This window comes from Natator depressus, chromosome 5 (genome assembly GCF_965152275.1).
Source record: "Natator depressus isolate rNatDep1 chromosome 5, rNatDep2.hap1, whole genome shotgun sequence".
NCBI classification, from domain to species: domain Eukaryota; kingdom Metazoa; phylum Chordata; order Testudines; family Cheloniidae; genus Natator; species Natator depressus.
The window spans coordinates 132,894,577-133,036,675 of record NC_134238.1 but is presented as its reverse complement, the minus strand read 5'-3'; the positions used below and the strand labels follow the sequence as shown (position 1 = coordinate 133,036,675).

The 142,099-nt window shown below is 50.3% G+C and overlaps 3 protein-coding genes across 4 annotated transcripts; 1 reads left to right on the top strand and 2 right to left on the bottom strand.

The window, feature by feature from the left end:
* Positions 1-21,837: 21,837 nt before the first annotated feature.
* Positions 21,838-31,658, bottom strand: HEMGN (hemogen). 2 transcript variants are annotated; one of them, XM_074953719.1, is made up of 4 exons: positions 31,330-31,658; positions 27,137-27,227; positions 24,185-24,435; positions 21,838-22,046 (listed from the first exon to the last, which is right to left on the bottom strand). In XM_074953719.1, exons 1-4 carry the CDS (start codon positions 31,409-31,411, stop codon positions 21,937-21,939), a joined length of 534 nt encoding a protein of 177 aa, XP_074809820.1. In that variant the 5' UTR covers positions 31,412-31,658; the 3' UTR covers positions 21,838-21,936. The 2 variants fall into 2 exon arrangements, with proteins under 2 accessions (XP_074809820.1, XP_074809821.1); XM_074953720.1 differs by having other exon boundaries at positions 21,844-22,046; positions 27,149-27,227; positions 31,330-31,655.
* Positions 31,659-43,257: 11,599 nt separating this feature from the next.
* Positions 43,258-53,430, bottom strand: SPINK4 (serine peptidase inhibitor Kazal type 4). Its single transcript, XM_074953706.1, has 4 exons — positions 53,281-53,430; positions 45,460-45,497; positions 44,795-44,907; positions 43,258-43,457 (listed from the first exon to the last, which is right to left on the bottom strand). Exons 1-4 carry the CDS (start codon positions 53,324-53,326, stop codon positions 43,412-43,414), a joined length of 243 nt encoding a protein of 80 aa, XP_074809807.1. The 5' UTR covers positions 53,327-53,430; the 3' UTR covers positions 43,258-43,411.
* Positions 53,431-75,664: 22,234 nt separating this feature from the next.
* On the top strand, positions 75,665-133,305 carry B4GALT1 (beta-1,4-galactosyltransferase 1). The gene is made up of 6 exons (XM_074953705.1): positions 75,665-75,947; positions 110,332-110,567; positions 123,146-123,333; positions 124,762-124,884; positions 128,959-129,063; positions 129,813-133,305. Exons 1-6 carry the CDS (start codon positions 75,665-75,667, stop codon positions 129,946-129,948), a joined length of 1,071 nt encoding a protein of 356 aa, XP_074809806.1. The 3' UTR covers positions 129,949-133,305.
* Positions 133,306-142,099: the final 8,794 nt, after the last annotated feature.

The window sequence follows — 142,099 nt, the reverse complement described above, 5'->3', positions numbered from 1 at the left end:
ACACCTTTAAAATCCCTCCTGGCCAGAGGAAAGACCCTTTCATCTGTAAAGGGTTAAGAAGCTACGATAACCTTGCTGGTACCTGACCAAAATGACCAATGAGGAGACAAGATACTTTCAAAACTGGAGGGGGGAGAAACAAAGGCTCTCTCTGTCTGTGTGATGCTTTTGCCAAGAACAGAAAAGGAATGGAGTCTTAGAACTTAGTAAGTAAACTAGCTAGATATGCGTTAGATTCTGTTTTGTTTAAATGGCTGAGAAAATAAGCTGTGCTGAATGGAATGTATATTCCTGTTTTTGTGTCTTTTTGTAATTTAAGGTTTTGCCTAGAGGGATTCTCTAGGTTTTGAATCTGATTATCCTGTAAGGTATTTATCATCCTGATTTTACAGAGGTGATTCTTTTACTTTTTTTTTCTTCAATTAAAATTCTTCTTTTAAGAACCTGATTGATTTTTCATTGTTCTTAAGATCCAAGGGTTTGGGTCTGTGTTCACCTATGGAAATTGGTGAGGATTTTTATCAAGTCTTCCCCAGGAAAGGGGGTGTAGGGTTTGGGGAGGATTTTGGGGGGAAAGAGGTTTCCAAGCAGGCTCTTTCCTGGTTATATGTCTGTTAGACGCTTGGTGGTGGCAGCGATAAAGTCCAAGGGCAAAAGGTAAAATAGTTTGTACCTTGGGGAAGTTTTAACCTAAGCTGGTAAAAAAAGCATAGGTTAAAAAAGTTTTAACCTAAGCTGGTAAAAAAAGCATAGGGAACAGATATGGGGACCTGCATGAAAGACCCCCAAAGCATATTCTTACCAGCTTAGGTTAAAAACTTCCCCAAGGTACAAACTTTGCCTTGAACCCTATGCTGCCACCACAAAGCGTTTTAAACAAAGAACAGGGAAAGAGCCCACTTGGAGATGTCTTCCCCCAAAATATCCCCCCAAGCCCTACACCCCCTTTCCTGGGGAAGGCTTGATAAGAATCCTCACCAATTTGTACAGGTGAACACAGAACACAGAGACAAGTTTCAGAGTAGCAGACATGTTAGTCTGTATTCGCAAAAAGAAAAGGAGTACTCCTTTTCTTTTTACAGAACATAGAGAATCCCTCTCGGCAAAACCTTAAGTTACAAAAAGACACAAAAACAGGAATATACATTCCCTCCAGCACAGCAAATTTCACAAGCCAAAACAAAGAAAACCTAACGCATTTTCTGGCTAGATTACTTACTAACTTTACTGGAGTTGGAGGGCTTGCATCCTTGATCTGTTCCCAGCAAAGGTATCACACAGACAGACGAACCCTTTGATTCCCACCCCTCCAGATTTGAAAGTCTCTTGTCCCTTCATTGGTCATTTTGGGTCAGGTGCCAGCCAGGTTAGCTGAGCTTCTTAACCCTGTACACAGAAAGGTGGTTACCCTTCCCTTTAAATTTATGACACACGTCAATGGGCTGAAAGCCTCTCCCGACAGAGAAGCCATTGTAAATATGATGTGTTGTGTGCAGGAGGGTTCTGAGAGCGCACCCGCCTCAAGCCGTTGGCTGACGGCCGTAAGGGCTCCCCAGGAGGGAGCAGTGTGATCGTGCAGAGTTTGCACAGACGGAAAGGGCAGGCATGTCGGCTGTGCCGCAAAGAAACAAGCAGGTCTTCTCGAGCCAGTACCGGGTTTACAGTGGTTCCGGTGGTGCCGGGGCGCCAGGCCCACACTGGGAAGGGGCCCACAAAGGGTTAATCCAGCCTGGGCCAGAGCCCAGCAACTCCCCAGCGCCCGCTGAACCCCTCAGGTTCAGTGCGCAGGTGCAGCAGGGACTGGGTGTTGCAGGGAGTGCTGGCCGCTGTGTTCCGCTCGGGTCCTGGGACCTGCGCGGCCAGCTGCACTACGAGTCCCAGCATGCCCCGCACCACACTACCAGCCGCCCCAGCTGAAGTGGGTAGAGCGGACCAAAAAGAAACCCCCCGCAAGGCGATGGCCTGGTGCAGGGAGAGGTTCCTGGCGCTCATCCCGCTGCATCCCCTCCCCTCGGAGCTCCTGGCTCCCCCCCCCGAGTCTCCCCTCCTCTCCTGGGGCGGGGGGAGCTGGGGGCAGCCCCTGGGCACTGTCTCGACCCGGTTGGGGGAGGGGGGGGTTGTCTGGGGTCCCTGAGAGCAGGGGGGCGGGGACAACAGGGCCTGTCAGTGCTGGTTGCCGCGCCCCCTGCCCATGGGAATGCCCAGAAATGGCCCCCTGCCCTCTGGGGAGGGGAGGGGGCGCAGCCCAGTGTTGGGGGAAAGGGGCAGTTGTGGGGCAAGTCGGGGTGCGATGGGGGAGCTGGGGTGATTCCGTGTGGAGGGTGTAGGAGAAGCAGGGTGTTAAGGTGGGGCAAGGGGCAGAAGGAGGGAGGGGAGAGTGGGTTGAAGGTGGGGGTTGGCTCAGTGTGTTTGTGTGTGGGGGGGGTAGTAGAAGAGAGGGAGGTGACTGCCCTGGGGTGAAAGTGGGCAGGGGGTCAGTAGCAGGGAGATTGAGGAGAGCTTTTGTTAGGGGGTTAGTTGTGTGGGATGGGGACAGTAGGAGGGACGGGAGGGAGAGCCCAGGTGTGAAGTTTGGGGTAGGAGCTTGAGGCTGGATTGTGGTGGCCTTTGTGGTAAAGTGTGCGTCTCTCAGTGGCCCTTTCTCCCTGCAAAAGATGGGCACCAGCAATTTTCCTCCCCACACTCCGCCCCAAAGTTTTGTAAACATTATTGTACCAAAGTAGAAAATGCAGCTTTCAAAAAATGTATTTATGAAACATAACTTTGGAATGAGGAGGTGGTGGTGGGGAGATGCAGGTGTGACACCACTTACTGCTTCGTCCAGGCTTAATATAGCTCATAAGTGTCCTAATTAAGCACTTGTGTTCAGGGCCCCAAGCAGAAAAAAGACAAAACTAACAAACAACCCCCCTCCCACACAAACCAAATTCAGTGGTGTTCTGGGTACATTGATGTTAGTCCAGTTTGTTCTCTATGGGCTGAGTGGAGGTCTCAGTGTGGCTTCAAATATCTTATTTTGTTTTTGAATAAATGTTTTCATTCCCATCCTGGCAACACCACATTTACTATGCCATCAATGGTGCTGTCACTCTGGGCTCACACTTGGAAGGGGCCCATCACAACCACATGGGGGCCCACAAATATGTTTGGTGCCGGGCCCACAAAAAGTTAATCCGGCCCTGTCTCTAGCATGCCAGGTTTGACTCAGAAGATGGTCTCTCATTGGTACTGGGACCTCAGCCTGCCCCGAGTAGAGCCTCCCAAACCACTGAAGAAATGGGGGAGAAGGTTTGTAAAGAAATACACAGTATGTTGGAAATGGAGATATATTAGAATTGGACAGTTCCTGTGCCTCACTAGTTGTTATGGTTCCTATGGGAGCTGGGACTATAAGGTTTTGTGTTGATTATAGAAAGCTTAATGCTGTCACAGTACCTGACAACTATCCTATGCCCAGAATCGATATGTTAGATACTTTAGGCAAGGCAAAATACCTAGGTTGGTTAAAGGCTATTGAAAGTAGATTTTCTCCATGCTTTGCTGTCTAAAGGTATTTTCCATTACTGATATGGGACTTTGTGAGTACAAAGTGTTACCTTTTGGGTTCATTAATACAGGAATCACTTTGCAGAGGCTCATTAATCAAGTGTTAAACAGATCACAAGACTTTGCATGGACTTAATATTGTCGATATTGCAATATGTAGCAATTTGTGGTGATATCATAAAATCCATTTGGGAACTGTGGGAAACTTTTGGGAAAGGGGCAGCCTATACAGGAAGGATGGGCTCCACCAAAATGGAACCAGAATTCTGGCACTTAAAATTAAAAAGGTCATAGAGCAGTTTTTAAACTAAGGGCTGGAGGAAAGCCGACAAGGGCGGAGGAGCATGAGGTTCGGACAGAGACATCCCTTAGGGGAGGTTCTATTAATGGAGATTCTCTATGTCCTTGTAAGGAGGAGAGGATGGAAGCTGATAAAATACGGGTAGGCTCTGATGAGAAACAGTCAAATGAAAAAGAGTCCCATTCAATTACATCATGTAATGGCAGACAGCTAAAAAGTGACAAATTTTTAAAGTGCTTTTATACAAATGCTAGAAGTCTAAATAATAAGATGAGTGAACTAGAGTGCCTTGTATTAAATGAGGATATTGATATAATAGGTACCACAGAAACTTGGTGGAATGAGGATAATCAATGAGACACAGTGATACCAGGATACAAAATATATCGGAAGGACAGAACAGGTCGTGGGGGAGTGGCACTATATGTGAAAGAAAGCGTAGAATCAAGTGAAGTAAAAATCTTAAATGAAGCAAACTATACTGTCAAATCTCTGGATAGTAATTCCACGCTTAACAAAACTCAAAGACGTCCGTCTCACTGTAAAGGTGTCAAAGTGCAAAATGGGAGCTGCCAAAGTTCCTTACGTAGGATACTGGGGGTGGGGGTGGCCAAATTTCTCCTTGAAAGTAGAACCTTTGTTAACCGGCCCATACTCCAGAACAAAAATCAAGTCCAGTCTTTCATAGGTTTGGTTAACTATTACTAGAGATTGGCATGTAGGTTTAGTAATATTGTGTCTGCAATCACAGACTTGTGCAAAAGCCAGACCCAAACAAAATAGTTTGGGCAAAGGCTTGTCAGGAGGGTTTTGATAAAGTAAAGAAAACCTTGTATGCAGTGGTGTTGTAGCCGTGTCGGTCCCAGGATATTAGAGAGACAGGGTGGATGAGGGAATATCTTTTATTGGACCAACTTTTGTTGGGGAGAGAGAGAAGCTTTTGAGTCACACAGAGCTCCTGTTCAGGTCAGGGAAAGTTACTCCAAGTGTCATAGCTAAAGGCCAAGTGGAACACATTGTTTAGCATGAGTACTTAGCGTATAGTCGAAGGGACCAGTCAAGGTAGAGTGGCCCGTTAACGCCTGTGCATCCATAGGACAAAAAGGGGGGTTAATGGGTTAGAGATTGTTGTAATAAGCCATAAATCCAGTGGAGAGGAGAAGCAAAAAGCCTCTTGTAGGGCATGGGGATATTAATGAAAACTTGAATCCTAATTTTGACTGAGAACCAGCTGCTCTGTCAAAACCTGAATCCTTGGGAGAAAATCTACTTTATAAAATAGGAATGATGCCATTAGTAATAGCTGTAGGACTGCATTTTCCGTTTTGTGTTATATGTGGAACCACTTCTCTTTCCACTCATTATCCTTTCTCAGTAGCTCTTAAACCTTAATCTTTGTTAATAAACTCATAGTTGTTTTCACGATAAGCAGACTCCAGTGCTGTGCTGTTATAAAGAGTCTGACCCTGAGTTGTACCAGTCAAGCTGTGTGTACTTGGGCACAGCTTACCTGGTAATTACTGTGAGTGTCTGCTGACAGGCTGGGCCCTGAAGGGAGTGCTCTGAGGACCCGGCTTGGTGTGTACCTAGTGTTAGCTTGCATGCAGAGAGTGCGGCCTGCAGAGCACTGGAAGCCAGGTTTGTGGGGACAGAGGCTGGTGGTTTCAGGGAGCTGAACCACAGTAGGCACGGACAAGACTGCTTCCCGCTAAGGGCAGGGGGTGGCGTGGTGCCTGGGGACCCTGGGAAGCGTCACAGAGATATTCTGCAGCCCTCTTCCAAAGCGTTCCAGGGATACGCTGCTGGTAGTGCAGACCCCTACGACAGCGACGGGGGGCGGGGGGGGGGGGGTTGCATCGCTGTAGTGAATCCACCCCTCAAGAGGCAATAGCAAAGTCGACGTAAGAATTCCTCCATTGACTTAATTGTGTCTACACTGGGGCTTGGGTTGGCTTGACTACATTTCTCAAGGGCGTGAAGGACATAGCTAGGTTGACCTACGTTTTAGGTGTAGACCAGGCCCTAGTAAGACAGGGTTAGTGATCGTTGGAGACTTCTACTACTGCCATCTGATGGCTGCGGGCTAAAATAGCAAGCCAGAGAATACATGATTAGCTAGTGGCTTCATCTTGGCTTGGTTCGTGGTTTCTATTAAGAAGAGAAAACCAATTAACAAATGCCTGGAGCAGCAAGGCAGTGAGGGTGGTGACTATGATGCAAACGTGAATAAAGAGAAGACTGGATTAGCTAGCAAAGCCCAACAGACCCCCTCACTGATCTCCACTTCCTATTGTTTGTACAAATACACAGAGTCCTTGTGCATTTGTCTGCAAAGATTTCATAGTTACATCACATGACACAGACCTGACCTAAACAGACAGCTGGGGCTGAGGGCGTGGGTAAATCCCAGGCTGGCATAAAGCTGCTGTAGCAAATCCTACACTCCCTCCCCAGGCCCAGCATACTGCAGGCCACTGGCAAGTACTGTAATACAGAGCAGCCCCGAGGCCGCTCTACTTATGCAGCACAAAATGGCCTCATGACTGGGAAGCTCCCAAAGTGGCTTGGAGCCAGCTTTGCACCTCTCCCCACCTGTGCTGACTGGTAGGGCTGAGACCCCACCCGCTGAGTCAAAGAGTTTAGAAAACTCCAGACACTTATGGCCAGACTGTCCCTGCCCCTGGCCCACACGTGCAGGACAGGAAGGCACAAGGAGCCTTCCTACTCTCAGCACATCTTGTGCAAGGGCCGAGGACACGTACAGCCTCTTCCTGTCCCTCAGCATGCACGTCACCCCGAAGGAGTTTTTGTACCACCCCTTGCCTGAGTTTCTGCTGGGGCAGTGCCATGAGGAGATGGGATGTGGTTGTCCTGAGGGTCCCTAGAGATCTCTTTGTGAGGACAGGGAAACGGAGCCCACCCAGCATCCATGGGATGCCGAGAGCCTTGTTCAGACAGCTTCCTAAAACGGCAATGGGGTGTCGGGGGTGGAGCCTCAAACTGGGGCTGGGCTTCATGGATCCTGGGTCAGCAGGTGGAGGGCTGCAGCACGGCTGCTCCTGTGGACCTGGGTTCGAGGTCTGTGGGTCATGGCATCCCTGCGGGCCTGTTACATTCAACCCCGAGAAGCGGCACGTGGAGAGGAAAAGAGCAGTGAAGGTGGGTCCTCCAAGCGTGCCTAGAGAGGACTCTCCTGAGCAGCCATTTTGGAAACCACGGGGATCTGGTCTTCCAAGGGCTAGAGGGGCCAGCAGCAGCCAGTCCGGGCCCCGCTGGCGGGGCAGGCCGGTGCCGGCTGGCGGCAGGGGCCTGCGCTCTAGGAGGCGGGAGGTGGGCGCCCTGGTGGCTGGCGGGCAGAGGGAGCAGGAGCCGGGCGTGCTGGTGCGGAGGCTGGTCTGGAGAGCAGAGGGCTGGCAGGAAGAGGCCCGGGGATATCGTCGCCAAGATATCGTCGGAGATTGCCGAGCGCGGCGGCTGTGGCCAGGGTCCCCGGGCTGGAGCCCGGAGGCGCGAGCGGGCCCAGGTTCCCCTACCAGCCGCAGGCAGGGTGCTGCCAACCCCAAGAACGGGACAGGGCTTATTTGGGAGCCCGAACAAAGAGCTGAACTTAAAGGGCCTGGGTCTGGGTGATGCGAGTGATGGGAAATAGGCTGTTTCTCTGTCGGGCTCTTTAGTGCCCGAGAAGGGTTCACTCGGCCAGGGGGCTAAGCTGCTGAATACCAGCCGAGGTCGGCCAGAGCCTTCGTGGGGCAGCCGGGTGAGAACGGCGTGTGGAACTGCACCCTGCCGCTCAGAGGCACTCGAGGTGCGTGCCCCGCCTCCTTGACACAGCCATGGGCGCCAAGTTTGTATAATTTTTGGTGGTGCCCAGAACGGGTCCAAGTCCTGCCCCCCCCGCATGCCTTGTAAGCGGATATATATACTTAAAAATAATGTAAAAATGGACTGGAAACAGATTCCCTATATTGTACAATGTGGGGGGGGGTGAGGAGTTTGGGGTGCAGGCAGGCTGCCTCAGGGCTGGGGCCAGAGGACTCCCCCAGCCTTCTCCCCGCCGGCAGGAGTGAACTTTGGGGGAGAGGTCCCCTTCTTCCCGCCAGCCAGGCCCGCCAGTTGGGTGTGGGAGGTAAAGGGGGCAATTGCCCAGGGGCCTGGGCGATTTAAAAGGGCCCAGGGGCCCTGGCCGCTGCCAAGGTAGCTCTTCCTGTTCTGGGGAAAAGCGTCTCTTGATTCAAAGATGCTTTGATATGCCCCGTGCAGGTTCTGGAGCAGCGGAGTTGGAAATACCACTGCCTCAGCCACCCCGAAACCTGCATGGGAAATAGAATCATCGAAGATCAGGGTTGGAGGAAACCTCAGGAGGTATCTAATCCAACCCCCTGCTCAAAGCAGGGCCAATCCCCAACTAAATCGTCCCAGCCAAGACTTTGTCAAGCCAGGCCTTAAAAACCGCTAAGGATGGAGATTCCACCACCTCCCTAGGTAACGCATTCCAGTGCTTCACCACCCTCCTAGCAAAACAGTGTTTCCCAATATCCAGCCTAGACCTCCCCCACTGCAACTTGAGACCATTGCTCCTTGTTCTGTCATCTGCCACAGCTGAGAACAGCCGAGCTCCATCCTCCTTGGCACCCCCCTTCAAGTAGTTGAAGGCTGCTATCAAATCCCCCCTCACTCTTCTCTTCTGCAGACTAAATAAGCCCAGTTCCCTCAGCCTCTCCTCATACGTCATGTGCCCCAGCCCCCTAATCATTTTCGTTGCTCTCCGCTGGACTCTCTCCAATTTGTCCACATCCCTTTTGTAGTGGGGGGACACAATACTCCAGGTGTGGCCTCTCCAGTGTAGAGTAGAGGGGAATAATCACTTCCCTCCATCTGCTGGCAATGCTCCTAATACAGCCCAATAAGCTGTTGGCCTTCTTGGCAACAAGGGCACACTGCTGACTCATATCCAGCTTCTCGTCCACTGTAATCCCCAGGTCCTTTTTTGCAGAACTGCCTCTTAGCCAGTCAGTCCCCAGCCTGTAGCAGTGCATGGGATTCTTCCATCCTAAGTGCAGGACTCTGCACTTGTCCATGTTGAACCTCATCAGATTTCTTTTGGCGCATTCCTCTAATTTGTCTAGGTCACTTTGGACCCTATCCCTACCCTCCAGCATATCTACCTCTCCCCCCAGTTTAGTGTCATCTGCCAACTTGCTGAGGGTGCAATTAATCCCATCATCCAGATCATTGATGAAGATGTTGAACAAAACCGGCCCCAGGACCGACCCCTGGGGCACTCCACTTGATACCGCCTGCCAACTAGACATTGAGCCGTTGATCACTACCCGTTGAGCCCGACGATCTAGCCAGCTTTCTATCCACCTTATAGTCCATTCATTCAATCCATACTTTTTTAACTTGCTGGCAAGAATACTGTGGGAGACCTTATCAAAACCTTTCCCAAAATCAAGGTATATCGTGGCCACCCCTTTCCCATATCCACAGAGCCAGTTATCTCATCATGGAAGGCAATCAGGTTGGTTGGGCATGACTTGCCTTTGGTGAATCAAAAGGGTCTTTGAATCAAGAGATGCTGCAGCTTTTCCCCAGAGCAGGTTGACACAGCTTACGGTGACCAAATGCCCTGATTTTATAGGAACAGTCCCAATTTTGGCGGCTTTTTCTTATGTAAGCACCTATTACTCCCCACCCCTGTCCTGATTTTTCACACTTTCTATCTGGTCACCTAGTCCAGCTGTCGCTGCCCTGGGGCTCCTCCGGGCAGGTGGGGGATGGGACTGTGGCAGGCCCAGGGCTCCTCTGGCAGGGGGGGAGAGGAGGGCAGCACTCGGGGCTTCTCTGGGCAGGGGGGCTTGTGGCCCTGATGGAGGGAGGCGGGCAGGGGGTCCCTTGATTGATCTGCCCTGGGGCCCAGAATAGCTGTCGGTGGGCTGCTGCTGGCAACACGCTCACCCCGCACCTCACTGCATGTGCTCCTAGGGCCCCTCTCCACCGGCCCTGGTGGAGGAAGAGGATGCTCCCTGTCAGCGAGTGGCCTGACTGGTGAAGGGTCAGGGCCCGGGGGAGGGCTGCCATCACATCACATGTGCCTCCTTCCTCCACTGACTGCATCAGCAGCCGCCTCAGCCCACCCCACTCCCTTGTAGCCGGAGCGGTGGAGTGGCACTGGTGGGCGCAGCGTGGAAGGAGCCAGCCAGCAGCCGGTGAGGGACGCTCTGCGGGAAGCACACAGGGGCAGGGCCAGGGGAGAGGCCCGGCCTGAACATTGGTGGAGCCAGGCCCTCATGCTCTGAATATTGGTGGAGCACGGGCACCATGGGTCCATATGTACACAGCCACTCAGGCCAGTTAGTGTAGCTTAGTTCACTAGAGTTTCCTGCCAAGATTCAATGTGCCATACCAGGAGCAGAACCAAGCTGGCATAAAAAGCAGCACATGGACCAAGTATATCGGTGAGATCACCCTTAAGTATGAGCAAACGCCCCATAGCCTCTTCCCCCTACCCCCCCCCTCAAAATAGGGGCACAGCTGGCTAAAAGCGTAGAATACTAGGAACATTCACATTGCCCAGAATCTCTCACATTGTCAAATCATAGAATCATAGAATCATAGAATATCAGGGTTGGAAGGGACCTCAGGAGGTCATCTAGTCCAACCCCCTGCTCAAAGCAGGACCAATCCCCAACTAAATCATCCCAGCCAGGGCTTTGTCAAGCCTGACCTTAAAAATATCTAAGGAAGGAGATTCCACCACCTCCCTAGGTAACCCATTCCAGTGTTTTACCACCCTCCAAGTGAAAATGTTTTTCCTAATATCCAACCTAAACCTCCCCCACTGCAACTTGAGACCATTACTCCTTGTTCTGTCATCAGCTACCACTGAGAACAGTCTAGATCCATCCTCTTTGGAACCCCCTTTCAGGTAGTTGAAAGCAGCTTTCAAACCCCCCCTCATTCTTCTCTTCCGCAGACTAAACAATCCCAGTTCCCTCAGCCTCTCCTCATAAGTCATGTGTTCCAGTCCCCTAATCATTTTTGTTGCCCTCCGCTGGATGCTTTCCAGTTTTTCCACATCCTTCTTGTAGTGTGGGGCCCAAAACTGGACACAGTACTCCAGATGAGGCCTCACCAATGTCGAATAGAGGGGAACGATCACGTCCCTCGATCTGCTGGCAATGCCCCTACCTATACATCCCAAAATGCCATTGGCCTTCTTGGCAACAAGGGCACACTGTTGACTCATATCCAGCTTCTCGTCCACTGTAACCCCTAGGTCCTTTTCTGCAGAACTGCTGCCGAGCCATTCGGTCCCTAGTCTGTAGCGGTGCATTGGATTCTTCCGTCCTAAGTGCAGGACTCTGCACTTGTCCTTGTTGAACCTCATCAGATTTCTTTTGGCCCAATCCTCCAATTTGTCTAGGTCCCTCTGGATCCTGTTCCTACCCTCCAGCGTATCTACCTCTCCTCCCAGTTTAGTGTCATCTGCAAACTTGCTGAGGGTGCAGTCCACACCATCCTCCAGATCATTTATGAAGATATTGAACAAAACCGGCCCCAGGACCGACCCTTGGGGCACTCCACTTGATACCGTCTGCCAACTAGACATGGAGCCATTGATCACTACCCGTTGAGCTCGACAGTCTAGCCAACTTTCTATCCACCTTATAGTCCATTCATCCAGCCCATACTTCTTTAACTTACTGACAAGAATACTGTGGGAGACCATGTCAAAAGCTTTGCTAAAGTCAAGGAACAACACGTCCACCACTTTCCCCTCATCCCCAGAGCCAGTTATCTCATCATAGAAGGCAATTGAATTAGTCAGGCATGACTTGCCCTTGGTGAATCCATGCTGACTGCTCCTGATCACTTTCCTCTCCTCTAAGTGCTTCAGAATTGATTCCTTGAGGACCTGCTCCATGATTTTTCCAGGGACTGAGGTGAGGCTGACCGGCCTGTAGTTCCCAGGATCCTCCTTCTTCCCTTTTTTAAAGATGGGCACTACATTAGCCTTTTTCCAGTCGTCTGGGACCTCCCCCGATCGCCATGAGTTTTCAAAGATAATGGCCAAGGGCTCTGCAAACACATCCGCCAACTCCTTCAGCACTCTCGGATGCAGCGCATCCAGCCCCATGGACTTGTGCTCGTCCAGCTTTTCTAAATAGTCCCAAACCACCTCTATCTCCACAGAGGGCTGGTCACCTCCTCCCCATGCTGTGCTGCCCAGCGCAGCAGTCTGGGAGCTGACCTTGTTCGTGAAAACAGAGGCAAAAAAAGCATGGAGTACATTAGCTTTTTCCACATCCTCTGTCACTAGGTTGCCTCCCTCATTCAGTAAGGGGCCCCCACTTTCCTTGGCTTTCTTCTTGTTGCCAACATACCTGAAGAAACCCTTCTTGTTACTCTTGACGTCTCTGGCTAGCTGCAGCTCCCGGTGGGATTTGGCCCTCCTGATTTCGCTCCTGCGTGCCCGAGCAGTATGTGTATTACTATGGCAAGCTGTGCTCTGAGTAGGTCTTTAAGGGATGGCTGTGTCGTACCAATAGCTACTGCAAGGTTGTTGCGAACACGGTGTTTTAGTTGTATGAACTCAAACATGGGGACTTACTATCACAATTACTGATGTTACCACTAGGTGTCGCTGCTGGCGTGGGTGCCAAATGCATTCACTAATTCAGAGCAAGAGGCTGGAGTGGATGTCACCCATAGCGCTGACCAGTATTCTGCAATACTGCAAGAGACAGACATTTTGAAGGGCACTTCCTTCCTTGCGTGCCATGTGACATGAGTAGTACCAAAGCACCCCCAGACTGCACACAGGCTGCAGACACCCCCCCCCCAGCAGTTAATCCAGAAGGGAGCCGGGCTGTTCTGGAGCAGCCAGTGTGTCCAGCCGGATGTATGGAAAGTGTTCTGTCGGGACGTATTTCTGCTGTGGGATTTTACTGTGGCAAAGGCTGTCTGCATGTCCTCAGACAGTCCTCTCTCAGCCCAGTCCTTCAGCTGCCCTTGTTTGCCCCAGGAAGGGCCAAGCCCTCGTGTGGGAGGGAACTGGGCAGCGAGACTTGAGTGGACCGTTCCGGCAGTTAGGATTATGGGAGCTGTGTTCTCAGCAGGTCTGTACCAGGAAAGGTGCTAAGAATGGAGGGGTCATGGTAAATCCCTGTCCATATGTACCCACCTTAGCGAGCAGGCAGCAGTAGCCTGGTTCCAAACCCCAGCCTCCTTCCACGGGGAAGAGCAAGAGTTCGTTTCAGACCTGGGGAGGCCAAAGCCTCTCAGGAAGCGGCACCCCAAACCACCAGTCACTTTTGAGAATCCTGGCCGGGGGGTGTGCACGTGTATGTGTGTGCGCCCATGTGCATTCCACCTCCCATTTCCAGCAGCTGCTGCTGAGCTTCACTGTGCCCCTAAGCTGCCTGTCCCACCCTCCGGCTGTCACCAAGCTGGACACCAGCCTAGTGCCTTTATCAGCCCCACCCTCTTGGGCAGGGCAGCAGAGTAAGAGTCCATCCCTGTGCAGTGTCCTCCTTCGCTGCACCCCGCAGGCTGAAGTCTCAGGAGATGGGGCTTCTCTGCTGCCCTCCTGCAGTGGTTCCAGCCCGCGGGCTCTCAGCGGGGAGGTGCTGGGCTGGGCGGTGGAGCCTATGCTGGTCGCTGCTTGTGCTGGAGCTCCCTAGCTCGAGTGGCATGACCCCTGAGAGCACACAGAGACACGGGGGGGGGGGGGCAGGAGGAGGCGCCTGTGGGTTAAGCAGGGGTGTCAGGGGGTTGCATGCTCAGTGGGACGGGAGGCAGGGGATCAGGTTTTGGGGGGCTGCCTGCAGTTTGGATTCTGGCCAGGGCTGTTGTGTGGGGGTGGGTGGGCTGCAGGGCACCTCTCCTGCTCACTGTCCTCTAGAGACAGCTACATGCAGGAGCCTGCATGTGCCACCACCGTCTCCTGCCCTGGGCTCGTCCTGGGGCTTTGGTGATCTGGGGCTGGGAGGCCCCCAGTGACCTGGTGCAGATCTGCTCCTCCCACTGTCTCCTTGCTCCACCCCTCGGTCTCTGGGGGCTCCACGTGTGCACACACTTAGCCCTGCTCCAGGAGCAGGCTGGTGAAGGCACCAGGCAATGGCGTGTGCACCAGTCTATCCCCCCTGCCACCCACATCTACCAGAGCCCCCAGATACAGTGCATCATGGCCCTGAGCACTCTGCCCCATCTGTGCCCACCCCACACTCCCCTCCTGCCACCAGCATAACGCCAGGGCTAGGAATCGTTCCCGAGTCCAAGATTTCCTGCCATTTAGTGCCTGCAGGAATTTCAGGCAGAGCAGTATGTGGCTGCAGTTCCCCCAGTGGCCACTAGAGGCAGCTGCTCCCAGCGCACTGGCCTGCCCCAGTCAGAGGCTGGCGCTCACCCGTGCCGAGGTGCCCATATGGAGCGATGATGTGCCGTGTCAGTCTCCTTGAAGCCGTGGTAGGGCCTGTGCACTGCTCCGGCTCCAAGCTGCTGCGCGTGGTGTGGAGCCTGTGCTGTGGTGAACGTGCCCCGCAGCCCTGGGCGCTGCTAGCGGAAGCCATGCCGAACTCAAGGGCAGAGAACCAGGGGACCAGATGAAAATCAAGAGATTTAAAAAAAAAAAGAAATCTGGGTTCTTGCTATTTGCCGTCTGGTTTTGGAAGCTGCAGTGTTGGGGCCCTGGGTTCAAGCTTTTCTCTACAACCATAGGGCAAGAAACTTACTTTAAAAAAACAAGAATGTGATTTTCAGAAAATAAAATGACTTAAGGAGCTGGTGCTTGACGAAGAACATCCAATCTCACTGTTCTCGTAATGAAATCACAACTGGCAACATTGCAGTTGTTAGTTATTAACAAAAATATATTTTTTCTACAAAATAACATACACCTTTACAAACAATGTGTTGGGAAAGGTGTTTGAACTAACTGCTACAGATATTTTTCTTGCAGTTCCTAAAACAATTGCATATAAAGTTTTAAATTACAGTGAAGGAACATCTTGATTAATGACATGAACATGTTGTGGTATTTTATCAGCATAAAAATCGGCAGCAGGTATTGTGTGTTTATTCAGAGCTCTCAGAGATCTCAGAGTCTGTGGGACATGCCTCCTATGAATAGAATCAGTCTGTTCCACCAAGTCCATTAGCACTCAGCGGACATCCCATCCAAATACCCTCAGGCCTGGAGACCATTTCTGGTCTCACCTCTGCTGACTGCTGTGTGTTTCAAAGCCCTTATTAGTGAGCAAGGCTTCGCACCATAACTCAGCACGCAGTTAAGTATCTTCCCCTCCCCCATAGGTGCCGACTCCACGGGTGCTCCGGGGCTGGAGCACCCACAGGGAAAAATTAGTGGGTGCTCTGCCAGCCAAGCTCTCCGCCCCGCCCCACCTCACCTCCTCCTCCACCTCCTCCCCCCCCCCCCCACAGTGTGCCGCGTACCCGCTCCTCCGCCTACCTCCCAGCCCTTGCCGCTGCCAAACAGCTGTAGCCAGCTCCAGGAGGGAGGGGGAGGAGCGGGAACGTGGTGCACTCAGGGGCGGAGGCGGGGATGGGGCGGGAATTTGGGGAAGGGGTTAGAATGAGGGCTGGAGGGGGCGGAGTTGGGGCAGGGACTTTGGGGAAGGGGTTGGAATGGGGGTGGGGCAGGGGGTACCGGGGGGTTGAGCACCCTCCGGCACCACTAGAAGTCGGCGCCTATGCCCTCCCCACCCCCTTTAACAAATGAGGTACAAGGCTCCTTGCTAGTAGAACAAAGGTCTCCACTGGGAAGCATGCAAGACTCACTCACTCAGCCTTGCAGAAAGGTTGTGCCAAATCTATGTGCTGGGCTACCCTTCCTCTAACCCACCACTGTTCTAACCACTAGGTCACACTCCTCTCCCAGACAGCCAGGACTAGAGCTCAGGATTCCTGAGCTTCTACATCCTCCTTCTGTCCAGCAATCGGGTATGTACTCCCCTGGCAAAGTGTATGCACTCCCCCTGTAGGGAGTGACCCAGACTAGAAACAAGTCGTTCCTTCAGCTCCAGCCACAGAGGTCTGTGCTAGGATGTGAAGGTCTAAACCCTGCTGTTGCCTGGGGAGGGGCTAATCGTTGCACGTGATGGCATTTTCCCCTGTTCGCTGTCTTTTAAAATGGCTTATTTAATTCACACAGTGAGCGAACATCCTGCAAGGCAGGTTTTATCATTCAAAATACTGTTGGAGCAAAAGGAAGGTATTCCGCTCTTGGTCACTTGTCACCAGTTTTGATGGCTTGTGTCACTCACTGACCGCTGTGGAGCATCGGATGTGTAAAATAATGGGGAAGATGAATTCCTGATGTCTCTGATCCTGGACATGCTGCTGGCTTTCACAAGGGACTTTTAAGGAGGGGGAAATTTTGAACTGTATCAAATGACTAACTCCAGTCTCTTTGCCTTTGCCATTATTTTCTTTGTGTTTGCTTATAGCCCAACCACTCTTCTTTGACCCAGCATTTACAGCTAGATTAATGAAGATACTCTGAACAGAAAATCAACAAACATTTTGTAGTGACATGTCAGAACAAGCCAAAGCAAGATAATCCTGTTTACTGACTAGGTGAAAGCAGTTGTCTACACAACCTACATAGGAGGTGAACATTTTAGAGCCAGACTGTAAATCATTGTTAATAATTAATGTAACAGTTAAGAGAAAAGGCTTCCTCATGACAGATAATTAAAGGACAATATGTGTTCTGTCACTTCCTAAAACTCTCTGGTATGGAACTAGTAAATAATTTAATTACAGCCATGAAGTCCTCTCTCCTGCTGCTCTTATGGGGGGCTGGTTTGCACTGCAGCCTCCTGCACCAAGCCCAGTGGCGGAGGATTCAGTGCTAAGGGGTGAGCCCAGCCTGGCTGGGATGCTCTGTAGTATAGTCCGACCCAGCCGGACTCCAGCCCCATTGCACGGGGTACTGTCTGTCTGCACAGGGCTATGGGCCAGAGTCCAAAGGGATGTAGACACTGAAGATGCAGAGAGGGGCTTCTGAAGACCCCACTAGGTGGCTAAGCAGACAGGGCACATAACTCCCATTGAGGTCAAGCACCATCATCCCTCTGGCACAGCTGGGACGCTGAGGCAGAGAGAATGTCAGCGGCAGAGCAAGGGCCTGACTGCTGCTCTCCAGGGTCCCAGCCCAGTGCTCCCTGGTGACATGGATTTTCCTCCCCTAGTAACCTTAGCTCCTGCCTGGGAACGCACTGCTCACAGCAACGCAGGCTTGGCCTGGGTACTAAAGCACCTGTTCAAAGCAAGATTTTGCTGATAGCAGATTCAGTGTCACTACTGCTCCAGGTCTCTCCAGCTCTGCACAGCTACAGTATGGCCAGTGCATTGCCCCCCACCCCCATGTGCTTGGCACCCAGTCTGAGCTGAAGGGAGCCCCTCTCTCAGGAAGCTCAGCAGCCTTGCCAATCCTGCCTTGGGCTCTGCTCCGCGGAGCCATCTGTCCACAAACAACATGGCACCACATCACTAACACACGTCACACAAGTCGCCAAACAGCCATCAGCTATAGCGTCTTTCTGTCATCACACACCTGGGCTGGAAGAGAACCAACGATTCAGGGTAACAGGTCCATATCTTATACTAGTGCCAGCCTGGTACAACCCCCTGAGCCATGCAGCCCAGGCCAGCTAAACTCTCACATGGCACTGTGGGACCTAAATGGCCCGGTAGGACTGGGACTGTTGTTTTTAGTGATGTCTCTCTCTCTGTAGCACTCTCATTTTAATCACTCTAGAGGAGAAGCATAGAATCATAGAATCATAGAATCATAGAATATCAGGGTTGGAAGGGACCCCAGAAGGTCATCTAGTCCAACCCCCTGCTCGAAGCAGGACCAATTCCCAGTTAAATCATCCCAGCCAGGGCTTTGTCAAGCCTGACCTTAAAAACCTCTAAGGAAGGAGATTCTACCACCTCCCTAGGTAACGCATTCCAGTGTTTCACCACCCTCTTAGTGAAAAAGTTTTTCCTAATATCCAATCTAAACCTCCCCCATTGCAACTTGAGACCATTACTCCTCGTTCTGTCATCTGCTACCATTGAGAACAGTCTAGAGCCATCCTCTTTGGAACCCCCTTTCAGGTAGTTGAAAGCAGCTATCAAATCCCCCCTCATTCTTCTCTTCTGCAGACTAAACAATCCCAGCTCCCTCAGCCTCTCGTCATAAGTCATGTGCTCTAGACCCCTAATCATTTTTGTTGCCCTTCGCTGGACTCTCTCCAATTTATCCACATCCTTCTTGTAGTGTGGGGCCCAAAACTGGACACAGTACTCCAGATGAGGCCTCACCAGTGTCGAATAGAGGGGAACGATCACGTCCCTCGATCTGCTCGCTATGCCCCTACTTATACATCCCAAAATGCCATTGGCCTTCTTGGCAACAAGGGCACACTGTTGACTCATATCCAGCTTCTCGTCCACTGTCACCCCTAGGTCCTTTTCTGCAGAACTGCTGCCTAGCCATTCGGTCCCTAGTCTGTAGCGGTGCATTGGATTCTTCCATCCTAAGTGCAGGACCCTGCACTTATCCTTATTGAACCTCATCAGATTTCTTTTGGCCCAATCCTCCAATTTGTCTAGGTCCTTCTGTATCCTATCCCTCCCCTCCAGCGTATCTACCACTCCTCCCAGTTTAGTATCATCCGCAAATTTGCTGAGAGTGCAATCCACACCATCCTCCAGATCATTTATGAAGATATTGAACAAAACCGGCCCCAGGACCGACCCCTGGGGCACACCACTTGACACCGGCTGCCAACTAGACATGGAGCCATTGATCACTACCCGTTGAGCCCGACAATCTAGCCAGCTTTCTACCCACCTTATAGTGCATTCATCCAGCCCATACTTCCTTAACTTGCTGACAAGAATACTGTGGGAGACCGTGTCAAAAGCTTTGCTAAAGTCAAGATACAATACATCCACTGCTTTCCCTTCATCCACAGAACCAGTAATCTCATCATAAAAGGCGATTAGATTAGTCAGGCATGACCTTCCCTTGGTGAACCCATGCTGACTGTTCCTGATCACTTTCCTCTCATGTAAGTGCTTCAGGATAGATTCCTTGAGGACCTGCTCCATGATTTTTCCGGGGACTGAGGTGAGGCTGACTGGCCTGTAGTTCCCAGGATCCTCCTTCTTCCCTTTTTTAAAGATTGGCACTACATTAGCCTTTTTCCAGTCATCTGGGACTTCCCCCATTCGCCACGAGTTTTCAAAGATAATGGCCAAGGGCTCTGCAATCACAGCCGCCAATTCCTTCAGCACTCTCGGATGCAACTCGTCCGGCCCCATGGACTTGTGCACGTCCAGCTTTTCTAAATAGTCCCTAACCACCTCTATCTCCACAGAGGGCTGGCCATCTCTTCCCCATTCTGTGATGCCCAGCGCAGCAGTCTGGGCGCTGACCTTGTTAGTGAAAACAGAGGCAAAAAAAGCATTGAGTACATTAGCTTTTTTTAGCAAGAACATTAGCATGTTCTTCTGCAATCTGCAGGGACGTCAGAAAGCTCTCAGGGGGTGTCTGACATCAGGGCTGTGCTAGGTAATGGCTTCTTGGCATTTCCAACAGGAGTTTTGTCAAACAAGATCCCTTGTATGGCGAATGCAAGAGACTGTGTCCTGCATTGCACATCCTAGCTCCCATCAGCTTTGGGCACACATGTCAAAGCAAAAATATTACCCTCGGCTAGGTGGAAAGAAACCTGACACATCTGACTCTTACAGATAAGCAAGGATTGTACCAGAGTTATCTCACCAGGCGACTCCATTAATAAGGCAGTGTGCCAAGGGGAAAGTGTGCTCCTTTCTAACCACAGTCTGTGGCTAGCCATCGACCGCACTCAGTGATGTGATGGCAAAGTGGGAGCTTTCGGTTGGAAATGATCAGGAACAGCCACTTGGCTTCTGCTTTCGAACTTCTCGTCGGCTCCACCCTAGCACCCATGGCGATATTGTCACACTGGGGTTCAGGAGCCAGGGGATTGTAAAGCAGTTGCTGGCAGTGCAAGAGGACAGAGAGGGGAATACAAGGAAACACATTTACACAACTAGGTCTCTTCGCACAGCAAATGTTTTGATTAATTTAGTAAAAGATCCATGTCCAGTGGAAACAGGCCATAGCTCTGCTAACCTGAATGCAAGGGCCTGATCCGTGCTAATCACTCGGCTGCCAGGTGTATGGAGTCAATCCTCTGGGCCCACTAAGCTCTCTTTGTCCTGCCAGGGTAGAGGGATCTCAGACCAACCCTGCATGGCTCCACCTGCCATGGGGAGCCAGGGACTGGCACACAGGAGTGGCAGGGGGTCCTGGGCATCCACATAGCCCTGGCAGGGACCAGAAGGGAGGATTGTCCTTGACACAGAGACAGACTCAGGAGAGGGGCAGGAGAGATTGGTGTAATGTAATGTTAACTGGCCACTCACTCCTGCTCGCTCACACCAGAGTCTGTGTGCAAATGAGCTGGTAACAGTATCCAGAGCTGACTAGAAACCATGTATTTTAGCCAAAATCTCCTTGACCTTCTGAACACATCATTTGGCTACTGAGTTGCAGTCTCACTAAGGCACTGACAGGCTAACATTTTTAAACAAGGATACAGGTAGGTGCCCCTATAAACCCAGCCTGGTTCCAGACATGCTGAGACCCCACAGTTCCTGAGTAGATCAATGTGGCTGCAGAGGCTCCCATCTCTGAAAATTAGGCCAGTATCCAGTGAGCTCAGAAGAAGACTTTCCCCTGAGTTCAGTGGGAGCTGGAGGAGGCCCTCAAACTGGCTATCTCTGGGCACCCAAGTATGAAGATTTTGGCCACAGTGCCTGATTTCAGAGGTGCTGAGAACCTACAACTCCTGTTTAAGTCAACGTGCCCCCTGGAGCTCAGCACCCCTGAGAACGGGGCCATTGTGCTAGGATATTCTGCAGCATCCACTTAGTTGAGGCCATTCTGGGCTCAGTCCTGCAAGGCACTGACCACCCTGCCTGGACAACCCCTTATCCCCAATATAACATGTAGGCATGGAATAAGAAATTGCCAGCCTCTAGCCTTCTTCCACATAGCAGTAAGCATGGAATCTATGGCTGTCTTTAGCCATGGGATGTGGAGATATGTGCCCAGCTTAATGCTTAGGGGGGTAAGCCACATCCTCCCTGTGATCCAGACACTGATTAAAGGCACTGTTATGGTTTTGGTTGGCTAGAAACCCAGCATTGTCTCTCTGAAAGCCTTTGGGACACCTTCAGTGCATTCCTTGTCCATTTCCTGGCCTTACCTGTGTGCTCCCAGCGCTGTCGACACAGGAAGCCATGTCCAAGGTCCACGGTTTGTGCAAAGCAGCTAAAGAGGGAGTGTCTGAGTGAGTTTGACAAGTGAAAGGTGAAAGCGCAACACAGCTTCCCGCCCTCATGGTCCGTGAAGGGGCTGTGGGGAGCAGATGAGGGGCCACGAAGGAAAAGTACAAAATATAGATCAAAGTGACGAGACTTCGGAAAGGCCTAAGATTCGTTACCGCTAGAGAGGAATACCACAGCTGCCGGGGACAGTCGATGAAACTCAGGCAGCTCCCATCTCCTGGATCTGTCTGGGAGAGTCATGTGAAGCTAAGCTGTAGTTACCCGTTCAGCAGCGGCTGGAAAGCTGGATAAAGAACTGGCTCCTCAGTGCTGCCTGAGATCTAAGTCTACATTGCAAGGCCCAATCCAGAAATGGGCTCTGCCATGGAAACCTCTGGCCTTCCGCGGGAGTAGGGGCTGCTGGGGAAGAGCAGCACAGGGAATCGGGTCAGGGCAGGGGGCTGGAGGAGAATCCCCAAGGTCTGCAGTATAGTCCTGAGCTGCTGAGTTTTAGAGGTATAATATCTGGGGGGGGGGGAGGAGGAGGGAAATGAACAGATTTCCCCAGTATTCCTAGGTAGGCAAAATACCAGTGATGGTAGACGATGGTGTAAGTGTTTCGTTTTTATTGCTCACACAGGAATAGCAGATCTAAATCATTCTACAGTGCTTGGACTTTGACCAAAGCAATGGGAAGGAAAAAAAGATCAAAATAAAACTGAGGGGTAGTATCCATTATCTGTGTGGTCATTTTCCAGGGAGATATTCAAAGCCTCTGATATTCCTGCTTCTTCTGACTTTGGCGCGTCCCCATGCTCTGTAAAAGAGAAAGAGCAAAGCCATTTCCATGTTGAGTGTCAAAGTATTTTCCTTAACTCCCCAGCTGCTGGAATCATGTGATCACTTGAGAATCTCAGCTTTTAATAAGAAAGAAAGAAAGAAAGAAAGAAAGAAAGAAAGAAAGAAAGAAAGAAAGAAAGAAAGAAAGAAAGAAAGAAAGGTTCCTATCCCTTTGTGCGGGGGTGTCCTCCACACACAAAGCCTGAAGGGGTAAATTAGGCCAATTAAGTTGCTTCTGGAGGAAAGCCAGGGACTGCTAAAGCCTAATTGCTGATGAAGTCCTGCTGGAGGAGGAGCTGGGCCAGGTTAATAAAGCCAGGAAGTTGGCAGCAGAAAGGGGGCTGTGGGGAAAGTAGTCTGTAGCCCTGTTCTGGGAGAGGGGATGCGTGTTTGGGGCTATGGCGTTTAGTCTACAGTTACTGCCTGGGAGGAGGGGGTTTGGACTGGCAAACCCAGAAATTGGGGGAACCAGAAGGTCAAGATCAGAAGTAGGAAGGTGTCCAGGAAAAGAGCAACAGGGTCTGAGGGAAGGCAGACCACAGTTGCAGGTACAGTGTCCCTGGGTGGGAACGTGGAGAAGTGGATGGACCCAGGTTCTCCTGTCAGCTACTAGGGAAGTGGCATGGACAAGGCAGTGGAGCTCAGACTCCCTAGGATGGCTGTTGGGAGATCTTTTGTTACCCTGGAAGGGGGGACTATAGTGACCTGACTGGAGGACTGAGTCCTGAAGAAGCAGCATCCTGTGTGCCAGAGAAAGAGGGAGACCATGGGCCAAGGAACCAACAGGAGGGAGTATCAGATCTGGAACCAGCTAATTCCCAGAGCAACCTGGTGGAGGTGCTCCAAGGGTGGGTAAATCCCATGACACCTTTATGTTTCTATGTGCACTGATTTGGGGGGCCTGACTCAAGATTTTTAAATGTGTGGGTGGGTGACCCTGCATAGCAGTGGCATATAAGATGCTGGCCTCTGGGTACATAGACATCTCCTTTGTATAGAAGGGTTACGTGCATGGGCTCAGCCTGCAATGAGCTCTGCATGGGGGGACTCCTGCCCCCGTGCAGAGACCTGGGAGGTCAGTGGGGGCCTGTGAAGGCACATGGGATCTTGATGCAGGATTGGGGCCTCAGGGCTTCTGGGCTCCAATGGAAGTCGATGGGCGTAGCAGGCACCCAGCACCTCTGACATGCTGGCCCTAAGGGGATGGTTTCAAAGCCCCTAGGGGAGGTGGATGTTCAGTTTCTATCAATGTCAATGGGAAATGGGCACCCAAATCCCACAGCCAGTTCTAGGAATTTCAGCTCAAATCTCCAGGTAGTCCCCTGTGGAATAAATATGAAGGGCCTGATATCAACAGCCCTAAGTTCCAGTGAGTTCCTTGTGAGCCAGGAAGGGGCCCAGGTAATACAGGGACACTGTCATCTCTGTAGCTGTCCCACGGGGCACCTATGGGGAGAAGCCCTGGGCCCCAGAATCTCCACACCTGCCATTTCCAGACTGCGCTGGTGACGAATGGGTTCCTCTTGGGACTGGACTTGGTGGGATCCCCTTCTTGTTGCCCAGTCCCCTGCTCAGCTCAGCTCTGCACTGACTGTCTGGGACATCCCTGTTGGGGAGACCTGCAGGGTGGGGAAATTCCCCAAAGGCCTAGACAGAGCCATCAGCTCCACTCCCGCCTTGTGGCCAGGGAAGCAGGGCCTTCCCAGGGGCTACCGTTTGGAACAGACTGGCTCAGCAAGCGGGATGCCAGGAGCTTGCTGCAGCTTTGTCACTGCTGTGTACAAATGCAGGCTTGAGCAGGGAAGAGGCTCTGCAGCTAGCCAGAGGCAAAGACCCATTGCCTGGCTGGGCAGTTCCTCTGCTCCCAGAGGATGCACCTAGGGGCGAGTTCTCTGGAAACGTGCTCTGATCTGAAGGGGGAGGGAGAGCTCAGTGGTTTGAGCATTGGCCTGCTAGCCCAGGGTTGTGAGTTCAATCCTTGAGGGGGCCATTTAGGGATCTGGAGCGAAAATTGGGGATTGGCCCTGCTTTGAGCAGGGGGTTGGACTAAATGACCTCCTCAGGTCCCTTCCAACCCTGATAATCTATGATCCCAGAGGGTCTCTAACCACTTACCTACTGGATGCAGAGTATCCTCGGCTGGGGGGCCCTCCACGGCCTCCTGCTGAGTCCCACCAGACAGCTCTTGAGCCACAGATAAGGCGGGCTCCTCCTCATGGTGCTCTGGAGATCCCTGTGCTTTCTCTGGGGGTTCCTTCTCCACCTCCTCTTGCACTTCAGGCTGAGGCTCCAGCTCTGTATCCTGCTGTCGGCCTCTTCTTCCAGCTCCTCGGCCCCTCTTTGGCCCTTTGCTCTTTCCCCGCTCTCTGTCGGGACAGTACAGCGTCTCGCACAGCGCCGTGAACCAGGGGACAGCCCTCCCAGGCACAAAGGAGAGGGAAGCCCCAGCTGCCAGGCACTGTCAATGGGAGCTGGGTGTTGGGCTCCCCTATGCAGAGCGCTTTGTCAGCGTAGCTGTACTCTGCTAGCAAAGAGCTCCTACTGTGGACACAGCTAGGCCAGTAGCCCTCAGCACTGTCGCTGGTGCAGCTTATTCCAGCCACTCCTCTTCTCCCCCCGCGTGCGTGCTTCTCCCCCCGGCCCCGGCCCACGCATCCTGAACTCTGCTGGCAGAAGTGCAGTTCTGCTGCTATAGCTGGCAGCGCTAGGGGCTTTGGCTGGCCCAGCTGCATCCCTCGCAGGCCACAGAGCGGCGCTGGCCAGAGTCTGTCGCTAGACCTGGCCTGGGCCTTAGTGCCTCTCCCCTTTGTCTCTGTAACCCAGAAGTGGGCAAACTTGCTATTCTGGGTGAGAAATCGCTGCCTGGGAAAATAATGCACCGTGGCCAGCACAGCCTTCCCTATGGATTGATGCACACAGCTGGTGAATTCTGAGCTTGCCAGGGTAATAGGGGCTCATGCCTAAAGCCAAGTGTCTTGCCAGCAGTCTGACACAGGGGCTTGCCGGAAGCCTCCACCTAGGTGGGTCCAGGGCTTAGCCCCTTCTGAGCGGGGCCTGAAGCCATGATGGAATGTTGGGAACAGCTGTTCAGATCTTAGAAGTGAACTGAGAAATAGTGTGAGAGACAGGGCAATATCCTGGACAAATCTTATTGAATTACATTTATGTATCCATGTGGGCCAGGGATTGTCTGTAATTCCATGGGGGAGGGGGAATCACAGCCCTCCAGGAACTAACCATGGGAGCTGAGTAAGCAAAGTCACACCTCCAGAGCAGTACCACCAACTGGAGAGAGGCTTACACATACTGGTTCCAGCTGGATTCTCCAGGGACCAGCAGCCAAAGAAAGGACTTCAGGTTAAATATCCTGAGTTTAAACTGACTCAGGGCCTTCTTCCTGATCCAGTAAACGGACCAGACCTCTGGTCCCAAGGGGCCCCCAGTCCTTTGGGAAGAGTCGGAAGGAATTTAGCCTACTGAGACCGCATAAGACTGAGAGGGCTTGTTCTGAGCTGAAGCTGGGGTGAAGTTCTGACAGCAGGAAAATCCTTCAGTGGGGTTTGAAGGACTTGCTGGAGTCAAGGTGATCTCTGGTGAGCTCACTGGCATGTGTGTAGGTTCTTTTCCTGTTTTCTCTGGCATGCTTTCACCTTAAGAATAAATGTGCTTGCTTAGGCAGAGCCGTGTGGTAACTTAACTATGGCAATTACCCTGTTTGCCATCTCTGAGGAGAAAAGTCAAGAAGGCTGCGTAGGCCGCCAGACGGCTGGGGATCTCCCAGTGTAGGCAGGGAGCTGTGCAGTCTGGTCAGGAGGGAGAAAGATGGCTGGGAAGCTGGGAGCCTACAGTGGGTGCCCTTGCTGGGCCACAGCAAGGGAAAACAGGGGCAGGTGCCCTGAGCTGTGATGGTGCGGTCACCAGAGATAGGGCTAGATGGCCCAGTCCAGAGCAAAGGAGCAGCCCTGAGAGGCAGCGTGACTCTCACCCACCCCGAATCACAATTCCTCCTTCCTGCCCAAGGTCTCCCACAGCTGCCGAGTTTTATGTGGTGCCATGTCTGACAGTTTATGCAAATTATTTAATGAGCTACTTTGCATAGGCACAATCTGCCTATCACAATAAGTGCCAGCTTATGGTCAACACACTCTGCCTGGAGCAGTGGTGGGAGATAGGACATGGAGCTGCACACCACTTGGCAGCTCCGAGGCTGGGGCAGGTGGAGGGGTGGGTAGGCTGGAGGTGTCTGGGGCGCCAGAGGAGGTGGGGATGGTGCTGAGGTGTCTGGGTCAGTGGGGGCTAGAGGGTAGATGAGGAGGCTGATGTGTATCAAGCCCTACCTGGGGGCTGGCAGGGGACTAGGGCTGTCTCTGGGGGCTGGTGGGGGGATGTCTGCATGAGGGAGCCTGGGGCTAGTATTGAGCCCCTTTACTTTCTGTCCACCAGCCTGGCCACCTGCTGCAGAAGAGCCCCATTGCTCGTATGGCATGATCTGGAGCCCTACGGTATGCAGCACCCTGGGTAAAACCCCATGGCCGCGTTGGCCAGCGGGTTGGCTTTCCCCCATGTGCTCTGTCAGTGATCCCTGAGCCCACCGGGACGTGTGAATGTTTGACCAGCAGAAGATTTGGATCTGTGGGTCCTTTCTTTACTTGTGCTCCTCCCCTGGGCAGTAGTGCGTAGCGGCGTTCATTGCACTTACCACTGCACATGTTCAAAGGGACAGGGCTAGACGACTTGGCCTTCGGGCCCCACCCTGAGCCAGGGGTGGCGTGTAGGTGGCATCCCACGAGTAGCCCTTGGAGGAGAGTTACAGCCCTGCAGCTCTCAGTGGGGGTTCATCTCTCACCCAGCACCAGCTCAGCTGTGCTGGATCAGACCCCAGGCTCTGCCCACTTCCCGCTCTGCCAGAGGGGACTCCCCATAACAGTGCAAAGGGGTTCTTCTGCCACCCACCCCTATGTGAGCACATAGTCCAAGTCACAGTGTAGCAGGTGACCATTCCCTGTATACAAGGGGTGCTTCCCTGTCACTAAGATAAAATTTCCCCAGGGTGTAAGTATAATTTACCCCAGAACCCACTGGACAGTATCTTTCTCCTGTGCCTCCGCTTTCCTTTTCCTCAGCAGCTCTCGGTCTCTCAGGCGGCGTGTGATGGCCTCTACAAGAACAAACCAAGTGTAAATGTGGTGCCATGACTGAAGACTAACCTGTGATAAGTCTTCCTGGCGATGACAGGGACACAGCAAGGTGAGTCGAGTGGGAGCACCCTGGGGTGGGGCCTGCTAGTGGAAGGGAGTCGCCTCAGCCAGACAGCGAGCTATCATGTAAATAACACCCGGGACAGAAGTGCACTAGAGGCCACAGATAAGGGGCAAGTGATCACATCCTTCATGCTGCAAATAACACCTTAATGAAAGCAGATGGCTTTGGGGATGGACTGGACATGCCCAGCTTCTTGGACAATAGCTCCCACATGGCAGCAGTGGGTCCTGCGTCCAGAACATTGTCTCCCATTAAATCATTGCATAGCAGCTAGTTGGAAAGCCTGCAGGCTGTTAACCCAAAGCCCGTTGGATTGGCAGGGTGACATTCAGTCTCTCCCTTCCCTTGTCTGTTAGTTAGTCCCACCCTTGGCTCCCTCGGCTCTGAGTGAGCCTGGACATGTGGTGTTACCTCCCTCTGAGTTGAATTTGCTATTTGAAGGCTCATGTATGTATTGCTCATCTGTACTTGGAGAGCTGCCAGGTATTCATGAATCCCAAGGTTTACCCTGTTTTACCTACACGGAGTATTCATTGTGGCCTAGTGGATACACACTGGTGGCCTGGGACTCATCAGACCTGCATTCTAATCCCAGCTCTGGAACTGGCTGCTGGGTGACCCTGGGAAGTCTCATTCTTTTTTGAATGCAGTTCAAAGAGAAGTTCGTGGAGGGTAGGTCCATCGGTGGCTATTAGCCAGGTGGTCAGGGATGTAATCCCATGCTCTGGGTGTCCCTAGCCTCTGGCTGCCAAAGCTGGGAGTGGGCGACAGGGGATGGATCACTCACTGATTGCCTGTTCTGATCATTCCCTTTGGGGCACCTGGCACCGGCCACTGTCAGAAGACAGGACACTGGGCTAGATGGACCTTTGGTCTGCCAAGTGTGGCCATTCTTACTTCCTGTCAGTAATGACACTGACCTCCTCTACAAAGTTCTTTGAGATCTACTAGTGAGAGGAGCCAGGGATCCCTATCTGACAATCTGCAGTAGGTGCTCACATGTGGCTCTTCTCACAGCTCCTCTCCTGTGGAAGGGCCAGATCCCGCGAGAGGCGATGCACCCTGGCCCGGATCTGGCAGTACGGGAACGCACTCACACAGCTCAGTGGGCGAGCAGTCCTGATGGGGGCAGGGAGAGGCTCACTTAGGAGTGAGTTCCCGGGCTTTGTTGGCACAGGGCCGGAGTGCTTGGCACCTGGCAGGACTGAGGCCTAATGGGTTTCAGCCAGTCAGGGAACAGGAACATTCCTGTCCGACAGGGCTGAGCACTCACTGCAGGGAATAATGACAGTCACAGGGTATGTCTGCACTGCGATTAGACACCTGCACTGGTTGGCCCATGCCAGCTGGCTCGAGCAAAGGGGCTATGCCATTGTGATGTTTAGGTTTGGTCTGGAGTCTGGGCTCTAGGACCCTGCAAGATGGGACCGTCTCAGAGCTCCAGCTGCAGCCTGAGCCTAAATGTCTACACCACGATGAAACAGCCCGCAGCCCAAGCCAGCCTGAGTCAGCTGGCACGGGCCAGCTGCAGGGTCTGATTGCACTGTAGATGCACCCAGAGTGACTCCATGGGCTGAAGGCTGTTTGCAGAAAGGAGGACACAATTCCCCACTGTGCAGGGCCCAGCACAAGACCCCAGTTAAACCCTGTGTGAAAGGCTCCAGTGGGCACAGGGCCAGGCACATCACCCATTCATGAGTTAGTCCTCACTGCCCCTGTGGTCTGGTGGTTTTGGGCTCTGACTTGCCCAGTGTCACATGGCTGGCCAGTGGTAGAGCTGGGGACAGAATTCAGGGCTGAAACCCTAACGCCTGCTGTCCATGGCAAAACTCCTATTGACTTCACTGGGGCCAGGATTTCCACCCCGATCTCCTAAACCCCAGCCCCAAAGTTATCCTTGTGGTACAGACACCTGCCCACTAGGAACACCGAGTCACCGAGTTGTGGTAACTTGGTCCGTATGTACATGCCTTGTTTCTCCCTCCCTATGCCTCAGCTGCGAGTGCAACACAAACAAGGCTCATGGCAGAGCTGCTAGCATACTCCTTTGCTGAGACTCAGAGCAGCAGATGTGCCATGCAGGCAGAAAAAACCGCATCTCTAGCAAGGGACTGTGTGAAGTCAGGAGTAAGGAATGAGGCATGCAATATACATTTAAAAGAATAAATGAGTTGTGACTTTCATAATTTCAAACAGACCTGCACAACAGCATTCCTGAATACACACTAAACTAAAGACAGACAACTGTTCTAAATAATTACACCTTTCAGCCAACAGCCTCAAAGCACATTAATGCATTAAGCTTCCCAAACAAGCCCTGGGAGAACCAGGAAGGGCTGTTATCACCAAATGGAGAAACTGAGGCAAAGGGACTTAGTCACAAGGAATCTGACTATTCTGGGAATAGAACCAGCATCTCTTGACTGCCCAGCTGGTGTGCTAAGCCAAGAATAGCCTTCTCTGGATCGGTAACTCTGAACAGGAGAGAATAATGAGAAATTAATGCTGGGAATGCTGCTTTCATGTGCTTTGGATCCCACCCTGAGCTGAGCACCAGGCTCCAGAATTACCATTACTACAGTAATGCCTGAATGCCTCCTCATGCTGGGCCCCATAGAGACCCAGTAAGAGACAGTCCCCATCCATGAGAAGCTCATGATCCAAACAGACAAGACGGAAGGGGTGGGGGATCACAATGTGATTCAAAATGTGTAATAGAAAGAGGACAATATGTAGTAAGGGGTGTGTGCCGTAGCCTGATCGTTGTATACAAGGCAGAGGCTGCCGTTAATTCTCAGCACATGAACGTTGTGAAATATCCCTTCTAAATGTATAAAATGCCATATTGACAATCCCTAATAACAATGCCCCTCCAAAGGAATTACTTTAGGGACATGCCATGGCTTTCAGTGATCAGTGGATAACCTGTTGTCTGCCAAATAGTAAAGCAGCAGGAGATTTGCTGAGAAGACTGGTTATGTTGAAAGGTAGAAGGACGCTCGCAGGGCTGATGGGATGAATTCACTGATGGTTATTAAACCAGGATGCATTTAGCTGGTGACGCATGTTATACTTTGCCTGTGTAATCGAGATCAACTCCTTATTTCTTTTTGCGAGCTAAGAGACTGTCAAAACTTGCTGAGAAACAAACTCTGAGAAAAATATTCTAGGCTAAGTGTAATAAAACCTGGGCCACCTTTACACACCAACCTAAGCAAATTGTTTTTGACTGATCAGTCCGAGACCTCCAGCCCATCTTTTGTTGCTCTAAGAGAGGACTGAACGGCTGATAAGCAGACTGACGAGGGTTTGCATGCATTCTATTATCCACAGTCCCCAGATGTTGGCATTTGAAGTCTGGTGTATGAAGTCCCCCTATTGCTTGTGGGAGGCCTGTTTAAACTGGAATGGCAAACTGTCTTGTTGCTTAAAATACCCTGGGATCTCTGATTTCAGCTGCATGCTTGCAAACCCTCCCCCTGCAGAGGTTTCACTACGCACCTGATTCCAAGACCTGTGTGCAGGTAAAAGCAATAACTTAGATGGGTTTCACAGCACATGGCAGTGCTTTGCATTGACCACCTCACTGACAGGACAGAAACCTGATGCAAAATGCCCATATTCTTTAACAAAAGAAGACTGATACACACAGTAAAGTCCAGATCAAAGAGGCATAAAATTCTATATAGCCCTACTGGGTATTTGTAATGGCACAGGATTCTGACCGCTCTGAGAAGCATTTCCAAATGCTTGTCCCCTTTGCAACAATGAGAAAAATAACCTGACTGTTGTTTTGTGCAGGGCAATCATCTGTTTCTTCCATACTCTGTATACCAAGCATCTACTGTAGCTTACATACATAGTTTTGATCATTTAACTCTTTTTTGGTATGCTATTAGTATGCAGTTTTATCTCCTTTCTGCTAAGAAATCTAGTGACGCATTAGACTATAACAAGCTCCCGTTCCACCCGTCATGGCATTAACTTGGTAATGTTACCTGGCACAGTGTGTTCCTCTCTGGCTGGTGGAGGCTGCTGGGAAGATTCCGAGTAAGGATGGTCCTTTTCTAAGCCCTCCATTTTTCTTTGCTGTTTGTTGCTGGGCTTCTGGGTTTTAACTAAAAAGCAGCTTAGCTGTGCAGTAAGGGCCTCGGGAGTTAGGCTACATACTGCAAAAGGAGTAGTTAGAGAAAAACACAGCCCGCCCACGCAACATGGCTTATCTGGCCTGGCCACTGGTCTGGTACTGCTGTTCTTCTTATCATGTCACAAAGCTGGGGGAGCCTGGGCTCATGTCCTGTCGTCTTGCTGCAAAGGAACATTAGTGTGCTTCTTCACGACTGGTGCTCCTCAAACAGGAAGTTGAGAGCGGCTGATGCTGTTGTGTGTAGAGACCCTCTTGTTTAATAAGGTGTGGGGAGGGAACTAAGCAGTCCCTTCTACTTGCCCTTCTGCCTCTCGCATCAAATGGCAGCAAGCCCAACACAAAGGAGGCATTGCCCCAGGCAGAGGGCTCTCGTTTGAGGTCTTAAGTGGGACATAAGTGGCCATAGGCCTTCAGCACGGGGGTGAACTTCACTTTCCGAGGACACTGGTGCATCTCCAATCTCCGGGGTAGAGCACGTAAAGACAACCAGCTTTGCCCCCGGGAAAGACTTTTGTGGCTGGGCATGGCCTCCCAGGCAGCTCCTGCTTTCTGAGCTGTCAGTTCTCCACAAGCCTGTGCATGGAGTGTCTCTCCCAGTCCGCGGCCCGCTTTGTGAGAATGTTGGTGACACCCACTCAGCAGGCACCGCGCACACCCTTCTGTGCCCTCGGTCTGCATTTTAAGCAGTCCTTCCCAGCCTTGCCCTTAATCAGACCGTGTCAGTCCTCATACTTGCAATACCAAGGCCCCAACCCAGCAAAACACTTAGGCATGTGCAGAGGACAGGAGGAATGGTATCCCAGTGCAGACCTGACCTGGGTCCATCCGCCATTGGAGAGAGGAGAGAACCTCGGGGGGGGGGGGGGGGGACTGTCAGTAGGAAGTCCACGGTATGGTGCATGGGAGAACAGGCCCTCTGGAGCCACAGTTGTGGGCAATGAAAGTGAAGATGAACAAAGGCGGTAACATACGTGCAGGCCACTGTGAGGCCAAGAAGGGAAAGGTAAGCCCTGGCTGGAACAGAAGAACTGGCGGTGGAGACCATCCGTTCTTGTACGGTCTCTGGAACCTGTGCTCTGGTAGATAGGCACGTGCGAAGACTGCATTGATGTGGGCCCCAATGAATTCTAGGGACTGTTTGGGATCCAAAGTCAATTTTCTGATGTTTTTATGCTCATCCTTAGGGAGGCGAGGAGTGTGAGCAGCTTGACTGGAGATTGAGGATTGAGCCTCCTCTTTGAATCATGCTGCTATCAGCCAATTGTTGCGATAAGGGAATATAAGGACCCCTTGGTGCTGAAGGTAGGCCACCACTACCGAGGGAACTTTGGTGAAGACCCGTGGAGCAGTGGTGAAGCCGAAAGGTAGAACCATGTATTGGAAGTGTTGAGTTTCTGCCATGAAGCTCAAATGCCTCTGGATAGTCTGGATATCCATATGAAAGTACACATCCTGCACATCGAGAGCTGTAAACCACATGCCTTTTTTCAAGCAAAGTTATGACAGTTGCTAGGGCGACCGTACTAAACTTTGGCTTGCATATGAAGTGGTTGAGATGACTGAGGTCTAAGATCGGTCTCCACCCACCCTTCTTCTTGGGAACTAGGTGGAATAGAACCCTGCACCCTGATAGGTTGTAGGAACAGGTTCTATCACTCAGCTTTGCAGCAGGGAGTCCACTTCTAAGGTGAGGACTGAGATAGGTTGGGTCAGAGAAACCCCCTTGGGACTGCCACCTGATGTTCTGAGACTACCTCTGAGCCCGTTTTTTATGCCAGCTTGGGACTCCGGAACCCTGCCTTGTTGAGCCAGACACCCTAGCCTGCTGCTAACACAAACCCAGCTCTGAACCATGTCCCCAAAAGCTGCAGACTTAACTGAAAACAGCTTAAGAAGTGCTCCTGTCTCTAGCACCCAGATACCAAGCTCCCAATGGGATCAAACCCTAAATAAATCCATTTTACTCTGTATAAAGCTTATACAGGGTAAATTCATAAATTCTGTCCTCTATAACACTGATAGAGAGATATGCACAGCTGTTTGCTCCCCCACGTATTAATTACTTACTGTGGGTTAATTAATAAGCAAAAAGTGTTTTTATTAAATATAAAAGGAAGGATTTAAGTGGTTCCAAGTATTAACGGACAGAACAAAGTAAGTTACCAAGCAAAATAAAACAAAAACCCGCAAGTCCAAGCCTAATACAGTAGAAAACTGAATACAGATAAAATCTCACCCTCAGAGATGTTCCAATAAGCTTCTTTCACAGACTGGACTCCTTCCTAGTCTGGGCCCAATCATTTCCCCTGGTACAGTTCTTGTTAGCGCAGGTGGTAGTTAGGGGATTTCTCATGACTGCAGCCCCATTTGTTCTGTTCCATTCCCTTTTACAGCTTTGGCAGAAGGCGGGAATCTTTTGTCTCTCTAGGTCCCCACCCCTCCTTCTAAATGGAAAAGCACCAGGTTTAAGATGGATTCCAGTACCAGGTGACATGGTCACATGTCCTATGAGACCCCAGCCTCCATTGTTCCCAGCCTGACTCACGGGAAGACTTGCAACTGAACAGAGCCATTTAACAGTCAATTGTCCTGGTTAATGGGAGCCATCAAGATTCCAAACCACCATTAATGGCCCACACTTTGCATAATTACAATAGGACCTCAGAGTTATATTTCATATTTCTATTTTCAGATACAAGAGCGATACATTCATACAAATTGGATGACCACACTCAATAGATTATAAGCTTTGTAATGATACCTTACAAGAGATCTTTTGCATGAAGCATATTCCAGTTACATTATATTCACACTCATTAGATCGTCGGGCTCAACGGGCAGTGATCAATGGCTCCATGTCTAGTTGGCAGCCGGTATCAAGTGGAGTGCCCCAAGGGTCGGTCCTGGGGCTGGTTTTGTTCAATATCTTCATAAATGATCTGGAGAATGGCGTGGATTGCACCCTCAGCAAGGTTGCAGATGACACTAAACTGGGAGGAGAGATAGATATGCTGGAGGGTAGGGATAGGATACAGAGGGACCTGGGCAAATTAGAGGAATGGGCCAAAAGAAATCTGAAGAGGTTCAACAAGGACAAGTGCAGAGTCCTGCATTTAGGAAGGAAGAATCCCATGCACCGCTACAGACTTGGGACCGAATGGCTCGGCAGCAGTTCTGCAGAAAGAGGACCTAGGGGTTACAGTGGACGAGAAGCTGGATATGAGTCAGCAGTGTGCCCTTGTTGCCAAGAAGGCTAACAGCATTTTGGGCTGTATAAGTAGGGGCATTGCCAGCAGATCGAGGGACATAATCATTCCCTTCTATTCGGCATCGGTGAGGCCTCATCTGGAGTACTGTGTCCAGTTTTGGGCCCCACACTACAAGAAGGATGTGGAAAAACTGGAAAGCATCCAGCGGAGGGCAACAAAAATGATTAGGGGCTGGAACACATGACTTATGAGGAGAGGCTGAGGGAAGTGGGATTGTTTAGTCTGCAGAAGAGAGGAATGAGGGGGGATTTGGTAGCTGCTTTCAACTACCTGAAGGGGGGTTCCAAAGAGGATGGATCTAGACTGTTCTCAGTGGTAGCAGATGACAGAACGAGGAGTAATGGTCTCAAGTTGCGGTGGGGGAGGTTTAGGTTGGATATTAGGAAAAGCTTTTTCACTCGGAGGGTGGTGAAGCACTGGAATGCGTTACCTAGGGAGGTGGTGGACTCTCCTTCCTTAGAGGTTTTTAAGGTCAGGCTTGACAAAGCCCTGGCTGGGATGATTTAGTTAGGGCTTGGTACTGCTTTGAGCAGGGGGTTGGACTAGATGACCTCTTGAGGTCCAACCCTGATATTCTATGTTTCTATGATTAGCATATTTTCATAAAATCATACAGAATACAACATCACAAGGACACTGCCGTGAGAGTGGTCCCTGAGGTGTGGCCAGGGACATGAGTGAGGTAGCATTGTGAACTCGATCATATGGCCATGTTGAATGACATCCACTTGCCCGTTACTGCACTCCAAACTGGTAAGAAGAGTGCTAGATGCCCCCTGAAGGGGGGAGGTGGGTGTGTGGCATGAGGCAAGGTGGTTGGTGGCTCTCTAGATGCACTCAGAGATATCACTTCTGCGAAGACGGAGTATGAGATGCTAAAGGCTGTGGAGATGAACCGAGAGAAGGGGGCCGTTGGGTCTTCTGTTATTTGTGAGGAGGCTCATAGGGCTGCTGATGGAAGAACTGAGGAGTTCTGAATCATTGCGTCAGTGGTGGGCGATAAAACTCCAGTTGCTTGCCTTCTTTGTCCACCGGGGTGGAGCATGCATGGTGTTGTCAGGCTCACTCCATGGCTGCCTGTATGATGAGGAAATTGGATGGGGGGGGTGAGAGAACAGAAGCTCAGACCCCTTTGCAGGGACGGCGTACCTCTTCTCCACCCCCTCGGGGGTGCGTGCGAAAGTGCAGTGCAAATGGAATATTTTTAGCCTTGGGTGTGCTCACCCTGTCCCCCCCCGCCTCCAAGCGGAGGCTGGGAGTAGGGCTGTGTCTCTGGGATGGGGGGACCCAGACAGAGGTCAGGGGGCTGAGGCTGTGGCCACAGCCGGGGGCGGGTGTGGAGCCAGGAGTGGAACCCTGGGCAGGGGCTGGCAGCCGGGACCCCACATGAGGGGCTGGGCGCGGGGCCCCAGGAGCAGGCTTGGGAGCAGCGGCCGGGACCCAAGCCCTCGGTACGGGGTTGGGGAGCAGAGGGCTGGGAGCAGGGCGCAGGGTCAGCTGGAGGGATGTGGGGGTGAGGGCTGGGTCTTGTTTCATAGGGTCTGTGTCTGGTTTTAGGGTGATATGAAATCTGGAAAAGAGGGCAGGAATCCCCAGGTGTTTCAAGAGGATGTCTGTGCACCAGGGATTCCCCAGTGCCTCGCATTTAATCCCTTTGTGTTGCTTCAGGGGGGTGCATGGAAGAAAAGGGGCACCCTGTTGGCTAGAGGTGAGAACCAATGCCTGAGGAGCCCCGGGCACTGCGAGCGCCCTGATGAGGCCTGTCACAGACATGCCTAGGAACTAGCTGGCACAGTAGGAACAGAAGGGCAGGTGTGTGCAGCATGCACCCAAGGAGACCCATCCCAGATGGCACCAGCAGGGGAAGATGAATGGCACGTGGGCCTGATGGGGGTCCCAAGTGACAGACAGGGAGATCACACGACACACACGAGGGATTTCTCTGTTCCCCTAACCCTGAGACAAGCATGATGCTTCCTGGCCATTGCCCTAGTCACAGGGGTCTGGTCCAAAGCCCCCGACATTAGTTAACATTGGCTCCAATGGGTGCAGGCTCAGGCCTCTTCCTTGCAGTGGGGTCATGCAAGCCCTCGGCCCCAATCCTGACGGGCACTGAGGTGCCCAACTCCTATTTATTTCGGTGGGAGTTAGGTGGCCCAATACCTTCTGAGGGCCGACACAGCGGCGGTGGTGGTATTCTAGTCTAAAGCAGCCCTGCTGAAAACGTAGCAGTAGGGAAGCTCTGCCTCGGGGCCCCACATACAGGACGGTACACGGAGAAGTGGTATCTGTGGGTTCCTGTCAGAATAATCGCGTTAAACAGTTTGCGGGGCTGGCTGTGCTGGCCAGCAGCTGAGGTGTGACTGAAGGCTCTGGAATAGTCTGTGTTGCAAAACTGCTGAGTAACCGAGAGGCTCGTATTCGGGCCTGGCTGGGCTTCCTTTTCGTGCATGGGGGGGATGTGCTCGTTCTCCTGCAGCCTGCGGAAGCATGATAAACGAGCCTTGGCTCCGCAAAATGTTACCGGATGACATTGCAAACCCAGGCGATAAAAACCTTTCCACCCCTGAGCCTTTGACTAGCTGCAAGAGTCCAATAGCATGCCCCTCCACCGACTTGGGGGCCCAGCCACCCAACAAGAGTCACTGGGAGGCAGGAGAGGATGATGGAGGGACGAAGGAGGATCCGGGGAACCACAGGCCAGTCAGCCTCCCCTCAGACCCTGGGAAAATCATGGAGCAGGTCCTCAAGGAATCAATTTTGAAGCACTTAGAGGAGAGGAAGGTGATCAGGAACAGTCAACATGGATTCACCAAGGGCAAGTCATGCCTGACTAATCTAATTGCCTTCTATAACGAGATAACTGGCTCTGTGGATGAGGGGAAAGCAGTGGATGTGTTATTCCTTGACTTTAGCAAAGCTTTTGATATGGTCTCCCACAGCATTCTTGCCAGCAAGTTAAAGAAGTACAGGCTGGATGAATGGACTACAGGGTGGATAGAAAGCTGGCTAGATTGTCGGGCTCAGCGGGTAGTGATCAATGGCTCCATGTCTAGTTGGCAGCCGGTATCAAGCGGAGTGCCCCAAGGGTCGGTCCTGGGGCCGGTTTTGTTCAATAGCTTCATAAATGATCTGGAGGATGGTGTGGACTGCACCCTCAGCAAGTTTGCAGATGACACTAAACTGGGAGGAGAGGTAGATACGCTGGAGGGTAGGAACAGGATCCAGAGGGACCTAGACAAATTAGAGGATTGGGCCAAAAGAAATCTGATGAGGTTCAACAAGGATAAGTGAAGAGTCCTGCACTTAGGAAGGAAGAATCCCATGCACTGCTACAGACTCGGGACCGAATGGCTCGGCAGCAGTTCTGCAAAAAAGGACCTTGGGGTTATGGAGGATGAGAAGCTGGATATGAGTCAACAGTGTGCCCTTGTTGCCAGGAAGGCCAATGGCATTTTGGGCTTTATAAGTAGGAGCATTGCTCGCAGATCGAGGGACGTGATCATTCCCCTCTATTCAGCATTGGATAGGCCTCATCTGGAGTACTGTGTCCAGTTTTGGGCCCCACACTACAAGAAGGATGTGGAAAAATTGGAAAGCGTCCAGCGGAGGGCAACAAAAATGATTAGGGGACTGGAACACATGACTTATGAGGAGAGGCTGAGGGAAGTGGGATTGTTTAGTCTGCGGAAGAGAAGAGTGAGGGGGGATTTGATAGCTGCTTTCGACTACCTGAAAGGGGGTTCCAAAGAGGATGGATCTAGACTGTTCTCAGTGGTAGCAGATGACAAAACAAGGAGTAATGGTCTCAAGTTGCAGTGGAGGAGGTTTAGGTTGGATATTGGGAAAAACTTTTCCACTAGGAGGGTGGTGAAGCACTGGAATGGGTTACCTAGGGAGGTGGTGGACTCTCCTTCCTTAGAGGTTTTTAAGGTCAGGCTTGACAAAGCCCTGGCTGGGATGATTTAGTTGGGGATTGGTCCTGCTTTGAGCAGGGGGTGGGACTAGATGACCTCCTGAGGTCCCTTCCAACCCTGATATTCTATGATTTTGTGACTGCAGCAGCATCCCCTGCCCCCCCCCCCCGCACACACACACTTAAGCAGCTGCATCCTGATTGGTAGGGTAACTACTGGGGTGGCCCTCCTGCCACACTGGGGTGATGAGGAGGCCCCATGCCACTGCCTCTGTCTCTCTGGGCGGGAATGAGACCCTCACACCAAGGAGGATATGGTGTGGTGGTAGGACATAAGAACGGCCCTACTGGGTCAGACCAAAGGTCCATCTAGCCCAGTATCCTGTCTGCCGACATGGCCAATGCCAGGTGCCCTAGAGGGAATGAACAGAACAGGTAATCATCGAGTGATCCATCCCCTGTCGCCCATTCCCAACTTCTGGCAAACAGAGGCTAGGAACACCATCCCTGTCCATCCTGGCTAATCGCCATCGATAGACCGATCTTTCATGAATTTATCTAGTTCTTTTTTGAACCCTGTTATGGTCTTAGCCTTCACACCATCCTCTGGCAAGGAGTTCCACAGGGTGACTGTGCGTTGTGTGAAGAAATACTTCATTATTTGTTTTAAACCTGCTGCCTATTAATTTCATTGGGTGACCAACCCCTAGTTCTTGTGTTATGAGAAGTAGTAAACAACACTTCCTTATCTACTTTCTCTTCACCAGGACTAGGCATGGAGTAGGGCTAAAGAGGTAGAGCCTGGGGGTGTGTATGTGGGTGGGGGGGCAGGGAAGACACTGGCATGGTGTTTAGGGCCCAGATTGCCTTAATCTAGCCCTGCTTTGCCAGCTCAGGGTGTGAATTGTCACAGTTCAGGGCAACTGCACCTGTATTCCCCCCTGCAGTCTGGCAAGGGCACCTGCACTAAGCATCAGGCTTCTCAGCTGTTCTCTCTTGGGTGGAGATCTGTCTCTCTCTCCCTCCTGACCCAGGTAATTCCAGGCTGCACAGCTCCCTGCCTGCACTGTGAGTGACCAGCAAGCCAGATAGCCTAAGCCGGCCTGCTTTGCCTCCTCCCCAGCGTAACTGCCACAGTGCTAAGGCACCACACGGCTCTGCCTAAGCAAGTACATTTAGTCATAGGGTGAAAGTATTCTAGAGAAAACATGTTACGCACAATAAAAGAACCTACACACCTGCTACTGTGCTCACCAATGATCACCCCAATGCCAGCAAGGGCTCTGGCCTGAGAAAGGCCTTCAAACCCCACCCAGGGGTCTCCTGTGGTTACAGGTTCATAACCGTCTTGGCTCAGAACACATACTCCATGAATCTGTGAATCACTTCTTTATACCACCAGGGCCGCTGCTCTGTCCTCATGGAACAGGTGATCAGTAGACAAAAGGGCCTGTCCTCAGGACGAAGTGGCAGAAGGCAGCATTCTTGGATACCTGGAGGAGTTACATTTGCACACACCTCCCCCAGCCACATCCTGGGACACTCACTGAACTTTAAACCTTCACAGTGGTTCAGCTGTTCCTTGCAGCTCATAGCACTTCCCAAGGGTTACGTTGGCCATGTCTCCCCCCACAGATGTTCCATACGATCCCACACCAGCACACAACCATTCACATTTTGACTACACTGAACGCCTAAGCTACTTAAACTTAATTCAATCAGTTTTACCTGAATTCAGTAAGGTTTGTCCTGGCTAGTGCAGCAAAGTGCCATGTCTGGCACACAGAAATCAGTGTAACTAGGTGCTGGGCAGGCACCCTTAGGGACCCCTATTGCCTGGCTAGGGTTAGTCCCTGAATGGCGCGTCTGCCATTGGCTCACATTTCACCTGGGTGTATAACAAGCACTCTGCTAGCGAGCCAGCAGGCAGTCTTCAGCCATACAGCACCACCTGACAACCATCGTGTGTCATTGCTCTCTTTAGCGCTGAGGGGCTGGTGCTCACACAACACACCTCCTGGGTGTGGGGTTCTGTCCCATCTAGTGGCACCGAGACCAGTCACAGAGCAATTAATGAGTCAGCTACAGCCTTAGCTAACAGTTAGCTCAGCTCATGGTGTAGAGGTTCATGCACTAAGCTCCAGAGACCCCAGGTTCAATCCCACCTGCCGATGACTGGGGTCTGTCAGTGTTACGCTCTCGCATGCCCCTTGGGATCCCAGAACTTTTGGGTGTAAACTTGAGACCTGATCCTCCCACTCCCATCTAGTTCTAGGGTGTGTGTGGTGTCCCTCTCCTCTCCTCACCCCCAGAGTTGGCTGCCCCAACAAGTGGGGGTTGAGCTTCCCCACGCCCTGGATATATTACCAGCAGCCAGCCTTCAGCCCAAAGGGAGAACTAAGGCTGGGCTGCCTCCCTGTGAAGCAGTGCTCAGCCATGCACGGCTTTCAACAGCAAAAGTGTCAGGCCAGGGCACTTCTTCAAACCTCCCCCATAGCCCAATTCTTTTCTCCACCCCGCCACTCCAGAGATCAGGGCTTGGGGACGCTGGTGGCCTGACCCTCAGCTTCTCTAGGGCCAGGGTCTTGATCCTCCACCCCACTGGGGCACTGGTTGTTCCACACACACGGAGTCAAGGTGAGCAGAAGTCCCTCTCCGCCCCTGCCCAGCAGACCATCAGAGCCTGTGGGAAGAAGTTACCCCTTCTCCCTGACTGTAGGCCCCACTCCCCCAGGCTGAGGGGTTTGTCAGCAGATGCAACATGGAGTCTTCCTGGCAGTCTCCAAGAGAACTCATCACCCCTCCCCCTCCCTCTGGGCTGCCCCATTTGCTTTTGGCTGGCACAGTCCCTTGCAGGTCAGGAGCTAACTGAGGGGTTGGAGTCACCCCTTGTGCTTTCAAAGCTGTAATGGGATCCCCTGAAAGAAAAGACTCGAGCCTGTCCGACAACACCCCTACAGCCAGCACGCCGGCCCTTCCTGGGTCTGCCTAGGGAGCTCTGCATAGGTAGCGTGAAGGCTTTTACGCCAGAAACCTTAACCCACAGTTCACACCAGGGAGCCTTTGATGGGGCAGCACCGCACTGGGGCCTAACTATAGTCTTAGCCGTCCTAGGCTGCTTGCAGCTGTGCTGAGACCACGGCCCATCATACTGGCCACTACTGTCTCCTTGTGCTCCCCATTGGGCTGGCTGTAGGCATCCATTGGCTTGTCTTATTCTTACACTGTCAGCTCTTTGAGGCAGAGCCTGTCTTTGTACAGCGCCTGGCACATTGCTCTGCGCTGCTCCAGGAGTGGGGCTCCTAGGCGCTCAGGTAATATAGACAATAAATAACATACCACTGCCCTACGGCTGTCCTCTGACCTTTCCCATGGTGCAAACCCCATGGAGGGCAAGGCAAGCCTTTCCATTGGTTGCAGGGATCTCTTGGCCAGGCCTCTGGCGCAGTGACAGCCCCATAGCAGTTTAGAATGACATCGCAGCCTTGTGACATGGGTTTATTTTGCTCTGTGTACAGATTGAGGTCCGAGTGCCCGCAATTGGGAGGGAGAGGGGAAAGTGATGCAGAAAGTGTAGTGAGACCAGTAGGTACAGGAGGGAGAGAGTGTGTGTGTTTTCATTCTGAGTGGTGTTCAATTAAAGACAGGCCACAGCCAAAGCCCCAAATTCAAACCCCCTACACCCAGGAGCATTCAAATCTCAACACTGACTCAAGGTGAAATTTGATGCTTGGGCCCATCGCTATTGTAAATGGATCATTTTATTCTGCAACCTCTCAGCAGCAAGTGAGAGCGATTGCAGGAATACTTCAGTGCACAGGCTGCTGTGGGAGAGTTGTTTCACTTTGGGAATGCTGTGTTCCCTCATGCTTTGAGCAGAGAACAGGGAATCAGGGGGTTATGGCCTTTGTTCCTGGCTCTCCCGCTGACTCGAGGTGCTACTTGGTGCTTGTCAATCGCCCTCTCCTTGTCACTAGCTGTCAAATGGTGATACCTACCTCCTGGGGTGTCATAAGGGTCGACTGAAGTTTTTAAAGCAGTTTGAGATCCTTGGCTGAAAGGTGCTTTAATTATTACCTACAAAACATTGTTACTGTATATAATTTCCACCAATGGGGGGTGGCCCCTACCAAAAGGAAAAAAGCCCACTTAAGGCCAAATTCTCCTTTCACACCCTTACTAGCATTCCTCTATCTTCGACACACTGCAGAACTGTACTGCATTCCACGGAACAAGAATTGGTATTTCTGTAGTGCCTCCCATGCTTGGATCTCAACGCCCTCTATATTCTGTGCTAGTTCCTCTTGTGGCCCTCTTAGCAACAGAACATGGGAAGAAAACAATTCATATGATGGCTAAGAGATCCACACCGTGAATCTGAGACAAGAACTTACTTTAATTGGTCTTCTCGGGTAGGGTGACCAGATGTCCCAATTTTATAGGGACAGTCCCGATATTTGGGACTTTTTTTTATATGGGCTCCTATTACCCCCCCACCCCCGTCCCAATTTTTCACACTTGCTATCTGGTCACCCTATTCTTGAGGAGATCATGTGTGTCTTTCCAGTACATAAAATTAAATGTTTCAAATAAGAATGCTTCTTGTGAATGCTTCCTATGCTAATTTTATTATTCAGAATAACAAGCTGAAATTATCATTATTTGTACTTTTGAATCAACTTAGAGAGTAGAGCATCAATTATGGAGCTTTCTTGTGGTTCATAAAGTGTCCTGGAGGGCTCCAAATATTAACATATTTCATCCTTCACAATCTGGATATCTTGCCTGGTTAATCTAGAATACCAGAAGATAAGAAAATAAGAGTTTTAGAAAATATTCCTTAGGTGACATTTAGGATTTTTGTCTAGCAAATAGAAAAAGGGTTGATTTTCTAAAAACTGTTCAATTTTCCATTCAAAATGTGTGCATTATTACACATCTAAACTGCATACAGAATTAGCATAGTAGCCAGTTATACGCATAATTGGTTATTTGTATGCACAATTATCCAATTTGAAGAGTTAATCCTGCTAATTTAATGTACAAATTAAGCATACAATGGTGCTTTTTGTGTGTCTGATTACACAGAAATTGGTCAAATTGCTGACATCCTGTTCAAAACTGGTGAAGCCAAGTCTGTTTGCTGTTGGCTTCCATGGGATGTAAACCAGGGCAGAATCTGGCCCAGTGAGACCGTAGAAAAATATTGGAGTGGGAAATACAAGGAAACTGCAGTGGGACTCACTCCGCTCTGAAAACATTCTGGCAAGCTGACCATTTCAGAAAGCACAATTTCCCTCCTGGTGAACGCCACTATCAGGCGGATGAGGTGCGATGTCTACCTGTGTGCCAATGTCTAACTAACAAGGCATCCGATTGTGGTAACTGCCAAGGGCAATCCAAGCAAAAGGCAGTATGTGGATTTTGCTAATTTATTTAAAAATCCAGCCCAAGGGTTTTTCCTTAATTCAGTCAGAAAAGTGCAATGTCATTGGGGCCAGGTAGGAAGTCTCTTCCTCCCCTCTCATTGTGGGGCTGTTCTGATTTGCTAGAGTCCAGCCCAGCAGAGCTGGCTGGAGTCCGCGAGAGCCCTGGATTAACGCACAGGGTCAGAGTGTTGTGCGATAATGCTGTGTATGTGAGGAGGCGTGTCATTGCAATGTGCTAGAAAGGGGCTAGAATTGATTCTGGGCATGGCCCAGAGTGAGGGGCCGTGTGCCAGCTGCACTGCCCCGGGAGCAGCCCCAGACTCCCTGCTGATGCTCCCGTTACCTGCAGAAACTGGTCCAGCTCAGCTACTTGGGCAAGTGAGAGAGGGCTGGAGCCCCCCCACCCCAGGGGGAGAGAGCGGGAGGGAGTAGCCCCACTGGCTCCTATGTGGCTGGACCCGGCAGCCTGGACAGGGTACAAAGGGGGGTTCTTACCTGAGTCACAATCTACCATCAAGAGATGAAACTGCCCGTGTGCTAGAGAGGCCCCCTGACTCTGGAGCTGCTCGGGAACGTCACCGTTTGGGCTGGGACAGCCCGTGAACCCTGCCTCCTTCTCTGCGCTGGCATCCTAAAGCAAAGCACTCTCCGCACCACCACGTAATCAGCTGTGCGTGAGCAATAGCCAGGGCATGACCTTACCTTCGCCTGCTGCAGAGAAGGCACTCGTTGCTGTAGGTGTTTCCATCAGTCCCGCAGACAGGCCTGTAATTCAAGGGGCACGCTGGTACCAGGGCTGCGTGCTCACATGCCGGCTGGAAAGACAGAAGCCAAACAACAGTGATCTAATTCCTGCCATGTTAGTGTTGCAGCAATCAGGGAGCCCCTGTGCTGGTGACAGCCTCCACTGTGCCAGGGATGTGGCTCAGAATTGTTCCCGATCCCCGTGGGGATTCCCTGGGATGGCTGAGTGCCTGAGCTCTGGCAGGGGGTCCTGCATCAGCAGGGTAATTGGAACTAATTGGGGGATGGGCAGCATGAACGGTGTCTGCAGTGGGAAAAGTGAATGGTGGTGGCAGGGTGGGGGCTGTATGAACTGAATTGATGGGGCAGCCTGGACAGGGAGCCCTCCTCCCTTCCTGAACCCCCTCGCTTGTGTCTTCTTGTGCTTTCAGCTCTGCCCACGGTGGCGAGGAGGGTCCTCTCTCCGCATGTAGGGCTGGCAGTGCTAGCAGCCCTTGTTCTCCCCACAGCCCCATGGCAGAGGGCCCCTGTGCACGCTCTCTCCCCACTGCCCTGCCCAGTGTGTTGGCTAGCGCTTGGCTGTACAGGAGCAAGGCAGAAGAGAACAGCAGGATCCTACTTACCACTCTCGGAACCCCTCCTTCCTCCTGAGGCCCTGCCCCTGAAAGGGAAAGGAGCCCCATGGAACCAAGAGCAGGACGCGGAGGAGCCAAGGGCCACCAGTGTAATGGACAGACTGGTCTCGCTCACAGAGAGCGGGGACCGGGCCAGGCCCCGGGGAGAGAGCCACGCTAGCGAGCGCCCGAGGGGAAAGCTCGCCACCCCTCGGAGCAGAGCGCGAGCTCAGACCCAGCGAGTCCGCTCGCCTCTGTCGCGTTCGGGTTCAGTCCTGCTCCAAGCCACGCACAAAAATTAACCCTTCAGTTACTGTCCCCAACTGGGTCCAATCGACTTTCAACCTTCGGAGAAGTAAATTCATTCCCGCTCTCCTCGCCCCCACCCCCTTCTCTCTCTCTGCTGCTCTGCTCCCTGAGGCCACAGGGCAGGGCCAGCAGCGCCCCGGAGAGCCGTCGCTGCAGCAGAAGTATACCCCGCTGCCTCCCAGACAGAATCGTAGAAGATCAGGGTTGGAAGGGACCCCAGGAGGTCATCTAGTCCAACCCCCTGCTCAAAGCAGGACCAACCCCAACTAAATCATCCCAGCCAAGGGATGCTTAAAAACCTCTAAGGATGGAGATTCCACCACCTCCCTAGGTAACCCATTCCAGTGCTTCACCACCCTCCTCGTGAAATAGTGTTTCCTGATATCCAACCTAAACCTCCCCCACTGCAACTTGAGACCATTACTCCTTGTTCTCTCATCTGCCACCGCTGAGAACAGCCGAGCTCCATCCGCCTTGGCACCCCCCTTCAGGTAGTTGAAAGCTGCTATCAAATCCCCTCTCACTGTTCTCTTCTGTAAACTAAATAACCCCAGTTCCCTCAGCCTCTCCTCATAAGTCATGTGCCCCAGCCCCCTAATCATTTTTGTTTCCCTCCAATTTGTCCACATCCTTCTGTAGTGGGGGAGGCCAAAACTGGACGCAATACTCCAGATGTGGCCTCACCAGTGCCAAACAGAGGGGAATAATCACTTCCCTCGATCTGCTGGCAATGCCCCTAATTATACATCCCAAAATGCCATTGGCCTTCTTGGCAACAAGGACACACTGTTGACTCATATCCAGCTTCTCGTCCACTGTAACCACTAGGTCCTTTTCTGCAGAACTGCTGCCGAGCCATTCGGTCCCTAGTCTGTAGCGGTGCATGGGATTCTTCCATCCTAAGGGCAGGACTCTGCCCTTGTCCTTGTTGAAGCTCACCGGATTTCTTTTGGCCCAATCCTCCAATTTGTCTAAGTCACTCTGGACCCTATCCCTACCCTCCAGCGTATCTACCTCTCCCCTCATTTTAGTATCATCTGCAAACTTGCTGAGGGTGTAATTAATCCCATCATCCATATCATTAATAAAGATGTTGAACAAAATCGGCCCCAGGAACAACCCCTGGGGCGCTTTGCTTGATACCAGCTGCCAACTAGACATGGAGCCATTGATCACTACCCATTGAGCTTTGCTCTAATCTGAGCCTGCCACCGTGAGCCGGGTGGGGGAAGAGAAAGAACAGCTCCGGGTGGGGTAGGGATCAGGCAGTGCACCAGGCGGGTGGGAGGGGGTTGGGACTGAGACCTGCAGCTCACTTCAGTGGGGAGTGGGTTTGGAGCGTGGCCCTGCCACATGTGGGCCAGATGGAGGGAGGAGCTTCCTAGGGGCTAGGGGCAGGGGGCTAAGGGGAGAAGGGCTGGGCAGCCTTTATCTCTGTCCTTGGGCTTGAAGGGGCCAGGGAGCAGCCCACCGGGGAGAGTCTCCGAGATGGTCCCTCTGTCTCTGGGGCCCCTGCTGCCCCATATGGTGCCTCATGCAGGTGGGTCCCAAACGTCCCCTCTCCCCTTCCTCTTGTAGGCTGGCCTCCCCCTGTCCTCATGCTCCTCTCACTAGACCAGGCTGGGCCTGTCTGGTAGCAATCCCAGGCCCATTTGTTACTCTGTCGGCTGGTTTTATAAGGTGAATAACAGAACCTTTGTTTGAACCCGTAGCCCTAATGTGTTTCAGTTCCAGTCCGGTTCAGGAGGCAGGACAAAAGTATGGGTCAGGTTCGGGTCCAGATCACGTAAAAACACCAGTTTGGACTGCTTCTCCGGTTCCAGTTCGGTTCTGGTTCGGCTCACGGCTCAGACTCCATCCCACAGCCTTCCTGCTGGCGCTCCCACACTGCCGCTTTCTGTTCCCTGTCCCCCAAACTCAGCCTCCCTGCCTGCCTGCCCATAGACTGTGAGCTCCTCAGAGCCAGCAGCCCGTCATGGTCACCACTGCAACTAATACACAAATCACCCCCTAGACTAACACAATAGCGGCCACCCCGGGGCCAGTAACAGCTGCGCAGCTACAGGGCCACGGGCAGACATAGCCACTTGCATTTTTCAACCTTTGTTCTAACTAGCCAGTAAACAAAGCCAAGGACTTCCCATTACTGGGCCCACTCTCCCTTCGCCATTAGAGCTCTCCTTTAAACCCGCTCTCAGCAGAATCCTCCCCACCAGCAAGTGCTCCTCAGCTGCGAGCCCAGTGACTTGAGGCTGGTGCTGTGTCTCCCGCCCTGGCCTCAAAGGTGCTGGGCACCTTCACATCACCACATGGATGCTGAATGCTCTAAAAACATCTGCTCAGTGCGCAGCGGCCGTCAGAACAGCGAACAGACTGTTGGGAACCGCTAGGAAAGGGAGAGAGAATGAGACAGGAAATATCACCACTGTATAAATCCCTGGTACACCCACACCTTGAATACTGCGTGCAGCTCTGGTCACCCCATCTAAAAAAGATGTATTAGAATTGGAAAAAGGACAGAGAAGGGCAAGAAAAATGATTAAGGGTCTGGAGCAGCTTCCCTAGGAGGCGAGGTTAAACAGACTGGGGCTGCTCAGCTTAGAAAAGAGACGACTTTGGGGGGATGTGATAAAAGTCGATAAAATCATGACGGGTGCAGAGAAAGTAACCAGGGCAGTGTTATTTACCCCTTCACCTAACACAAGAACTAGGGGTCACCCAATAAAATGAATAGGCAGCAGGTTTAAAACAAACAGAAGGAAGTATTTCTTCACACAACGCACAGTCAACCTGTGGAACTGGTTGCCAGGGGATGTTGTGAAAGCCAAAAGTATAACTGGGTTAAAAAAAGAACAAGATAAGTTCACAGAAAATAGGTCCATCAATGGCTATTAGCCAAGATGGCCAGGGACACAAACTCATGCTCTGGGTGTCCCTAGTCTCTGACTGCCACAAGCTGGGACTGGACGACAGGGGATGGATCACTCTTCTATTAATTCCCCCTGAAGCACCTGGCATTGGCCACTGTCAGAATACAGGACCTAGATGGACCCAATATCTTATGTTCTTAAGCAACAGGAACAGCCCAACTAGGAGCTGACAAACAGAGCATTCCAGGCCTGATCCCCCACGTCACCCCAGTTCTACACTGAGTTACTGCTGAGTTCAGTGGCATGACATCCGCCTCAGACTGGCCCCAGGGCACAGTGCGCCAGGCCCTGCAATCCTAGTGTGCCACACATGGCAAGTGGCATAGAGGGCTCAACCTCCCCTTGCATATGGGGCTAGAGACCTAGCATACTTCCTACAGCAGGCCGTGAAAATCACAAATTTCAGCTGACAATTTTTTTTAAAGTGGTGCCCTTACCCCACTCCCTGGATCTTCCCCTCCCTCTCTGCTAATAGGAGTTCTACAAACTTTAGCTCCAGGAGAAATCCAAATGCCTCCACAGTGCCCTCTGCTGCCACACTGGTGTGATGCTCGTCCTTGTCCCACTCCCTGCCTGTTCCTCTGTGTCAAGTGCCAAGTTGCCCTGATCCCTCTGCTCCTCTGACATTCTCACCTCAACCACCATGAGCCAGCCACTCACCACCTGCTTCTACGCCTATTCAGGGTACATCCCCATGAGCCTGTCCGCCTGGCCCCCGTGCACAGTATGGCTCCCATAGCCCATCCACCTGACCCCTGTGCACAGTACGTCCACATCAGCCTGGCCCCTGTGCACGGTACGTCCCCCTGAGCCCGTCCGCCTGGCTCCTGTGCACGGTACGTCCCCCTGAGCCCGTCCGCCTGGCCCCTGTGCACGGTACGTCCCCCTGAGCCCGTCCGCCTGGCTCCTGTGCACGGTACGTCCCCCTGAGCCCGTCCGCCTGGCCCCTGTGCACGGTACGTCCCCCTGAGCCCGTCCGCCTGGCCCCTGTGCACGGTACGTCCCCCTGAGCCCGTCCGCCTGGCTCCTGTGCACGGTACGTCCCCGTCATCCCATCTGCCTGGCCCCTGTGCACGGTATGGCTGCCATAGCCCGTCTGCCTGGCCCCTGTGCACGGTACGTCCCCCTGAGCCCGTCCGCCTGGCCCCTGTGCACGGTACGTCCCCCTGAGCCCGTCCGCCTGGCCCCTGTGCACGGTACGTCCCCGTCATCCCATCCGTCTGGCCCCCGTGCATGGTATGGCTCCCATAGCCCGTCTGCCTGGCCCCTGTGCACGGTACGTCCCCGTCAGCCTGTCCCCCTGAGCCCATCAGCCTGGCTCCTGTGCACGGTACGTCCCCGTCATCCCATCCGTCTGGCCCCCGTGCATGGTATGGCTCCCATAGCCCGTCTGCCTGGCCCCTGTGCACGGTACGTCCCCGTCAGCCTGTCCCCCTGAGCCCATCAGCCTGGCCTCTGTGCACGGTACATCCCCCTGAGCCCGTCCACCTGGCCCCTGTACGTCCCCCTGAGCCCGTCCGCCTGGCCTCCAAGTTGTTATGCATTCGGATTATGTAATTAAAAAACCAGTATGATCCAGAGACACTTAACAGACTGCTACCTACTGATCTACAAAGATAGCGGAGATAGTGTAAATACTGAAATTGGCAGAAACGTAGAACCTAAAGGGGGAGAAGTAACGGAGTGCTAATCTGTACGGTACTCTTTCACCACGAGGTGGCGCTGTGTGCACAAGACCTGATTTAAGCCCCGCTCAGTCCATTGAAGGATCTTCCAGTGCAGGGTGGGGGGTGTCTCCCTCGGAGAAGTGCCCTCCGCAGTCATGCTCCATCTGACACAGAAGCCTGGCCTGCAGGAGCAACCCCGCAACCCACAGTGCACAAGAAGTCAAGGCAGGCCCTGAGCAGGGTTTGGCCCACTGAACCTGTCCACATGGCACCTGCGCACCGTGTGCCCCCCCGAGCCTCTCTCATTGCCATGGGCGCAGTGCACCCCCCGGGGCCCATCCGCATGGCCCCGTGCGTGATAGCATGACAATGGTCCATCCAGCCCAGTCTCCTGTCTGCCAACAGCGGCCAGTGCCAGGTGCCCCAGAGGGAATGAACAGAACAGGGAATTGCCCAGTGATCCATCCCCTGTCGCCCATTCCCAGCTTCTGGCAAACAGAGGCAAGGGACACCCTCCCTGCCCAGCCTGGCTAGTAGCCATTGATGAACCCATTCTCCATGAACGTATCTAGTTCTTTTTTGTACCCTGTTATAGTTTTGACCTTCACAACATCTTCTGGGAAGGACTTCCACAGGCTGACTGTGCATTGTGTGAAGAAACACTTCCTTTTGTTTGTTTTAAACCTGCTGCCTATTAATGTCATTGGGTGTCCCCTAGTTCTTGTGTTATGAGAAGGAGTAAATAACACTTCCTTATTTCCTTTCTCCACACCAGTCATGATTTTATAGACCTCGATCCTATCCCCCCTAGTCGTCTCTTTCCCAAGCTGGTACATCCCCCTCAGCAGGGCCCTGGGCACAGTGTGACCCCCTGAGACTGTGCACCTGGCCCTTGTTCATGGTCCGCCTCACCCAGCCCATTCATGATGACCAGCCTCGTCCACATGCAAATCTTTCAGGAAGGTCCCCATAGGCATGTGACTTCCGCATTTGTGGAGGCTGGGCATGAGTGCCAGAAGCTCCCGGGGGGGCACCAGTGCCTAGACTGTGACCCTGCCCCCTGCTCCACCTCAAGGCTCACCCCCACTCGGCCTCCTCCCCCTGAGGCCCCGTCCTCACTTCACCCCCACTCTGCCCCAAGACCCGCTCCCGCTGGGCCCCCTCCTCCAAGGCCCCCCCCCGCCTGCCTCTCACTCCTCTGTGCCCCCGAGACCCCCAGCCTGCTCCTCTCCTCCCTGAGACCCCCACACCCTACTCTGCCCATGACTCTCTGCCACTCCCCCAAGACCCGTCCCATCAGCTGCTCACAGCTCTCCACCCCAAGGCCCCCCCACGTCCCCCTCCACCCATGACTCTTCACCCCTCTCTCGAGACCCCCTGCCAGCCGTGCGCGCATCTAGTGCCTCCTTCTCCAGGCCCCCCCACCCGCTGCTCATGCCTCTCCACCCCCAAGACCCCCTGGCCTGCTCCTCTCTCGGGGAGGAGGCGCAGAGGCGGGAGCAGTGAGGGGTCCCGGGAGGAGGAGGCGCAGAGGCGGGAGCAGTGAGGGGTCCCGGGGGGGGGAGGCGCAGAGGCGGGAGCAGTGAGGGGTCCCGGGGGGGGGGGGGGAGGCGCAGAGGCGGGAGCAGTGGGGGGTCCGGGGGGAGGAGACGCAGAGGCGGGAGCAGTGAGGGGTCCCGGGGGGGGGGAGGCGCAGAGGCGGGAGCAGTGAGGGGTCCCGGGGGGGGGGAGGCGCAGAGGCGGGAGCAGTGGGGGGTCCCGGGGGGAAGGAGGCGCAGAGGCGGGAGCAGTGGGGGGTCCCGGGGGGGGGGGGGAAGCGCAGAGGCGGGAGCAGGGAGGGGTCCCGGGGGGAGGAGGCGCAGAGGCGGGAGCAGGGAGGGGTCCCGGGGGGGGAGGAGGCGCAGAGGCGGGAGCAGGGAGGGGTCCCGGGGGGGGGAGGAGGCGCAGAGGCGGGAGCAGTGAGGGGTCCTGGGGGGGGGGGGAGGCGCAGAGGCGGGAGCAGTGAGGAGTCCCGGGGGGGGGGCGCAGAGGCAGGAGCAGTGAGGGGTCCTGGGGGGGGGGGGAGGCGCAGAGGCGGGAGCAGTGAGGAGTCCCGGGGGGGGAGGCGCAGAGGCGGGAGCAGTGAGGGGTCCCGGGGGGGGAGGCGCAGAGGCGGGAGCAGTGAGGGGTCCCGGGGGGGGAGAGGCGCAGAGGCGGGAGCAGGGAGGGGTCCCGGGGGGGGGGGAGGCGCAGAGCCGGGAGCAGGGAGGGGTCCCGGGGGGGGGAGGCGGAATCAGGGCAGGATCTCAGGGGGACGAGGCGGGAAGAGGAGCAGAACAGGCGGGGCCACGGGGGAAGAGAACGGGTGGGAGCAGGGCCTTGGGGGGGCAGCGTGGGCGGGGCTGCAGCCCTGGTCCCCTTTCGGGGGCAGCGTTCCAAAGGCTTCGCCTCTCCTGGCCTCTTAACCCCCCACCCATGGAGATCCACTTCTGCCAGACAACTCCAGTGAATTTCCTTGACCTGTATAAAAAAATCCCTAATTGTTCCCCTTCCCCTAACATCTGTCTGCCAGTCTGCCTGTCTCAGACTGTGAGCTCCTCAGGGGAGGGAGCATGCCTTGTTGAATGTCTGGAAAGCCCCCAACCCAGAAATCCAGCTATACCTAAAATTCTACACATGCTGGAAGTGTGTCTGAAAGTACCCAAAGTTCCCAGCAGATTTTCTCTTGTGTCCCCTGGTGGCTAGAGCACAGGCCAACGCGGTGGTCCCCCGATAAGACGGTGTGTTTGCTGCTCAGTCTGCTGGGGGACGTTGAGTTAGCCTCTGCGGGGTTTCTCCATTGCAGTCTTCCAGTCCACGTTAATTTAAAAGCATTGCTTTCAAGCATAGCTACAGATATCACACTCAACATGGGCTGTGCTCCACGGCACCAGGAGCAGACTTACCGCCCTGAGCAAGGAGAAGGAACAAAGCTGTAAGGGCCCCCAGCATTCTGACAGACACGGCGATTCCAGCACAGCTGTGCGTACTCTGATCTACTTACAGCTCCCTTTATAGGGAAGGCCTTGTGCTTATCTCTTGGGAGCTGGGAAAAGCAATGTGTCTCGTGTATACTTAAACTTGGGGCTGATTCCTCAGCTGTGCCCAGGAAGTGTAAATATTTAACAGTGAATAATCAACCACTGGAATGATTTACGAAGAGTTCGTAGACTCATAGAATCTCAGGGTTGAAATGGACCTCAGGAGGTCATCTAGTCCAAGCCCCTGCTCAAAGCAGGACCAATCCCCCACTAAATCATCCCAGCCAGGGCTCTGTCAAGCCTCGTTAGAGTTTTTTCTGTCCCTTTGCCTGGAGGCAGAGGCGTTTGTGGTTTTAACAAAAGGATTTCTCTGTAGGCTGGGAACAGCTATCAGAGACAAAGGTACCAGGTTTTGGCGGCTGGGGTTGATGTTCTGGGAGGCAGTGCAGGCATTCGCTGGGTGCTTCTGCTGAAAGGATCAACCAGAAACAACCAGAATCTCTGGTTTCAGAGTAACAGCCGTGTTAGTCTGTATTCGCAAAAAGAAAAGGAGGACTGGTGGCACCTTAGAGACTAACCAACTTATTTGAGCATGAGCTTTCGTGAGCTACAGCTCACTTCATCCGATGAAGTGAGCTGTAGCTCACGAAAGCTCATGCTCAAATAAATTGGTTAACCAGAATCTGAAAGACCCAGAGTCGCTGACATTTAAATTGCCACCTTGAGGTTTCAGGCTGAAAACCCTACTGAGGTGGCTTGGCCATTTCATCCCCCTCAGGGCTACTGCTTCAGTCAGGGTCACAGCCCCTGACTCCAGTTTGTGACCCGCAGGGTCAATAATAGGGCTTGGTCCAAAGCCCATTTAAATCAATGGAAAGACTCCCAGTGCCTTAAGTGGGCTTTGGATTAGGGCCTTGGGGGCAGTCAAGCACTGCGAGGAGATGCACAGGGCACAGCAGTAGGAAGCTGTGCGACCTTGGGCAGTGCCCTGCGCCTCTGTGTGCCTCAGCTTCCTCACATGTAAACAGAGGGGGCAACACCCATCGCCTCAGATGCTCAACTCCGGGGGAGGGAAGCTCCATCACTGCAAGTTATTGTTTATTAGTTATTAAATCTCTGTTCAAAACCCCCACCAATCAGCCAGGTGTGTGTTCTGAGCTGGCAGCAGGAAGTGAGGGGTGAGTCAGGGACTTAGCATTATATGGGCCAGTGAATCCACCACTGTATCACTCTGGGCTGGCAGGGGCTGGGACTATCCCTGTTCGCAGAGGAGCACAGAGGAAACCACAAGGGTTATGTTAAAGGAACCAGTGATAGATCCATTAACTGGTCAAACCTGCTCCGTACAGAACTAAAGCACAGATTCAGGACACAGCAATGGGCAGAACAAGCCATTCTGGCACCACTGGGGAAACATTCTGAACCCACCCTGACTCCTCCACCAAAGTAAACCCCTAGCAACTCCGAGCAACATAAACTCTTTCAATAGTCTGTGAACCCTGGAAACCAGAAGGAACCATTACAAACCTGCAGAGAATGTCGCCCAGTCGTGCCTGCATCCAGCCCATCATTTCTGGTTGAGCTAGAGCAGATTTTTTTTTTAAAAATGACAATCCAATCTCCATAAAAAGACACCCAGTGAGGGAGAATCCGCCACATAGCTAGGTTCCAGTGGTTAGTGACCCTGTGTTAAAAATGGGCACCCTATTTCTAGTCTGGATTTTCCCAGCTTTGACTTCCAGCTGTTGGATCTTGTTATGCCTGTTACTGCTAGATTGAGTCCTGGTCTACACGTAAAATTTAGCTCTACCTAACTACATTACTCAGAGGCATGAAAATCTCAACCCCCTGAATGTCACAGTCACACCGACCTAAGGGCCCCATAGATGTAGCTAGGCTGACGGAAGAATGCTTCCATCCCCCTAACTACTGCAGTGCAAAGAGGTGGGTTATCTACATCAGCGTTCAGGTTCAGGTCAGGCTGCAAGGCTCTACCCCCCGGAGGGGTTTGGTTTCTATTGATAGCCATTCTAGAAATGCCCATCACCTGTGTATCTAAGTTCTATACTTGGATTACCAAAAACAGTTAGGGCTTAGCAAACACTAAGCCAAAGAACAAGATGAGGCATGACCACCTTTGTGCCCGTTGTATTAATTAGGGTGAATTTGTAGGCCCAATTATCACGACACATCCCCTGCTGATGTGTCTCCAGGTCCTGTGAGTCTGGACTGCCTGAATAGCAAGTGGGTGAGAGTTCTTCTCTTCCTGGCTTGTCTGGGCTGAGAGGAGACAGAAAACTTTGCCTGCCGGGGTGTGGCTAGTGGAAGCAGGTGGGCCTCGTTACCCTGACAGCCAATTAAAGGATGTTTACATAGGTCTTGCCCTTCTCAGGAGGCTGTACTGCCTAGAAGCTCCAGAGGGGAAAGCATTGCTCTGGGGTGCTCTTTCTGACTTTGGGTCTAAGTGGCTATTAAGCTATATGAAGGGAACTCTGGCCAGAGACTTAGCTGCCTTGTTTTCTTTTTGTTGCAACAGGAACTAAAACCATAAATAACCACAAAACCCACATGAAAATTTTGGTTGATTGGTTTTGTTCAGCTGGGGCTCCCAGGGTCAGGTTCAGCCCTGGGGGAAGCAAGTGGAACTCTACGGAAAATAGTGGGGCTGTAATAGGGGGGGGAAATAGTTTACACCAGGGCGAAATCTGTACCGTAGTGTCCCCGGGATGCTCAGCAAAGGCCTCCCACACAGACCAGAAATGTGTGTTAAGCTTGCTGTGTGATTCTCCAACAATGTATGTGAAACACCTCTGGCCAGCCCCACACTTCCTCCTTTGTTCACAGAGATTCAGCTGACCCCTCAAATCCTGAGCTCATGCTTCTCCACTGTGGCTCTAACATGCAACGTTGTTCTTTGGGGGTACAGTCAGCTCAGCACTGTGAGTACCTGACCATCCCCACAAACCTACCATCAGCTGGTACAGCAGATGATGTTAAACCCCTTCAATAACTCCCCCCCACAACTTTGCCAGGAGACAAGGAAATAGACACAGCCAAGAGGAGGTACATTTCCATATGGGTCCCCGTGTGCACAGAACAAGGGAATGTTCCACGCTGCAGGGAAGTCAGTGGAAACAGTCCCATTCATTTCAATTGACTTTGCACAGGCCCAAGTCCTGCTCACCTTCCTCGCCGGAGTGCTTTCCCGGCTTGGTGGAACAGTTCAAGTGGGGAAAGCAAGCAGTATTTGGCTCTTTATACCAGAGTCTTCTGCCAAGAGCTACCACTGCTGGTCCTTTGATTCCATGCTGCGGCCTTCACCACAAAGTGTGGAGCAACAATTTCACAGAGTTCATGCTCAACAAAGCCCATCTTGAAAATGTCAAGCCCACTGGTCCCTTCAAGGGGCAGGAATCCCTCCTGTTGAGAACCGCAGCCTTCTCCAGTCACCAGAGCACCTGTTTTCTCGCTGCACTGGTGCGAATAGTGGTTTACCTGTCTACACCAGGAGTTTGCATTAGAGCAGCGAACCTGCAGCTGGCTGCTGATGAGTGAAATTGGGGAAATTTGCAGTTCTGACAAGGCCTAGGAATTCTACATTCACACAGGTTGAATACCCATCATCACCATGCCAAAAAAGTGCTTTGTCTAACCTTTCCCAGAGAGACAAAGGCCTCGCCTTTGTGCAGATCAAGATGAAACAAGCCAACTGTGCTGTCCCTGATGATGTCTTCCAAAACTCAGAGGTGTTTCTTTCCCTCCCACACTAATTATTACCTAAAAAACATCTTAACTATTAAATCTGCAGCTGTAGGAGAGGTTGTTCAAGGTGCTTGCCTACTTTTACAACCTGCTAGGTAATTTTTTCTATCAGCTACCCCCAAGGCTGATGAGTCACATGGACAGACCAGATTTCATAGTGGTAGCCGTGTTAGTCTGTATCAGCAAAAAGAATGAGGAGTCCTTGTGGCACCTTAGAGACTAAGAAATTTATTTGGGCATAAGCTTTCATGGGCTAAAACCCACTTCATCGGATGCATGCAGTGGAAAATACAGTAGGAAGATATATATATATATTTTCATGTTCTCTGTGTATATATATCTTCCTACTGGGGGGAGGGAGAGCTCAGTGGTTTGAGCATTGGCCTGCTAACCCCAGGGTTGTGAGTTCAATCCTTGAGGGGGCCATTTAGGGATCTGGGGTGAAAATTGGGGATTGGCCTTGCTTTGAGCAGGGGGTTGGACTAGATGACCTCCTCAGGTCCCTTCCCACCCTGATATTCTATGATTCTACTGTATTTTCCACTACATGCATCTGATGAAGTGGGTTTTAGCCCACGAAAGCTTAAGCCCAAATAAATGTATTAGTCTCTAAGGTGCCATAAGGACTCCTGTTCTTTTTATGGACTGACCACTAGCTCTCGCATGGGTGAGACAGGCCAGAGATACAAGTTGGGAAAGTCAGAGTAGCACTCTGTTTGCAGTTACCCAGGCCGAGATCGTGGATTTGACTTGAATAAAGAGTGGGTTCAGATCATCCTGAAATACCAGCACTTCCAGACAGCCAGAGGGATCCAGGAAACAGCCCATGCCTCATTAGTCGCTTCAGGCTTTCAGTATGGACCAGGAGACCACTCTGTCTCTGGAGTTTGGTTTTATAGCAGACAACATATTTTCCTCTAAAAAACATATTTTCATAGTTTCATAGAATTGAAGGCTTGAAGAGAACAGCGAATTTTACCAGTGATTCCTGCATGAAGGCCCTACCCTCTAGCTCCGCCAGACGTTATCTGTTACACAGATGTCCAGCCTTGGTGATAGAGAATCCCCCCTGTCCCTTGTACCAATAGTTAATCACCCTAGCTGTAAAATGTGCACCTTATTTCTAATCTGGTTGCTTGGGAGACTGCGTAGCTCCTGCTTATGTCAGCCTTCATTGTTCCTGGGCTTGGGGTATTCTCCTTGTCCATTTACAGTCTCTAGCCATCATCAGAGCAGCTCCAAGAAGTCAGAACGGGGGTCAGAGTGGGCCCCAGTCACCATGAACACAGAGCTGGGACAGTCACTAAAGGGACAGAGAACTGGGGAATGGACCTGAGTTCTGACTTTATCAGTTTTAATTAATCAAAAAAATAATTCGTATTCCTCTTCAGACTCCTTTCCGACTTTAATTCCTATTTCTATTAATGACTACTGAGTTTTTATGGAGAGATGTACAGAGAAGCAGTCCCACATAAAAGCACATTTCATTACTCAGGAAGTGCCCATTTCCCTTCAATAGAGGTGGGCAGGTGTCTGACTGGGAGTTCAAGCTGTCAACTATGTCTGGTACTGTCATCTATTTCTTGTTTCCTTCTTCACACTCACACTGTCACACTCTCACCTCAGGGATGAAAACCAACACCACAGAGAAAAAATGAAGAGACCCACTTAGCCCAAGTAACCCAGCCAAACAAAGGACATGGGGTAGTTTTATCTGGAGAAGGTTTGAGCCCCAAGCGATGTTTCTTTATGGAACCATATTGCCATAATCCTCCATTCTGAGCTGAATGCTTTCTGCTCATCCTACAGATAACCCTGTCCTGAGCAATAGTAGCTGGGTGTAAGCATTTCCCGGGCATGTTTTATATGCTCCTGGTGCTAAATCTGGTCTCAGGGGATGGACTGCTGCTCTCAGCGATCAGCAGCAGGAGAGGCAGGCTGGGATATGAGGGCTGAGAGGGAAGGAGAAGGACTGGTGTGTAAGCTCCTTGGGACAGGGAACACACTTGCTGGAAAGCCTGGAAACCACTTAATACATTATCCCATAAACAAACAGGGTTGATACATGTGTGGGGCAGTGTCAGACACCACTGATATTGTGGATGTCATATCACTGGCTGGAAACACCTTACACACCAAATATTTGGCAGGTCTATGCACAACAGGAAGTCTGCAACCTGCAGCTGCAAACTTCCGTACCAACTTCCCCCTTGGCATCTGTAGCACTACAGATCCAAACCACAAGGCTATTCTGGGTTGAACACGCCTGCCACCACAGGGAAGCTGCCTGTTGTCTCAGCAAAACATTCTCTGTTGCTATTTCAGCTCCTTGAGGCAGCATGAAGGACAATGAGGCTCCAGCTGGTACAAGAGCAGACCCTTATGGACAGGTTAATTCCTATCCAAGATGAACATTCCTCCCCAAATTCTCCATCATCAAAGCAGTCTGGAAAGTCAGACCTGCCCGAAGGAACCACTGGCAAGGCAGGTACATAGTTTGGTGGTGTGAAGGTTACCCTGAGGGAATTTTGCACCATGGTGCACGTTCAGAATTCATGTTCCTTGCAGATATTTTTTCTCTGCAGAAAATACATTCTGCTGGAGAGGTGCTGCAGTTATGCCTTTCATCCACCAGGTGCTGCTGTGTCACCAGAACAGAGAGGAGCTGGCTCACCGCTCACCAGCAGTAGCAGCCATCTGCATTCCTCACAGTAGCCTGCCTGCAGGGCCAGGTTAGGAGGCATGGGATATGGGAGGGGACAGAGTGGAGCACACAAGGTTGCCGGCGGGGGGGCGGGGGGTGTCACATAGACTGGGGTTCAGAAGGGCTAATGGAGAGGACAGACTGGGGCAGGGGATGAATGGGAATGGGGGTGCAGGAACACCTGGGGACAAGGGATGCAGGGACACATGGGGTTGGGAATTGGGTTTGGCTGAGTGGGGGTGCAAGGACACACAGGGACAGCGGCAGATGTGCCTGACTGAATGGGAGAGGCTAGAGGTCGGCCAGGGTCTATATGGAGGAGGCTCCCCAACTCCCTAACAATCCCTCCCCCAAAAAAACCTGTTCCATTCTTCTCCCACCCACACCCAACAACCCTCCAGGTTCACTCCCAGGGTCCTTCCCAGCAACTACTTCCCTCTCCCTCAGCTCCTCCATTACCCCCCGACTCCCGTAAGCCTTTGTACTGTTTCTAAGGGGTGCGGGAAATACGGTTCCATATTGTTTAAATGAACTATTTCTCAGATTTCTGTATTAACATGCCTAGTAAGGAATTTATGTGTCAAAATCATTTGCTGAATCTTTTTCGTTGTCTGTATTGTTACAGACATACTTGCTGACAGGTATTTTGAAATAAATTACCAAAATAATTGAAACTGGTATGATTATATTGTGTGATTTTGACAAATAAAATATTCAAAATTTTGCAGAATTTTAAAATATTGTGCACAGAATTTTTAATTTTGTGGTGCAGAATTCCGCCAGGAGTAGATGGTTATATAGGGTTAATGTATTATTTATAGCTAACCTGTTAGAACGTCTGCCACTCAGGGGAATAGAATGTAGGCTCTGCTGGATCCCTAGGCATAACTAACGGCATGAACCAAAGGCTGTGAATCAACCTAGGCCTGGCCTTGGCAGAGTAGTATCACCAATGGCATTGGCTAACCAAGTAAGCACATTTCTGACTGGAGAGGATGATACAAGAACAGCCAAATTTCTCAATGAACTGCATAAACACATTCCCAAGAGATGGTACAGGAACACACCTACCTCTTGTAAGCCCTGGTCTACACTAGGACTTTAGGTCGAATTTAGCAGCATTAAATCGATGTAAACCTGCACCCGTCCACACGATGAAGCCCTTTATTTCGACTTAAAGGGCTCTTACAATCGATTTCCTTACTCCACCCCTGACAAGTGGATTAGTGCTTAAATCGGCCTTGCCGGCTCGAATTTGGGGTACTGTGGACACAATTCGACGGTATTGGCCTCTGGGAGCTATCCCAGAGTGCTCCATTTTGACCGCTCTGGACAGCACTCTCAACTCAGATGCACTGGCCAGGTAGACAGGAAAAGAACCGCGAACTTTTGAATCTCATTTCCTGTTTGGCCAGCGTGGCAAGCTGCAGGTGACCATGCAGAGCTCATCAGCAGAGGTGACCATGATGGAGTCCCAGAATCGCAAAAGAGCTCCAGCATGGACCGAACGGGAGGTACGGGATCTGATCGCTGTATGGGGAGAGGAATCCGTGCTATCAGAACTCCGTTCCAGTTTTCGAAATGCCAAAACCTTTGTCAAAATCTCCCAGGGCATGAAGGACAGAGGCCATAACAGGGACCCGAAGCAGTGCCGCATGAAACTGAAGGAGCTGAGGCAAGCCTACCAGAAAACCAGAGAGGCGAACGGCCGCTCCGGGTCAGAGCCCCAAACATGCCGCTTCTATGATGAGCTGCATGCCATTTTAGGGGGTTCAGCCACCACTACCCCAGCCGTGTTGTTTGACTCCTTCAATGGAGACGGAGGCAATACGGAAGCAGGTTTTGGGGACGAAGAAGATGATGATGATGACGAGGTTGTAGAGAGCTCACAGCAAGCAAGCGGAGAAACCGGTTTTCCCGACAGCCAGGAACTGTTTCTCACCCTGGACCTGGAGCCAGTACCCCCTAAACCCACCCAAGGCTGCCTCCTGGACCCAGCAGGCAGAGAAGGGACCTCCGGTGAGTGTACCTTTTAAAATACTATACATGGTTTAAAAGCAAGCATGTGAAAGGATTACTTTGCCCTGGCATTCGCGGCTCTCCTGGATATACTCCCAAAGCCTTTGCAAAAGGTTTCTGGGGAGGGCAGACTTATTGCGTCCTTCATGGTAGGACACTGTACCACTCCAGGCCAGTAACACGTACTCGGGAATCATTGTACAACAAAGCATTGCAGTGTATGTTTGCTGGCGTTCAAGCAACATCCGTTCTTTATCTCTCTGTGTTATCCTCAGGAGAGTGAGATATAATCCATGGTCACCTGGTTGAAATAGGGTGCTTTTCTTCAGGGGACACTCAGAGGAGCCCATTCCTGCTGGGCTGTTTGCCTGCGGCTGAACAGAAATGTTCCCCGCTGTTAGCCACAGGGAGGGGGGAGGGTTGAGGGGGTAGCCACGCGGTGGGGGGAGGCAAAATGCGACCTTGTAACGAAAGCACATGTGCTATGTATGTAATGTTAACAGCAAGGTTTACCCTGAAAGAGTGTAGCCAGTGTTTTATAAAATGTGTCTTTTTAAATACCGCTGTCCCTTTTTTTTTCTCCACCAGCTGCATGTGTTTCAATGATCACAGGATCTTCTCCTTCCCAGAGGCTAGTGAAGATTAGAAAGAAAAAAAAACGCACTCGAGATGAAATGTTCTCCGAGCTCATGCTGTCCTCCCACACTGACAGAGCACAGACGAATGCGTGGAGGCAAATAATGTCAGAGTGCAGGAAAGCACAAAATGACCAGGAGGAGAGGTGGCGGGCTGAAGAGAGTAAGTGGCGGGCTGAAGAGAGGGCTGAAGCTCGAATGTGGCGGCAGCGTGATGAGAGGAGGCAGGATTCAATGCTGAGACTGCTGGAGGACCAAACCAATATGCTCCAGTGTATGGTTGAGCTGCAGCAAAGGCAGCTGGTGCACAGACCGCCACTACAGCCCCTGTGTAACCAACCGCCCTCCTCCCCAAGTTCCATAGCCTCCTCACCCAGATGCCCAAGAACGCGGTGGGGGGGCCACCGGCCAACCAGCCACTCCACCACAGAGGATTGCCCAAAAAAAAGAAGGCTGTCATTCAATAAATTTTAAAGTTGTAAACTTTTAAAGTGCTGTGTGGCATTTTCCTTCCCTCCTCCACCACCCCTCCTGGGCTACCTTGGTAGTCATCCCCCTATTTGTGTGATGAATGAATAAAGAATGCATGAATGTGAAGCAACAATGACTTTATTGCCTCTGCAAGCGGTGATCGAAGGGAGGAGGGGAGGGTGGTTAGCTTACAGGGAAGTAGAGTGAACCAGGGGGCAGGGGGTTTCATCAAGGAGAAACAAACAGAACTTTCACACCGTAGCCTGGCTAGTCATGAAACTGGTTTTCAAAGCCTCTCTGATGCGTACCGCGCCCTCCTGTGCTCTTCTAACCGCCCTGGTGTCTGGCTGCGCGTAACCAGCAGCCAGGCGATTTGCCTCAACCTCCCACCCCGCCATAAACGTCTCCCCCTTACTCTCACAGATATTGTGGAGCGCACAGCAAGCAGTAATAACAGTGGGAATATTGGTTTTGCTGAGGTCTAACCGAGTCAGTAAACTGCGCCAGCGCGCCTTTAAATGTCCAAATGCACATTCTACCACCATTCTGCACTTGCTCAGCCTGTAGTTGAACAGCTCCTGACTACTGTCCAGGCTGCCTGTGTTCGGCTTCATGAGCCATGGCATTAAGGGGTAGGCTGGGTCCCCAAGGATAACTATAGGCATTTCAACATCCCCAACAGTTATTTTCTGGTCTGGGAATAAAGTCCCTTCCTGCAGCTTTTGAAACAGACCAGAGTTCCTGAAGATGCGAGTGTCATGTACCTTTCCCGGCCATCCCACGTTGATGTTGGTGAAACGTCCCTTGTGATCCACCAGAGCTTGCAGCACTATTGAAAAGTACCCCTTGCGGTTTATGTACTCGCCGGCTTGGTGCTCCGGTGCCAAGATAGGGATATGGGTTCCGTCTATGGCCCCACCACAGTTAGGGAATCCCATTGCAGCAAAGCCATCCACTATGACCTGCACATTTCCCAGGGTCACTACCCTTGATATCAGCAGATCTTTGATTGCGTGGGCTACTTGCATCACAGCAGCCCCCACAGTAGATTTGCCCACTCCAAATTGATTCCCAACTGACCGGTAGCTGTCTGGCGTTGCAAGCTTCCACAGGGCTATCGCCACTCGCTTCTCAACTGTGAGGGCTGCTCTCATCTTGGTATTCATGCGCTTCAGGGCAGGGGAAAGCAAGTCACAAAGTTCCATGAAAGTGCCCTTACGCATGCGAAAGTTTCGCAGCCACTGGGAATCGTCCCAGACCTGCAACACTATGCGGTCCTACCAGTCTGTGCTTGTTTCCCGAGCCCAGAATCGGCGTTCCACAGCATGAACCTGCCCCATTAGCACCATGATGCATGCATTGGCAGGGCCCCTGCTTTGAGAGAAATCTGTGTCCATGTCCTGATCACTCACGTGACCGCGCTGACGTCGCCTCCTCGCCCGGTATCGCTCTGCCAGGTTCTGGTGCTGCATATACTGCTGGAAAATGCGTGTGGTGTTTAATGTGCTCCTAATTGCCAAAGTGAGCTGAGCGGACTCCATGCTTGCCTTGGTATGGCGTCCGCACAGAAAAAAGGCGCGGAATGATTGTCTGCCGTTGCTCTGACGGAGAGAGGGGCGACTGACGACACGGCTTACAGGGTTGGCTTCATGGGGCTAAAATCCACAAAGGGGGTGGCTTTACATCAAGGAGTATTTCAGGCAGGACTTCACGGAGGGTTCCAATAAGAAATGGTGCACCTAAGTTATTGTTCTTATTGGAACAAGGAGGTTAGCCTGGCCTCTGATTGATACATGGCTAGATTTACCTCGCTGCACCTTCTCTGTGAGTGACTGCAGTGTGACCTAGAGGAATGAGTCCCCTAGACAGGGGAGGAGGCAAATGAGTACAAAACAAATCTGGTCTATTTCTTGTTTTGATCCACTCCATCTATCTTTTACATCTTTGGCTGGCAGCAGACGGTGCAGAAGGACTGCAAGCCATCCACATCTCATGGCTGCTCGGCAGAAGATGGTACAGTACGACTGCTAGCCATCCTCATCTCTTGCCTGCCTGGCAGAAGATGGCACAGTACGATTGCTAGCAATCCGTATTGCCTGCCTGCTCACCATTAGACGGTTTAATACGACTGACTGCAGGACTAAAGAGAATGACCTGGTCAAGTCACCAAAAATTTAGTCCCTGCGCCCATGTCTGCCCAGGCGCTCCCAGCCGACGCAGCCAGGAGCACCTCGGACATGACGAGGACGGCTATCAGTCATACTGCACCGTCTGCTGCCACAAGGCAAGGGGTTGCTGCTGCTGGGTAGCAATGCAGTCCCACGTCTGCCAGCACCCAGGAGACATACGGTGACGGTTACCTGAGCGGGCTCCATGCTTGCCGTGGTATGGCGTCTGCACAGGTAACTCAGGAAAAAAGGCGCGAAACGATTGTCTGCCCTTGCTTTCACGGAGGGAGGGAGGGAGGGAAGGGGTGACTGACGATATGTACCCAGAACCACCCGCGACAATGTTTCAGCCCCATCAGGCATTGGGATCTCAACCCAGAATTCCAATGGGCAGCGGAGACTGCGGGAACTGTGGGATAGCTACCCACAGTGCAACGCTCCAGAAGTCGACGCTTGCCTCGGTACTGTGGAAGCACTCTGCCGAGTTAATGCACTTAATGCACTTCTGTGGGGACACACACACTCGAATATATAAAACCGATTTCTAAAAAACCGACTTCTATAAATTCGACCTTATTCCGTAGTGTAGACATACCCTAAGATACGAATGGGATGGTAACAGGGCCGTCCTTAGGCATAAGCAGCATACACAGCTGCATAGGGCACCAGAAAATTTGGGGCACCCCTGGGTCTTAGTGTCCACCCTTCTGCCTCTCCCTATCCCTGTTCTGACCCTTCCTGCAGGCTCCCACAGCTGGCTGCTGCAGCCTGGTGACTCTTACTCCAGAGAGGATCTAGTAACTTAAAAGTGAAAAAGCCTCCAGCCTGCCAGCCCTATTAGCACAACATTGAAACTGTTAAAGAGCCACTCAAGTGGTAATGAAGCCCTTTAACAGGCATTTGCCAACCCCCAGGTATATACTGTCAGTTTCTGAATTTACTGCAAAACAGTTGTCCATTAGTGTAGTGCTTGGATCTTCAGACATATAGTTTTTTAAATAAATCCTTCAAAAGACCACCCGCATCTAAAATACACATTTTAATTTTAATTATTATAGTAGAAAAAACTTGCTTCCAAAGTCTTTGTGTCCTTTCTGTCCATCCCTTTCTCCCTTCACCCCCTCCTGCCCTGTTAAAGAGAGCCCTTAAAGGGACAACACCCCTTTCCTTCCAGACAGCTGGACAAAGAGTTTCCCTTTCTTTACTTCTGACTATCTGATGAACTAGTTTTAAGAGAACCCTCCAGCAAAATCAGTTTCTAGTAAGATATAAAATCCTTTGTTATGCCTCAAATCTTTGGAAACGTATTTTTTAAAATTGATGAAATTTCGTAAACATGTCTATTGTTATGGAGATCACACAAAGTAAATTAGTGTTCCCTTTTTCTAAAAGCAGTGAACATTGTTACGAACACACTAAACCCCTGTGACTGATTAATTTAAAATAATGTCTTTGTTTCAGTGAGTTCAAGATGTAGTAATCTGGAATGATTACTTTATGAAGGCTTAAGAGTACATTTAAAATATCAAATCAGCTTAGAAATACTGATTAAGAAAAGAGACATTTTGCCTCCTTGCTGTAATACATTCTGTCAAATCATGTTTTTCCAGATTATTAAACCTTGGGCCTGGTCTGCACTGCAAAGTTAGGTCAACATAAGTTGCCTTGTGTCAACATATATGGGAATAGGCCTACACTAAAATTTGCAGACATAAGCGCCCTATTACAGCAATGCAGTAAAACCACCTTCCTGAATGGTGCAGACCAGTGGTCACCAACCGGTCGATCGCAATCGACGATCCTAGCCCTGACTCCCCTCCCAGAGCCAGCACCCCAAACCCCCTCCTGCACCCTGACCCCCAGCCCTGACTCCCCTCCCAGAGCCAGCACCTCAAACCCTCTCCTGCACCCCAACCCCCAGCCCTGACTCCCCTCCCAGAGCCAGCACCCCAAAACCCCTCCTGCATCCCCACCCCCAGCCCTGAGCCCCCTCCAAGAGCCAGCACCCCAAACCCCCTCCTGCACCCCAACCCCCAGCCCTGACTCCCCTCCCAGAGCCAGCACCCCAAACCCCCTCCTGCACCCCAACCCCCAGCCCTGACTCCCCTCCCAGAGCCAGCACCCCAAACTCCCTCCTGCACCCCAACCCCCAGCTGTGACTCCCCTCCCAGAGCCAGCACCCCAAACCCCCTCCTGCACCCCCACCCCCAAGCCCCCTCCAAGAGCCAGCACCCCAAACCCCCTCCTGCACCCCAACCCCCAGCCCTGACTCCCCTCCCAGAGCCAGCACCCAAACTCCCTCCTGCACCCCGACCCCCAGCCCTGAGCCCCCTCCCAGAGCCAGCACCCCAAACCCCCTCCTGCACCCCAACCCCCAGCCTTGAGCCCCCTCCCAGAGCCAGCACCCCAAACTCCCTCCTGCACCCCAACCCCCAGCTGTGACTCCCCTCCCAGAGCCAGCACCCCAAACCCCCTCCTGCACCCCCACCCCCAAGCCCCCTCCAAGAGCCAGCACCCCAAACCCCCTCCTGCACCCCGACCCCCAGCCCTGAGCCCCCTCCCAGAGCCAGCACCCCAAACCCCCTCCTGCACCCCAACCCCCAGCCCTGACTCCCCTCCCAGAGCCAGCACCCCAAACCCCCTCCTGCACCCCAACCCCCAGCCCTGACTCCCCTCCCAGAGCCAGCACCCCAAACTCCCTCCTGCACCCCAACCCCCAGCTGTGACTCCCCTCCCAGAGCCAGCACCCCAAACCCCCTCCTGCACCCCCACCCCCAAGCCCCCTCCAAGAGCCAGCACCCCAAACCCCCTCCTGCACCCCAACCCCCAGCCCTGACTCCCCTCCCAGAGCCAGCACCCAAACTCCCTCCTGCACCCCGACCCCCAGCCCTGAGCCCCCTCCCAGAGCCAGCACCCCAAACCCCCTCCTGCACCCCAACCCCCAGCCTTGAGCCCCCTCCCAGAGCCAGCACCCCAAACTCCCTCCTGCACCCCAACCCCCAGCTGTGACTCCCCTCCCAGAGCCAGCACCCCAAACCCCCTCCTGCACCCCCACCCCCAAGCCCCCTCCAAGAGCCAGCACCCCAAACCCCCTCCTGCACCCCGACCCCCAGCCCTGAGCCCCCTCCCAGAGCCAGCACCCCAAACCCCCTCCTGCACCCCAACCCCCAGCCCTGACTCCCCTCCCAGAGCCAGCACCCCAAACCCCCTCCTGCACCCCAACCCCCAGCCCTGACTCCCCTCCCAGAGCCAGCACCCCAAACTCCCTCCTGCACCCCAACCCCCAGCCTTGAGCCCCCTCCCAGAGCCAGCACCCCAAACCCCCTCCTGCACCCCAACCCCCAGCTGTGACTCCCCTCCCAGAGCCAGCACCCCAAACCCCCTCCTGCACCCCGACCCCCAGCCCTGAGCCCCCTCCCAGAGCCAGCACCCCAAACCCCCTCCTGCACCCCAACCCCCAGCCCTGACTCCCCTCCCAGAGCCAGCACCCCAAACCCCCTCCTGCACCCCAACCCCCAGCCCTGACTCCCCTCCCAGAGCCAGCACCCCAAACCCCCTCCTGCACCCCCACCCCCAAGCCCCCTCCAAGAGCCAGCACCCCAAACCCCCTCCTGCACCCCAACCCCCAAGCCCCCTCCAAGAGCCAGCACCCCAAACCCCCTCCTGCACCCCAACCCCCAGCCCTGACTCCCCTCCCAGAGCCAGCACCCAAACTCCCTCCTGCACCCCGACCCCCAGCCCTGAGCCCCCTCCCAGAGCCAGCACCCCAAACCCCCTCCTGCACCCCAACCCCCAGCCTTGAGCCCCCTCCCAGAGCCAGCACCCCAAACTCCCTCCTGCACCCCAACCCCCAGCTGTGACTCCCCTCCCAGAGCCAGCACCCCAAACCCCCTCCTGCACCCCCACCCCCAAGCCCCCTCCAAGAGCCAGCACCCCAAACCCCCTCCTGCACCCCGACCCCCAGCCCTGAGCCCCCTCCCAGAGCCAGCACCCCAAACCCCCTCCTGCACCCCAACCCCCAGCCCTGACTCCCCTCCCAGAGCCAGCACCCCAAACCCCCTCCTGCACCCCAACCCCCAGCCCTGACTCCCCTCCCAGAGCCAGCACCCCAAACCCCCTCCTGCACCCTGACCCCCAGCCCTGACTCCCCTCCCAGAGCCAGCACCTCAAACCCTCTCCTGCACCCCGACCCCCAGCCCTGACTCCCCTCCCAGAGCCAGCACCCCAAAACCCCTCCTGCATCCCCACCCCCAGCCCTGAGCCCCCTCCAAGAGCCAGCACCCCAAACCCTCTCCTGCACCCCAACCCCCAGCTGTGACTCCCCTCCCAGAGCCAGCACCCCAAACCCCCCCTGCACCCTGACCCCAGCCCTGAGCCCCCTCCCAGAGCCAGCACCCCAAACCCCTTCCTGCACCCCCACCCCCAGCCCCAGGCTCAGCCCAGAGCCCCCTCCCACATCGTGAACCCCTCGGCGCCAGCCCAGAGCCCACCCCCTCCCAACTCCCAACCCCCTATCCCAGCCCGGTGAAAGTGAGTGAAGGTGGGGGAGAGCGAGCGACGGAGGTGGGGGGGATGGCGTGAGTAGGGTGGGAAGGGGCGGGGCCTCAGGGAAGGGGCGGGGAAGATCCAGGATTGATGCAGAAAGTGACCTTGGGCATATAAAGGTTGGAGACCCCTGGTGCAGACCTCCCGAGGTTGACACAGTGCAAGTGTAGACACTGCATGACCTGTGTCAGCACTAACAGTCCTCCAGAAGCTGTCCCCCAATGGCCCGCTCCCTGCAACCATGATCGCTCTGACTGCAATCGTAGACTCCGTCGCTCAGAGGTCACGGAGACCGGAAGCAGCAAGTGGCAGTAAATGGGTTGCTGCTTTCAACCAGTGGAGGAACAGGCGATATGCTCTAAACCGGGGGGGGCAAACTTTTTGGCTTGAGGGCCACATCGGGGTGCAAAGCCATATGGAGGGCCAGGTAGGGAAGGCTGTGCCTTCCCAAACAGCCTGGACCCCGCCCCCTCCCACTTCCCACCCCCTGACTGCCCCCCTCAGAACCCCCAACCCATCCAACCCCCCTGCTCCTTGTCCCTCCTGACCACCCCTTCCTGGACCCCACCCCCTATGCAACTCCCCTGCTCCCTGTCCCCGACCCCTATCCACACCCCCGGGACTCCACTCCCAACCCTCCCTGTTCCCCGTCCCCTGACTGCCCCCCCAGAACCACCAACCCATCCAACCCCCCCCCCGCTCCCTGACTGCCCCCCGGGACCCCCCACTCCCTGATCATGCTGTTAAGAGCAGCAGGAGCTCGCAGCCCCGCAGGAGCCAGCCGCGCTCCCCGCACTGCCCGACGGGAGCAGCGGGCCAGAGCCCTGCCTGCACGGTGGCGTCACTGCGGGGCAGGGGGACAGCAGGGGAGGGGCCAGGGACGAGCCTCCCCAGCCGGGAGCTCAGGGGCCGGGCAGGATGGTCCCGTAGGCTGGACATGACCCGTAGTTTGCCCACCTCTGCTCTAAACATACAAAGATTTTACACTTCACATATTTTTCATGTGTTTTTCTGTGTCTTTCTTTGGAACAGATGTAACATCTTGCTCATTTCTTAGGCTCTGGATTAGTACCCAGCACACTAGATGCTGCTTCCCTCGGCAATGTTCCTTTCCTGCACCAGTGGTTTCACCATTTCTGTACCCAGGCCCCTGAGAAACATCCATTTCTTACTCAGAGATTTATAATAATAGACTCACGGAATCATAGAGCTGGAAGGGACCTCGAGAGGTATTTAGTCCAGCCCTCCGCACTCACGGCAGGACTAAGTATTATCTAGACCGTCCCTGACAGGTGTTTGTCTAACCTGCTCTTAAACATCTCCAATGACAGAGACTCCACCACCTCCCTAGGCAATTTATTCCAGTGCTTAACTACTATTATGCCATGTGCGGTTCAACAAAATCCAAACAATCTATACACTGAGGCATGCAGTGAGCAGCAGAGTCTGTCAAGTGTGAGCTTGTCAGAAAATGTATCTGACAATTATGTCTTATCCAGAAACTGTTCCTAGCAACCATGAGCTTCCCTGAAAATCAATTTCACAGTGACATTGTCAAAGATACTCAATTTGCTGGACAGTTGTGCTGAAACATGACGCAAATGTCATCTGGGGTCTTACAGACCCCGCGACACTTTTGGTGCTTTAAAAAAAAAAAAAACCCACTGAAACTATGATGCTAAAGACCATACTGAAAGATTCATGTGATCCTATCATAACTGCAGCCTCAAAGTAAAAACAATCTGATGCTGGAATACTGCATAATTAATTTGGGGTCTAATTTACCCCATGACCTTTTTAGGGATTTTTTTTTCTTACACAAAACCCACAACAGGTAGGATGATAAAACTAATGGGGAAAGATTGACTTCATGCTGCCTGAGAAGAGGCACGGGTGTTGGCATAAAACATTTTCTTTACATTGTTGTGAGCATTGGGGTCAGATAGACCAAAAACATTAGAAGGGTTAAATCTGATCACACAGACAGCTTCCAAGTGTACATTATGTGTTATGGGTGTGACATTATCTTTACTGTATCTGAGTAATACAGCTCTCCGTTCCACAGGATTAGCTGAAAACAGCCACAGTCCAATTTCAGAAGTCAGCTGTCTGTGTTTCTATTTCATTAGTTTCCAGACTCAGTGAAATGAACAGGCAGGACTATGCCCTCCGGAAGCATTGTCACTGACTGCAATGGCTACAGGCCCGGGCCCTGAATGCACCACGAACAGCCTCCTTTGCTTTGAGGGAGATAAAGGAAACAGTGCAGAAACGCTGGCTCACCAAAGCACGGCTGTCAGGAGTAAGTGAATGCCCTTTGGACAGAAAACACAGGAGTCGTCAGACCTGCCCATGCCACGGCTCCACTTGCCTTTGACCATGCCCAATAGAGGTGCCAGGTGTCAGAGTGGTGGCCATGTTAGTCTCCACGGTGCCACAAGGACTACTCGTTTTTCCTATGTGATCCTTAGACAAGTCAAAAGTGAAGCAAGAGGCACCAATGCTGCGCTCGCGCCCCCTCCCAGGCGGCTGGGAGGGGCCGGCCGGGGCCGAGGTCGGCGGAGGGGGTCTCCTCCTTGTAGAGGATTCCGTAAAGTGGAGCTTTGCTACAAAATAACCCCATTTGACTCAGAAAGCCTACATCAATATTGTTTTTGTCACATAAAGCAACTTCCTCCTAAAACAAATACAGAGGGGTAATTTTATCGTAACTCATAGGGTCTTGCGAAAGAAGATCAGGCTGAATAATCTGTTCATATAACTTGTGATGAAAATCTAAGTGTGTAAACATGAAATGCATCAATATCAAGGAGAGAAAATATTGAGAACCTACATGAAGTAGAATTGTTGAGGCATTTTACAATCACTGGGGCATTTCATGCCATCCATTTTTACCTAAAAATGGAAGGCATAAAATGACTTACTGTTCTGAGCACTGGGTTTTGAATAAAGAACCACCACAGAATCTTAAATCCGCTTTCCTGTGCTGGAGCAGGTACTTGGATGTGAATGACTATGAATTGCCACTACGAATGACAGTGAATAGTCATTTGGCTACAGAAGGCATGAGAATCACTCTAGTGCCAGGTAGGTTGGGCACTCCCTTTTTTTTTTTTTTTCGGCTAAAACTATTCAGCAGATTCATATCAAATTAACCAATAATTTTCAGCTTGACTGAAACTGCAAGTAAACTGTTCATCCAAAAAAAAATCACCCAGCTCTAGCTGGGCTGGCATGCTCAATACAGCTGGTGAAATATTTCAAACAATTATTGTTCTTGTTTTTGAGTGATCTTTTTTCTAAAACTGAAATTTTCATGTAAAAAATATTTTTCCAAGAATTTGTTCTTTTAACAAATCCCCAATATTAAAAATGTGCAGTTTGTTATTCTGGTTTTCTTTTTCCCCTTTTCCTTCTGTTTCCCCTTTTCAGTGGCAAAATGGAAAGAAGAAAGGGGGGACAAAGGGAGAACTGGGGAGAGAGAATTGACACTGGAAAAGTTCTACTTTAAAAAAAATTCATTTTTGAAATTTGTAGACAAAAATAAATTTCAAAATTGTCAAGCTTTATTGCAAACGCCCATTTTCCAGCCAGGTGAGTGCCCTGGTTGCAGAGCTACTCCAAGTGATGAAGAAGGGGTTGGCTTGTTCCAATAGGAGCTGCATCTGCTCTTCTCACCTGGAAGGAGTCTTTGAGGGTGGGGTGCAAAGACAGAAATATGGGGACTTGGGAGGGGACCCCACAGAAAATGAAATGTCCTGAAGCAGCCATTCGGGAACAAACATCTACAAATTACAGAGCTTAAACAAGTCTACATGAGCTCCAATCTGATCAGGGCAAGAGCAAGGACTGTCATTCTGTTCTGGATTTGTGCAGTGCCCAGCACAGTGGGGTCCTGGGCCATGACTAGGGCTCCTAGGTGCTACAATAATAAACAATACAGATCACAATGGTTCCCTTCTGGCTTTGGGGTCTATTACTCTGTATCAGTGGCTCTCAAACTGTGGGTCAGGACCACAAAGTGGGTTGCAACCCCATTTTAATGGGATCACCAGGGCAGACTGAAACTTGCTGGGGCCCGGGGCCAAAGCCCGAGTCCCACCACCTGGGGCCAAAGCCCAAGGGCTTCAGCCCTGGGCAGCGGGGCTCCGGTTACAGGCCTCCTGCCTGATCAGCTTTGGGTCCCCCACCCCGACTAGGGTGGAGGGCTTGGGCAGGCTCAGGCTTCAGTCCCCCCTTCTGGAGTCTGGCAGTAATATTTGTTGTCTTGGTGCAATGAAGTTTGAGAACCCCTGCTCTATCTGATCACCTCTCTTCCCCAAAGCACTGCAATCCGCCTCCCACACTGGCCTCCTTCCTACCACTTCCTGACCTTACTCAGTGCTTTAAGGAAGACACGGCCTCTCTTGACCTCTTCTTTCCCCTATTGCTTGAGCCCATCTCCATGCCCTTGCACCCTTTGTTATCACTCTTATCACCAACTGATTTCCCTGCACTTTCCCAACTCTCTTTCACCTGCCACTATGCATCCCTGTTCACCTAAAACAACCTCTGTGCCCCCATTTCCTCGACTGTACAAGGGGGATGATGACACCGCTCTCCTCTGTGAAGAGTTTTGAGCTCCACTGATGACTACATCAGAGGTAGGCATTATGAATGCAATAAAGACCCTAGGCAAAGCAACTGAGCTCTCTCACCCACCAATATATTTCCAGAAGGGTTTCACTTGCACCCTACTCGTCTGTGTGCAGTGAATGTACTCCTTCCTACCATGGCTGGGGACACTGGCCCATTCCATCACCCTGGCTGCCTTCATCCCCAAGCAGGTATCTGGCTCTCTGCTGTCCTTGGGTCTCTTACTGCCTCTGTACTGACAATTCATCTGCCCACAAGGGTCAGCACTCTGCTCTCTCCACTTCTACTTTCCACCTTCCCCCTCCCAGCCCCCAGCTCTCTGCTTTTAACTGTAACTACCACATGCCCCTGTTACTGGCATTCAACTGTACATGTATTTGGATGCCCTAATTTGTGGCTCCACCTCCGTGTCTCAGACTTGTCTGCCCTTCAAATGCTACAGGACTATAGTGCTTCAGTGCAGACACCACCTGCGTGGATGGGAGGGGGCCCTGTTGGCCTGGGGAATCCTCCTCCCCAAGGAGCGGCAGCCGGGTTGATGGAAGAATCCGTCCGTCACCCCAGCGCTGTCTACGCGGGGACTTGGGTCAGTTTAACTATGCTGCTCAGGGGGTGGGTTTTTCACACCCCGGTGACGAGCTGTGCCAAACTAGTTTTCCAGCGCAGAGCAGGCCTCAGAGGAAACAGTGCATCTCTGGGGCCAGGGGCAAACACAGCTCCACCTCCGACCCTCTCCTCTGCCACTGGCCACATCCTCAGTGCGCTCCTGACCCCCAGCCTCTCGCCTGGCGTTCACAGGTGCCCAGCACTCCCCTGGAGGCCAGGGCTGGCACAGGCCCCCAGAAGCCCTGGAGGTCATGCCCTGCCTGTCACCATCTCCTCAAGCCTGCTCAGGTTAGGTCTCCAGCCAGGTGGCCTTCACCTCTGCCCCTGCCCAGCCCCTGCCCCCCCGGACACGGCAGCAGCCCCACCCGGAGATGTCACACCCGGTTCCAGCCCCCCATCGCCGCCAGCACGACTGCAACCCTCCCCCGGGGCGGGCTGGGGGGTGCGGACAGTAGGGACCGAGCAAGCGGGGAAGGCTCCTCCCGAGACCGGGGCACGAGCACCCCACCCAGCCCCTCCGCACCGGGGCGCGCTGGGCCCCAGGGCCGATCTCTCACCGGGCCAGGCGGGGGGCCAGGCGCCCAGGGCGAGCCCGGCCCGCCGCTCGGCTCGCTCCGCCCCAGCCCAGCCCAGCCCCTTCCTCCGCCGCAGGGGCGGAGCCCGGCCCGGCCCGGCCCGGCAGGCCCCAGCAGCGGGACTCGCGGGAGGCGGGCCGGAGCGCAGCGCAGAGCCGGGGATGCGCCCGCGCGGCTGAGCGCGCCGGGATGAAGGAGGCGCAGGGCGGCGCGGCCCTGCCCGGCACCTCGCTGCAGCGGGCCTGCCGGCTGCTCGTCTTCTTCTGCGCCCTGCACCTCGCGGCCACGCTGCTCTACTACCTGGCGGGCAGCAGCGCCCTGCGCCCGCCGCGCAGCCCCGAGCCGCCGCCGCGCAGCCCTGAGCCGCCGGCGCGCAGCCCCGGGCCGCCGCCGCGCAGCCCCGGGCCGGCCAACCGCTCCCGCGCCCAGCCCGGGCCGCCGCCGGACTGCCCCGACCCGTCCCCGCTGCTGGGTAAGCGCCCCCCCGGGGCCCTGCGTGCGCCGCTCGCTGGCCTCGCCCGTCTCCGCCCGCGGCCCTTCCGCCCGCACCCCGGCCCCGGCCCCGGCCCCGGCGGGCGGGCGGGCGGGCGAGGGGCCGGTCCCCAGGGAGCTGCTGCCCCCCCGCACCCTCTGCCGCGCCCCGGGATCTGTAGCGCCGGCAGCCCGGCCCGCCTGTGCAACGCTGAAGCGCTGCCGGGGGCAGCATGTGCGCGGCGACCCTGGCCGCCAGCTCCGTGCCCGGGGCAGGGAGCGTGCGGGGCATGAGTCCTTTTGTCTTTGGAAGTGGGGGAACGTGGGGGAAATCTGCTTTGGAATTAGTCTGATCACCCAGCGCGCCGCTTCCCCCCCATTCCGGTCTCCGCTCCAGACCCCGTCTTGCCGCAGTTCCCCTTTTATAAATACAGGCACAGCGCGGCGAAGTTCAGCAAACTCCCCAAAGCCCACCTTGTCTCGCCCGCCTGCCTCCAGGCGCCCAGCGGGAGAGACGGCCCGTGGTCTCTTCCAGGAGGTTTACACACGCTTTTCACCCGCCGAGAGGCACATTTATTGCCTCTCTTCTCTGAAATTGCCCATGCTACAGCTTGTCCTGTTTATCTCCCGTAATACCCCATCCACCACGCCAGTCCGGCCACGCAAAAACCTGATCCGGGAGCATCAGATCGCCTTCTCGGTCCTCGGTCTGTGCTTAAAATGAAACATCCCAGAGGGTAAAGTGAGCCTAGCTTGCGTTAAATATTTACTAGTGTCAGCAGAGCACAGTAAGACAAGTATATGAATCCATATCAAGCTTATGTTGAAAAACTCCTTAAAATAGGGTTCATGAACATGTATGGAAAGGAATAAATAACCGTGTTAGGCCTTTCACTGTTCCACCCAAACCAAAGTTAACTGCTCCAGACAAAGCCCTGGGTCCTGAGAGCCATCCTGAGCCCAGCTGGTCTGAGTGGCTGCAGCCTTATTCCCAAATGTTCATTCCAGTGCCTGTTCCTACTGTCTCTTCCCTGAAGTTTAGTTGTGACCATTTTAGCTCACTTCAGTTACGTAGACTCAGGGAAAGCTGTTTACCCACAGTGGAGATCGCGTTTCTTTCATCTCACTGGAGAAAGGCAGCATATCATAATATAGATTACTGGGGCTAGTCTAATTTCATATTAAATGCTACCTTGCTTATTTAATTTTCAAATAGGAAGTTATGGGTGGTGCTGAGGAGAACTAAAAATTGTTTCCCTGCTTTGCGTGACCCATTTCCTGGTTCTTTACCTTCTGATTAAGAGCTGTCTATGCTGCTGATACAACTGTCGGGCGACCTGGCTCTGACAGGGTTATACCCCTGACCTGCTTACACCATTCTAACCTGTAGTGTAGACAGGGTCTTACCCACTGTCCTGGAAGTTGGGGCCCTTTGTAGTCAGAACAGGACCCCTGATATGGCTGTGTTTATAGGATAAACAGATCCTTAATAGTAACATTTAGAAGGCTGCTGAAAAGCATGTGTGTTTTTCAAGATGGCATTTTATTTAAAACTACAAAAATAGAATAATTTTGGAAAAAGTAATATTTACACATTAGAGAAGTCCTTGGCTCCAAATACTCTTTCAGTACAATTGTGTGCTGCTGAGAAGAAAGCAATTTAAAAAAATTATGAATGACTTATATTTATACATACGTTACCAGAATTCTTCTTGGTAGTCTTAATGAGATGCTGGTGAGAGAGAGACTTTAAAAATAGAGTATTTTTTCCTCTCAGACTTATAAATATTTTACTTAGTCTTGTACTTAGTGTTTCACCATCACACTGCTAGGGTTACTATTCAGTTTCCTATTACAGATCCACAATTCTTAGGACTGTTGTGGTTTTCTGTTTGGGTTCTTGGGTGGGGGGACTTGGTGGCTTGTTTGTTTGTTTTCCAGAAGAGTGTTATTTCTTGATTGTTCCCTTTCACCAGTTTCCGTAGATTCTAGCTAATTCTCTATCTACTATTCCAGCGGTTCCCAAACTTGTTCTGCCGTTTGTGCAGGGAAAAGCCCCTGGCGGGCCGGGCCGGTTTGTTTACTGCCGCGTCCGCAGGTTCGGCCGATCGCGGCTCCCAGTGGCCGCGATTCGCTGCTTCAGGCCAGTGGGAGCTGCGAGAAGCGGCGTGGGCCGAGGGACGTACTGGCCGCCATTTCCAGCAGCTCCCACTGGCCTGAAGCAGCGAATCGCGGCCACTGGGAGCCGCGATCGGCCGAACCTGCGGACGCGGCAGGTAAACAAACCGGCCCGGCCTGCCAGGGGCAAAATTTTCCCTGCACAAACGGCGGAACAAGTTTGGGAACCGCTGGACTAATCCATTAAAAACCTGATAGTTCTCACCAAAAAACAGTGTTCTCACCCAGCTTCTCAGCAAAGATTAAATAGTTCTTGTATGACTCTGACTTTGGAACTTCTGTAAGTGGTGTATTTGTTTGGACAGCATTTACCGCATTGTGGGCAGCGTGGAATTCTACAAATACATGTTATGACGTGCTATGATAAATACATACAGTCAAGCAACAAGGACCAGAATGAACATAGTCACACTTGTGAGGCAGTATTAGTGTGCCTCTGACTTAGGGTGACCAGATAGCAAGTGGGAAAAACCGGGACAGAAGGATGGGGGAAGAATAGGTGCCTATATAAGCACCTAAGATCTTGACGTCTGATCACCCTACTCTGACTTCTAAGACTGGTTAATCTGCCATAAAGTTGTTTGTGTATCTACAGGTTTGCAGGATTGTGGCCCAGTGATATTCTAATACATCCCGTTGTTCGGGGACAGCTGTACGTCTCCGTTACTTTGCATATTAGTGTAAGATAAGAAAAATTTGAATTCTCTCTGCTATCCTTGAGTTTCTGGCAACTTGTTATTTGTTAACAGCTGCTGCTAGAGGCCAGATACTATTTGAAACTTAAATAATGAAGCTTGATACGTTGACCTTGTAGTGCCTTTTAGATGATTATATATTACTACTGGGTAACCATAGGCATTTGGGATGAGAAGATTAGAAAGAGAACCTGGCCTGTTACTAGTGTGTTATGTTTACATAAGGGCTCTTTTCACCAGAGATTTTTTTAAAATGCTTTTGAGAAGATTCATGTGGTTTTCAACATATGCAACTCTCAGGGAAGTTCTGAGCTGACCACTTACTGCTAAGTGAGAGGCTGTTTATGGATCAACACATCTGCATAACAAATGACTGGTTTGGAGGCGGTTTTGAGGTCACTAAAAGGAACTGTGTTCAGTGTTTTGTTCTGTTTTTTGTGCAGGTCTTTCACTTTCTCTTCATCATTATAGAAACCAGTTGTGTGGCCAGTACTGTGCTAAGGTCCTGTCACCACAAAAAGCACAAATGGGAATCCTTCTGGAAAATGGCTGAACTTTTCACTATTTGAACTACATAGCTCGGCATTTTAACCTAGTATGACTATCGGAGCTTTCCATTGCCCCTCGAAGGAGCAGGTCGAACGCTTTCAAATGCGTCGAATCCTGAGACAGGAAAGAGAGTACCTCATGATTCGTTGCACTCTCTTCCCTGCCTGAACCAGGAAGCTGAATTGTCAGCCATTTTAGTCCACTTTTTAAAAATACTAGTTTGTACTCCGTATTCACTGCAACTTACTAAATCTGCTTGCTTCCCTATTAGGAAGTAGCCACTTTGTATATATACAGTGTGGCGGGGCGGTGGGGCATGTGATGTGAATTGTGGGATTACCTGGGAAGACTTGCCTGGTTGTGACGTACGGGCTATCCGTGCTACAGCTTCACAGTTGTAAGCTGAAGTGTGTGCAATACTGCTGCTCTTCCCGTGGATGTCCAATGGCCTGTGGCTTCATGTTTTTAAACCGTTGTTTACTACAGGGGTTCTCAAACGGAGGGTTGGGACCCCTGGGGGGTCACGAGGTTATTACATGGGGGGTCGCAAGTTGTCAGCCTCCACCCCAAATCCCACTTTGCCTCCAGCATTTATAATGGTGTTTAATGTATAAAAAAGTGTTTTTAATTTATGGGGGGGTCGCACTCAGAGGCGTGCCATGTGAAAGGGGTCACCAGGACAAAAGTTTGAGAACCACTGCTCTAAAGGCTGTGGTGTAGCCAGGGACAGAGACCAAAGATCCTGGTGGCTCATGGGTGGCTGGAATTCTTCCTACCTGTTTAAATATTAAGAACATAAGAAAGGCCAGACTGGGTCAGACCAAAGGTCCATCCAGCCCAGTATCCTGTCTACCAACAGTGGCCAATGCCAGGTGCCCCAGAGGGAGTGAACCTAACAGGTAATGATCAAGTGATCTCTCTCCTGCCATCCATCTCCACCCTCTGACAAACAGAGGCTAGGGACACCATTCCTTACCCATCCTGGCTAATAGCCATTAATGGACTTAACCTCCATGAATTTATCCAGGTCTCTTTTAAACCCTGTTATAGTCCTAGCCTTCACAACCTCCTCAGGCAAGGAGTTCCACAGGTGGACTGTGCACTGAGTGAAGGAGAACTTCCTCTTATTTGTTTTAAACCTGCTGCCCATTAATTTCATTTGCTGGCCCCTAGTTCTTATATTATGGGAACAAGTGAATAACTTTTTCTTATTCACTTTCTCCACACCACTCATGATTTTATAGACCTCTATCATATCCCCCCTGAGTCTCCTCTTTTCCAAGCTAAAAGTCCTGGCCTCTTTAATCTCTCCTCATATGGGACCCGTTCCAAACCCCCTAATCATTTTAGTTGCCTTTTTCTGAACCTTTTCTAATGCCCGTATATCCTTTTTGAGATGAGGGGACCACATCTGTACGCAGTATTCAAGATGTGGGCGTACCATGGATTTATAGAAGGGCAATAAGATATTCTCCGTCTTATTCTCTATCCTTTTTTAATGATTCCCAACATCCTGTTTGCTTTTTTGACTGCCGCTGCACACTGCGTGGACGTCTTCAGAGAACTATCCACGATGACTCCAAGATCTTTCTCCTGATTAGTTGTAGCTAAATTAGCCCCCGTCATATTGTATGTATAGTTGGGGTTATTTTTTCCAATGTGCATTACTTTACATTTATCCACGTTAAATTTCATTTGCCATTTTGTTGCCCAATCACTTAGTTTTGTGAGATCTTTTTGAAGTTCTTCACAGTCTGCTTTGGTCTTAACTATCTTGAGCAGTTTAGTATCGTCTACAAACTTTGCCACCTCACTGTTTACCCCTTTCTCCAGATCATTTATGAAGAAGTTGAATAGGATTGGTCCTAGGACTGACCCTTGGGCAACACCACTAGTTACCCCTCTCCATTCTGAAAATTTACCCTTTGTTCCCTGTCTTTTAACCAGTTCTCAATCCGTGAAAGGATCTTCCCTGTTATCCCATGACAACTTAATTTATGTAAGAGCCTTTGGTGAGGGACCTTTTGAAAGGTTTTCTGGAAATCTAAGTACACTATGTCCACTGGATCCTCCTTGTCCACATGTTTGTTGACCCCCTCAAAGAACTCTAATAGATCAGTAGGACATGATCTCGCTTTACAGAAACCATGCTGACTTTTGTGCAACAATTTATGTTCTTCTATGTGTCTGACAACTTTATTCTTTACTATTGTTTCAACTAATATTGGTCACTTCGTAGCAATTAGCCATTGTTCTGTGGTATTTGGAGGAGGGAGGTCAGGGTGAAAAGCGTTCCCTACTTCTTGCTTGTCAAACTTAGGCCACGTTTACACTTTGCTGCAGCATGGACTACCATGTGTGAATTGCAGGGGGGCGGGATCCTTGTGTGAACATACCCTTAGGCTTGGTCTATACAGTTGTACTGACCTAATTCCCAGTGTAGACGGCTCTGTGTCGAGGGAGGGCATCTCCCGTTGATATAACTACTGCCTCTCATGGAGGTGGAGTACCTGGATGGGAGATGCCCTCCCATCAGTGTAGACGTATCTTCACTGAAGCGGTGCAGCTGTGCCAATGCAGCACTGCCTCCCCTTAGAGAGCAACTCTTTGGTATGCTGTGCAATTCAAAACCCCCTGTAGCCCATGCTGGGGCACTGTCTAAACATAGCTGAAGTCAGGGTTTCTAAACAAATGTTTTGGTGGCCTCCAAGCACGACCACCTACTCTTGCAATGACAGTTTTTCCTGAAATACTTAATTAACTTTAGGAAAAACAAATAAATATGCACATATGCAGGTCCAAATCATTCTGATTTATTTATGTAGGGTTTTTTGTTTGCAGACTCAATAATAAAAAATTCTTTACTGGACTGAAACAGAATAGGAACACAAATAAGGTGCTTTGGATGTTCTTGTCTTTTTTGTTTTTTCTTTTGCCTTTTTTTTTTTAGACTTGCTAACTAGTATGTCTGTTGTGAAAAGTGATATTTGTTAATATTACTTTTCACAGCAGACTTACACAAGCCTAGGGACAAATTAAGACCTGGATGGGGAGGTGGGAAGGGAGGCAATGGGAGTCAGGGGCGATGTGTGGGTGGGTGGGTGATGAGTGGCCAGGGGAGTTGGGGGGGGGGGGGCAAGGGCGATATTGGGGAGAGAGGTGTTAACCTGGGGCAGAGCCCACCGCCATGCAGCTGGGGACCAGGTCCAGAGCCCGAAGCCCTGCAGCTGGTGACTGGAGCCCACCACCACCACATGACCAAAGCTGGGGGCCGGAAGAGGCAGTGGGGGTCGGGGGTGATGCTTTGTGGGGGTGAACCTGGGGCCAGAGCCGGAAGCCACACAGCCAGGGACCAGGGTCAGAGCCTGAAGCCCTGTGGCCAGAGCCTCCCGTCCTCCCACATGTCATGGCTGAAGCCTAAAGCCTGAGCCCCACCATCACCAGGAAGGTGGGGAACTTCACCAGCTGCCTGCTCCTCCAGCTTTTGAGTTGGCGGGGAGCAGGGTACAACTGGGGGAGGCAGCCCTGGGGGAGGGCCCACTGCTTTGCCCCTCTCCCCCCCCGTCCCCGCATCACTTCCCAGGAGGCTGTGGCCACAAAAAAAGACCCTGGTGGCTGCATGCGAGAATCACTGACCTAAATTTGACAAGCAAGGATTAGGGAAAGCTTTCACTGTGCAGCTGAGTATCACTACAAATTTGCAAAGTTTGGTCACTATAACTGAGAGATAAGCACATCAGCATAAGCGCGACCAGACCTCGATCCAATATAGCCATTTGCAATAATCAGGAAAAGCAAATTGCTCTCTGCCAGGGTGGATTTCATTTAAATCATGATTTAAATCACTAGTCAGGAAGACTCGATTTAATCATGGATTTCTACATTAAAGTGCTTTCTTGTTGGTGGTTACAACCTTAATACATATTCTTCACAGCTCAGAGATGTTAGGTTTTATTTTTAGAAGGTACACACTATACATTTTTAAAGTGATTTATTTTGAAACTTTTCAGCTTAGTTTTACAGCTGTATCAGAAAACGAATGATTGTTTGGTTATTTCATTTACCAAAGGTAATTGAAGCAGATATTTGTGAAGTCATTGGGAGGTGAGTGATCTCCAATTCAACAGGTTAATCATTCATATTTGGAGGATTTTCTTGCCATGCTGTATTAGGAGGAGAACATCACCAGACAGACATTTAAATTGTTTTATTTAACTAAAACAACAACGTTATATAGTCTGGATTTTTTTCTTCAACGGCAAACATATAATATTTTAACAAAACAAGCATATGAATTTTTGAATTTAGTTAAACATTCAAGTTTTTTAAAATCAGGTTTGTTTTTGTTAAAATTGCTTTGAACTAAAATAGTTACATGAAATATTTAAAAAAAAAAATGAAATCGACTCTGTCAGCCAGATCTACACGAGAAACTTAAAATGTTGGCTTCTGCAGCTAACTCAGTCGTCTTCACCTTCATTTTCCAGTTTGTTCATAATCTGGAAAAGGGAAACAAGCTTTCCTGCTTTTTCAGGTCCCAAACGATTTCTCAATTTGGAATGAATTAGTCCAAAGGAAGAAAATATTTTTTCTACACCAGGAGCAGAAGCTATTGCTGTTAAAAGTGAGATCACCACTTCAACAGTCTCTGACTCCAAGTGCTTAAGTGACTTCCACCAGTTCACATATATTTCTTGAATGGTTCACCCTTAGCTCTGATGTTTATGACAGTTGGCATTATGGAGGGATGGTTGCTGGGTGTCCATGTCATAGCCAACTCCCTTCTTCAGCAGTTACAGTTTGACCCTGGTACCGAGTATTGAGTAGTGATGTTCATTTGCAAGAAAATGAACTGGAGATAGTGCTTGTCCCATTCGTTGTTTAATGCTTGTAATTTAACTCTCTCATTGCAGATTTCTCTTTTTAAGATCTCACTTGGTTCCTTCCAGATTTCAACAGCATCAGCAATAAAACAGCGATTTCCCTGCATTTTGTTCGAGGCTACAGAAATAGGCTTCAGGGTACTCAGCGTGTGTTCAACATTTCTCTTAAGCCCAGTGTTGAGCACTTTGGCTGTGACAGGGCCATCTGTTTTTTCACGCTTTTGTTCACAAACTGTCATCCGATTAGGCCAGTTCTTGATATAATGTTCAGAACAGTCCACTACTGAGTTCCATCACACGTCTTGTGGGAGAGTTAGCTTGGTTCCTTCCACTTTTTTCAGAGCAGCTGCTGCTGCAAAGTGATTGTGACGGACGTATTTTGCAATTTCAACAACATTAGCCTTTATTTCTGGAACACTGAAGTCTTTGGCTAGGAGGTGCATCAAATGAGCAATGCAACCATATGTTGTTAGCTTGGGACTCTCTTCTAAATAATTTCTTCTCATCTTGGATACATGTGCAGCATTGTTTGTGACCAAGCTGCGTACTAGACATTTGAATTTTTTTTCACAGTTTGTTATAGCTTTTACCGCTACTTCTTGTCCGTATTCTGCTGTGTGTGCATTTCCTGTTATAGCAATTGTTTCTGTAAGGAAGACATTCCCTTCTTCTGTTGTCACACAACCACATACAACAGGATCATTGTGGACATTGCTCAACCCGTCAAGACTCAGGTTAACAATTTTACCCTCAAGACCTTTTGCACACTGCTCAGTTTCTCTTTCATACACTTTATCCAGCGATTTGCCTGCAACATCTGCTCCGTTGGGTGGACTGTATCCTGGTGTTAATGACTGAACCATGTTAATGAAGTGTGGGTTCTCAATCATACGGAAAGGAGAATTTGTTGCATAAACAAACCGGGCAATTTTTTCATCAATTACCTCTTTTCATAATCTGCTGGTTCTTATCACAAACTTATCTATGGTTGTTTCTGGATGATGGAGATTTTGTTTTCTTTCTACAACAGGTGATACACTGTGGCTATGTGACATACATGATGTGACTGAAACACTGTCATTGGCAGATAACTCTGAAACTATAGAAAATGATGGTGATCTTGAAGGTGGATAGTCTTCAGAATCCTGTACGTTGAGGATGGATTCTCCTAAACAAAATAAGTCAATGCAGTTAATTATTATTACCATACTGCTCATTTAGTATTACTCATTGCATTCACTGACACTCAGCAGTGCTTTAAAGGTGAAATTGTAAAAGGAAGATCTGACGATTTCACCTATTTATTTTTTATCACAGCTGCATCTGAAATGACAGTACCATAGAGTAACAACTATATTTTTTGCTCAAACATGAGAATTCAAGAATAGTCCGGAAGGAAGACAGGCAGTCCTTAAGAAAGAAGTATGAAATAAAAAAGTTTACCGACCTGAAGATCCTGCATGTTTAGACATGTTCCTTTCATCATCTTCAATGCAGCTTCCTCCTGAGAAGGAACACTTCTCACAAGGTTGTTTCATTCGGGCAACCAGGCCTTTTGCGTTTCTTTGTTGCACTGTTTGCATTTTGCACGCATGCCTGTGTTACCCACCGGTAAAGGAACTTCATTAAAATATTCCCAAACTGGGTCTCTTTTACGGCCAGCTGCCATTATAGGTTTTCCCTTCTAGTGAGAGAATGGTATGGTAGATCTCCGATCAATGAAGGCTACACTCACAAAGACCTCAAGACTTCTGGAATATGCTGCTCAAACAGTTTCACTTTTGTTTCTACTGCCCGTCCCTCCCTTCTCACATTTATCTCCAGACTTCTTCTCCTTGTCCAGATCTATTCCGCCCACTACAATCTTCTATTCGTTGAACTTTTTGAAACTGCACTTTCAGAGAGAGGTAAGGGATTGACTCTGTGTACACAAATTTGCAGAAGGACAATAGGGTTGAGGTCTGTTGTTTCTCACCTCTATATATTATTGACTGATTTATTTAAAAACATTTTTGCTGTTAAAAAGCATGTTATCTCTGGAGACACAAATCCACAGTTTGAGAACTGTGAAATTAAGCATCTCTGATGATATCTTCTAGACTGAGCACTGAGTCCTATTGGGTAGATAGAAAGATAAACCTAAATAATCTATACAGAAGCCCCTGGAACCCCATCAGATTTGGTCCCTAGTCCATGAACTATTGGAACTCATTTACAAAACTTTTCTTAAACATTACATGAATATATTGTCTCATACTATAGAATTAGAATTTATAATCCCTATTCCGTGATGAGATATCTTTGAGCTCTAATGTATCTTAATTAAAACTATCTTTAGATAAGTTTTTCCTCCAAAAGCATTTTATCAAAAAAATCGCATTTAAATTAAAAAATCCAACTTTTTTTTTTTTTTTTTTAATCTTTGATTTTTATCCATCCTGCTCTCTCCTCTCCTTCTAGGACTCTTGTGTTTGGATGGTTTGGTGAGATTATTATGAGTTTGTCCTTCCCCACTCCCCTCAAAAGAAAGGGGGCAGAGGGGGTGATAAGATCCCTGGGGAGAATAGTCTGTGTTAGGATAACTCATCATAAAATAGACACTTTGTCTTTTGGGGCCAGAAGTCCCTAACGTAGGTTATTCTTTTATATGCTACCGATCTATCCACCACGTAAGCCGTTGATTAAAATAAATAAATGAAAGGCCCTTTAATACAATTACGCACATTAGAAGATCTCTGCTTGGTTTGCTTTGGGCATTCTGGTGATTTATGGCTGGCACAATGGAAGTCCTCATTTGCCAAAGTTACTTGTTTTTTTACTTTGAGAGGGAGGTGAAAATTCCTTGTGTCCAAAAATGTGACTTTACTGTGTTTATAATGTAGTGAGGAAGTTGTGTTGGCACCATGGCCCCTTGCTCTAAAATGTTCCTATCTCTGGCTACACCTGCCTTCCAAACCGCGTTTAGAAATGGCGATTGTTCTAGGTTAGTGCTGATAAGTTGCGCTTAGGAGCTGTTTGTTCCACATGTTAAATCAGCTGACAGGAATTCAGTCATTTTTACACCATCAGAAACTGTTACTTTCGATACATTTCTGTTATAAAGTTATCAGGACGAAAAGAGATTATTTCATTACAAGTCCTAACACTGCCATGTGCGTTGGAGGAATCCAGGCTGAGATCCAGGAGGAGAGCCATGATTTGACATGGTTTCTGCTTTGTGTCATGCGTGTGTGGGATTTGTGGTGGCTGCACAAGAGACAGTGACTCATCTTTAGGCTTTGCAATTAAAATAAATAAAAACAACATCAAGGCCCTTGAGTTTGTTTGAGCTGCAGCCCTGGTGGAACTGAAGGCGTGCACGTGTACAATGAACTAGTCAGCCAGACTGGATACTGTTACGTAGTGTTGTTCATCATATTTTTACTGCAGTAGTGCCAAGAGGGGCCAGTTGGGGAGCAGGGCCCGATAGTGCTAGGCGCTATGCGAATACCTGATGAAACCCCAGGCCATGGCCGGAAGAGTCTACAGCGGAAGGCCCCGATACGGTAGTGGGTTGTTTCTGTACACACTGGTGTGCCAGGCAGAGCCCCGCTGACCTCCGTGGGCCTGCAAGCGGGTGCGCTCCGTTACAGAACTGGGGACTAAGAAATGCCAGATGACTCATTCTCTGAGGGCAGCTCTGGCCGCAGTCATTCAGACCAGGCCTAATTGGGTTCCAGTTTAGAGGGCAGCTGGGATGTTGTCGGTGCTCTGGTGTCTGGCTAACCTGCCAGTGGGTCCTGGCTGAACTTCCTTTGTTGGAGCCCCGGTGGAACGGCGGCAAAAGCCAATGGCCGGCAGTAGCCATGCTGGTGCTGAGCAGTACGTCTAGGGCGAACCAGCTCTCCAGCTTGTGAAAACAGAAACCATGGTTTTAAGGGTTTAAGAAGGCACTTTTGTTGGGTAAAATACCGACTAAATGGCACCTCTAGCTCGCTGGCACGCTGCTTTTTCTTTCAAACAGGGCATTGCCTCCATTCCCTCGTGACTCTTTCCCCTGTGCACAAGGAGAGCGACAAAGCGAAGCTTGCAAATTGCAGCGTGTTCCCTTTATGGCAGGGTCAGAGTGGGCCTGCTGGCTGAATATGGGGCTGAGTGAGACTACAAGGAGGAAGTTAGAAAGGCAGAGGCAACCCAGAGCTGCCATGACTCCTGACACACCCTGTGTGTTAGCTGTTAGAAAAGAGTAAAAGGTAGTCATTGCAAAAGTAGGAATGGCAGAGAAAACCAGCAGTGGGTGTAACAATAAGCGCAAAGACGCTTGGGACCAGTTTCTGCTCTGATTTGTGCCTCTTCGAGGAATTACACAGGTGTAAATCAAGACAGAATTTTGTCCTCAGGGTATATTTCACATTACGCCTTACTCGTATGTCTCCCTCCCCCACTCACCATCACCATCGCTAATAGCCCACAACTCTGAAGAGTTAGTCATTTAAGTGGGAGAAAGGGTGTGAGTTCAGCTGGCACCTGCTGTTTGGTGTGTAGCTTTGTTAATGGGACATGTTTTAATTTTAAATCACAGGCTTTAGGAGTAGGCAGTCAGCAAGCCCAGTCAGTGATAAAACATGCAGCCTGGTGTAAGTCATTATATTCCTGTAGTCTGGTTAAAATAAGAGTCTTGAACAATACAGGTTTCAGAGTAACAGCCGTGTTAGTCTGTATTCGCAAAAAGAAAAGGAGGACTTGTGGCACCTTAGAGACTAACCAATTTATTTGAGCATAAGCTTTCGTGAGCTCCGATGAAGTGAGCTGTAGCTCACGAAAGCTTATGCTCAAATAAATTGGTTAGTCTCTAAGGTGCCACAAGTCCTCCTTTTCTTTGAACAATACAAACTATGTTTAGACTGGCAAGCTAAAGTGAAAATGTTAGTGTAGGTTCCTAGGGTCCAGCTATTCCTCACACAGTACTGCAGACTGTGACACACAGCAGAGGAAGGAAGGGAAAGTTTTCCATCTCCTATATCTAGTGCTTTGCAATATACTTGTTCTTCTTGCCAGTTTTTATGAGGGAATGGCTGGTTTCTCTGGGCTGCACGCCCAGTTTATGGTTAAAGACAGATGGAGGTTGTGCAGTGTCCCAAATACTGTATCCAGAGACAGGAGACTCTTGATTGATTAAATCCTTGGCTTTTCCTGTTTTCAGACTTCTTTTTCATCCCAGAATGTCCTAATTTGATGATGATTGGCAAGTTACAGGCTTTGTTATTTTCATAATGACCGCCAGCGGGCTGGTTCTGGGGGCATGACTGGGGGTTATTGTCACAATTGGACCTACAAATTTACTCTAATTGTAACTCGGCAGGGGCGGGGGTGGGGGCGGACGGACAAAGTGAAAGTTCATAAACTCAGGTTTCAGAGTAACAGCCGTGTTAGTCTGTATTTGCAAAAAGAAAAGGAGTACTTGTGGCACCTGAAGTGAGCTGTAGCTCACGAAAGGTTATGCTCAAATAAATTGGTTAGTCTCTAAGGTGCCACAAGTCCTCCTTTTCTTAGTTCATAAACTGTCACCGTAACCTAGAACAAATGGTATTGGAGAAAGGTGCGAAAGGGAGACGGACTAAATGAGTGCAAACAAAAAAAGCCAGCTGATCATGCCCAGCAAACAAACAAACAAACCAAGTGTGGGACTGGAAATCAGTGACCCAAAATTGATGTGTTGGTCTCACTGGTCAACAAAATAATGAGGGGATGGGCTGTTCCATCTATCACTCCCATTCTACAGGCCTTTTTAAAAAGAAGCAAAAGAAAAATAAATGTTAGGGGGAAATGAGTGGAGGAGGATGAAGGCCACTATCTCTGTATTCTCCTGTGACCTTGGGTTCTACCGTAACATATCTGAGTCTTCATCAAGCTGATCTTGAGAGATCTCCTGACCTGAGCGGGCCAGAGAGAGGGACCTAGATAACATCCCCACCTCCACTAGCTCTGGCTAAATCCCAGTTACCACCTGGGATGTGAGACTTTGTCAAAACCTCCTCTTCTCTTCCACTTCCCCCAGGTGCCCTCCTCCTTTCCCACTTCATTTCTTCTTTTTTATCCCTCTTCTTTTTCCTTCTGTCTAATAAAAGTCTGGCTAAGCCAGCCAAGCCTGTTTGCAACAGTGCTGTGAGCCTGTGACCACAAAGAGGCAGCTAAAAGCAACCCCCTAAACAGCCTGATCTGGTACAAGTTTGCCAGGACTTGGAGGATATGTCTACACTGCAATTAAACACCTGCAACTGGCCTGTGCCAGCTGATTTGGACTGTGGGGCCGTTTCCTTGCACTGTAGACTTCCTGGCTCAGGTTGGAGCCTGGACTCTAGGACCCTGCAAGCTGGAAGGGTCCCAGAGCAGGGGCTGCGCTCTGAGGCCAGAAATCTATGCTGCAGGGAAACAGCCCCATAGCTGGAGCCCTGCAAGCCTCAGTCATGGGCCAGCCACGGAGTTTTAATTGCAGTGTTGCCAGACCTTGATAAGACTGAGTGCTATGCCTGTGTTTTCCCAGCAATGAGGTTGCATGTGTGAGTCAGCACCAGAGACACAAGCTGCGTCTTCTCTCTTTGGAGTTCTTTTCTCTCCCCTTTCGTGTGTTTATCTTTTGTCTTGTAAAAAAATAGAATCGGACTTCAGCAGCAGCAGTTCCGGCCCTCCTCAGCTAACTTCTTCTCTTTTCCTTCCAAAGGATACTTATTACCATCCATAATACCATCTCAGAGACTGCCACGTGGGGCTGTGGGGGAGTTCCTTTTAAAACCCTCTTTCCAGTTAAAGGGAGACAGGGATGTTACTCACATAGAAGCTTTATTTAATACTTTACTTTCCAAAGGCTTTAACGCTTTCCTTCTCTTCTGTATCCTTCAAAAAGAGCTAAGGATTGTTTATGGTGTGTGTGCCATGCTGCTAAGCAAGCTGAGGTCTCTGTACACCAAACCCAGAACCTGATGCTGGGTCATTTCAGCGTCATGCGAACTCTAGGCCCCTTTATTCCATCTAAATTAATACAACCGGGTGCTGCAGAGGTAGCATCTGTGGCAGAGTGGGATGTGCCTGTGTCAAAATGCAAATTCTGTCTGGTATTATACGTGGCAATGCTGGGCATGCTGACTGCACAAGCCTCTACACATTGTACTGCTGCATTCCAGACAACTGCCCTGTCCAGAAGGGTGTTTGGGACAATCACTGAGAAGCCATGAAGACCCCAATCTGGGGCCATGAACTTCAGTTGTCTCTTAACTACTAGTCCAGCCTTGTGGAACAATGGGTTTTCTACACAGGAGCTCACAGGGGGATAGGAAGGGGCCAGCATGACCGGTGCACGTGGCTCAAAGACGGGGGCCCTATTTAAGAGCAGAGTTCTGCTATATGTGTAGGGGGACGAGCCATCGCCACATGCAGAAGGGATCCTGCCCAGTCTGAAACGCTGCTGAGCCATGAATACACAGGAGAGGTTAGATCGGACTAGGGGAGGGGGCATCTCAGGACATGGGCTGTTTTCAAAGATTTGTAACTCTAGAAAGCTTTAAGGGTAAAGCGAATGTGGTTGAGAAATTCTCTACGAAGCCTGTGTGTCTTGCTTTCCTGCAAGAAGGGGTTAAATGAGAAGCCCAGAGTGCCCACAGCCTAGGTGGAGCTCTGGGGAAATGTGTGGAGGGCCTTCAGAGGTCTCGCAGTGGCACCCCATGTCCCAAGGAAGAGCATCAGACAAGGTCTGAGGCTGGGAGCACTTCCTAGAGACCCAGAGCTGGAAAGAGTGACTAGACTCTACCCAGACCCATTGACTTGTAAGCACCTGGGACCCAGCCACAGAGTCAATTAGTAACACACTGGTGATCATACGAAGGGGTACAAAGCCAGCTGGGAACAGCATTCCTGGCCCCTTGGTGAGCAGGGCTGTCTGCCAGTCAGCAGAGGCCCCTCCACCCACTTACGGAGTGCAGCATTGACCAGCTCTGAAGCCAGGCTCATCCAGTCCTTATGGCTGCAAGTTGGGAGGTCAGGGAAAGGCAGTGTAAAGTCAGGAAATGCAGTGCATCCTCAGACCTCCGCAGGGAGAGAATAACTCATGTTGTGCGCTTCTTATTCCCCTTTTCGGTGTCCTGCACTACTTCAGGAAGCTCAAACGTGCTTGTTGCAGCACTAGGCCAGAATCATTTACCCAGGTTTTGCAGAGTACATCTAATCTGCAAAACAAGATCCATGGTAGCGAATTCGGGCTTGTGCTCTGCATCTAGAACAGCAGTATAGATAAATGTTCATGCTTGGGCTCTGACACCCATCCCCCTCGTCGGATGTCAGAGCCCAAGCAGGAGCATCTACGCTGCTGGTTTTAAACCCGTAGCATGAGCCCCATGAGCCCGGGTCTGCAGACACTGGGACTCGCTCTTTTTTGTTTTGTTTTCCGTTTGTTTGTTTGATTTGGGTTTTTTTTTTTTTTTCCAGTGTGACCATACCTGCAGTTTGAGGGGGGTGAAATCCCCTTGGGCCTTTCTGATTCTTATGTCATTGTAGAGAAAATGGGAATGCCAGAACTGGCCTTCACGAGCTGGCAGCCACAAGCTTACTTTGAGACCTTGTCTTCATTACAAAAAAAAGCCATGCTCTGATCTGGAGTCCGCTAACTGGAGATGAGTAGAGACAAGGTAGTTAGTAGTTTTCAGAGAGTTATCAGGTCTGTACAGCTGGCTGTCACTGATGCACAACAGCGGCTGCGAGCTCCCTACTGGCTGTCTCTGGCCTGTTCCAATCCCACGGCTGCTCGTGGGACCTGTGAGCTGCAGTATGTCTACACTGCAAGGGCTACAGCCGCACCCCTACCACGGTAGTGCCGTGGCGTAGCAGACACTTACTACGGCGGTGAAAGGGGTCTTGGTAAGTGCTGTAGTAAACCCAGCCCCTCAAGAGGCAGAAGCTAGGCTGACACAGGAACTCTTCGGATGCCCCACCTGCATCTCCTAGCTGCAGGTCGAAGAGGAAACCCTTTTCTTCCTGCCAAAAGCGCCTTCTTATAGAAATAACACCGCGGCCAGTATTTCAAGCCCAACTGAACGACATGCCGGTTGCGGGCTTTTTGTTGGAATGGGTGTTTTGTTATTTTTCCATCAACTAATTTTGTGAAACAGCGAAACAGAATATTAACAATTACCCACAATTCATTTTGCTTCTGCCATTTCTGTTTTCCCCACACATTAAATGACTTCCCTCTGTGACGTCTCCTGAATTCAGCCTGCCTGCTGTGAGTCTGCCATTCAGCAGTTGAGTTTCTCTGCATCTGGTAACAGCCACTCTCCTGTGCAGTACGGGGGGTTCCCCCCTCTGATTTCCCCCCATGCTCTAGTCCCTGTTACCTGTAAGCCAGCAGTTGTTGCGTTCTAAATTCAGACGCTTCTGAGAACCTCCTGTGAACGCTTAACCTAACGTGAAATGATCTAGTCCAAATAAGGCATTCAAATGCACCTGCTGTCTCTGTTTTCTGAAAAGGGTTTCACAGGTTTGTCTGCAAGGCTGGTTTACTGACTAATCTGTCAATTCATGGAACAGTTCAGGGTGGATGGGGAGTTACGTGCAAAGATACGTTAGCCACGACTCAGATATACCCTTTTGTTGTTTTTCCACATAGTATGGATTTTCACATTTCCCTGGCGTATTCAGCATTTTTTCCTCTCATTCCCTTATAAGCCACCCCACCTCCCCTAGCCCCTTCCCCAGCAGAGAGCAAACAGCACGCATTCCCACATGACAACAGCTACGTCTACATTGCGCGTCTTACGACGGCCCGGCTGTGCCACTACGGTGTGCCGTCGTAAGGGGTGCAGGACAGTCACTCTTTGTCGCCGGGAGAGAGTTCTCCTAGAGACAAAATAAAACCACCCCCAGTGAGGGGCGGTGGCTTCGTCGAGGGAGAGCATCTTCCGCCAACGAAGCGCTGTCCACGCCATTTTTGTCATTAAAACTTTTGTCGTTCGGGGGTGGGGCGGGGGGGTTTTCACACCTCTGAGCAACAGAAGTTTTAACGGTGGAAGTGCAGTGTAGACGTGGCCTAACGCATCATGTGCATTCTCAGCAGAGCAAAAGCCACTGGCGTAGCGTAGGTTAAACATCAGCAGTCTCACTGCAGCACAAAAAGGGGCTCTTGTGTTAGGCCCTGATCCTGCAACCAGATCTGCAGTGCCCCCGTGGGGGCAGGGATCTAGCTGCAGTATCGGGGCATTACAGCGGGAAGGGTTATCTGTTCAAGTGTGCCTCTTTGCTGTGCGGTGTGCCTACGCCTGCCAGGCAGGTCAGGTCCCTCCAGCAGGACTTGCCGTCCGTGCTGCTTCCTTAGAGGTGAACAGCAAACCAAAGAGGAATCTGATAGCTCAGATCTGTAAACGAAACCTTCCTTGCATCATCAAGGGCAAGACCAAGAATTGTGCATCTGCTTCACTGTTCTTGCATTTGACATCGGCATGAGCCGTTTCTCCCTGAGCCTGGCGAGGGCGTAGGTTACGGGGCCATTGGCAGGGAGCCAGGGATGCAGCCCCAGGCGGGAGTCAGTAAGACCGCAAGCCAGGGGGATTTCAGTTTTTTGTTGGTGTAACAGGGTTGCTGCTCGCTACTAGCGCACCTCCTTGTGGATGGGTCTGGGAATTAGCTCTGGCTTCATCTGGAGCCCCCTGGCTGCTTGCTGCTCGCTCTGTGATGATCCTTGTCCGGCCTGGTCTCCCCTTCCGGGGTTAGCAGGTCTGACAGAATCCTGTGGCAGATGCCGTTTCCAGACAGTGTTCAGCCCCAGCTTTGGGCTCTATGCCACTGTATCAGTGGGTGGCAGGGAAACCTGGGCCTGCCCATTGCTCCCAGTTCCAGTCCTGAGACCCGATAACCCACAATGCAGGTCCTCAGTCCCCATCCCTGTCGCTCTTTCCCTGGGCTCCTTCCTCCCAAGCCCCTCCCTCTCTTCTCTTTCCGGCTTCTGGATTTACCGCTGGAGCCTCCTCTGCCCCCCGTGGCTACTTTCCCCCGTGAGCCTCGTGTCAGCCTCCTTACTCCAGGGCTGACTCTCCCCCGGGCTTCCCCCTTGTTCCTAGGGGCTTCCCTCCTCTCGGAGAGCAACTGCAGAGTCCTTCCCCTGCCCTCCTGCGCGCCGCTTCCAGGCTTTCTGGTGCTGCCCCAGTCCTCCCCCAGTGGGCCTTCCTTCTCAGTTCACCCTGGCCCTCTGGGTTAACCCAGGTCATGGTCAGGGCTGGCGGGAGGTGCACACCCCGTCACAGCCGGGGGCTTTCGTTTTGCCCAGGATACGAAGGGTTTGTCTGCACTATTGCTGATTTAACTAGATGGGCAAACTGAAAGCAGCAAACCCGGCCCCCTGCGTGGACACAGTTATACTGGTATAAAGGTGCTCCTGGTCCAGGCCCCGGGATAAGCTATGCCAGCGTAAGGCACCTTTATACCCGGGAACCTGCATCTACACTCGGGCTTGTACAGGCACAGCTGTGTTGGGGAAAAGTGACCCCCTCGCTGCGGTAGTTATGCGGTAAACTTTGCCCATGTAGCTCAGGCCAAAGGAAAGGTGAGGTGACCCCTAAAACACTCGCAAGGGAGGCAGTTTCTAGCCAGGCCCACGGGAAAGAAAAGTACCGAAGAGTCCGTGCCGTGGAGCACAGCCGTGCTGCCGTGTGGTGTCGGCGGCGGCTGCTGCTGGAGTGGTTGTGCCACAATGTGGTCTCTGCCCGGCTGCAGTCCAGCTCCCTCCCTGCTGGCCAAGGTCTGTGTCCCAGCAGCAGCCTGCCCTGTTCCCGCTCTCGGGAGGAATGTCTCCTTTGGCGTCACTGGGAGGGAGACACGCAGGGCAAACCAAAGTCTGTGCCACCCCTGCGCGCTCCTGAAGCTGAGGGGTCCTCTGCGCACACCGTTTGCTGGTCTGACAAAAGGTGGGGTATATTTTAAACCAATATAGTTAAACTGGTGCAGACCCCCGTGTGGACGCTCTTCTGTTGATTTAAACCTGGCTTATTTTGGTTTAGCCTGTACCCGTTTTAGCCCAATGTAAGGGCATGTCCACAGCGGAGCTTGCACCAGTTTCTAAACCAATTTAATTTAAACCAGTGTGACTCGTGTGTGTAGACAAGGCCTTAGGGTTTATCCATATTTCACATACACAAGTTGTGGCCCTGAGCTGCATTCCAGTTGTCGCTCAGCGGGGGGGGAGGGGGGGTGGCTTTATACCAATTTCACACTCCAATCCTGTTGCTGGAGTTGCATGAGTGTAGCCATGTCTCTTTTCCATGCAGGGGCCAGTGAAGGGTTTAGGATCTGCTGTGCCTGGCCCTAGGCCAAAGAGAGAGGCCATGGCACAGAGCTGGGCCACAGTGGACGTGCTAATTCAGGTTATGCAGTTCAGATGTGACTGTTTGCAAATTTGTGACAGTTCTTCTGAGTCTGTTGTGGTCAGATTTCATTGGTGCTCTAAGAGGCACCAACTGCTAGCAAAGGGCCTATCTGTGTTAAGAGATTTTTGCACTGGGTCAAGCCCAGCTGTATGTTGGTGCGGTGCCTCTGTGCTGGGTGCTTGCACCATGTAACTGTGTCAGTGTAACCACACCTGTGCGAAAATCCCTGATGGTTACCCCAGCAAGGTGGCTTCCAGCGCTGCTGTGCAACTGGTCATTGGGAAAGTCTTAACCTAGTGAAAAAATCCCACAGGAAGAGAAGTGGGAAGCAGCGGGTAGTGAAGGGGGCATTAGATTCCCAGTCTTCTGCTGAATTTCAAGTCATGACAGATTATTGGCCACTTAAATAATGAAACAAAACCACCCTAATTTTCTAAAGAGCTCCTGCAAGTAGCAAACATCTGGGCATCTGAGCGATAAGGGTGGATTGATTTAAATCACCAATTTGAATCAGAATTTAAATTAGGAAATTGTTAATCTTGTATTGCATTTGTACTTTTTAGTTCTTTTTCCTGAAGCAAGGTTGATTCTCATTGGTTGGGAACGATTAAAACAAGTCGCTTTGCGGCTAAGCATAGCTTTGACACTAAATGTTGTACTTTCTTGTGCTAACCAAGAGGATATATTATATCTATACACATTTTATTGAAGTAGTTATGTAGCTTAACATGCCTTTATTCAGATACTCATGTTAGCTAATGGTGAACTACACTTTTTTTTATTTACTAGATGATAATCTTTTACTTGCGATTTGTGTCAAGTTACATTTGGATAGACACTGGAATTCAATCAAAATACACAAAAACAGCATTTTAAGTTTATTTTTTATTAGTTAAATACAACTACCTTAAATGTGCTGGATAATGTAAATAAGTAAGTATGAAAACATGTCTTGTATTTAAACTAACTGATTTATTAAACACAGGAAGTATTAACTGTAGTGAATGAATTGAACTGTTTGTTTGGTTCTCATGTCCTCCAAGGTTTTAGAACTAGTTGATCTCATACTCTCACACCATGTTTTATTTCAGAGATTGGAAGTGGAAAACCAGCTTTCCTGCTTTTTCAACTCCCAGTTGGTTTCTCAACTTTGAATGAGAGAGTTGTGGAACTGAACTAGCTGAATAAATAGAAATGAAAATAGCCTCTTCTGCAAGTGCAGAGAGAATACTGCTGTCAAAAGCTGGTTTAGCACTTAGGCATTTGGAACCAGATTGTGCTGAGCCAGTGATGTCCATCAGTTCAGTGTTTTGACTTTCTTTAAAACTTGCTCAGCAAATATATGCTGCTTGAGTATTATTTTTATTTAAATTATTTTAATAGTTTATAGTAAACCTAGGCCTTAACTTAGGTTGTCATCATTTTAATTTTAAATAGGTTTATTTTTAAAAAGAAAAATGTATTTAATGTAACTTTTAAAATCAGGTTTTTTTAAAGAAGATTGATGGATTTTTATCCATCTTTTGAGCACTAGGGTACAACTAATATACTTAACTTCGTAGACACAAACTATCTTGGGTACTGGAATAAAATATAAGGAGGACTTGTGGCACCTTAGAGACTAACCAATTTATTTGAGCATGAGCTTTCGTGAGCTACAGCTCACTTCATCGGATGCATACTGTGGAAATTGCAGAAGACATTATATACACAGACACCATGAAACAATACCTCCTCCCACCCCACTCTCCTGCTGGTAATAGCTTATCTAAAGTGATCATCAAGTTGGGCCATTTCCAGCACAAATCCAGGTTTTCTCACCCTCCGCCCCCCCACAGACAAACTCACTCTCTTGCTGGTAATAGCCCATCAAAAGGTATTGTTTCATGGTGTCTGTGTATATAATGTCTTCTGCAATTTCCACAGTATGCATCCGATGAAGTGAGCTGTAGCTCGCGGAAGCTCATGCTCAAATAAATTGGTTAGTCTCTAAGGTGCCACAAGTCCTCCTTTTCTTTTTGCGAACACAGACTAACACGGCTGTTACTCTGAAACCAGAATAAAATATGTGGCTGAAGGTCGCACAACTCCTGACCCTCCTAAACAGGCATCGCCAGTTTTCCTAAATATCGTGGATTTATTTTCCTTGAGGATGGTGGGGGTGGGTAAATTTTTTAAACAACAAAAATAGTTCCAAATTATTCTTCAGAAATAGTGTACCAGACTCTTTGCTTTTTCTCATTAGGGTTACAGGTTGTTTTAGTTTGTCCTATAACAATTGTGCTTTTCTTTTTCTGGTTTCCTTGTCTGTAACTTTTGACCATCTTTGCTACATTGGGGCTGATACTTGTACAGTTTACTGTCTAGAAACTACTGCCTTTGAAATGTAACTGAATGGAAAATGACCAAGTGTGAGGTGCAGCAAACAAAAAATGCATTGGGAAGCAATGGAGCATGACTGATTCCCCCAGAGGTCCTGATGACACACGCAAGTGAGTAAAGCACCAGGGCAGGGCTTTGCTGTGTGGCCACTCACACCAAGGCTAGGCTGTAACTTAGACCTGGCACTAATCACCTGGGTTAATGTACCTTAAATCTCTAGTGCTTGCTATCAACAAATGTTAAGAATGTCATAAAGATAATACAAATGGCATGGGTTCTGGGTGAAGGCGTTTCCCAGTCTGCTTTAGAACAAGGTCTACACACTATGTAGAGTCCAAACTCCTCTACCTGGGGTTTGGCTTTACAGTACAGACCTGAACAGTAAGAGAACAGAGTTAGCTCAAGCCTCTGCCACCTGCTCTAGGGTTCCTGGCCCAGACCTGCTCAGCCCACATCCTCAACCTCTCATTGCAGACCCATTCCCAGCTCCCTTACACAGGTGAGCAGTTCATGCCACCTGCTTTGGGTCAGCACAGCACACTTAGGGCTTCTCTACACTGCTCCACAGTGAGGAACTGCCAGGGTGAGAATTGCACACTAACTGCCCACGTGGACACTGCTGGCATGAACTAAAAGGTTGGAAAGAGGACTACATTAATGCATGCTAGGTACCCCTTAGTTCACACCAGCACCATCCACGCTGGGCAGGCCGAACACAGTTCTTTGGTGTGTGCTGCAATTCACACCCCCTCTCTGCACACTCTCCCTGTAGACACCAGCTGTATTTTGCAAACTACATCTCAGCCACTCTCTCTGTTCTTTGCACAAGCCTCACCTTTCACCCTATTTGAAAAGTCACTTCCTGTTGCTCAGCAACTGGCACAACCACACCGCTCTTCAGACCCCGTCTGCTCCTCCACGGCTCCTCACGGCGTTTCAATGTCAGGCAGTATCCTTTTCTGCCGCTCTTGGAAATACCGTGTTCGTTGCATTTTACAGAGTATAATTCTCAGTATACTGACAAGTTAATATGAAGCCTCGTATAATGTTGAGAGTCCCAGCACGTGAGTACTGTTGAAGCGGAAGAGATGCCTGCACAGAGTCTCTGGGTAATACAGGAATATAGAGCCCAGGGGGCTGTCTGCTCCCCTGCATGGTCTGGAGGAGGGCGCCTCGCAGAAGAGGGGTGTGGCTTCTCTGCCTTGCTGGGTGATGTGAAGGGAGAAGCTGGCACATTCTTAGTAGCCTAAGAGATCTAAGTCTTTAGCTAAATATCTAAATATCTGAAAAATGGAACTGGGAATCACTGAAAATTCCCTCGTCGGAAAGATGCCCAGGAGAAGTCTCTGGGGGGATTTAGGTCTCAGCGTGGCAGTTGGTAAGACTTCCTAGACCAGGGGTCTCAAACTCAAATGATCACAAGGGCCGCATGAGAACTAGCACATTGGCCCGAGGGCTACATCACTGACACGCGCTGCCCCCAGCCCCCAGCCCACTCCACCCCTTCCATGAGGCCCTGCCCCGCCTCTTCCAACCCCTTCCCCGAACGTGTGGAGGGGATGTGTCTCCAGTCCCGATGGGGCCTCTCTTCTCAGGTTTGTTTCCTGCATTGCCTTGCGGCTTGGCCAGACTGTCTGTGAGACGAGCACAGATGTCTATGGGGATGGCTGTGCTGCCTTTGAACGCCCGCGGCTGGCCCAGGCTGCAGGGCTGTGTAACTGCAGTGCAGAAGTTCGGGCCCAGGCTCAATCCTGAGCATCTGCACCGCACTTCAACAGCCTGGTAGCCCAAGCCCCACAAGCCCAAGTCGGCTGGCCCGGGCCAGCCACGGGTGTTTGATCACATACCCTAAAAGCCTTGGACTGTTCAGAAAGGTTTGGAGGGTTTTGAAATGGCACTTATCCAGTGTCTCCTCTAATTTTTTATGTCCATGTGCAGAATGAATTTTGTTCTGTGCACCAATATGGAGGTGAGGTGTGACACGTGACCTTCATATCCGTGCACAGAACAAAATTCATGGGGTGGGGGTGGGGCCAAGGGGTTCAGAGTGTGGGGCAGAGGGTTGGAGAGTGAGGGCTCTGGCTGGGGGTGCAGGCTCTGGGGTGGGGTGATGAGGGTTCGGGGTGTGGGAGGGGGCTCAGGGCTGGGGAAGAGAGTTGGGTGCAGGGGGGTGAGGGCTCCAGCTAGGGGTGAAGGCTCTGGGGTGGGGCTGAAGATGAGAGGTTCAGGGTGTGGGAGGGGGCTCAGGGCTGGGGAAGAGGGTTGGGGTGCAGGGTCTGGGGTGGGGCCAGGGATGAGGGGTTTGGGGTGCACGCTGCGGTGGGGAGAGAGGACTCCCCCCAGCCCTCTCACCCCCGGTGGGGCTGGGCTGGGCCAAAGGAGGGGCTCCTCTCCCCTGTCCACGGCAAGTCCAGGGCACGTCCGCGCTGGGGCTGGCGTCCGGTGGAGAGGGGTGCCTCTCCCCACCGCGGCAGGTCTGGGTTGGGGGAGGGGCGTCTCTTCCCGCTGCAGCCCTGAGCCCCTGCGCGGGGCTTAATTGGCAGATGTGCAGCTTACAGGGAACTTAGCCCTTGCCAGGTGTTAAGACCCAGGTATGATATCAGTCCACTAAGAAATCAGGGTGGCCCTTAAAATGCATACGGACGTTTACATGATGAGGCTGATTTGTTTGTATCTTAAACATATTTTCTGTATGAGCAGTGGGCGGCTGTTCCTGTGTATTCACATGTAAGGCCCTAGTCCTGCAAACACCATGTGTGTGTTTAGTTTTACATTTGGACTTCATGGGTTTGCAGAGCTGGGGCCCATGTGGTTACCTCTAATAAAAGTGCTGGTGGTGAGGACAATGATCTTCTGTGGCCATGGTGCCTTGTGATGAGACCTAGCAGCAGGCCTTATGCTGCGGGGATTCACAATGCCAGGGGATCCCAGTTATAACTCCTGGAGCGTCACAGCATTAGGGCCACCCAAACACCGAGGAAAGACGCAGTGCAGCACTGATTCTTGGGGTGGAGTGGGTGGGTTAAGTGGCTTTGTTTTATCTCCCCTTCCCCCCTTCTTCCAAATGTCTGGATGAACTGTAGCCTGCTATACCACCTAGTTTTAAGTGAAAATAGCTGGGTATTTCCTTAATATTGACCTTGTGATTGCTTTATTTCTCCACATTTCATCCGAATGGAGTAGGTGAATCCATGAGAGCAACCCTGAAAACCCCCACAAAGAATAGTGTGTGAGAAAGGGAGTGGTTGGGCCCTGGTTGAGGTGGATTCTGCATCTATGCTAGTCAGATGGGGAGGGAGGGTGAGAGAGAGAGAGAGAATGAGTCATGTATGAAATGGTTTCTATGTAACACTGAATGAAAGAGTTCAAATAAACTATGCAGAAGAGACTGGAGGCAGAAGCTATTCTGAGAATGCGGTCAATAGGAGAAAATTGTACTAGAATTCCCCTTTTCCCCTACCCATAGGCTTAGCTGCGCATTGTGGCTGATGTCACAAAAGGAAATGTAGCTGCCAATTAAGCAATACAGCCACTTCTGGATAAGTGTTATCTGGGTATTTTGCATGCTTCGAGTACGTGAGGGTACACGTTGTTTAGAGACTGGGCATGTATGACTATGAATATGTGGAGAGACAGTTTACCCAGGAGAGGTGCAGTAGAATACAAGGTGACTCCTGTCCAAGATGTCACTGAGTCACCCATGGGTATTGTCATGTATTGACACAAACTTGCCATGTAGCCACCTGCTCTCCTTCTTCCTGCTTCTCCTGTTGGGGGTGGACTCTTTAGCTCTTGTTACAAGCTGCTTTTCATTCTAGAAGCTTAACTATAAACCAGCCCAAGTCTGCAGGCTCCACTCATGCTCAAGGAGTTTGCTTCAGCAGTATGTACTGGAGAAACTGGGTGATAGAGAGGCAAACTGAACAGAGGTGTGAAAAGAATGGGAGAAATTCATAAGAAAATCCTCAAATAGCCAAAGTAAGATGAGTCTTAAAATATTGAAAGCTTAATCATTAATCGCTTTGTCTTGGAGTTCACAGTGCAATCCAGACCAGTGAGGTGTTGTCACCTCTTGCCCTGCAGCCTTGAGTGGCTCACAATGCAATGCTCATGTAGCAGACAGCCTGGGACACTCCCCGCCAGCTGACCAGCGTGCAGGTCATGAGTGTCTGTGTGCTCGTCAGCCCCGGTTCAGCAGCTCTGACCCCAGCAGTCTGTCTACCGCCTCACTCTGGCTTCCACCAGCAGGGTGATCCCAACACACTCCCAGTCCCGAATTTACTCAGAACTGTGTGACCTGGAGTGTCCAGCCCTGGACAGCTAGAGAAAAATAAAGTTTGTTACTCCTTTTAAAGAGACAAAGGTACATTACAGATTATTAACTTAGCGGAGGTAAATACACCCGTCCCTGCAAACACTGCACGGAGCTCGTATATAGTAAAAATAAAACAAATGGATTAGCAATAAGACACAGGTTAAGTGGTGCCAAGTAAAAACAGAGTTAGAAAGGGTCACAAGGAAACAGAAGTGAACGCATGCATCTAACCCTTAGGGCAGGTCTACACTTAAAACGCTGCACCCGTGCAGCCGCCGCGCTTTCATGACGATGCTCTAAGCTCTCTCCCGTTGGCAAAGTTAATCCAGCTGCCTGTGAGGCAGTAGTTATGTTGGAGGGAGAAGCTCTCCCGTTGACGTAGGGCTGTCTACTCCGAGGGTTAGGTCAGTATAACTATGTCATTCAGGGAGGTAGATTTTCCTCACCCCTGAATGACATAGTAATACTGATGTAAGTCTGTAGTGTAGACCAGACCTCAATCTAGCAAGGTACAGTAGACTTTGTTCAAGATGATTTCTCTCACCAATCTTCCTTCTTCCCAGCCATGGCTGACTTTCCCTCAGTCGGGACCACCCACAGAAGAACAAGGTGCTGGTTTCCCTTGTCTTCCAAGGTGAAAGATCTTTGCCTAAGCAGGTTTCTCACCTATATTCAGTTTTCAGAGATTGACTCCACCCGCACCCCTCCATCCCTTGGTTGAAAGACCCATCTTTCTCAGCTTGCAAGAGCTCTGTACCCTTGTTTCTATCTAGTGAGGGATGCCGAAGATGGCTTCTGTCCTTGTGTATATCTTCCAAAGTTCAGTGACCTTGTTACAAGAGACAGGATGATGTCATGCTATTCTTCCCCTCCTGTGGACTTCCCATCCCCCTGCTGATTCATATGTAAATAGGGCTTCCCTTGTTTTTGGTCACTCTTTGCTTAATTTCATTGGAGGTAGTTGCCTTCTCCCTGTCTGGGGGAAAGCCTGTTTCTCCCTGTGTTTGGTCATAGACTGCAAAGCCTAATACCAGTGAGTATCCGTAATTCCTCAGGCAGTGTTTAAATAAAGACATTTCACACTGCTATCCCAGCGTGTGATGGGCTTTCACAAATCACCTCGCTCAATACACTTGGTGTACAATATTAGTGCCTGACAAATCAACTGACTCAATTGCTTCGTACTTGAGGTTCAGCTCCCCTGTCTTGATAGATCAGGAAACCTTTGCAATGGATTCTTTGAAAAGTAAAACTCAGACCAAGCTTCTCTCTACTGCTGAGTGTAGACGCCATGGTCCCCCATTTGTTAACTCGATAGCTTTTGGTTTACCTAAGTGGACCTTTATTGTCTTTGCCTGGTGACTAGGCTAATCAGAGAAGCAAACATGTTCCTTTGTCTAGGGCAGACCTGTTGACCAACTCCCTGACGTGCCTGGCTTAAACACACTTTAGTCGTCATTCTAGCGTATGTCCATAACTCTTCACACGCACACCATGTACGTATATCACACAAGAATATTGAAGGTCAGTACGTTATTAGTTTTTCCAGTTACATATTACATGACACCTTTTTAAATTCAGATTATAGTCCTAGTGAGTTGGGGTACCCTGAATTGGTCAGGCCAGCTGAGACACACTACCTGATACCAGTGAGCCCTTTGGTACTGACATGCTCTTAGAATCACACACTTAAACCTGGAAAACTAACTGTCCCTCTCCTCCCAGACATTTTAGGGAAACGCAAGGAAAAACACCAAGCCATGCCTGTGTGTCATGTTCTGTTAAACACAGCGATACAGAATGGGGTTGGGGTAGAGGACCGTTTTGATTCTTGCAGGCGAACAGGGGAGGACAGGTGAAGCCTGCTGGTGTTCTCTGTGGGGGAAGCACTGGTGATATAACAATCAGCCTCACTTGGAATTCGGAGACCCGCTGTAAATGACTGGACTTGGTGAACTAGAGCGTAAGAGAACAGGCACAAAAAGCAAAGTTAGAACATCACAACAGAGGCAATATGGGGGGTCCTCCCAGATGTCTGCCAGTGTTTGCTGGCCCCCCTCACTCATATGGTGGGGCCGGGCCCTCTCTCTGTGCTGCAGCTATTGGAGCCCCCGAGCTGCACCCTGTGGATAGAGGCAGGAGCAACAGCTGGGAGCTGCAGGGAGGGGCCGCTGCTTTCTGGGAGGGGAAGCTGAGGGGAAGGGGGGAGGATCTAACTGGGGGGGGGTGTGTGTGTGTGTGAGACTTGTTCTGGGGCTGGCCGAACCTTTAAATTGTGCCCCCCGCCCTCCCATTGTCAGCAGGTCATCTCTAGTCACAACATGCTCTTCACTAAACGGTTTAGTTTAGTTATGTACAGTGCTTCACAGCGTTCCAGTCATTGGTCGGTAGTATCTTTTGTAAAGGTAAGTGACATCTTGCTAATAGGAGACTGTAGAGGGGCCAGCTGCCTCCTGGGTGGAGGTCACTCTGTGGTGCCCTGCTCCAATTTCTCACCTCTTCTGGGTCCCTTAACTCTCAGTCCACAGTAATTACAACTTTCCCCTCCTGGGCTCCCAGGGATTGAGTATTGGCACACTGGCCCTCCAGGCCCCAACCCAGTTCAGTCACTCTCTCCCTTTACTTGGGGGCACCCCAGACCTAGGTCCCAGTTCAAAATCTCTCAGGCTTTATCTGGCTAGAGCTCTGCCTTCTTCGGCCCTCTGGTCCACAGCCCTTGCAGGCCCAGCCCCTTCTCTCAGGGCAGGTCTGCACGATTAATGCTGCATCAGCACAGTGCTTTGATGAAGACACTCGAAGCTGATGGGGGAGCTCCATGAGAGGCTTAGCTACTGCCTTTCGTGGAGGTGGAGTAACTATATCAGCGGGAAAAGCCCTCCCGCCAACATAGCACTGTCTGCACGACGCATTAGGTCGATGTAAGTACGTTGCTTGGGGGGTGGATTTTTCGCAGCACTGAGCGAGGAGGTAGGTACACCGAGGTAGATGTGTAGCATAGGCCTGACTTCAGTCAGGGTCTCTAACAGGAACCTCCTATTGACTGCAGCCCCTCTGTCAGAGCTCCCTTGGTCTCAGGGTCTTCCTTGCAGGAACCTTTCACGCTCCGTAGTCTCTCTACCATTTCCTGACCTTCCCCGCTGCAGGGGCGAGCAGTGGTCCCCAAACTTTTTACCTCACGTCCCCCTTGCCCCTGTCTGTGCCCCCCCTCCCTCCAGAACTGGGGCCGGGAGCAGGGCTGTGGCTCCAGGATGGGATGTGTGATGGGTTGGACCCCCCTTCCAGGGTGTCACCTGATGTACTTGGAATTCACTGAGCCTGCCTGCTCCACCAGCCTGGACTCCCTCGCTCTGTTTTGCTGAATCAGGCTCTCCAGCCTCTGGCAGCGCCATACACAGGTAGGGACATTCCAGCTGTAGAATCACACAGAGTCTGCAAACCGCTCTCTAGGGGAAGACTCAGCTAGGAAATTGCCCAGCACTCAAATGCAGCTCCCCCTCTGAAAAGTACACCCGAAACAACATTGTCTTGCACAGTAGAGAAATCTGTGCAACTTAAGCTCATAAATTCACCCCCACCCTCAATGTGGAGGAAGATATGCAGAACTTCTTGCTCCCGCCCCCATTATAAATTGCACAAACTGGATTTTATAATAAACAAAAACAAGTTTATTAACTATAAAAGGCAGATTTTAAGTGATTATAAGGGATAGCAAACAGAACAAAACACACATACTAAGCTTACGATGTTAAAGAGACTAGTTTCAAAAAGTAATTTCTCACCCTAAATGTTGTTTTTGGGCAGGTTGCAGAAATTCTTGAAGGTTAGCTACCCTGCTTGCAGCTTAAATCTTCAGACACCATATTCACAGACCAGATCCCTTTTCCAGCCTGGGCTCAACTCTTCCTCTCTCCCCCCCTCCCCCCCGTGTCTTTGTTTCTCAGATTTTTCCATCTTGGATGGGGATTCAGTGAAGAGTGAACCAAGATCAACTCCCCAGCCTTAAATAGAATTTACATAAGGCGGGAACCTTTTATTTCCCAGTCTTGACCTCCCCCTCCTTATAGTGGAAAATCACTAGAAGTCCAAGGTGGTGTTTAGTACCAGGTGACATGACCACATGACCGTCTAGTATCAAAGCAACATCCCAGGATGCTTTTCAGGAAGGAGAGAGATTAGTATCTTCAAAGTCTTATTGTTTCTCTCTAATGGCCCATCGAGGCTGATGGCCTGCTATCTGGTGGGTGTTCCCCAAGTACACACACAGTTGGTGGTGGTGGTGGTGGTTGTTGTTACATAGCCAATATTCCTAATTTTAGATACAGAAATGATACTTGCGTACAAATTAGATAAACACATTCAGTAAATCATAACCTTTCCAATGATATCTCACAGGACCCATATTACCTAAAACATATCTTAGTTATGCCATATTCATATCATAACAATATTTCTATGAAGAATATGGAGCGTAACGTCACACAGGGGCAGGGGTAAGGAGGCCAAGGCTGTGGCCACAGCTGGGGGTGGGGGCAAGTGCGGGGCTGGCAGCCAGGGCCAAGAGCAGATCTAGGTGGTGCTCCCTCCCTGCCCCCCATGGGGGCTGGCCTGGGCCCCAGATACGCCCCCCTGAACATTCATGCCCTCCTATGGGTGCGCACCCCCAGTTTGGGGACCTCTGTTATAGGACAGTGCCCCGCTCTCTCCCAGGTGTGGCTCACTCTGTAATGAGAGTTGGCTACCCCAGCCCTGAAGGGGTGAGATGCCCTATGACAGAGACCTTGCTGGCTAATGGAGAGTATTGACAATCCCCACCCTGACCCCATCACCCCTTGCATGGCACTGGATGTAGGAGTCTAGCCTGAAGCAGAAGTAACTCCTTGTTGTTCAATAAGCAAGAAAAAGGCCACAGGCCAGAAGTAAAGTCATATTGTGATGATATCACTATACATGAATGGTGCATTAATGTAAAGATAGACAAAACTCACTCTAACAGCTACTTATCTGTATTTATCTCTTAAAACCACGCCCTTCCTCCTTACCAGTCACGCTCTATACATCTAATGAAGATGCTTTGTGAGGATGAGCTTTGGTCTGTAGTAATTTCCCCAGCTGTGCACACGCTGAGTGCTTTCCCCTGTGCCAGCACGTGCTGGTGAGCGTGGGCATGGAGCTCTCACTTATTAAATTAAATCTTGGGATGAAAAAGGGGTGGGTGTGTGTACACATAGGTCTGGTATTATGCTCATCCAAATGTGAATTGAAACTAACATCTCTCCCAAAAAATCTATGTGCTTTGGATGAAGTGCAGATGGCCTTTAAATGATTAAATTGAAGGACATGCCAGTAGTGTTTAGCTAAAGCTGAGCCCCATTCCGCGGTGTGTTTACACTGTCAGACGAAGAGCTGACATTTTCCGAATTCTTCCTTTAACTCAAACACCCCACTGACACTCAGAGCGCAGTGCTCTGTGCCTTAGTTTAGGACTGCCAGGTGCTCCTGTCAAAGAACACCGCTCTGAGGGTTCCAGGGCAGCCCCCAAGAGACTTTGGCCTCTGTTCCCAGGGGCTCCCCTGCCCTGGGCTGCTCTCATGCTGTTGAGAGGTTACCGGATTTCCCCTGCATCTGTTTTTGACTGGGCAGGACTGTCTCAGAGAAGAGAAAACCGCCTGATGAAAAATAATCCATGCTTCTCCAATATGCGGCTGCAGACTTGGCTGGTGCCCCCACCCCATCGTTTTGATGACACCATTGCTGTGTAGTGTGTCTGAGGCCTTGTCTGGGCTCAGGTGTAGCCCAGACTTGGCCGCACATTAGGGTGTAACTGGCATAACACTGAACGTGATGGGTCCTTTTCTGCACTGGCTGCGATGTCTTGGTGAGCAGCATTCTGGCAAACCCAATGGTTCAAAATCCTGCTGGACTATGGTAACGTCACAGTGCAGAAAAGGACAGGCCAGGGTCTGCACCAGTTGAGCTCACGGAGTTTTCCCCAGGGCACCCACTAAAGCACTGAGGGGTCAGCCCCAGCCTCAGTCCCAGGACGGGCCTCTGCCCTGAGGAGGGCACAACACCCTGGCAAGGGGTGACTGGCAGACTATGCAGCCTGGCTTTTGTTGTCGGGATACTTTTCTTCGTTAGTGATTACCCATTCTCAGTCATGTGTCTCTCCCTCTTCCCTCCCGCACACACTCACTTTCATTCAAAGCCCTTGACCAACCCCTGCCGTGGGGGTCATGCCCTCTGTGACTGGCTTGTTCCCAGGGGGTTCAGCTTGCGCCATAGTGGGGTTCAGCTGCCATTCTGAGCAATGTGCGGCCTTATTTGAAGTAATGCTAATACGTTAGCCATGTTTGCCTATGAGCCTCTCGGTTTGAAAGCCCGGCTTCAGGGCAGACTACCATGGCACTTTCCAAACCTATTCCACTGAAACCAGGCACTGGAGTTGCCAGCCTGAATGCAAATATGGCTTTGTTTTCTGTTTCTAGAACAGGAACTTTAAAGGTGGGTGTACTTTCAGTTGCTCTGTGGGCATTCTAAGCTAAAAGGGGGTTTTGTTAGTTTTGCATATGGTTAGTCCTTGGAGTAAGGAGATTATTTTTAAATCATGTAAGACCCGCACTGGGGTAGCGATTAAGTGGAGTGTTGCAGAGTGCATGCTGGGTTGTTACTCCATGCAGGAGCCAGTGACCTATGGTAGGTCTGAGGACTTTCAGACCCAGTAAATATTAGATACAAATTTGAGGCCTGATCCAAAGCACACTGAAGTGTGAGTCTTCCCTGAGTGGGGCTGGGTCTCACACTGCTCCTGTATTGTGCAGCTGGTTTTGATGTGCTTGGTTAAGGGGGCAGTTTTTCATGTCCGTAGGATTTTATTCAGATCCAAACCCACTCATGTCCCCATCCTTGGTTATAAAAGAACTGTGTTTCTTCAAACCTTTACAGGGAATTGTATGGGCCTTTTGGAATCTGCAAACTCACTGTCTGTCCTGGTCCTTTCCAGGTGGTGCACTGCGTGTGGAATTTTCCCAGCCTGTGAATCTTGAGGAAGTTGAGAAGATAAACCCTGAAGTGAGAGAAGGAGGCCGGTACGTTCCAAAAGACTGTAAAGCACTTCAGAAAGTAGCAATTATCATACCATTCAGGAACCGTGATGAGCATCTGAAGTACTGGCTGTATTATCTCCACCCAATCCTTCAAAGGCAACAGCTTGACTATGGCGTGTATGTCATCAATCAGGTAAGGACTTCGGACATGCATACGTTTGCAGAATAATGGCTACAGTACTCCCGTGCAAAGGTGCAGTTGGCTTATACTCAGTAACCAACTTGCTGGTTGAGAAGATTAATGCGCAAAATGAAAGAGTGAAGAGTCAGGAACCTTCACTGCATAATCTGTGAACAAATCCAAACACTTGTGCTAGTTATTTTTATAGCTTTAGTAAAATTCTTCTCCACGGTGAACTGAGATCCACTTCTCAAGTTAGGCAAATTCCTTGTGAGTAACTTCTACTTAAGTAGACTCTTTGAGGAGAACTTTCAGTAATACAGCCTCATCTTATTTCCACCAGGACACACTTATCGCCAGCTTGTGCAGGACTTTCAGTCTTAGATTCCAAGGCCAGAAGGGATCATTAGATCCCTAGTCTGACTGCCTGTATGATGCAGGCCAGATACCCAGATAACCCCCAGTAATAGGAACAGTGAACTAACTGTCCTGCGTGTGGATAGAACATAGATCTCTTATAGATGTAGACAAGTAATTGTCCATTTCAAGTAAATGGAATCGAAAAAAATTACTGGTGTTACTTCCAATATATTTGCCTTTTAGCCCTGCCTATGTCCCTCTCCAAACAACACGACTGGCTTGAGCATATGCCGTGATTCCAAAATAGATTGGCTGTCGTGCACACATTGAGAAGCTTAAAGAAGTTGAGAAAAATGCATTAGTTGTGATGAAAGGGCACCTCTCTCACGCCGAAGGGTGCCAGTGAAGTGTCTCTGAGATCTGGCACATAGATATTAACACGGCGTCTCTGTCTAGTTTTTGATCCCAGCCCTGTGCGATGCTGAAAGGCAGCACGCTCCCTTTAGCGTAACTGTTTCTAGAGTCAAGAGAGACAAGGTGGGTGAAGCATCAGAGGGGTCACCGTGTTAGTCTGGATCTGTAAAGCGGCAAAGAGTCCTGGGGTACCTTATAGACTCACAGACGTACTGGAGCATAAGCTTTCGTCTTTTGCTGGATCAGCTTTACCTCACTCACCTTGTCTCTCTAATACTCTGGGACCAACCTGGCTACAATAACACTGCAAGAAACAATGGATGATATCTAAAGTCAACATCAGTTGGTGTGTGCAGGTGCAGCAGAAAGGTTTGAACTTTTCTCCATGCCTCAGGAAGTGGATTGCTGTGCATTTGAAATCAGGATAAATACTGACCTAAGGAGTGTTAATACTTACCTGCTGGGCTTGCTATGACTTTGTTCATGTTTCTGTGATGGCAGAGCGTTCTATTTACAGCTGCTATGCAACTGCAAATAACAGATTATGATCCAAGCTAAAATAATGAACTGTCATTAATTCCCCTCAAATCATTTTTGTATATATATGTAACATGCTTGAAAATCAGACCATACTGAGCTTTTCTACAACCGGTAATAACATGCTCGACTAACTAGACTAAATGTTATCCCTGAAGTTGCTCGGCAGATCCCCTTTGCAGTATGATGTAAATGGCAGTTTAGAGTGCAGCTCTCCAGACTGAGCCGTGCCAGAACACACGCCTCTCACAAATGGTGGCATAAATACCGAGCCATCCCTAGCTCATGAAGATGGTATTTTATTGCACTAAGGGTGCACTGCGTACATGCATATATTTTGTTTGCCCATATAGTGATACTAGTGTTCTGGTTAAATCCGCATTGAAAACACACATGTTGGGGTGGGGATGAAGCTGGTTGCCTCTGCATTATGTACTTTCATCAGCCAGAATGCTCCTTTCATCCAACCTGTTAGTTTCACAAGTTGGGTGCATTTGCATAACTTGGAAAGTCATAAGTTAGTGGTGTGTGGTCGTTTCTAATAAATGGTCACGGGTTGCTCTAAGCTTCATATGTTAATTTATTTTTTGTGTTAGCGTGTTCAGTATCTTGTTTAAAATATGGGATTTCAGTCCTACGCACATAGCAGTGGTTACTGCTCATTGTAATTATCTTAATCACATGGTAGCTTTTCAGAGGCCTTGAAAAATGACTTGTGGTCTTGGGCTAGTTGCTAGTGAGCAGATACCCACATCACAGTGATGAGAGCACCCCTGGAACTAATCTCCAATGGTTAGTGTCCCTGGCAACGAAGGCGAGCACTGCCCGGTCATGGGGACTGAACTGTACCATAGGGCATTTCACATATGCTCTAAAATTAACCTGCACATAAATTAGCTAGTCAGTCTTTTAAAATATGCCCCCTTCGCGAAGAGTTAACCAGACGTCGTGCCAATATACTGAGTATACAAACCCGAGAGAGGTGCAAGTCTCTCCTTTACAGCAGGGCAATGGTTAGCGGAAGTAACTGACGTGACCTAATTTGCAGCTAAAATCTTTGCCTTCTCCTGTGCTGAAGTCTAAACGTGCACAAGTCTCAGCATGATCTGCACATCTCTGAACCATTATGCCCATAATACAGTCCGTGGCACTACACCAGCTGCCACTCTCCATGGGGGCGAGGGGAAAGCTGTGTCGGGGGTGGTTACAGAAATGTGGGTGCTTTGACAGAAGTAGAGGAGGAAAAACGTTCTTATTTCTCTGCTGTCTTGACAATTGCTTTTCTCTCTTTCTTGTCTGTCCTTCCCTTTGCATCCATCCTTCCTTTTTTTTTCTTCTTTTTTTTTTCCTTCTAGTGAGGAAATTTTATCTTTACTTGTTAATCGTGTCTGTAGCAAAGCAGTCACTGAAGCGAGGAAAATTACTGTGTGATCTGCTTTTTGCACTCCAGCTACGTGCTCTTCTGTACTCTGCAGCTCATAGAAAGAGAGAGGAGCGCTGACCCTTACTGCTGCTGCACTGGTAATGTCAAACTTCTTCCTTTCAGTGCAATGCAATTCAGGCATGAATCCATTGCATCTTCACCATTCAATTTTTGGCTGTCTGAAATGCACCAGATTAATGTTGGACTGAAGTCAGAAAAACGGTATTTGTAAAGTGTCTGGGGTATAACCAGAGCCAGTGGAAAACTCGAGTGGGGATGGAAAATGCAGAGCAGCAGTTTTATGGTCTATTGTTTTTTTTTAAATCTTGTCTTTTTTTAAACTGCTCCTGATGTAAATGGATACATTTGTGCCAATCCCAGTTAATGAGACAATTACCTGTCTTCAGTGGAACATATACCGTCAACACACTTATGACCCTGACCTTTGGCCTGTTCACCTCAATGAAGTGTGAACTTAGTTTGGGCCATCCACATGCCAACATCTATTAAAATGGGTAAATAAACCTGCAGCTGAGCCTTGCCTATGGGAGATAAAAAAGATCTTACAATGAACAATTGATTAGGAGAGCTGGAGCTTGCAAGGTCCGTCTGATGTTTTGCATCTACACACAACAGTCATGCCATGTAATCTACAAGCACTGGTCATAGTGTGTTGCAACACCTGGGGTGAGGTCTTCGGGTCAGGTCTACCTGACCTAGCCCAGTCAACAATGGAAGCCACATGTGTCATTACCCCATGTTATCTGATTCTCCAAACTACATCCCACAATGCCATACCTCATGTTTAGAAAGCCCCGGGGCATTATGGGGTAGGCACTCCAGGAGTTGTAGAATGCACCAGTAGGCCTGTGAGTGAGATAACCATCCGTTCCATGTAACCCCCTGAAAGCACTTTCCTCCTTTGGTGCCCACATTCCTGGGGATTAGGCAGTCTTTAAAAACACTGGGGCAAATTCTTCGCAGGTAAAACTCGAGTGACCAGTTTGGGTGTCACCTCAGTCACTCTCTCCAGGATGGGAACTCTGCATAGTTGTTCCATATGTAATTCTCCTGCCCCACTACTTGGCTCCTCCCAGTCAGTATACTGAGTTTATCCCCCCTCCGGGAGGAAGGGCAGTACTGTCATCCCCATTGCTATAGATGAGGAACTTCCCTGTGGTCACACCAGGAGTGTGTGGCAGAGCAGGGGATTGAAGCTGGGTCTCCTGAGTCCCAGGTTAGCACCTCAGCCACTGAACCAGCCTTCGCCTCTTAGAGCCCTCACTTGACTTGGCTGCTGAGTGTAACTACAGCCACCCTTACCCCTTGTTGCTGCTTTACTGAGCTAACACATTCACCCTAAAGTGGGTAGAGGGATTGGGGAGGATTAGAAAATTCCCTGCAAATTTAAGTTGTTTTTCCAGCAATTTCCCACTGGCTCTGGCTATGTCCTGTGACTGCATGTGTGGTACATTGTGTGATATCTGACTCTGCTCATGTGTGGGTGTTGTGTTTTTACATGTTATTTCATAGGGCAGAATGGAGCTGCTGGGCTGTTTTAGAAAGAATCAATAGAAATGCTGCCTAGCTCCTGTTTGCCAGTTTGCTGGGTCACTCTGCTTGTGGGTTAGTGTACAGCAGAGGCAGATGCTATTGTGAAAAGGAGCTTTCTATTCTCTCCTATGGGTACCGAGAAGAAAAATAATGAAGAGACTCTCCTGTGAGGAGGCTGCTCAGAACAGCCCTCACCTGTTGTTGGGAGCAACAGCAATTGCTCTCCTTTGAATGTGTCCTGGAAGGCAGTTGTGCAAGGCACCCACGGTAATTGTGCAAGGCACCCACAACAGTTGGTTATTCCAGTTTAACTGAGTTTATCTTCTGACCTTCGATCTGGAAAGCAGCTGACAACTGTGTGGCCTATACGTGTCCACGGCACTCCGTTCCCTGCATCCTGCCGATGGTGCGCTCAGCTGCTAGTCAAATAATGGACATTTCTGTGCCACGCTCTGTTCCTGGTGTTTTTCTGTTAAGGAATCTATTTTACTCACTGCAGCAATGTTGTGGCTGCTGCTGGCTGCATGGCACCAAGGAGATGATATTCCTAGTGAGTAACATATGGTGTGGACTAGAAACACGCTGGATGCTGCAGTACTCCTAGAGAAATAATCAAATACATGTAGATTTAGACTGGGGCTTCCAAAGAAGTGTCTGGGAGTCACTGTGGATAGTTCTCTGAAAACATCAGCTCAGTGTGCAGCGGTAGTCAACAAAGTGAACAGAATGATGGGAATCATTGAGAAAGGGACCGATAATAAGACAGAAAATATCATAGTGCCTCTCCATAGATCCACGGTACGCCCACACCTTGAATACTGCGTGCAGATGTGGTCGTCCCATCTCAACAAAGATATATTGGACTTGGAAAAGGTTCAGGAATGGGAATCAACAGAAATGATTAAGGATATAGAACAGCTTCCGTATGAGGAGAGATTAAATAGACTGGGACCGTTCAGTTTAGAAAAGAGACAGCTAAGTGGGGGATATGACAGAGGTCTGTAAAATCATGACTGGTGTGGAGAAAGTGAATAGAAAATGTTATTTACCCCTTCACTTAACACAAGAACTAGGGGTCACCCAATGAAATTAATTAGCAGCAGATTTAAAACAAACAGAAGGAAGTATTTCTTCACACAACGCACAGTCAATCTCCAGAACTCGTTGCCAGAGGATGTTGTGAAAGCCAAGACTATAAGAGAGTTCAGAAAAGAACTAGATCAGTTCATGGAGGATAGGTCCATCAATGGCTATTAGCCAGGATTGGCAGGGACACAACTCCATTCTGTGGGTGTCCCTAGCCTCTGACTGCCAGAAGCTGGGAATGGGCGACGGGATGGATCACTTAATGATTCCCTGTCTGTTCATTCCCTCTGGGGCACCTGGCACCAGCCACTGTTGGTAGACAGGAGACTGGGCTGGATGGGCTATTGGTCTGACCCAGTGTGGCCGTTCTTATGTCTCTTCGGGAGTTAGGCTACCTGAGCGTTAATGCCTTGATCCCACAGACGCTTACACGCAAGCAGGCCTGTCACAGTCCGGTCCAAAATGTCTCTCCCTGTGCGGCTGGTGAAGAAGCACCCTTGGTAACGTGGCGATCATGCTGCTTTGGTGTTCAGGGACGAGAGTATCCTGCACTCCCCAGGCTGACACCTCAGGCTTGGAGCGATGAGAAGGGAGCAGTAGGCATAGTGTATGTTAGCCTTCCCCCTCTGAAACCGGCCTCCAAACCCAAAGGAGGTGGGTTTCAGATGTGTTTGGAGGCTTCAATTGGTCCCTTCGTGTGAGGAGTAAGCTGCTGCGTGGGGGGGTCTATGGAATCCTGCCGGGTGCTCCTGGGTAGTCAGCAGAGATGGTAGGCTGGATTTCCAGAGGTGCCAAAGGGGCTAGGCGTCCAAACCCCCAAGACTTCTCTAAACCCCCCAGCGTTAATGTTTAACACAGGCAAGCCCCCCGCGACACTGAGGGGGTCTCTCACCCCTGCAGTACGCCCGGTGCCCAGAGCCTTACCCTCTCCCACAGGCGCTGCCATCTCAGAGCTCTAGAGTACGTCTACACTGCACAGCTCTTGTGTTTCCAAGTCTGCACTTGGGCCACCGCACTGCATTGCAAAGCTGCATTTCCAGTTGCTAGACCCAGGTCTCTCAGCTGTGCTAGCGCATCCACACTGCACTACACAGCCCTTCTGACTCCGGTCTGCAGCTTGAGCTGTGTCCAAACTGCAGAAGCACAGGGCTTGGACCCAAATCACAGTAGTACTCGGGCACTGACACCCCTGCCCCTCCCCAGCAGGGTTCTAGGACTTGGGTCTTGAGTGCTTGCTGACCCGAGTCAGACTGATTGGTGTGTGGACGGAAGTCGGGGCTTGGGCTCAAACCTGAGTCAGAACCTGGGCGTAGTGTCTAGTGTAGACGTACCCCAGAAGGGGGTTCTGTGCAGAAACGTGAACCTGGATGTACATGTGCTTCCTACTTTCAGTGGACATCAGAAGCTGAAGATGGCAATTATGCCTCAGTTCACTTCCCACAGGGGGTCGCTGGTTCCTTCCCAGGGTCTGATGGCTCTGCATACTTTCAGTGCTGCTGCTGGCTGGTGTCACGGGCAGTCGGCATCTCCTGGCTTAGAAGAGGTTTTTCTAAACAAAATGAAGCCTCCTGTTGCTTTCCTTCGAAGGCTCCCGCCAGGCTGGCAATTGGCAACAGCCTTCGGAGCCTGTGGGACAGAGGCTGGCCTCCCTGCCCTTGGGCCCCTCCAGGAGCTTCAGATCACAGCTTGTCTCTAAGACTTTCAGAGCAGGTCACTCCAGTTTCTCCAGCAGAGCTGCTCCCTTGGAACGCTACCAGTCTGAGTCTAGTCTGACTACGCTCTCCTCTCCGAGCTAGATAGGCTTCCAACCTGCCGCCGAGCAGGGAAGAGGAGTTTTCTGGGGGCTCCTTTCCTTCCCTCTGCTGTGACAGGGATGGCAGAGTTGCCCACGTTAATTACAGGGTGCTCTTCTTCCTGAAGTGACAAAGAAGCGAAGGTGTTCTCTGGACATCTACAGGGCCCTGAGGGTCTATCTACACTTGCCCCTTCCTCAGCGAGAGCTTACTGCTGCTCCTTTGTTAGTGGTCTCCCTATGTAGAGGGTAGAGCCTCAAGGGTTGTGATAGACTAATGCACATGGTCCAGTTGGGCCATATTTCCTGCCCAGTAAAAGCGCCAGGTTCCCTTCTGGCATGGTGTCTCCATCCTAGTGCCTGCACAGGGGGCATGTGTGTTGCTGTGGAAGTTAGCTATTTGGCAGGCCCCACAGATTAGCATTCCAGCCTCCATGGGTGAGACAAATGGCTACAGATCCTTCAGTGCAGTCTGTATAAGCCACAGCTAGATCAAGTGTCAAATGGTTTGTCTGGGGGTAGCTGAGTCACAGAAGCAAAAGGGATTTCTTCTCTAACTCTTCTGTTTGTGGCCTCAGTCCCCACCATGTGAATGACCACTCTACCGTCTGAGGGATTCTTTTGGTACAGATTTGCCTCTCTCGTGTTAATTGACAGGCCATTAACACAGACAGCACTTCTTATTCAGTTTGGCTGGGCAAGTTCTAAGTCCTAGGGTGATGAAGAAGGGGAAGTCTTTATTTGCATAAGGCTGCCAGCTTTCTGCCCTGTATAGGAAGGGTTACCACCTGCCTGGCTGTGAATCTGCCTTGTGTGCTGCTGAGACCCGCTGGGATGGTCTGTTCACTCATGCAGGGAAAAGGGGAAAGACGATCCCCTTGAGGTTTGCATGGTAACACATTCTGCACGGGTGTTCGCTGCCTGTCGTCCTTCGGACCTGAAGGGGTTTGCATCCCCAGAGGACAGGCAAATAAATCAGCAAAAATGCTAACGTTAGCAAGAGTGCCATCTGTTTGCCTCCTGCTGAAACGTCAAAAGTAATGGACCGCGCTACGGCTGGAAGCGAGATCTCAGGGGGGCTACCGGAGCCCCGCACAGACACGTTGCAAACATACCACGCGTGGAAGCTAGCTACACAGCAGCACCTGGCTGAGCCCAGGGCACGGTGGCATTCCCCTGGGGGGGAGGTTTCTTTTGCCAGGAGGAAGAGGATATTATTTATTCATTTAGTACAGATTCAGGGCCCAGCTTTGGTAGCCTTTGTTACACTGAATGGTACCATTGAAGCCAATGAGAGCACTCCTAGAGCAAGGGGATACTAAACCAGAGAAAGGGTATTAGAATCTGGCCCTGTTTTTTTTATTATTATTCTGCTTTTACCAAGCCTCCTGCCACCACCATCACCAAAAATAAATCAGGAGAGAGAGTACAAAACTCAGTGAATTTCCTACTTCTGTATTTTTCCTTTTGAAAGCGTTGGGATTAGTTTGAGGCTAAACCCTTCAGCAGCTCGTGGGATACTGGGAAATTTAAATCTCAGTTACTCCAGCCCTGACGCTGCTTCTAAATTGTCACCAGTTAAGAAACGCACAGCCCTTTTTAACAACAAATAAACAAAAATCCTCCGTGTACTCCTTTCTGTTCTGATCGCAGCTGTATCGCCCTGGCTGTGTCCTTGCTGGGGCAGGGGTTCAGAAGCTTTTCCATAGCAGGGATCGTGTCTTGGGAACAGCTTCCCCTCCCATTGATGCTCACACAGCCCCCCTCCCATTCGCAGTCATACAACGTCCTTGTGGCAAGTACAGCAGTTGCCTATGGGAGGGACCCATCCCACCAGGAAAGGGCTGGGTAGATTTTAGCCACTGGAAACGAGGACCCAGCACCATGTGCCTAGAGAACTCTCCATGGACCATGTCCAAGTGCATTTTAGCCTTCTAGGGCTCTGTGGATCACAGCCTGCGTGTGCTGCCGCAAGGACCCCTGCAGTCCTCCAAGCTGCAGCAAAGCCAAGGGCTGTGTCTGAGTCAGAGGAGTCTGGCTGTAATAACAGTCCCATCACAGAAACAGCCACTGCCTCTAGGGTGCACAGGCCCGTCTGAATCGACATCGAGAGGGTCTAGGCATAAAGCATAGAGGGAAAACACCAAACGGATGAAATGCTTGTTGTCTGTGTCCCGGGCATGGATGTGCTTGGCCAGCTGAGCAGATGGCAGTTCAAGCTTGCAGTGGTGAGGGTGGTCTGACCCGGTTGAGAACTTCTGTGTCCCAGCCAGGCAGCAATCTCTGTTTTCAGTTCAATCAACAGCTTGTTTCCTAAACCCTTATTCTGGAGAGTGACTTAAAAACACCCCGAGTTGATGAGGGTCCTAAATCTAACTCAAAAGGCCTCGAACTGGACTGCCATGTAAGAATTGCAGGAAGTTGGAGGTTAGTGGTTGAAGTTGCTCCTAAAAATAAAGGCTTAGGGAGCATAAATCCGAGTGAGAGGCCGCCTTCACCTAGTTCATTACTGGAACAGTGAAGAAAGTGCAGGAAAAATGGAGTTCTCCATCTACGACATAACCATCAGAAACAGCTTGAGCAATGATAAGCAGGAACATGTCACTGGCCCCCGAGATGGGAGTGGTTTTTAGGCATTTTATCCTGCAGGGATCCTAAGCAACTCCTTCCACAGCACTGGAGTGACAGCCTCCTGGCAAACACACAGCCCTCTGAACTGGTGTCTGACTCTCACCTGGCCAGGCAGTCCCTCTTTAAGAAGATGTCTGCATCCGTGGCTAGAGCTCAGCCCTTCCATTTATTTGGATTCCATTTCCTATTTGTAGCTGATTTTTTTTTTTTTTTTTTTTAATCCCTAAATTAGATTACAGAAGTACCTCATTGCTGCTTAATGCACTTCTCTACCCTTCCCCTTCCCCATCCCACCCTCCACGCTCAGTTCACTTTCTGTTGCTCAAGGATCGGCAGAAACATTTTTGTGTGGTTGGGGTCTCCCTGTTAGGCCTTGTCTTCATGAGAAAATTGCATTTAACTAACCTGGCTTAGAAATGAACTTTGTGAAACCGGCAGCTTGTATTTCAGTTTAAGGAAGCCTCCTGTTGACTTAGCTTGAGTTGGCTCCTCAGCGAAGTCGATGGTAACTGCTCCCACTGCAGTCATGTAGGCCAGCGCTCGCCATTGACTTTAGTGGGAGCACAGAGAGGCCAATGCTTTTGAAAAACCCAAGCCTGTAACTGTGTAACTATCCTCCAGTTTTGCACAACTAAAGTAGCTGCAGGATTTAGTGAGTTAAACATGGTTTCTAAGAGCCAGATCCATTATCCCATTTGGATTAATGAGTTACCGGACAGATTATTTATTAGCCAAGCAGAGGGGCCAATCGGAGAGTAAACTGGGAACCTTTAAGCTTCCGTTCCTTGTTTCCTTGTTCCTCAGTCCAGACTCAACCTGCATTCCAGACGTGCTGCTCTGTGGTTTGATGCTTGCTGCTCTGTAGATGGAGGGACAGGTAAATGACTTTCAAGCAAAGCTGCAGATGCCTTTAGCTTTGCGGTAATAGCCAAGTGCACGGGGGAATTCACTGGAACCCAGGAGAGAAGGAGTTGGGGTGTGGCCACTGTCTGGACCTCCTTGACTGATAGTATTCTAAGGGTCCAAGGCTCTTTCCAGAATGGCAAAACTTTGTCGTCTTCAGGGGTGGGTCACTTCTGCCACCCATTGCTCCTTTTGCCTGTTCCCCTTACAGGTTTTGGGCTCCAAGCCAGTGGTGCAGGATCAGGCCCTTTATGAGGAACAACAAACCTTAGCCTCAAACAGGGGATATGTAAGAATGGTGCATAATAGTTTCAAAAGTGTCTAAGTGACTTAGGAACCAAGTCCCAGTTTCTGAGTCACCTTTGTTCTTGTGGAAGTGATGCTTGTGTGTGTAGCCAAGCAGTCGTCTCCCCAGACTCTGAGATGGATGGAGGTAACGTGTGGGGCAGCGCCAGAGGCTCCCACCCCAGCTGGTGTCCATGTTTAGACCCCAGCTGAAGGAGCTGTCTGCTGTATTGTACAGGCTTTTGCCAGGTGCGAATTGCCATCGTGCCAAGCGCTGGTGGTATTCTCCTGACGGTGCCCCTGAGAGGCACTGTCAAGAGATACTTTGCTGGTCCCCTCGAGAGGGTGCGCTTGCTAAGGCCAGGTCTACGCTACCGATTCCTGCCAGCACACATCCGTTGGTCAGGGATGTGAAGGGGAGTGATCCCTGGCCAGCAGAAGCCCCATGTGCAGACACAGTTATACCGGCAAACCAGCTTAGCTTGTCTGGCTTTTACCATAACCAGTACAGCTGTCTCCACGGTAGGGGCACTTGGCCAGTACAGCATACCAGTATTCCTAGGCTGGTAGCACGCTCCTTGTGTAGACGTGGCCTGTCAGCCCCACGTCAGCAAAGCACTTACGAATGTGCTGACCCCTCCCATCCCTCTCCAGCAGAGCACTTCGCTTTACGCACATGGCTCACTCTCATCAAGCCCATGTGTGTGCTCAGAGGTAGCACATGAATAAGTGCTTGGCTGAGTTGGCTTTGGGGATGTGCCCAGGGTCCCATAGGGCAGAGCCAGGAGAGAACCCAGTGTCTTCACCACAAAGCCATCCTTCCTCTCACCCCCTTTGGTCACCCAGTCTTCACCAGAGGGCAGAAGCACCTCCAAGGCCTGGGGAGAGGTTTCACACCCTAGTAGCTATCTAGGTAGGTTGTTCTTTCATGTGCTTCCTAGAACCACTAGCCTTTTCCCAAGACATCTCCTCCCACTCAAACCAAGAGGAGCTTTTCTGAGATTCTGCCCAAACTTCTCACCTGAGGAGGGTTTTTAGTACAAGCTGAACCTCAGAAAGGAAGGTCACTTGTTTAATTTGAGATACCACAAGATACCTCTGCTGGGTGACATTCTGTACATGAAGGCAGTGTCCAGTGCAGAGCTAGGGAGATTTCATAGATCACCTTCCCTCTAATACCCACACAAGGTTGATGGGGTTCACCTATGCGATGGGATGGTGTAGAGAGTGAAGTGGGGATGACCTGTGCTTCTAGGAGCTCATGTGTCAGTAACTGGTAGGACGAATGGAGTGTTGTCCAACTCTGGTTATTCTGTTGTCTACCATTTCAGCTTTCCCTCATGTCTGTGAACTGCTACACTTAGATTCAGCTGCCCAGAAAATACAGTATTTGGGCAAAGAAGTTTTGGGGCATCAATGTCCAGCTCCTTAGATGGGTTGTAGCGCTAGTCATATTCCATCAACCACGCTGTGAGGGCTCAGGGAGACTTTGACTCTGTTGGTGGCAGTGCAGGTCCAGTGTGACACTTTGGTAACAGGTAAGAAATGGACAGTGTATACTAACCGCCTTAAGGTGCTTAATTGTTTTTATTTGTTTTAAATTAGGATGGAGAAGAAACCTTTAATCGTGCTAAACTTCTGAACGTAGGCTTCGAAGAAGCTTTGAAAGAATATGACTATGATTGCTTTGTATTTAGTGATGTAGACCTAATTCCAATGGACGACAGGAACATCTACAAGTGTTACAGCCAGCCACGGCACCTTTCTGTATCAATGGATAAGTTTGGATTTCGGTGAGAACTCTTTTCAATGGACCGTTTGTTACTCATCTGTATTTTAGCCTTCCATGCCTATGGCAGAGTGGCAGCATCTCCAGTATAAACCTCATACTGAAGGCCTGGAAAAATCACTCCTGGCTGCAATTTGTCACAGTGTAGGTGGAACAAAAGGTTTGTCTGCAGGAGAGATTAGGTAACTGTTCTTAAAAGTTTTCAAATATCAGTCACAGGAGTAGAAAAAATAGAAGCTGATCTTTTTCAGATTTTTTTGTACTCATCCTGTAGCTGCTGATCTTATCCTGTATCGATTAAAGCAACCAGTAAACACCGTTCTGTCTCCATTTAAGGCAGTGGGATTGTTCCTGCCTAAGTCCCGGGAGAATTTGGCCCTCTGTATTTAGCATTGTGGTAGCAGAGTTTGTCAGGATTTCTGGGCCAGGAGGTTTTCCAGAATGGCTACCCCTGGGATATTGGAAAATCTCAGTAACAGTCTGCTGTGAGGAGAGTGTGTTCCTTGCAGGCCAATAGTCACCGTGCCTGCTCTTGGGGACAAGGATCTGATCATCTTGGCCATATCAGCTTATTCATCATGACCTGTGTGGCAGGGAAGCCCTATGGATATTTGCACCTAGAAATGTCTGTATGGTAGAATTTTCAGGCGTTAACATATGGGCTGAGGCGTTGTGGTTATGGTGGGTGAGATCAGGGAAGACGGCACCAAAAAAGAAATGCTAAATTTGTCTGTGCTCCACCTAATGCATGAACACACACACACCCAGCCCTGCTAGTCATTCCAGTGACAGCCCCCACCCCCTCCCCTGCCCAGTCCAGTCCTGCTAGTCATTCCAGGGATATGCCTCTTCCTAGCCACCATCACCCCAGCCATCTGCTTATTCACCCTGCAGGGAGAATGTGCCTTTTAGCAGACCTTGTTAGGAAACGGGCAAAGGCTCGTTTTTAAATACTGCCCTTGGAAGCCTGTTCTAAACTTGGTTATAACAAGCCCATTTGGAGCCCTGCCCCTGGGCCCTAGAGGACATTGCTTTTCACTGGGCTACGCTGTACAAACGCTGCCAATATACCCTTCATGGGCTCTTGCACCTTTTCTCCAGATCCATAGGAGAGAGCCAGGCTACTCAGCCACTGACTGCCCCTGGAGCAGGTGGGATGGGGCCGTGACCCCCACAGCCTGACTCACTGGCCAGGGTGGTCGAGTGAGGGCTAGGCATGGGGTAGTAACTTACTGCTGGTCCAGGCCAGCATCATCACTAGCCCTACCCTGGGAGACCAAGCAGAAGCTGGGAGTCACAGTGCCTGTGGGAGTAGGTCGAGCGGTGCCGTGTATGCACCCCTTTGCTCAGGGCTGTGTCTGATGGCACCATCTGGTCCTGGCTTTTCAGTAACAAGCCTGGTGCACTAACAAAGCTCTTTTCCCCCTTGCAGTTTACCCTACAATCAGTATTTCGGAGGTGTGTCTGCTTTAAGCAAGGAGCAATTCGTAAAAATCAATGGATTTCCTAATAATTACTGGGGCTGGGGTGGCGAAGATGACGACATTTATAACAGGTAAGACCCAAGCTGGAACGTGCTTGGCCAGATTTCCTGCCACTGTTGCTGTGCAGCTAGAAGCCTCTACTAGCCTTGGCCCTCAGCGCTGTTCTCCCTGTCTGCGTGTGACTTATGACCCCCTTGAGCAATGCTTAAAGCCGCTGGCTTTCGCCGGCGCTGTGTCTGCAGCCCGGCATGCTAGAGCTTCCCCTCTTCTCTCACTCTGTGGGCAGGGCCTCGCCAGAGGTGCATTGGAGTGGCCAGAGAGGAGTGTGTATGCTGTAAATAGCACTTCCAGCGGAAGAGCTCTTCAGGAATCCTCCTGGGGAGACGCTAGCTGGGAGCATCCGTCCATTCCAGCTCCCGTGTCCTATGGTTGGGGTGGGTTGAGGGGCTGCACCGAGCTCCTTGCTGGCTAGGGCTGTGTTTGCTGCCCACCACAGCCATTTGGGGCTCTTCGCCATCTCTGACCCTGCAGCACAGCCCTCGTAGGGAAGTGGAGGTGGTGATGGAGTCTCCCCTCCGGCGCAGGGTTCTGATTTCACAGCAAGTCGGAGAAGGTGAGCTGGGAGCTGGAGCGGCCCTTCGTGCACACGCCCAGATAGCCGCGCTGACAGTGCCCGTGTTCATTTCCCCTCCTCATCCAGAGGAACTGTCACGGTGCAGGCTGATACAAATGCAGAGCTCCAACCTGGTGCTGTGTGGGTCTGCAGCCAAGGGAGGCCCTGGAGCACGGGGCGCCCTGCTCACTGTTTGTGCTGGCTCCCAGCCAAAGCAAGCTGGGGCAGGGAGGAGCAGCCGGCACCCAGTGGCAGAGGGTGCTGTGTGAGCTCTCTGAGCAGTTTGCTGGTGGTGCTGATCTCGGTGTGAGGCCTGAGAGAGGCCAGGGCCATGGGTTCAGCAGCAGCAAGATTCCTTCTGTCTTCCAGAATCTGTTTTCTCCTCACTTGCTATGTTCGGTGATTCCTACCCAGCGCTGGGGACAGGGGAGCTGGGAAGGCCAGGCTTCCTGCAGAGAGGCACCTCAATCCAACCCCCAAGTCACTCCATCAGGAAACTCTCTACAGCTCAAGGTGGGGTGGGGAGAAGAGCTGCGGGGCACTGGCTTGGGGGGGGTCTGTTCAGCATGCCATGGCAAGTTCTCTGCATGTGGGAGAAGTGAGGAACCTCACCTGCATGATAGGAACACAGTCAATCTGAAACTCGGCCCAGTGTGGAATATTGCAGTTCCAGTTCGCAGGGAACGGTGTCTGTCAGCAAAATGTAAGCAGCTGCAAAATAGTAAAGTGTAAAATAGAACCCTAAAAATTCCAGGAATGAGAGTAAAATACCCTGGAAACCAGCCCAGGGAGCTATTTGCACGGTGCAGCTTGTGCTTATTTTTTACAATTTTTTTCCACGCTGAGAGCAGACCAGTAGGGTTTGGAAATCTCCAGTGTTTTGATTTTTCAGTTCATACATGAAAGGTTTTGCTAACCTCTGTTTAATCTGAAATGTTTCTCTACCGCCTTGTAATAGGCTTTTATACTTCCCCTGAGTTTATGAAACAACTTCACACACGTGTTGGCTGAGACATCTGTAAATGTTAGGGTTTACCTGTTTAAAAAAAGCAAAACCAACTTTGCATGATGTCACCTGCTTAAAGGAAAATTATATTCCCTTTGTAAAATGCTCCGACATCTGTGGCTGGAACCAGTTACAGAAGAGCTAGAGCGCATTAGAAAAGGGAGAGGGAGGCAGTGGTATAAAATCTGAAATCATAGAATCCTGGAAACATTGGGCCGGAAGGGACCTCAGGAGGTCACCAAATCCAGCCCCTGCACTGAGGCAGGACCAACCCAACCTAGACCAACCCTGAGAGGTGTTTGTCCAGCCTGTTCTTACACACTTCCAGTGCTGGGGATTCCACCACCTCCCTCTGAAGCCTGTTCCAGAGCTGAACTACCCTGAGAGTTAAAATTTTCTGTAGCTTTTGACTCTAGGTAGGAACAGCAAAGAGAACACAGGGAAGGGCCAGCTGACCAGTGTTAGAAAAGCTTGCTCTAGGGTCACATTTCCTGAGTGGCAAGAGCCCTGTCTGGTTTCAGAGTAGCAGCCGTGTCAGTCTGTATTCGCAAAAAGAACAGGAGGACTTGTGGCACCTTAGAGACTAACCAATGTATTTGAGCGTGAATAAATTCATTTGAGCCCTGTCTGTCGCATTCAGTGGTGTCTCAGTCAAGGTGAGCCGCATCTAGGCTACACTGGTAGTACTTAGGCTGCCAGAACACTTTACAGCTTGAAAGCGCTTTCCCACCATTTTGGTAGGAGCACAGAATATCGTCCACCAGAAGGTGTAAAACTCCATCTACATATTGCACACAGTGTCTAACCACAAAACTTCCCCCAGCCCCCAAGGATGGGCAGAAACAGACCCAGCCTTAGTCCCACGCTCCGACTTCGTAAGATGCAGAGTTAAAGGCTGGAGCACTAGTTCTGGTAATTTCAAACAAGCACAGCACACTCCCGATTATTCGAGCAGCATGGGGGACTCCAGTTTTATTCAGGTAATTGGGAGTTTGGATAAGGGAAAGGGCATGAGCGGCAGGGAGCCCCTCTGCAGTCACGGCCCCGCTCACTCCTTCCCATGAGAGCGGGGCTGAGTGGCTGCAAGAGTCATTCTTCAGCAGCGTGGCCTCCCCCACAGCCAGGGTCTCTGCTCCGTTCTCCAGATGTGCATTGTTCCCCGCTGGGGACCGAAGATGGGATTCAGATAATGCAATGGCGTTATGTTCAGATGGCAATTGGGTTTCGGCAAATCAGGAGCATCCTGTAGGTGTGTGTGTACGGAATAGTACGGGTGGAACAGACAGGTGAGAGACTGCTGTGGGAAGGTAATGGAGAGCCAGTTAAGGTGGGAAGAAATGGAGACGGGTGGATCCTGTGGGGTGCTGAGCATCCCCAACTTCCTCTGGAGTCTGTGGGAGCTGACAGCACTTGGCACCCTACAGGATTGAACCCATCAGCGTTAGCCGGGTGTAGGAGTTCCGAACAGGAAGCCAGAGGGTAACAGCAGAGATCCAGTGCTGACCGCATGGGGCAGTTCTGCAGAGATGCTGTTGCACCATCTGGACGGGGAGTAGTTTTGAAAGCTAAGAAGGCAGTTGTTCGTGGGTGGCCCAAACTAAACAATGGTGTGGCTGCCGACCCTGCTAAATGGCATTTAAGACCCCCACACACACACGCACGCACACCACAATTTAACTTGCTTCTGCAAGGAGAGAGACGGTATCATTAACCCCATACTGGAAATTCGTCTTCTGCGTGAATCTAGCAGGCAGTACTGCAGCTTGGTTCAAACCTTTCCGCTTTCTCGCTGCATTGCCGTATCAGCGGGATTGCAAATGGCAGATTTGGAAGTGACCTGGGCCATTGCTTTGGCTCAGGAAGCTTTACCATTGGATCAGCAGAGCTGTGCGGACGATGGAGTTTTTCAGTTCACTGCCAGTTCCAAAAAACTGGGGGAAAAAATTGTTTTGGGTCAACCCAAAACCAACATTTTTTGGAATTTTAAGTGAATCAGTCAGAAGACCTTGTATTGGGTCACACAAAGTGTTTAATTTCAAACAAGGAGAGGGAGGGAATATCTTTTATTGGATCAGCTTCTGTTGGGGGGAGACAAGCCTTCGAGCCACACAGAGCTCCTCTTCGGATCTGGGAAAGGTACTCAGAGGGCACGTCTACACATCAACTAGACACCCGTGGCTGGCCCGTGTCAGCCGACTCAGGCTCGTGGGGCTCAGGCTGCGGGGCTCTTTCATTGCTGGGTAGATTCTGGCCTCGGGCTGGAGCCTGGGCTCAAGGACACTGTGGGACTTTAGGGTCTCTCTCTCTCACCCAGTGACCGTTTATGACATTCATTTTGACATTTCCAGAACTGTTTTTCTTTTTCTCTGACTGAAACAATTGGCACAAATTTGTTAAATGTTTTGGTTGCCCTGAATCTGCATTTTTGGGCCAAAAAAAGAAAGCTTTAGGTAGAAGTGGCTTTAACTGGGTACTCAGGTACTTATTAGGAATAATAGCAGCCTCTTGATTTGTTTACTTTCACAGGCTGGTTTTTAAAGGTATGAGAATATCTCGCCCAGATGCTGTAATTGGGAAGTGCCGAATGATTCGCCATGCAAGAGACCACAAAAATGAACCCAACCCTCAGAGGTGTGTCCATCTCACTTCACCTTCTTGACACGTTAGACATGCTCTCAAGGCTGATAGTTCTGGATTATCCCGCTTTCTCCTTACTATGTAGAGGTCTGATCACACAAGTTACTTGACTCAGTGGGCCGAGTGTTCACACAGTTCTTGTACCTAACCTGATGGAACGTGCTGGGCTATCCAGATGCAGGATTAACTTTGAACACTTCGATTATTTCAATCCAGGGGTGGCCAAACTTATTGACCCTCCGAGCCGCATATGACCATCTTCAGAAATTCGAGTGCCGGGATGCACCTGCCAGCTCGGGGCTTCACCCCTGTGGGAAGGAGAGGGTCTTGGGCTTCAGTCCTATAGAAAGGTCCTGCCAGGGCTCAGAGTTTCAGCCCTGCTCCTGCTGAAGCCCTGAGCCATGGCAGGCGTGCCCAGCGGGGCTGAAGCCCTGAGACCCCTCTCCCCTCTGGGCAGAAGCCCCTAGCCCTACCACAGCAGGGCAGAAGCCCCAAGCTTTCCCTCCCCCAGCCTGGTAGGCGGAGAATGGGGTGGGGGGGGCATAGGGGACGCTGTGAGCTGCACTTTAACTCTAAAAGAGCTGCATGTGGCTCGCAAGCCCTAGTTTGGTCACCCCTGTTTTAATCCTTTCTTGTGGCCATTGAGCTATAGAGCTGTGATGCAGGTGGGTGCAGTGTACTGCGTGCAATTCAAGGTCATTACAACGTTAATATTACAATATTGCATCCTTTTATTTTCACAGGTTTGACAGAATTGCCCACACAAGGGAGACCATGAATTCTGATGGCTTAAATACGTTGTCATACAAGGTAGTGAAAACAGATAAATACCCACTGTATACAAAAATCACAGTGGATGTTGGCTCACCAAAAAAGTAGTGTTGGAGAGGCAGAAGTGAAGACTTAGAAGCTACCAGGGATATCTGATCCGTAGGATTTTTATATGTACTGTTTTTTACTCAGAATGAACAAGAAGGCCGCATTCAGCTATGCAAAGTTTTTCCCGGTCTGCTGGACAAGTGAGACTTCTTAATCCCAAACTTGGCTTTACACAACTTTCTAGCTCTACGGTATTTTTGTAAGTTTAGAAACTGTAAATAAGAGTTGTAAATATTTACATTGCCAGAAAACGCTGGATATTACGTATTCGCTGCAGTGCTCCCCACATAAATATTTTATTCAAATGTTATTGTTCACAAACAAACGATGAATCAGCAATTACTACCCGTATTATTTCTTCCATATGTTAAATTAGGTAGACGAGAACACCGCGTTAAATTCTTTGCTGTTGTTACTTTATGAAGGACTGGAAAATGCTGCTAAAATTGTACACGTTTATACTTCGTCTTCAACTTTTTGTTAGTGGAGGCCAGTATCGTTTAGTCTTGTCTCATGTCAACCAAAACAAACACTTTTTTCTTTAATTTTATGCAGAGCAAGCTTTGGAAAAATTGATCTTACAAAATCTGTAACAGTGACAGCTTTTATTATCTCAGAGGGGATTTTAATAAGGGCCCAGCCCTCCAGCGAGCGCTGTATAGACAGGACATTTAGGCTTGGTGGGAGCTGCCCAGGACGGTGTAAATATGATGATTGGTGCAAGAAGTGCTGTCTCCAGGTGACCTGCACGGAAAGATGTCTCTTGCTCGATAGAGCAGTGCCAGATGCATTCTATTTTTAATAAAGGCAAATTGGTTGTAATTATGGGCTGAAACTATAGTCTTTTTAATTAAAATTTACTGACATTTGTTTACTTTCGTAAGAGCTTTTCGCACCATTTAAATACCATATAAATTTGACAAAAACTTACTGTTATACATAAAACTTGAATTCACTGTTCCTTTTGTTTTGTGATATTTTAAGATGCCGTGAGAGAAATTTGGTTTTTAAAAGAGACGTATGTTAATACCTTGATTAAACTAGGATGTAGCATAATTGTTAAATGAGGCTTAAAAATAGTCTGTTATCACAATGACAGGTTCTTATGGTGCTTCATGATGTGTGAGCCATGGATTAAGTTTGCGCTACGTATTTGTCCATGAAATCTCTTGCGTTCTTTAATGCTTTAATACTGACAGGACAGTGCAGATCAGGCTTACTTTGCTGATCTGAAGCCTACACTAAAAGTGTGTCTAAGATGGGAGAAAGTGTTCCAGGTCCGTACTTGTTTGTAACTTCTGCAGCCACTGAGGAGTGTACGCTTTCTTGTTCACGGCATTTTTAAACTGCAGATAGGCAGCTGTGCCATCCTATGTACCTTGTCTTTCCGCTTTATGACATGATGAAAACCCCTTCAGCATTATGGCATTTAGAGCAGGTCAGAATTTCACCTCAAAGCATGGACATCTCAGCAGTGTTTGTGAACTTTTTGCCACTTTTCCACCAGCTCAATCTAAAATGACTTATGCTAATTGGGCCTGATCCAAAACTCTCAGGAGTCAGTGCGAGGGTTAGTAGGAGCTCTGGATCAGGCCTGCGGGGTTACTCCTGCATCTAGGTGTGTTTACCTGGAGAGTAGAAGTGGAGCTTAAGTCCCATTTGTTTTACACAAGGAAGGAAGGGGCTGATCTAAAGATGGGGGGGAGGGCTGTTTTATTTAAATGTGCTTTTTGACCACTGGCTATGGCTAAAGTCATGGACGGAAGCCCCAGTAACCCCATGGGGTGCCTGGGGGGGTGCCTGCCCTTCCGTCTGATTTGTAAGGGCTTGTCTACCAACACAAGTTAAAGTGAAGCCAGTGTGGACACTCTCTTACCTGTTTGGAACTGGCTCTGTTGGTTTAGTTTACACCTGTACACCTACCAACACAAGCCAAACCCATGTGAGAGTGTCCACACACCAAGGTGCACCAAATCTGTATACAGTCACACCTTTAGTTAACCAGGACAGCTCTGGCTTCTGATCAGTACGAGGGAGAACCACTTCTTGGCAGCATTGTTTGGAACTAAGACCTGATCTGCCATTGCAGGATCCTCACCTAAGAGCCAGCCTGCAAACACCTGCTCTTGGGTGTGATTGTACTCATGCTAGGAATTGCATTACAAAGTTACTGATGTGTTGGCAGAGATGCAGTAGCATGTAGCTTAGATCCCTTCCAGAATCTGGGTTAATTTTCTCTCTGCAAAACCCACGCACATGCAGCAGCATTGATTAGTAGCCAAACGTGGCCTGGGATTTTCAGAGGAGTCTAAGGAGTGTGGGCCCCAGCTCCCACTGAATGCCAGGGTAGTATGGGAACCAAACTCAGCCAAGGCTCTTTGGAAAATCCCAGAATCTTTGTGCGTCTCTTCCCCCCCACACACACCCCACACACCCCATCTGCCCCCTTCTCCTGTCAACTGAAACATCTGAATCTTCAGAGATTTGTTTAATCCTCTAGCTGCCCAACCTTTGCAAAGACACAATATGTTGCATTTGATTGTTTTGCCTTACTAATATATGAAGATCAGGAAAATTTCTATAGAAAGCTTTCATATTTTAAATCTCAAAGAATGGAATTAATGTAAGTAGTAACGTTCTGGCTGTTAGATTAGAGATTTCTACAAATGTGCCTTAAAAGGAAAAGGGGAAGGAAACCTTGAACAAACAGAACAGCATGTATCATATCAGACACTTAAGAGTTCCCATGGGCTGCTGATTTACTTTTCCTTTACTAATATTTAAAACGGTAAACTATTTAAGAAAAGTTTTTAAAAGACAAAATCTTCCCCCCCTTTCTTAATATGTATAACCCTGTGGTGCTGGGCCAGGATTTCACCAGGGTGAATTCTCATGCAAAGTACATCTATCAAACTGTGAAATTTCTTCTCAATTTGACCAGTCCATGAAATCCAGTCATTATTCTCTCTGGGATTTTCAGGGACCTTAGCAGTAAACAAGTATGTAACTCGGAAATGAATTTTGACTGAATCTTAGTTTGTGGTGGATCCTATTCAGACGTCGATGGTAACGTTCACTGAAATGATCATGTGTAAAAATGGGCAAAATTTAAAACACATAACCGGATGTAAAACAAATGCAGATACCTAATTTCGTCATAACAATTGTTTTTTAGAATACTAAGCATTCTGGTATGTGGCCTTTTATCATGTGGCCTTTGCTCATTTGCTGGACTGTGTAGAGGTTTTCAGCATGTTTTCCATAGATGGTTTTGCTTTGCACTTTTATCACTCGTATTATTTCCACATGTAAAAGCTGAGGTCCCTATGTTCATGTTCACATCAAATAAAGTATTTTCAGTCTTTACAGGTAGTGATATTACTTGAAGAAATGTATTTTGTCTGTCTCTTCCATAGCTACTCTGTCCAGTTGCAGGCCACCCCGGGTTTCCAGTTTAAACTCCTCTGCACAGGTTCTACCCCCTTCCTCCTGCCAACAGTAATGGCCTGAGTGAGGGATGGACCTTGCAGCCTCCAGCACCCCACTGTGGGCTCTGGTGGGCCCATAAGAAGGGTCCTCCACTGAGGAGGTTTGGGAGTCAGAATTGGGGCTGTCAAGCGATTACAAAAATGAATCGTGCGATTAAACAATAATAGATACCATTTATTTAAATATTTTGGATGTTTTCTACCTTTTCAAATATATTGATTTCAGTGACAAGGCAGAATACAAAGTGTACAGTGCTCACTTTATATTTTTATTACAAATATTTGCATTGTAAAAAACAAAAGAAATAATATTTTTAAATTCACCTCAAACAAGTACTGTAGGGCAATCTCTTTATCATGAAAGCTGAACTTACAAATGTGGAATTATGTACAAAAAACCTTGCATTCAAAAATAAAACAATATAAAACTTTAGAGCCTGCAAGTCCACTCAGTCCTACTTCTTGGTCAGCCAATCGCTCAGATAAACAAGTTTCTTTACATTTGCAGAAGATAATGCTGCCTGCTTCTTGATTACGTCACCTGAAAGTGAGAACAGGTGTTTGCATGGCACTGTTGTAGCCAGTGTTGCAAGATATTTACATGCCAGATGCGCTAAAGATTCATACGTCCCTTCATGCTTCAACCACCATTCCAGAGGAAATGCTTCCATGCTGATGACAGGTTCTGCTTGGTAATGATCCAAAGCAGTGCGGACCGACGCAGGTTCATTTTCATCATCTGAGTCAAATGCCACCAGCAGAAGGTTGATTTTTCTTTTTCAGCGGTTTGGGTTCTGTAGTTTCCACATTAGAGTCTTGCTCTTTTAAGATTTCTGAAAGCACGCTCCATACCTCGTCCCTCTCGGATTTTGGAAAGCACTTCAGATTCTTAAACCTTGGGTCGAGTGCTGTAGCTATCTTAAAAATTTCACATTGGTATCTTCTTTGAATTTTGTCAAATTTGCAGTGCAAGTGTTCTTAAAACAAACAACATGTGCTGGGTCGTCATCCGAGACTGCTATAACATGAAATACATGGCAGAATGCGGGTAAAACAGCCGGGGACAGACAATTCCCGCCCCAAGGAGTTCAGTCACAAATTTAATGAATGTGTTACTTATGATGCTTGTTAAAAAAAATATGTCCTCTGGAACAATGGATGAAGTATGAAGAGGCATATGAAACTTTAGCATATCTAGCACGTAAATATCTTGTGACTCTAGCTACCACAGTGCCATGTGAACGCCTGTTCTCGCTTTCAGGTGCATTGTAATTCAGAAGCAGGCAGAATTATCTTCCGCAAATGTAAACAAACTTGTTTATCTGAGCGACTGGCTCACCAAGATGTAGGACTGAGCGGACTTGTGGGCTCGAAAGTTTTACATTGGTTTGGTTTTGAGTGCAGTTATGTAACAAAAATACCTACATTTGTAATTTGCACTTTCATGATAGAGATTGCACTCCAGTACTTGTATGAGGTGAATTGGAAAATACTATCTTTTGTTTATCATTTTTACAGTGAAAATATTTGTAATCATAAATACTATAAAGTGAGCAGCATACACTTTGTATTCTGTGTTATAACTGAAATCGATATATTTGAAAAGGTAGAAAAAAATCCAAAAATATTTAATAAATTTTAATTGGTATTCTATTACTTAACAGTGTGATTAATTGCAATTTAATTTTTTAAATCGTGATTTTTTTAAGTTAATCATGAGAGTTGACTGCGATTAATTGACAGCCCTAAACAGAATGCTGGGCCTGGCAGTTCAAGTATCCTACATGCCCTAGGGGAGAGGTGTGTTCTCCTGCAGCCAGGATCCCAGCTGTGTAGGGTTTCACAGGTCAGTTAAAACATCTGATTGCACCAAGGAGAGAACCATAGGACTGGAAGGGAACTCGAGAGGTCATCTAGTCCAGTTCCCTGCACTCTTGGCGGGACTAAGTATTATCTAGACCATCCCTGGTGTTTGTCCAACCTGCTCTTAAAAACCTCCAGTGATGGAGATTTCACAACCTCCCTAGGCAATTTATTCCAGTGCTTAACCACCCTGACAGGAAGTTTTTTTCTAATGTCCAACCTAAACCTCCCTTGCTGCAATTTAAGCCCATAGCTTCTTGTCCTATCCTCAGAGTTGAGAACAATTTTTCTCCCTCCTCCTTGTAACAACTTTTTATGTACTTGAAAACGGTTATCATGTTCCCCCTCAGTGTTCTCTTCTCCAGATTAAACAAATCCAATTTTTTCAATCTTCCCTCATCGGTCATGATTTCTGGACCTTTAATCATTTTTGTTGCTCTTCTTTGGACTTTCTCCGATTTGTCCACATCTTTCCTGAAATGTGGCACCCAGAAGTGGACACAATACTCCTGTTGAGGCCTAATCAGCACTGAATAGAGCGGAATAATTACTTCTCATGTCTTGCTTACAATGCATCTGCTAATACATCCCAGAATAATGTTTGCTTTTTCTTGCAATAGTGTTCCACTATTCAGTTTGTGATCCACTATGACCCCCAGATCCCTTTCCACTGTACTCCTTCCTAGGCAGTCATTTCCGATCCAGGCAAATAGCACTTCCAGTTAATGAAGCTGTTCTGGAACCTGCTAGAGCAGTCTGGCATACAGCTGTCACATATGTCCCCTACCCCAAGAGAGTAGAGAAATGCTATTTTGTTCCAGCCAAGGGAGCAGAATTTCTTTTTACCCATCCCACACTGCTCTCTTTCTGGTTGTCCAGACTGCCACGGAGAGATCTAGACAACAACCATCAAAATCCACCCTTTCTGACAAGACTTGTTTGGAAGAAAGGTCTTCACATCCACTAGCTTTCAGTTATGTATAATGAACGATCAAGCGCTGTTGGTTAAGTACAATTATCTGAACTATTCCAAGTTCACCAATTTTTGTAGACGTGCTGCCACAGCAAGACAGAGCTCAATTCCAAGCTCTCATTGAAGGTAACCTGCTAGCCAGAACAGCAGTTCAATCAGCTGTTGATGCAGCAGACGCATAATCAAGATCAATGGCAATGGCCATTGTAATGCACCATAAGTCATGGCTACATGCTTCAGGATTTCCCATGGCGATCCAAAACACCATAGAGGACTTTAAATGAAGCTCATCTTTTCAGTGAGTGGACAGATGAGTTCTTACACATTCTGAAGGACTCCAGCTACCCTCCACTCCTTGGGAATATATACACTGCTACCAGCTGTCACATAGAAATTGTTCATAGAATATCAGGGTTGGAAGGGACCTCAGGAGGTCATCTGGTCCAACCCCCTGCTCAAAGCAGGACCAATCCCCAATTTTTGCCCCAGGTCCCTAAATGGCCCCCTCGAGGATTGAACTCACAACCCTGGGTTTAGCAGGCCAATGCTCAAACCACTGAGCTATCCCTCCCCCTCAGAGCTATCCCTCCCCCCCAACTTCCTGGGGTGAGGGCTCATTCTCCAAGAGCACAAGCGACATCAGTGGCATTGCTTCAGGAAGTACCTCTACTTGACATTTGCAAGGCAGCTAAGTGGCGTTCCAGCCGGACATGCATAGAATCATAGAAGATTAGGGTTGAAAGAGACCTCAGGAGGTCATCTAGTCCAACCCCTTGCTCAAAGCAGGACCAACTCCCACTAAATCATCCCAGCCAGGGCTTTGTCAAGCCGGGCCTTAAAAACCTCTCAGGATGGAGTTCCACCACCTCCCCAGGTAACCTATTCCAGTGCTTCACCACCCTCCTAGTGAAATAATGTTTCCTAATATCCAACCTAAACCTCCCCCACTGCAACTTGAGACCATTACTCCTTGTTCTGTCATCTGCCACCACTGAGAACAGCCGAGCTCCATCCTCTTTGGAACCCCCTTTCAGGTAGTTGAAAGCAGCTATCAAATCTCTCCTCACTCTTCTCTTCTGCAGACTAAACAAGCCCAGTTCCCTCAGCCTCTCCACATAAGTCATGTGCCCCAGCCCCCTAATCATTTTTGTTGCCCTCCGCTGGACACTCTACATCTTGTCTACATCCTTTCCGTAGTGGCGGGACCAAAACTGGATGCAGTACTCCAGATGTGGCCTTACCAGTGCCAAATAGAGGGGAATAATCACTTCCCTTGATCTGCTGGCAATGCTCCTACTAATGCAGCCCAATATGCCATTAGTCTTCTTGGCAACAAGGGCACACTGTTGACTCATATCCAGTTTCTCATCCACTGTAATCCCCAGATACTTTTCTGCAGAACTGCCTCTTAACCAAGTCAGTCCCCAGCCTATAGCAGTGCCTGGGATTCTTCCTTCTTAAGTGCAGGACCTTGCACTTGTCCTTGTTGAACCTCATCAGATTTCTTTTGGCCCAATCCTCCAATTTGTCTAGGTCACTCTGGACCCTATCCCTACCCTCCAGCGTATCTACATCTCCCCCCAGCTTAGTGTCATGCACGAACTTGCTGAGGGTGTAATCCAGCTCATCATCCGGATCATTAATGAAGATGTTGAACAAAAACGGCCCCAGAACCGACCTCTGGGGGACTCCACTTGATACCGGCTGCCAACTAGACATTGAGCCATTGACACTATCTGTTGAGCCCAACGATCTAGCGAGCTTTCTATCCACTGTGATGGGGCAAACCCAGATGGCTATAGAAAAGTAGTGGGAGACAGATATATTAGCCCCAGGTTAAAAAAATCCCTGTTACCAGGATAAGTAAATGGTAGCTACTCCAGGTCAATTAAGACACCTGGGGCCAATTAAGATCTTTACTGAAGGCAGGGAAAATAGCTAGGTTGATTGGGACACCTGAAGCCAATTAGGGGCTGTCTGAAACTAGTTAAAAGCCTCCCAGTTAGTCAGTTGGGTGCGTGTGTCAGGAGCTGTAGGAGGAAGTTGCGCTGTTGGAGGAACTAAGCAGTTCAAACCATATCAGGCGCAAGGAAGGAGGCCCTGAGGTAACGGTGAAGAAGATATTGAGTGGGGGCTGCTGTGGGGAAGTGGCCCAGGTAATTGTACACGTTCTATTTCCAAAAAGTCAACTACCATAGCTGCTACTATTAGGGTTCCTGGGCTGGAGCCTGGAGTAGAGGGCGGGCCCAGGCTCCCCCTTCCCCTCCCCAATTAATCACTGAGACTCAGAGACAACAGAGACTGTGTGAGGGAGGGTGGCTTCTCCTCACCTCCCTTGCTGGCTTATGATGAAAATGGCTCAGTAGGCTGTGACCCTTGCCTCTCGAGAGAGAAGGGTTACGTGGAGGATCACAGTGAGCCTCTGAGGCTAGTGAAATCTGCCAGGAATCATGGGACACACTGAGACAAGGACAGAGCTTTGTCACAACTGGTGTTAGCAGTGGGATTGTCATTCACAGCGTGGTGGAAGAAAGAGGTTTAAAAAATAAAAGTGCACTGGGGTTTTGGGTTTTTTGTTTGTTTTTGTTTGTTTGTTTTGTACCACAATGAAGGAGGTGGTCAGAGCTCTGGTACAAGCCGCGGCAGCCCAGCAGGAGGCCACCCGGGTTCAGGCAATGGCGCAACAGGAGTCTATGCGGCTACACCAGGAAACCAATCAATTATTAATGGGCCAGGTGACCCAAGACTGTGCCCTCTTGCGAGAAGTAGTGGATCAGCTGAAGATCCTCACCACCCAGGCCCAGGGGTCTGACGGGACGCGAACTCTGAGGGCCACTGGTTGTCTGCCAAAGATGACGTCAGAAGATGACGTAGAGGCATATCTCCTCTCATTCGAAAGGCCTGCTCAGCATGAGGCGTGGCCCCAGGAGCAGTGGGCCAGCGTTCTCGCCCCTTTTTTGTGCGGAGAGGCCCAGAAGACCTACTTTGACTTGCCTGCCACAGATGCCATTGACTATACCCGGCTGAAGGCAGAGATCCTAGCACGATCAGGGGTGACGGCAGTGGTACGGACCCAGAGGTTCCATCAGTGGAAATACCAGGAGAACAAACCCCCAAGGTCCCAGCTACTCGACCTCATACACCTTGCACAAAAGTGGTTACAGCCCGAGGCATGCAGCCCGGAGGAGATTTTGGAGATGCTGGTCATAGACCATTACATGCGGGGACTGCCACCAGATCTCCATAAATGGGTAGGCCAGAACGATCCATCCACCTACAATGAGATGATCATGCTGGTAGAAAGACAGATGACAGCCAGGGAACTGACCCAACTACCCAAGGAAGGCCCCTTTTGAAGCAAGCACCTGATCCCAACCCTGGAAGGTTGGGCAGCCAAACCCCCAGGGAGTCCTAGGTGGAAGGGGGGGGCGAAAACCAGCGGGGACCCCAGAAGGAAGGGATTGGCCTGAGTAGGGGGAACCCTGGGACTAAACCCCCTAACCCTCGGGATAGGGGAGTGATTAGAAGCAATTATAGATGTTATGCATGTGGGCAGCGGGGACACATAGCAGCACAGTGTCACAGCACCGAGGAGCCTATGCAATGTAACTTGGGGGATTGGGAGGTCCCGTGCTCCCTTATCCACCTCGCGGGGGTCGCATTAGCCCTGCATAATTACACCAGGCCAGTGAGGATAAACGGAGCAGAGACTACAGCGCTTGTGGACTCTGGGAGTGCTATCACCCTCATATCAGGTAAGCTGGAAAAAAGTAGTCAGCTGCTACAAGCCAAACGCGTAGCAGTGACGTGCGTGCATGGGGCCGTGAGCCATTACCCCACCATCCCAGTGGAACCCCATTGAGGTGACCGTGGGCGTAGTTCCTAAACTCCCATTTCCTGTAGTCATTGGGAGGGACTATCCAGGGTTTGATAATTTACTCCTCCTGGAGAGGCTGAAGGGAGGTGGGGACTCTGAGGACAGCAAATCATCACCGGGGGAATGTCAACCCCCAATGTTCGCTGAGATTTCTCAGGATCTGTTCTCAGCCCCCCGAAAGACCCAGAAGACAAAAAAAGAGAGGAAGGCCGTGAAGGCCTTGGGAACCCGGATCCTGACCCAGGGCCAGAAGACTGCCCTAGTAGGCAGATGGACGCAAGCAGCCAACAGAGAAACGTCCACCCCAGAAGGTGAGCCGGAGGCCATCCCCAGCTGTGACGGCAGCGAGCCATTGGAAGAAGCAGAAGCCAGCTTCTGGGAGCTCGGGCAGGTTAGTCCCAGGAGAGAGACTTTCGGGTGGGACCTTTTGAATGCATAGCCATGGACCTGGTAGGGCCCCTAGAGAAGACAGCTCGGGGCAACCAACATGTGCTTGTTGTACTGGACTATGCAACCCGGTACCCGGAAGACGTTCCCCTACGCAACACGGCTTTCAAGACAATAACTAAGGCGCTAGTACAGATCTTTGCCGGGTTGGGTTACCCAAGGAGATATTGACTGATCAAGGGACACCTTTAGTGTCCAAGTTGATGAAAGATCTCTGTTCATGGCTCCATGGACCTCTGTATACCACCCGCAAACAGATGGCCTTGTGGAAAGGTTCAATAGGACCCTCAAGGGCATGATCAGGAAAGTGGTGAGCAAAGGATGGGAAAGATTGGGATACCCTATTGCCTTACCCCATGTTCGCCATCCGGGAGATTCCGCAAACCTCCACGGGTTTCTCTCCATTCGAACTACTATACAGGCGCCACCCCCAGGGCATATTGGATATAGCTGGAGAAGCATAGGAAGAGGAGCCAAATCCCAGAAGGAACATAGTCGAGCATGTACTGCAGATGAGGAATCGGATAGCCCGAGTTACGCCCACTGTATGGGAACACTTGGAGAAGGCACAGGAGACCCAACAAACCCATTATAACCACCAAGCGAAGCTTCGACAGGTCCAACCAGGGGATCGGGTGATGGTCCTGGTGCCCACAGCAGAAAGTAAACTGTTGGCCCGGTGACAGGGACCCTACGAAGTGATCGAAGCCGTGGGAGAGGTGAACTATAAGGTGCAGCAGCCAGGCTGTCGGAAACTGGAGCAAATTTACCACATCAATTTTCTACAACCTTGGCACAATGGAGAGGCATGCTTAGTCATGCAGGAGACCCTTCCCCAGGAGATTAACTTACACGAGCAAGTGAGGATATCATCCGACTTGACGCCGATCCAAAAGATCGAGGCAGACGACATGATTAATCGCAACCGAGATGTGTTTTCTACAAAACCAGGGCAGACGACTGAGACCTATCACCATATCCGCACGATCCCCGGAGCAAAGGTAACATTGAGACCCTACCGAATCCTAGCAGCCAAAAGAGAAGAAATCAAGGCCGAAGTAAAGAAAATGTTAGAATTAGGGGTTATTGAAGAATCTTATAGTCCAATCGTTCTAGTGCCTAAACATGACGGTACTACGAGATTCTGTAATGACTTTCGCCAACTGAATGAAGTATCCCCATTCAATGCGTATCCCATACCGCGCATCGATGAACAGAGCGTTATAGGTGGCTGAGGGATTGGTTAGGTGGCTCCTGTGCAGGGCAGGTCTTGTGCAGACATGAGCGTTTCATGTGTGAGGTGATGCAGAGAATGTGCGGCTCCTGGTACGTGAACCCAGGATTCACGTCCAGACTGCTCTTTGGACAGGGGCCTGCACAAGACCTGTGTGCCATGTGATTCCTTTTAGCCTTGGTAGCCCCCAGACAGACCCAACACCCCCCAGCTGCTTTGGTACCCCCGCCCCAGATCCAACATTCTCCTAGCTGCCTTGGTACCTCCCA

What these genes read in the sequence shown, in the direction of transcription:
- HEMGN (XM_074953719.1), bottom strand. Translation starts at nt 31,411, where the DNA reads ATGGAGGGCTTAGAAAAGGACCATCCTTACTCGGAATCTTCCCAGCAG. An exon ending in AGAGGAACACACTGTGCCAG is followed by an intron (nt 27,228 to 31,329) that starts GTAACATTACCA and finishes TTGTTCTTGTAG; the next exon opens with AGGCCATCACACGCCGCCTG. An exon ending in ACTGTCCAGTGGGTTCTGGG is followed by an intron (nt 24,436 to 27,136) that starts GTAAATTATACT and finishes CTGTCCCGACAG; the next exon opens with AGAGCGGGGAAAGAGCAAAG.
- SPINK4 (XM_074953706.1), bottom strand. Translation starts at nt 53,326, where the DNA reads ATGCTGGGGGCCCTTACAGCTTTGTTCCTTCTCCTTGCTCAGGGCG. An exon ending in CCTTCTCCTTGCTCAGGGCG is followed by an intron (nt 45,498 to 53,280) that starts GTAAGTCTGCTC and finishes TTTCCCTTTCAG; the next exon opens with GGGCAGGGCCTCAGGAGGAA. An exon ending in AAGGAGGGGTTCCGAGAGTG is followed by an intron (nt 44,908 to 45,459) that starts GTAAGTAGGATC and finishes CTGTCTTTCCAG; the next exon opens with CCGGCATGTGAGCACGCAGC.
- B4GALT1 (XM_074953705.1), top strand. Translation starts at nt 75,665, where the DNA reads ATGAAGGAGGCGCAGGGCGGCGCGGCCCTGCCCGGCACCTCGCTGCAG. An exon ending in CGACCCGTCCCCGCTGCTGG is followed by an intron (nt 75,948 to 110,331) that starts GTAAGCGCCCCC and finishes GGTCCTTTCCAG; the next exon opens with GTGGTGCACTGCGTGTGGAA. An exon ending in ATGGATAAGTTTGGATTTCG is followed by an intron (nt 123,334 to 124,761) that starts GTGAGAACTCTT and finishes TCCCCCTTGCAG; the next exon opens with TTTACCCTACAATCAGTATT.